This window comes from Melanostigma gelatinosum (assembly GCF_949748355.1).
Source record: "Melanostigma gelatinosum genome assembly, chromosome: 18".
Classification (NCBI taxonomy): Eukaryota; Metazoa; Chordata; class Actinopteri; order Perciformes; family Zoarcidae; genus Melanostigma; species Melanostigma gelatinosum.
The window spans coordinates 21,730,122-21,874,300 of NC_136651.1; the positions used below are offsets into that span (position 1 = coordinate 21,730,122).

The 144,179-nt window shown below is 43.0% G+C and overlaps 5 protein-coding genes and 2 long non-coding RNA genes across 9 annotated transcripts in view; 3 read left to right on the top strand and 4 right to left on the bottom strand.

Annotated features, from left to right (window-relative positions):
• The first annotated feature begins 15,520 nt into the window (after positions 1–15,520).
• On the top strand, positions 15,521–16,142 carry LOC306792030. Its single transcript, XR_013772788.1, has 2 exons — positions 15,521–15,629; positions 15,993–16,142. It is a non-coding gene; the product is annotated as an uncharacterized lncRNA (long non-coding RNA).
• Positions 16,143–28,284: 12,142 nt separating this feature from the next.
• On the bottom strand, positions 28,285–29,021 carry LOC306792477. The gene is made up of 2 exons (XR_013772818.1): positions 28,798–29,021; positions 28,285–28,434 (listed from the first exon to the last, which is right to left on the bottom strand). It is a non-coding gene; the product is annotated as an uncharacterized lncRNA (long non-coding RNA).
• A 1,693-nt stretch (positions 29,022–30,714) lies between these two features.
• On the top strand, positions 30,715–36,101 carry ntmt1 (N-terminal Xaa-Pro-Lys N-methyltransferase 1). Its single transcript, XM_079288856.1, has 4 exons — positions 30,715–30,835; positions 31,815–31,974; positions 33,239–33,491; positions 35,184–36,101. Exons 2-4 carry the CDS (start codon positions 31,816–31,818, stop codon positions 35,438–35,440), a joined length of 669 nt encoding a protein of 222 aa, XP_079144982.1. The 5' UTR covers positions 30,715–30,835; position 31,815; the 3' UTR covers positions 35,441–36,101.
• Positions 36,102–36,197: 96 nt separating this feature from the next.
• On the bottom strand, positions 36,198–50,228 carry ndor1 (NADPH dependent diflavin oxidoreductase 1). Of its 2 annotated transcripts, none has more exons than XM_079288960.1 (15): positions 50,132–50,228; positions 48,951–49,090; positions 48,712–48,789; positions 48,373–48,470; positions 48,189–48,287; positions 47,680–47,781; positions 47,352–47,555; positions 45,682–45,809; positions 44,692–44,903; positions 44,348–44,455; positions 44,088–44,202; positions 38,874–39,020; positions 38,657–38,775; positions 36,860–36,954; positions 36,198–36,736 (listed from the first exon to the last, which is right to left on the bottom strand). In XM_079288960.1, exons 2-15 carry the CDS (start codon positions 49,083–49,085, stop codon positions 36,592–36,594), a joined length of 1,785 nt encoding a protein of 594 aa, XP_079145086.1. In that variant the 5' UTR covers positions 49,086–49,090; positions 50,132–50,228; the 3' UTR covers positions 36,198–36,591. The 2 variants fall into 2 exon arrangements, 1 of the variants encoding a protein (XP_079145086.1); XR_013772785.1 differs by having other exon boundaries at positions 36,682–36,736; positions 36,860–38,545.
• Positions 50,229–52,030: 1,802 nt separating this feature from the next.
• On the bottom strand, positions 52,031–75,979 carry lrsam1 (leucine rich repeat and sterile alpha motif containing 1). 2 transcript variants are annotated; one of them, XM_079289584.1, is made up of 25 exons: positions 75,762–75,979; positions 71,202–71,396; positions 69,715–69,771; positions 69,210–69,254; positions 68,993–69,070; positions 68,630–68,698; positions 68,461–68,545; positions 68,244–68,365; positions 68,061–68,151; positions 67,193–67,302; positions 67,024–67,053; positions 65,704–65,826; positions 63,114–63,253; positions 62,938–62,982; positions 62,023–62,093; positions 61,687–61,786; positions 61,499–61,586; positions 61,311–61,385; positions 58,360–58,440; positions 57,996–58,091; positions 57,697–57,795; positions 57,485–57,616; positions 56,488–56,554; positions 54,895–55,100; positions 52,031–54,584 (listed from the first exon to the last, which is right to left on the bottom strand). In XM_079289584.1, exons 2-25 carry the CDS (start codon positions 71,271–71,273, stop codon positions 54,462–54,464), a joined length of 2,205 nt encoding a protein of 734 aa, XP_079145710.1. In that variant the 5' UTR covers positions 71,274–71,396; positions 75,762–75,979; the 3' UTR covers positions 52,031–54,461. The 2 variants fall into 2 exon arrangements, with proteins under 2 accessions (XP_079145710.1, XP_079145709.1); XM_079289583.1 differs by having other exon boundaries at positions 67,184–67,302.
• Positions 75,980–82,897: 6,918 nt separating this feature from the next.
• Positions 82,898–113,239, top strand: lmo4a (LIM domain only 4a). Its single transcript, XM_079289892.1, has 5 exons — positions 82,898–83,151; positions 95,936–96,183; positions 105,355–105,451; positions 108,479–108,637; positions 109,588–113,239. The coding sequence occupies exons 2-5, from the start codon at positions 95,942–95,944 to the stop codon at positions 109,594–109,596; spliced, it is 507 nt and encodes a 168-aa protein (XP_079146018.1). The 5' UTR covers positions 82,898–83,151; positions 95,936–95,941; the 3' UTR covers positions 109,597–113,239.
• A 28,247-nt stretch (positions 113,240–141,486) lies between these two features.
• The window catches only part of cdk9 (cyclin-dependent kinase 9 (CDC2-related kinase)), an 8,957-nt gene continuing 6,264 nt past the window's right edge, over positions 141,487–144,179 (bottom strand). Inside the window, exons 6-8 of the mRNA XM_079290197.1 lie at positions 142,956–143,127; positions 142,473–142,621; positions 141,487–142,381 (exon numbers count right to left, since the gene is read on the bottom strand). Coding sequence (XP_079146323.1) covers positions 142,016–142,381; positions 142,473–142,621; positions 142,956–143,127 — 687 coding nt within the window. The 3' untranslated portion in view covers positions 141,487–142,015. The remainder of the gene's footprint in view (positions 142,382–142,472; positions 142,622–142,955; positions 143,128–144,179) is intronic.

Genomic DNA, 144,179 nt, shown 5'->3' on the forward strand with positions numbered 1-144,179 from the left:
ATCCATGTAAGGTGAAATCTCTCACACATCAAGATGAGTTGACTAGTCATGGGCAATAGACCTCAATGTCTTGAGGGGCTCTGGAGGAGTCTGAGAAAATGACGCTGATGATGGCCGTTTACCATGACATGGTAGCTCTGACAATGTTACATTATGGTAAGTGTCGGATGCGATCTCTTAGAACTCATCCAATACTACAGACTAGCCAACCTCTTGAAGTGGGTGATGAAAATGGCCAATTAACATGCTCCCCTTTACCACTAAAATAGATGAGGGAGATAAAAAAAAGTAAAATAATGAATGTAAAACAGATATGTGGAGTGAGGAGAAGAGTGCAGATGATGCTCAGTGTTCCTGCTAGAATCCAACTGCACAGCAGGCTTTTTCACATTTGCAGTTTAGTTTCATGTATTCGTCTGTGTGTAGTTCTGTCAGCTTTGTCCCTCAAAGAGCTTTTTCCCCCTCTCCTTCTCTTTCCCTCGCTTTTCTTTTCCTACAGAGAGAGAGAGAGAGAGAGAGAGAGAGAAACTGGAGCCAGCAGTCTGGAACGAGCATGACAGAATTAGAATTATAGAAGCAGAAAAGAGGAGAGGGAGCGGGGGAGGGTGTTTCTGTGTGTGTGTGTGTGTGTGTGTGTGTGTGTGTGTGTGTGTGTGTGTGTGTGTGTGCGTGCGTGTGTGTGTGTGAGACTGTTTCTGTGTGGCAGGGAAACAGAGAGAGAGAAAGAGAGAATCATTTCAGCAGTGGAGGCTGTTATTTTAAAGGCATTGTTGAAAAGCAGGTTAGGAACAGTGTTTCATAGCTATTTTTCAATTCGATTAGTCTTCCTCTCACTGTGCAGTGATGATGAGGAAGAGTGTAAGACCTAAATGTATTCAGTAAAATATACAGTGTAACACTGATATTGTGGTTCAAAACTCTCAAAACTACATTGTGAAAATACTCAACACAGTGTGAAACAATCCTAAATATATTCAAAATAACAAGAAATATTTGCTAAATGCTAACCATAGCATGCTGATAAGCTTACAACTGAATCGTTAATATGTTGATGTTTTCTAAGCAATGTTTACCATGTTCACCATCTTAGTTTAGCATGTTAGCCTGCTAACACTTGCTAATTAGTACTAAACACATAACTGCTGAGGCTGATGGGAATGTCATTAATTCTGCAGGTATTTGGTCATAAACCAAAGTATTGGATGAATTGAAATGTTGACCTGATGATGGCGCTAGATGAAAAGTCAATGCATTTATTACACTGGTCATCCGTGGTCATGAAGGTCTGAACCAAATTTCATGTCAATCCATCCAATAGTTTCCAGCACATTTCAAACTTAACCAAAACTTTCAACCTCATGGTGGTGCTGGAGGAAAAGTCATGGAATCCCTAAAGTCCGTAGGATTCATCCTCTGGGGACTTTGAATATCTTCTCAAAATGTCATGGCAATCCATAGTTGTTTTAGTCCAGACTAAAGTTGTGGACCAACTAATTGACATTGCCATCCCAAGAGACACACGTGACAACAAAGCTAGAAAATACCCCATGAAGATCCGACACGTTCTCACGCACCTCGTCAAATACAGACGGTTGGTCAGTGCACCTCAGAGTCTGACACCAACGCACGGAGGCTCTCTTTAGTGTCTGTATGAGTCACAGCAGGCTTTCCAATGTAACTCCAATGTAAAGCTCCAATGTAAAGCTACCCTCGTCATTATTAGATGCCTGACTAAAGAGTAAGACATTCCACACAGGCCAGGCGTTAAGGAAGGTGGTTCAAATAAACCTGCACACTCTTACCAAATGTGACTTACCAAGTCATTTAGCGTGCAATAAGAACACCTTTCTTTCTTTTTGCATGTAATTTGTACGCCATGTAATCTACTGATTGCAATGTAAATGTATCCACGTAACTATACGCTCAAGTGACATAGTATGAAATGGCAGAGGGGGCGCTTATGGCACTCGGGTGGGGAGATAGATGAATCAAACAAACCCAGGACTTTCTCCCAGGAGAACAGTGTCCCAATGTGTTGTTGTTTTTAAATAACGATGCAGCATTAAGCGACATGTGAAAAGCAGTTTCACAACATTAACCTTGCGGAGTATAAATGACACTGCGGAGTATAAATGACACGAGAAAAGCCCAAAAAACATGCTTATAACACACTGAAATATTGTGCTATATATCTGTATGTGATTGGGCTGAACACACACAGGACCTACGTTGTCCTGTGTGTGTTCAGTGCAAAACTAAAAGTAAATGCCGTCATTTTGTCACATGACTCCTTGGTCACTTTGTCGTGACTTAAGTTGTTAGTCAGTCAAGTTAAAGTCAACCACTCTCTTTTCCAAAACCTTCCAAAGTGGTTTGGTTGCCTAAACTTAACTACCTGTGAAGACAAAAGTTTATTTTGAAAAGACACAATAAATGTAACAAGCAGAAACTGACACGCTGTCTCTGACACGTCCCGACTGAGGCTAGAGGGTTACATAGAGCGTCACAGTTAGGGCCACTGACCAAGCGTCGCTATTTGATGAGTTGGGAGTGAGAATGTGTTGCAAGAGCAACTTACAAACTTGTTTGAGCTAAATAATTCGTCATAGTGGACAAACAACATGTCTGCTTTGTTACCACGGTGATGTTGTTGATGTTTGATAACCCCCCCCCCCTCTAGCCTCACTTTTGGACGTTTCAGGGACATGTCAGCATTGTGTCTTTTCAAAATAGAAACCAAATTAAACTTGGTTTGGTTCAGGAAAACATTGTGGTCTGGGTTCACATAAGTGTTTGTTCTGTAAAATAACTATGTTTGGTACGTAACTGCTGCAAGTGAAGTTCAGACGTTACCTAACAAAACTAAGGTAAATAAGTCAACGCGACTTGGTTTCACAGTTCCACAGACAGCGGCCTCCTGAGTGAGAGTCCTGAGTTTGTTTGACCCATCCAACCTCCCCTTCCACCTGCCCTACCTGCGTCCTTTCTCTCTCGATATAATACGTCAGCTGCATTGACGTTAGTACATTGGTCGCAGAGGGACCCAGACTAAACGACGGTATTTGATCAGTTGGGAGTAAGAATGTGTTGCCAAAGGACATGTGCTTCTGCAGAACTCTGCAACACCGTGGAAATGCAAAAACAGAATTCACTTAACTTAGCCGACACACTGCTCCTGCACAACCCCTGCATATGGTGTTACACCCAGTGTCCCATCCTTGATCATCAACACAGCCACTACCACAATCACAGCTAGAGCAATACCCAAAGTCATGCCATGTAATCCCCACCACGGCCGAGCTATATTATTCAAACCACAAACTGTATTAAGAATGGAATATCAGGTTGTTTCTATGAATCAATTAACTCATTCATTTATTCATTTTCATGTTAGATAAAAAAGACAGGATGTGCACAAGTTATAAACCGTAAGAGCCTTTTTTCAGTAGAATGCCTCTCTTTTGACATTCCTACAACTATCATTGATCTCTAGTGGATGACATCTGGGGAAGAAACAGAGACTAGATGTGTTCTCAGACAAATGTATTGAAATGTGAATGTGTTCATCACCAACTGCTGGTGCCATGTGTTGAGCAGCTGTCTGCAAGCTGTCAGGAAACGAGCACTGAGGCCCGACACCAACTGGAATGAGCGGTATCGTCAGTGTTCAGTACCTCTCCCACAGACAAGTCAGGTTTCAGTAAACCGCTTAATCAGGATCACTCAACTGCCCGAACACACAGTGTACCTTCCTCATTGCTCTATTTGTGCCTCTTGTTCATCAAAACGTTTAAAGCTATCTTTCACACTCAGAGCGGATTTAAGAGGATAATGAAAGCTCTCAAGAGGCGTTTAGTTATATCAAAAAGCAATAGGTTTATTATCAACAGAGTTATTCAGCCCAGCAGTTATACGTGCACGGGCCACTAATAGCTTCACTCTCAGAGATCCACCATAAGCACACACTTGAACACAGCAGCGTGATGCTTTATGTAGGGTTCCTCTTATGGAAGCCCATTGGTTAAAATAAAAGATGCAGGCGTGGCGTGTTTGTACACGTATGACACCTGGGTGGAGCCTGGACATATCCGTCCACACTGGCCCGTCCCAGAAGGCGTGGTCATCTGTCAGTGCGTATGAAATGTTGTCGACTGCGGGGGGGGGACTGGGTTAATACAGCCCGAGGCTGTTGGGCCTTATCTAAAGATGGCGGCACTGCCCTTGTGACGCAGTTAAGCCAGTAACTTTCCACTGCTGCTCCCTTGCCCTAGCGTGTACTGTGTGTATTGAGTGAGTGGTTAATAAAGCTGCATAAGCTAATGGTTATTAAAACTGCAATTAAGCTAGTGGCTAATTAAAGCTGCATATAAGCTAGTGGCTAATTAAAGCTGCATATAAAGCTATTTTATCCCTACTAATTGCAAACAGTAGAAGGTGTATACTATTACACCTTAAAATAAATAATTTTCTCAACAAATCCCTCTCTTGACGTCTGAAGGACGTCACTTTCTTTACCTTTCTGCCCTGTTACACGCATGTGTCTGGCTCTGCCTCATCTGACCCTAACAGGCTGGTCTGCTCCTCCCATACTGGGTAGGCTCCATAGGGAGGGGGTGGTGGTGGTTCCTTGGAGAGGGCAGTGGTGATGAGACGGCTAACCTAAGGACGAATACAGGGTATTATACAACATCCACATTTTGCGTCAGATCACCTCGGACCTCTGCTAGAGGTCTGGACGGCTCAGGTGCTGGGGCACAGTGTGTCAGGTGGTGCCAAGGGGCTCCTGCTTTACCTATGACTTGGACCGAGTGTGAAGTAACCTCCTTCACTTCGTACGGCCCTGTCCACCTGGGGTCAGTCCACTTTCTTTTATGAACTTTGACCCTGACCCAGTCACCCACTCGGATGAGATTTTTTACCTCTTCCTGGTCAGCTGCAGTGGTTCGCTGGACCTGTTTGGAGAGAGCCTCCGGGAGAATGATTAATGCAGTCATATATGCCTTCATTTCTACTTGCTGCCCATCTAGGGCAGGAATATGACTACCATCTCTTGGAGGACCAGGCATTTGCCTCCCTGTCATTAACTCATGTGGTGAAAGATGCGTCTCATTTCCTTGTGCGCTCCTCATTGCCATTAGAGCTAATGGTAAGGCTTCAACCCATGTCAGCTTTGATGCTGCACATGTTTTCGATATTTTCGATTTTAGCGTCTGATTTGCCCTCTCTACCAGTCCTTGTGACTGTGGATGATACACTGATCCATACCTATGTCTGATTCCTAGTCTGGCTTCCACTTCCTGCAAATGCTTATTACTGAAATGTGAACCATTATCGGACCTTATGCATCTAGGAACCCCATAGCGAGGTATCAGTTGTGTTTGCAGCCACTTTATTACGGTCTGTGCGTCTTCTCTTTTAGTTGGGATTGCCTCCACCCACTTTGAGAATCTGTCCACCATTACCAAGATGTACCTTTTTCCTTGTACTCTGTTTTCATGTCCCATGTCAGTAAAGTCTATGCTGATGTCCTGGAAGCAGGCTGATGGTACAGGATAAGAACCCATAGGTGTTTTGTACGGTTTCTTCACATTGTGATCCCCACAGGTGGTGAGGTCCGCGTAGTCAGGAATGTGACTGCGAGAGTAGCCTGTTAGACCCAGGAATGACAGCATATGTCCCACAATGCTAGGTCTGTCATGATGGAGAATGCTTTCCCTGTGGGCTGTGCTTACAGCTAGGCCGCTTGATGAGAGAGTGCGACCCAGGGAAGTGACTTGTCTCCTACAGGTTTGGACCTTGGTTTTCTTGGCTTTGTAGCCTTTTGAGGCTAATAGTTGCAGCAGTGTCTCTGTTGTTGCCAGGCAGGTGGCTGCTGATATTGCTGTCCAGCTTGATTCTGGCTTCTTGGATCCTGATTGCCTCTCCCTCTCTGGTAATTTCCTCTTCTTCCACGTGGTGGGCCTTGTTGTTGTTGCTGACCACGCGAGCGGCAGTCTCGTGCGTAGTGACCTGGTTTTCCACAGTTGTAGCAGTAGAAAGTTCCTCCTTGGCCACCCCCTTGGGCGCCTCCTCTTTGTCCTCCTCGTTGGTTTTGTTGCCATGGTTGCTGCACCATCATTACAGGGAACACTTGTTCTGCTTGTTTTTCCTGTTGAGCCATCTGCTTCTTTTTGTCTTTAGCAGTCTTTTGAGCCACGTCAAGCTCTGCCATCTGTCTCTTCATTAGTGACACTTGCCGTGCTTTGAGCTCCACATCTGATCCTTCCACTGCTGCTCTGTGTTTATTATAAGTGCGTTCTTTGCCTGCCATGTCTGCCTCCTTTTCCACTAATATGCAATATAAAATGTTTGGATGTAGTATTCCCAAATGTCCACCAGATGGAGCCACAGCTCCTGTCCACTGTTCTTGTTGCAGTTCCTGAAGTGGCCACAGAAAGAGCCAAAACTCCTGTCAAATGTTCTTTTTTGCAGTTCCTGAAGTACCAACAGAGGGAGCCAAAGCTTCTCCCAAATTTTCTTGTGCAGTTCAATTCAAATGGCCTGATGGAGCTCTGGACAGCTTCATCCACACTGGCTCACGTCCGAAACCTGCCTTCTCTGGAACGTCAGTGTGTGTGAAATGTTGATCTACAACATATTGTTAACACTTAAGGTGAAGAAAATAAAAGGAGTGCAGTTCTAAACTATTTCGAAGTCTCTGTGTGAATAGAAAAGAGCTCTTCTCCCTACTTTAAGATGGCAGTTTCTGCCCTAATCTGGTGGTTTAAGCAAGCGTTACTTTCAGGGCCACTGTATCTGTTCCTATCGTACGAACGGGTGACGGAATGCCCCATTCGGCGTTTTTGACCTACTTACAGTGACCTCACAACTCCGCAATATAAGCTTTACAAGTATAGCGCATATTATTTAACAGTGAATGAATATATTTTATTTACAAATCCCCCTTTTCACCCCTGCTAGGTGTGAACTTCTATGTTTTGGAATTACTCATTCAATGGCTGTAACTCGATGTTTAGGTCCCTATCATCTGAATCGTCTGGATCAGAAGTTGGTGGGGTGCATATGTCTAGTTCGGGTGTGTGTCTGGGTGTGTGTCTGATTCGGGGATGGAGAGGGAAGAGGGGCAGTTGAATTAGATGCGTGCTGGTGTGTCTGATACTTGGTTTCGAATTTCTCCCAGATTTTCTTTCAGCCCTCTGACCTTGAAGCCGATACAACTCCCAAGGCTGCACCTGTTTCTTATCAGGAAAGCTATTACTCCCTAATTTTCCCAGCGTCTGTCTGACTGAATGAGTGCCTGCTCTGTTTTTCGCTTCTAACTTTGCTGACGGTCCCTATGAAACACAATTTCCAATAAATCTGTATTCTTTGTAACTACTCCAGTAAAACTAACACGTATATTGACCCTCAGCTGTCTCTCAGTCTATCCTTTGTGTTTGTGTTTGATTGCAACGTTTGTGTCTCATGCGTGTTTTTCTCCTCAACTGACCGTCAATCTCTGAAAAGCATACGAACCTGTTGCAAAACTCAACTCCAGCTCTCAGCTGTCTCTCTCTCATATGTACGCTTCAGACATTCACTCTCATTCAAACAAAATTGAAACATACACTGCCACTTCTGCAATACTGGTACACAAACCTCTGAATGGATCTTCGTTTTACAGTGTACAACATGCACGAACGTGGTCCCTGAAGGAAATGGCGTTTTTTTTTTTTTTTCCCCAGACACACTTCTTTCACATCAGCGCATTTCAACAGCTTCTATATACTCAAACTCAGCAAACCGACTGCCGTATCGCTGGCCTCTTGACCACGACACAAATGACAAACTGCTTTTTCAGCAAACAAATACAGTCAAATAATAATCAATTCTTTCCCTAACCTACTACACAAAACAAACAGCGCTACTTTTAATGCATCAACACGACCGCTGCGTATTGTAAAATACAAGTACAGCCGGGGATCGATCCCGGGCCTGCCGCGCGGCACCCGGGGATTCTTTAGCTAAAACTCCCTAAACCGTTTCCCATTCATTTTCAATGGTAGTCCTAAACCAGTACGGATGTAATATATCTTTGGCCACCAGCAGCAGCAGCGCTGTGGTGCCGTTTTGCGAGAGAAAGATTTTCTCCGGTGTTTGTCAGTCAGTCGGAGCCTGGAAAGAGCATCGACAGCCCGCATTTTCCGGATCTATTCGCTGGGTGGACACTACGTTGAACGGTAAGTCATTAAGATGAATAACAATGAATTAAAATGTCATGACAATTAGTCTGGGCTGTCTGACATTCACTTGAAAGCTTCAAAGATAAAGTTAGTTGTGTTTTTTTTGTGTTATTGTGTCGAAGGCGGACTTCTGTATGAGTTCGTTACCTTACAACGTAACGTAATCTGGAGCTGTTAACGGTTCATATCGGTTAATTCATGGCCGACTTTGATGCGTTTTTGTGACCAAAAGTATCACAAGTTAACACGAACGTGCATTCAAATAAAATGAGTTCGCGTTTACGACGCATGTCAGTGAATATAGAGGCTGAGCAGCGGCCGGTTGAGGTTGTGGTGAACGTAAGATATACTCTGTTACTTTACGGACACGTAACAAAAGAACAACAAGCTGTGACCGGACCCGGTGGTTCATGTGAATCACGTTAACGTTAAATAAACATGTACGTCTCCGTTGTATCACGTCACGTATCGTCATTAATGCATGTAGTTCATAGTTATGTACATTAACTGCTCCACGTGTGTTTGACAGCATTAGTTACTAACGTTAGTTACTTGGCAGATTCAGGATATCAGACAAAATGTACTCAACTAATAAATGATGTGTTATTACAGATTAAACTACCAGCAGTATATAAAGTCATTAAAGTGATGAACACATGCTTTTTTGTACTTTTACTTAAGTCAGACTTTGAGTAAGTAAGATTTGAATGCAGGACTTTCACTTAAAGAGTATTTACACCATGTGGTGGTATTAATACCTATTTTTTTACTGAAGTACAAGATGTGTAGACTTTCTCCATCACTGTTAAAATAATGTTTATGTACAAGAAGTGCAAGAAGATATTAATTTAATGAAGTTCTAATTCTCGTCTGTTTGCATCTCAGTGATGGATGAAGATGAAGAGCTGGACAGAGGGATGCTGAGTATCTCTCCTTCAAAGCCACATGTGCAGAGCTGAGAGTAAACATTTGATGTCTTTCATTTCTACCACCTGAAGATTTAAAATCAGTTACAGTTCAGCCGGTTTGCTGAACGGTTAATCGTGTGTTCTATTCAGTGTATATGATATGTTTTTTGTTTGTTTACCAGCTGTTTCTGCATCATCAAACAGCCAGACAACAACAGGCTCCGGGAACAGAAAGAGGTTTTTCACCAAAAACGTTCTGCCATCAACAGACAAGCATGGGACCATGACTTCTTATCCCACATGAAGCATTGAACCGTTCTGTCTCATGTTTAGGTGTTCTGCTTGTTGTCCTCGTGACTATGAATTGATACCAGTCATGATGAGGGTACGTAGCACTCTTTGTTTTCTTATATGGATAAAAAGAAACAATATGTATGTATGAAACTGCTGTGTTACTAACACCTGAATGCATGTGTTTGAAGTGTGCCATGTTGCTTCACCTGTCTAGGTTACATCACAATGACTGGCCACTGAATATTAACCCATTGAAAGACAAACACACGTGTATGAATGAAGTATATTCTTTATATATTAATGTGAGAAACAGTCTGTCATTGGATACGGCTGAGAAAGGTGAAGTAACGATACTAACAGTTGTGTTTCTTTGTCAAAATATAAATTACTGACAAGGTGTTTTCCATTGTAGAACCATCTGCTACACTGGCTGCACCAACTCATCTGAAGGGTTCACAAGTAGATGGTAAATACATCCAACATGTAAACACATCTGTCATATTCACTGTGCTCATATCTGTTTTGACCATTGATTATGTTTTGTGATCCTTCTCTCCTTGCAGCTGTAACTGTAAGGAGACCAGTGCCTGTTCCCCAGGAGCTCACGTGTCTGCTGCCAGAAGGAGCGGGTCGTCCTCAACAGAGGCGACTGTCACAGTCCCTGGTGTGTGTTATTTGACCTGTATTTGCATCTTAAAAATATACTATATGTAGTGTTCATCAAAACTGTTGTTAATGCTATACAGTTGCTGCTGCACTGTATTGAGACAATAGGTAGGCAGCACTCCAGTGTCCAGCTTGCTGAGTTTCACAGACTACAGTGTAGATGTCATGTTACATCCTTGCTTCATCTTACTGTCAATAATAATGACAACATGTTTAATATTCTCGATAGTGTCAGAGGCCCCCCTGATTTCTCCTGAGACGTCTGCAGAGCCCGCTCAACTGTCACCTGCACAGAGAGATCAACGTTAGTGTGAGAAGGTTTTTCATGTCAAAAGATTAAATCAAGACGCACCCAGAATCGTACTCATTTGCTCCGTTTATTCTTGTCTGACTAGGTGAGCCATCACCCAGGCCGTTAGCTGTCCCCACCCGTCCTCCTCCACAGCTCCCTGGCTACGAGCATGAAGTCAGCCAGTGGACCTGTTCACAGCAGCAGAGGATCTGGATGAAGACAGAGCTGGAATCCACGGGTCTCTGGACAGGCTGCTTTCCTGTGCGCAACCTTATGAAGATGGTGTCATTGTGGCATCTCCCTCCCCAGCCAGAATGAATCCACAGCATCTCTGATCTTCCTCCTCCAAAGTTCTTTCAGCTGGAACTGGATGCTACAAGGAAAAGGGTGGAGGACAGAAGACAGCAGAAGAGGAAGAGGACTGAATCCCAGCCCACAGGTCGCAAGTGTCGATTCTGTCAGATGGATCTGAAGCAGGATCCAAACAGTCCTCACATTCACACGGGGTTCCCTGGACTAACAGGGAAGTACATTTACTGCCCTGGTAAAGTATTTTCCTTTTACAAAGACCAGGGCATGAGAAGCAGACGACCTGCTTTTTATGAGACAGAAAAAAAGAGATGGGAGGTTGAAAAGGGAAAGTAAGAGAAAAGGGGAGTGTTTTGTCATTATTATATTTGTTTAACATATTTGTGTTGTGTATTTGTGACCTTGCATTATTGGCTCTGTGTTCAATATTCACTGTCCCTGTTGTGTTTAATAAATATATTTCATTCACTAATGTTCACATGTCTCATTAATACGTGAATCATTATAGTCAACAGTAAAAACTGCAATATAATAGGTTTATAGCCAAAAATAAGTCAAGTACTTGATAATCTATCTGCCACTACAATCTAGTGATAATCAGTAAAAGGTAAAGCTGGATAAACATTTCTTGATTTATGAATAGCTCTTTGTCATTGATGAGTGGCTTTGCCCCAGTGAGACTCGAATCTGCGTCCAGGAGCTGAAACCAGCGATATGAAATGCTGCAATTTCATTGGCTGTCAGCGTATGCCAACTATACACGGCTTGCCACCGCGTGGAAGGCAGCTGTACTAACCACTACACCACCAGCGCAGTACATCAACAACACAATTTAACACACTTAAGTAACCTAGGCCTCTGCTCTGGACCTGTCCTCTGGTCACTTTTATTTTAAACTTCGTCCGTTATCAACGACACATCGATTAACTTAAATTCTGCGCTCTCGTACAGAAACTTCGTCAAGGATACTCTAAGCAGAGATATCATGTTTTTACACTGCACGCCACTCACAAATTTAGTATCCGGAGATTTGATGGTCTCAATACGGTAATTTTTCTCTTCGTCCGCTATCAACGATTCATCTGTTAACTTAAAACCTGTGCTCCCGTGCAGAAACTATCTAAAGGTTACTCTACGCAGAGTTAACTTGGTTTTACACCACACGCAACACACGGGTTTAGTGTCCGGAGACGTGATGTCTTGATACGGTAATACTTCACGGTCAATTCTCTCAATACAGTTTATCAATGACATCAATGACATATACATATATCCCCGTCATGTTATACAGTGTCTTCGTAGCCCAAAACGTCTTATAAATTACGTTAAAGATTACGCTATTTGTGGCATGAATTCGAGTGCTTCGTGTGAAGCGCGTGACCGCGACAGAAGAGGCGCGCGACCGCGCTTCACTCTCCTTCAGCTCTTCAATGCCACAGGTGCGCGATCTTTCGCCTTTTATCTTACGTTTTCTGTTGGACTCATTCACGCATGTGTACAGACCCCCCAAATGGCTGTATAACAACTCTGTTGCTCGGTTGATTATTCTTTACAAGTACTCTATGACTATGCAATACTCACAGTTCGGTCAGTCTGATAAAATTTGGATCATGTCTATAAATACAATATGCAGAATTCAGTTAAATAGGCTTCTGCTCACCTTAGATGTACCGGTACAATCAGACTCCCGAGCTGCTCGCACTGCTACCGGTGGCAATTTACCAGCAATCCCAGCCTCAGAGGGAAAAAACGCCTTTTGGATCTGAAAAGATAAAGAGAGGTTCATTATTTCTCTAATCCGAAGCTCTGTATCGTGTCTGCCCGCATCCTCCACCAATTTGTTGTGAAAATAAAGCTATCTTTCACACTCAGAGCGGATTTAAGAGGATAATGAAAGCTCTCAAGAGGCGTTTAGTTATATCAAAAAGCAATAGGTTTATTATCAACAGAGTTATTCAGCCCAGCAGTTATACGTGCACGGGCCACTAATAGCTTCACTCTCAGAGATCCACCATAAGCACACACTTGAACACAGCAGCGTGATGCTTTATGTAGGGTTCCTCTTATGGAAGCCCATTGGTTAAAATAAAAGATGCAGGCGTGGCGTGTTTGTACACGTATGACACCTGGGTGGAGCCTGGACATATCCGTCCACACTGGCCCGTCCCAGAAGGCGTGGTCATCTGTCAGTGCGTATGAAATGTTGTCGACTGTGGGGGGGGGACTGGGTTAATACAGCCCGAGGCTGTTGGGCCTTATCTAAAGATGGCGGCACTGCCCTTGTGACGCAGTTAAGCCAGTAACTTTCCACTGCTGCTCCCTTGCCCTAGCGTGTACTGTGTGTATTGAGTGAGTGGTTAATAAAGCTGCATAAGCTAATGGTTATTAAAACTGCAATTAAGCTAGTGGCTAATTAAAGCTGCATATAAGCTAGTGGCTAATTAAAGCTGCATATAAAGCTATTTTATCCCTACTAATTGCAAACAGTAGAAGGTGTATACTATTACACCTTAAAAGAAATAATTTTCTCAACAGTAAACCGCTTAATCAGGATCACTCAACTGCCCGAACACACAGTGTACCTTCCTCATTGCTCTATTTGTGCCTCTTGTTCATCAAAACGTTTACAGCTGGCCTCCTGTTCTCATTTTTAAGATGTTTGGCTTACCAGAGGGTTTACAACCTGTCTGACTGCTTGTGTTTCACTTCCCATCAAACTTCTTTTAAGTGACATTAACTTGGTTACAAGGTTCGTTGATTATCATTGTACAATAGGGTTGAACAGCAAAATGCAGACTGTAGTCCCATTTTACTCAAGATAAACTCAGAAACTATATTCTATATGGAGGTTGGAGATGAGTTAAAAGAGTCTCACAGCCAGAGGAAAGAGTCTGTTCTGGAGTCTGCTGGTTGATCAGCTGATACTTCTGTATCTCTCTCCAGACAGCAGCAGGTGAACAGGTTGTGTCTGGGTGGGTTTAGTCGTTTAATATCCTTTGAGCTCTTCTCAGGCTCCTCTTCTCACCAATATCACTGATGCTCAGTAGACCAGTGATGTTCCTGGTGGTTTCTATCACCTGCTGTAGAGCCTCCTGTCCTGGACCGTGAACATCCCATGTTAGTTTGTAATGTTTCCAGTCAGGATGCTTTCTAGTGCTCCTCTGTAAAAGTGAACAAGAACTTGGCACAGAATTTAGCCTTCTTAAGTGTCCTTCAGAAATACAGCTGTTTATGAGCTTTCTTCACCAGGATGGAGATGTGTGAGGACCATGTCAGCTTGTTTGTGATGCTGATTCTCAGGAACTTAAAGCTGCTAACTTGCTCCACCTCAGCTCCATTGATGTAGACAGGGGTGTGCGTCTTCACCTCCTTTTTTCTCAAATCAACAATCAGCTCCTGATTCATAATATTAATAAAACGGATGGTGGTCAAAACAATAAGACCCTATTTGCAATAAACTGCTATGAGCCAGCTTTTTAGCCAGGAGAGGTGGTGTGTGTTTGGTTTTCCATTGTCAGCCCAGAGATAAATCAGCGATATCATTAAAGATACTGTATATTTTAATGCAGAGCCTCTCTCCTTAGCTTCTTTAACGGAGACAAGTGTGGATGGAGAAGTGAAGTGGTAAACTTCTGTATTTTCTCCCCTTCAGTCTTTCCATGTCACTGTTTAACTCTCACACTATCTGTCCCCATGCAGTGGTATACAGTCAGCATCAGCAACACCCTGCAACGCACACAGAAACCCATCAAACTGCTATGAGACGACCAGCTTCCCCATCCCAAAGCTATCGCCTCACAGAACACTTTCACACAGTCAGAGAGAAAGAGAGAGGACGTGAGGTGTGTGTGTGTGTGTTGGAGGGGAGGGAACATTCCATAGAAGTTATAGACAAAAAGAGAAACTGAGAGGGACAGACATCATTGTAATGACTGCATGCAACTCGATACTCCTGCATACTGAATATTCCCCCAGAGGGCTTTTTCCATTACCCCAGAACGGTGCAGTCGTTTAACTGATCCAGCCCAGCTTTTCCTCTCTTTCTTTCTTTCTTTCTTTTCTTTTCTGTTTTTTTCACAGACACACTGCAAACATAACCTTTTGCAAGCCCCAACTCCCCCCGCTCCCCATCCCCAGGAAGCTGGCTAGCCACTTTGCTGCCAAGAAATATGAAATGCTGGCAGGCTGCCCGTTTCATCTGCAAGCACACAGCGGAAAAGGTAGGGAGGGCTGGAAGCAGCAGGAGATGGAGGGAGGGAGTGGAGGTGACACAGAGGAGAAGGAAATGCTGAAGCTGTGCTTGCCACGAGGAAGAAAAAAGGAATCAAAAGCAGAGTAGAGAGAAAGAAAGCTGCAGAGAGATAAGGATGCCCAGTGAGCACTAACCCGGATTTCAACGTTGATTTCTGGTTGAAAAAGAGTTGATATGGGGTCTGAACGTCGAAGACGTATTTTAACCGTCTTTTGAACCGGCTAAATTACGGTTACAATATCAACGTGTCACAAAACACCAATTTGTTTTAAAATATTGATGGTTTGTTCAGTTGTAGGTTGAAAGAGACGCGATTTTGGTTACTTTAAACGTATTTCTCCAAAATCATATTCCGCTGTCCGTTCATATGTGGTCTACACGAAGACGTTATTTCAACGCATTCAATGTCTCATATAAAACGTCGTAAATATGGAACTATAGACTGTGTGCTGTCAACAAGAAGCTCACAGGACATCATAATGAGAGCAGAGCACATTATGACTGTATATGTTCATTAAAATACAACTCAGTGTTTACTGCTGGAATATGCATGCGCACGGACTCTGCATTGTTCTAAGTTAGAGGCTGGAAACACGACAAGGTTTGAGCTAGCTAGCTCTTACTGAGTGATGAGGAAGTGAACGAGCTGATGGAATAAACGAGGCTTCACGCTAACGACGTACTCTGTAAGTACTTGAACTACTTTATTCCAGTATTGCAAACCGAAATATTATTACCATACCATTAATATCATGTTATGCTCATCATGCGGGCGAGGCTGCTAGCTTGTTAGCATGTAGCGTTAGCAGGTTACGAACAGTAAACCTAAACAGTAAACAGCAGACATGTGTGTTAGTTAATGTACTGTACTAACGTTAATACGATCATGGTCAAAACATTGTTGTTTGGGTTATGGCAATATATAAACAATATTGTGTAATATCCAGGTCAGTATCGTTCCGTTGAAGACACGTCTATGGTCTCCGGTGTAGAGACGTTCAAAACTGGTCTAAGTCAAGATGTTTTTCTAATACTTGTTTTATTTACAGATGTCCAGCTTGAAAATATGGCAGATCTCCTGAAACCGGCTCCTGTGTGGCTTTGAAAACGACATTTAAAGAAGGAAAAGGAGATTATGTTTTTATAGAAAGAACATTGTTATATTTATATTGTGCTTTAATAAATACAAATGAACTGTTGCTGTGTCACTTGGTCTTTTGTCCTGTAAGTGGAAACTGTTGATGTGTTATATACCCAGAAGCACTGTAAGCATTTCGGCGTTGAATACACGGTTAAAACACGGTGAGGTTGAATACATGGTTAAAACACGGTGAGGTTGAATACACGGTTAAAACACGGTGAGGTTGAATACACGGTTAAAACACGGTGAGGTTGAATACACGGTTAAAACACGGTGAGGTTGAATACGCGGTTAAAACACGGTGAGGTTGGATACGCGGTTAAAACACGGTGAGGTTGAATATGCGGTTAAAACACGGTGAGGTTGAATACACGGTGAGGTTGAATACACGGTTAAAACACGGTGAGGTTGAATACACGGTTAAAACACGGTGAGGTTGAATACACGGTTAAAACACGGTGAGGTTGGATACACGGTTAAAACACGGTGAGGTTGAATACACGGTTAATACACGGTGAGGTTGAATACACGGTTAAAACACGGTGAGGTTGAATACACGGTTAAAACACGGTGAAAAGTGAAAGGTTTTTAGCCGACTATTTGTAGACGTTGATTCAACACTCACGTTTGGACCAGATATCAACGTGATGTCCAATACTGGCTTTCAACTGATAAATGTGGATGTGGTTTCTTAGTAAGCCTCTACATCATGATATATTAGTATTAGCACAATGTGGAGGACGAAAAATTATAGTATTACAAATCACGTTTAAATCTGGTCTAAGCGCGAACGTCTGTTCAACGTCTACAAATAGTCGGCGAAAAAACTTTCACTTTTGAACGTTTTTTCAACGTCGGGCATAGACTTCTTTTAAACGTCTTTTGAACCAAAAAATGCTCACTGGGTGTCTTTTACTTGCATGAAAAGGAGCCACATTACTGACTGAAGATGAATCATGTGGAAAATTTTCTTAGCAGCAGCAAACCCCAGCCACTGATGAGCAGAGTGAGCATACACCACACACAGGCAACCAAATTCTGCTCTACGTGTCATGCCATAATAATAACAATGTAGCACATTTTCAAGAAATGCACCTCAAGATGTTATTAGAGGGAAATTGGTATATGGACTGGTAAATGGACTGTACTTGTATTTCTCTTTTCTAGTCTTCTGACCACTCAAAGCTCTTTACCACTACATGTCATCATTCACCCATTCATACACTGATGACAGAGGCTACCATGCTAGGTGCCACCTGCTCATCAGGACTATCTGATCCTTCACACAACATTCACACACCGTAGGCACAGCTACAGGAGCAACTTGGGGTTAAGGACGAACCACTCTACCACTAATTCACAGTCGCCCCAGCACTTCAATTTAGGTCTTATTCTCATTAGTGGAACCATTCTGACAATGCATCATGCTAACTTTGCAGTTCCATTGTAGAGATTCAACCAGAAAACAACTTACATATATACTACAAAACCTCATAAAGCTTTCCAAATATACATATGAGTCCAACCTGAAGGATAGGGAACTACTTACAGGCAACGTTCAAGTACTATGTTGGTAGAACTGTAGTTCCCTACCTAACTAGTACCAACCTGTACTTTAATAAAGGAACTCTTTGCCAAGTTCTGAACTATATTCAGTTCGTTGACACATAACTGTGGCAACTGTAGGCTTTTCCTGCTGTGGTCACGGTGCACAATGTTCTAACGCGCCACACATACTTTACACATCCACGTGCTTGTAAAAACATACTCCATGAATCCTTATGAAGTGCGTTTGGACACATGTCTACATGCTGAAATGTCCCTGCGGTCAGGTTTATGTTGGACAAACTAAAACCTTAAAGATTCTCATATCTGAACACAAAACTGCAATACGCACACAAAACATGGATATTGCTGTTGCTCGACATTATGCACAGGTGAGTTGGAAGCGTCAATAAAACTGTGGGGAATAGAAAGGCGATGAGATGAATGAATGAACCAGTTTTTCTGTCTGACTGAGACTAGATGGATTTGACTTTGGACATTTATTTTAGGGGCTAAAATGCTGTTCTAGTTGTACTTGTGTAGTGTCGCTTGTGAAGTTGAGCTCCGAATCCAAGATAACACCTCGATTTCTAATCTGCTCACTGAGTTTCAGGGACAGCGAGATCAGCTTGGAGTGGATCTCCTGTCGCTGACTTTTAGCTTCTACTACAAGGATCTCAGGTGAGTCTTTGCTTAACTGCAGAAAGTGTCTAGTTTCATTGATAACGTTGACACGGTCATTTATAGGGCTGAGGTCACGAGAAAGTGAAATATATAATTGAGTATCATCAGCATATAACTGATAAGATACATTGTGTGTCTGTATGATGAAAACAAGGGGCAGCATGTAGGTTGACCAGTAATGGGCCTAGAACGAGTAAAATACTGTGGTCGACAGTTTCAAAGACTGAGGGAGACTGGTCTGTGCTACTTATCACCGATCAGTCGAAGTTGTTCTTTTTCAGTAATGGTGTAAGAATAGCACACTTGAGAGAAGAGGGGAATACTGAGTGAGACAGGTAGACAGACAGGAGGTCGAACGATCTTTCCCTGAATATCTCCTAGTCATGTGTGTGTGTGTGTGTCTGTGTGTTTATAAACTTCACTAATTAGCTCAATCAAAAACACCTGTGTGCCTGCAGCTTTTATATTGAGATTAAGCTGTGAAACACCTGTCAATCAAATCCTCAAAACCCCCATAACCGTAGCTCTTATTGCTCCGATATTAGAACTGGAGAGGAAGGATGACTTGAAGAACAGATCATGTGAAAATTGTGTCTGTATTGTAAATAAATGTGGCTAAACTGTCGATCTAGAAATGTTGTACGGTTGTCTGTGCAAGATTGTTTTGAAGTGAGAATTAACATTGGTCTCTATGGAGCAGACATTTGGTTTCCCTCTCAATTTAAAGGCTGTTGTGCCAAATGTGTAAATCTGTTGGATTCCACAGTCATTTGTCTACGACAAGGACACGATTAGCTACTTTTCTACCAAATATGATGCATGAAGAGTGAAAATTGTGGAATCCGGGGCAACATAGAATTTTCTAATTTTTTTTTATTGCAAAAAGCTTAATAATTCTAAAAGTTTAAAGGTTAGAAACATGAAAAGTCATAGCACCCCTCTCCTACATTTTGATATTTGAATAGTTTCTGTAGCTTAAAAAATTTAGGAGATACGTGCCAAAAAATGTATGGAAGAAATAGGGGAATAAAGAAATAGGATAACAATACTTGGACTGCTGAAGCAGCATTCCAACAATTAAGCCCGAAGGATTACAGTCAATGTGCTTTGGCACAGGCATTTTTACTGCCTTTGTGCCACAAAGCCACACTGAAATATGTAGAAGTGGTCTGAGATTGCTACAAATAGAACGGATGTTACTGTAATATTAAAACCCTTTAAGGTAACAAGGTGAAGTGTGTGGCCTTTTTCGTGAGTTGGCCCCGTAACATGGTGAATCAACTCTTTGTTGCCAGTCTCATCCAGCCAGGTCTCAGTGACTGTAATACACTCAAGTTTGTTGTGGCATATATTGTTATTAACAATGAAAGATTTATGATATAATGATCTGACATTTAGCAGTGCCAGCTTCAAACTGCCGGCGGCATCGCAGGTTTAATATGAACACGGTTCTCGTGGGCAACATGATGGCCCGCTAATCTATGTGATATGTTACTGCAGTTATGTCTATTGTTGATCATTACTGGAATAGCGTGTGTAGGCGTGGGATTTTTATGATAGGGCAAGAGTGCTGAGAGGAGAAAAAAGGGTTCATTCATGTAGACCCTGGTCCTTCCATGGAACATCAGTGTGATGTATCTTTCTGCAAGCTCTTCCTGTGGTTTGGATGTATCCAAGTGATGCTCTTCCTGTCTGTTGCCAGGCAACAGAGGAGGAAAAATAGATGAGGTGATGAGTGAAGGTGAGCCCGAGGGAGGTAGATAGAAAAGAGAAAGGGAATGTGTGTGTGTGTGTGTGTGTGTGTATAGATGCATGTATGATGATACATGTATGTACACATGAACATAGTTGCAGAAATGAATCATTTGTAGTGGCCTTCTTACAGCAACGGCTTAAACGGTTAAAGGTTTGTAGCTGAGTAATAATCCATTAATAAGGACACATATTGGGTTGCCAGATTGTGAATAATCCTTTAACTGGTGTATCTCCTCCAGCATTAGTCTCTTAAGGAAGATCCTTTGAATGGTCCATTAAGTCATTTACTTTCTGGAAAAGATCTGCAAAATCAACAAATTCATAGTTTATTAACATTTACAATGTGATGGATTATGATAATGTACCTTAATTGATTGCTTACTACATTCAGAACTCCAGATTTGATGGCTTATCACAGTGTGTAAGCCATAAATAAACAGCCATCTTGTCTGCAGTTGCAAATGTTTGACTCATAAGTTGGCTTCCACTACAGCAATAAACATCGAACAAAAAGTTTCGGAAATGAGTGTTTGGTAGATTATTTCTCTGTTGTAACAATACTTCTTGGCAATACATGTTATATCATTGGAAAGCCTGTTTATTTATCTTTCAAACGGTGCCACATTTGTAAGGAACATACATTTGTGGGATGAGCAGCACACAGTGGCGGCTGGTGGAAAATCTAGGTAGGGCCATCCTATCAATTTCAGCAAACATCCCAGTATGATTTAATGCAAAAAAAATGTAAGCATCAAACACGCATTATTACTTGGCAGTTAAATATTTAACATGTATTCCAACACGAAAACAATCAGTAAATAACACTTATATAATATAATATAACATGTTTATTTATTGAGATGCCCCTATGGACCTTGTTATAGGAGGTAAAGATCATGAGAAGTAAACATGAAGTGTAATTATGAATACTGATGTTAAATTAAGCTATGATGAGTTTTCACTGTTAATTTAACATCTCTATTACATGTTGATGCCTCCATGACCAAGTTAAGCAGATGAGACTGAGGACAACTATGTAGAAGAAAAGATGTTCACTTTGCATAATATGTAGCTTGACAGAGTTCTCATGTGTGTCCTGGTGTTCTCATGTTTCCTTACCTCCTCATCCCTCACTCCCTACCCTGGTGTTCTCATGTTTCCTTACCTCCTCATCCCTCACTCCCTACCCTGGTGTTCTCATGTTTCCTTACCTCCTCATCCCTCACTCCCTACCCTGGTGTTCTCATGTTTCCTTACCTCCTCATCCCTCACTCCCTACCCTGGTGTTCTCATGTTTCCTTACCTCCTCATCCCTCACTCCCTACCCTGGTGTTCTCATGTTTCCTTACCTCCTCATCCCTCACTCCCTACCCTGGTGTTCTCATGTTTCCTTACCTCCTCATCCCTCACTCCCTACCCTGGTGTTCTCATGTTTCCTTACCTCCTCATCCCTCACTCCCTACCCTGGTGTTCTCATGTTTCCTTACCTCCTCATCCCTCACTCCCTACCCTGATGTTCTCATGTTTCCTTACCTCCTCATCCCTCACTCCCTACCCTGGTGTTCTCATGTTTCCTTACCTCCTCATCCCTCACTCCCTACCCTGGTGTTCTCATGTTTCCTTACCTCCTCATCCCTCACTCCCTACCCTGGTGTTCTCATGTTTCCTTACCTCCTCATCCCTCACTCCCTACCCTGATGTTCTCATGTTTCCTTACCTCCTCATCCCTCACTCCCTACCCTGGTGTTCTCATGTTTCCTTACCTCCTCATCCTTCACTCCCTACCCTGGTGTTCTCATGTTTCCTTACCTCCTCATCCCTCACTCCCTACCCTGGTGTTCTCATGTTTCCTTACCTCCTCATCCCTCACTCCCTACCCTGGTGTTCTCATGTTTCCTTACCTCCTCATCCCTCACTCCCGTAACTGTCCGTGCTGGATCCGTCCCCGTTGTTTTAAAAAGCTAAATAAGTTATTAGCATGACGTCATCCAGCTAGCCAAACCTGTCTGGTGTACAGCTAGTACAGAAGCTTCATGTACTGCTTCCCTTTCCCGCGAGTCTGCTGTCTGATTGTGAGGTCAGGCTGATCTGATATCAGCTCTTTGGCTGCAGAATCTCCGCCAAAGTTCTCCTCTCAAACGGGTCTTGGAGGAGGAGTGCTCGCCTGTAGAGACTTCTCCTGACGAGAACGATTAGGCCCCCCTAGCTGCACGTTCTGAGACGTGTCAGGCGGACAGGACGAGCAGGAAAAGCATATATTTTGCGCAGATATCATATTTTACACACATTACTGGGTACATTCCATAGTTCAAAAACACAAATATTGACAATTTGTATAATTTATGATTCTTATAATTTTTTTTCTTTCTTTTTTTGTGGCTCATGGTGGGGCCAGGCCCCATGGCCCTCTCTTGACCAGCCGCCACTGGCAGCTGAGTATGTGGGTTGCGCCCATGAAAGATTTGCCGCAGCTTATTCTGCTGTTGCTATTGACTCTTGTTTGGTGTTGTTTGGTGGATTGGATGATTGAAGTCTATCAGTAACAAGGAAGAAACAAGACATATTGGCAATTTTACAATTTATTCATTTCACAAACAGGAGCCTCAGTAGCGTGTGGAAGAACCATACACAGCCACAACAGCCTGGCTCCTCCTCCTCATGCTGGTCACCAGCCTGCTCACACACTGCTGTGGGATGCATTCCACTCCTCAAGCAGGATTTGTCGCAAGTCAGCCAACGTGGTTGTGTTGGTCACTCTGGCACGAACAGCTGGTCCCACAAGTGTTCACTTGGGTTGAGGTCAGGACTGCTGGCAGGATATTCCATCCTCTCTACTCCCACATTCTGGAGGTAGTCTCTGATAAAGCGCTCTGTGGGGGCGAGCGTCTTCATCTTAGAGAATGGAGTTCGGTCCCAGACTGTGGAGAAATGGGATTGCCACTGGTTGCAGCATCTCATCTCGATATCTCTCTGCATTGAGATTGCCTCCAATGAAGACAAGCCTCATTTTTCCAGTGATGGAGATGCCGCCCCACACCGTCACACTGCCTCCACCAAAAGGTGTTCCTCTATCAGCAATCAGCATGGCGTTCTCCCCGTCTTCTCCACACTTTGACCCTACGATCCAACTTCCTGAGACAGAATCTGGACTCATCGCTGAACATAACGTTCCTCCACATGTTCAGGTTCCGGTGCAGGTGTTGCCGACACCAGTGCAAACGGGCCTGACGGTCAATAGCAACAGCAGAATAAGCTGTTTGGCAGAGAAGATTTGGCAAATTTTTCATGGGCGCAACCCACATACTCAGCTGTGCTGCTTATCCCATAAATGTATGTTCCTTACAAATGTGGCACCTTTTGAAAGGTAAATAAACAGGCTTTCCAACAGTATAACATTTATTGCCAAGAAGCATCGTTACAACAGAGAAATAATCTCCCAAACACTAATTTCCGAACTTTTTGTTCGATGTTTATGTGAAGTCTGCAGCTGTAAATGCTATGTTACCAATAAATAGGTGTTTTCATTGCACTGATCATAAGTGTTCTTTCGATTGTGTCAATTGTGCATTGAGCTCTCAGGTCTGCCATATGTCATGTGCTGTGGTCATAAATAAAGAGATCACTGGTCAGAGAATAGGTCATGTAATTGAAATCTCAAAATAGAGTTGCATCATTTCTTCCATTTTCACATCTCGTCCGTAGAACGCTCCTCATCTCTTAAGTGGGAGGATGCAAGCGATGGAAGCAAGGATGCAGAAATGACAAGAAGAATCCCAAGAGGAAGAGAGAGAGGTGGCTAAATGAAAGAGAGGGAATCACCAAAAGAGAATATGTGCAGTCCCAAAGCTAGAAAGGGAGAGAGCAGGAGGTTGGGGAGGAGATGGAAGGATCAATATCTAATTTCAGTGCTGAGTTCACTGTGGACAGTTTCCCAATGAGACTGGGATAGAACAGCCTTGTATCTTTGTCTGTCTCCTTGTCTCTCTTTGCCCCTCTGCCTGTGTCCCTCTCTGCAGCCCGGTGGATCACACCTCCATCTGTCCCTGTGTCCGCTGCTAATGATGTGCAGGCTTGGACTGTCTTCCACCAGCTAATAGGGTCTCTACCAAGCCAAAGAATGAGTAGCATCTACTGTAAATCAAAAGCGCTGCATTACTCACTTCACAAAGCAGGAAAGTGCTCTGGGGCCGTTACCCAAAGCTCACAGTGTGCTTCTTAATTAGCAATATATTTAGGAATATGTATTCGGAAAACAAATCATAAACAGACATGAATAAGGACCTTAAATTGCATGTAGACGGATTAAAAAAAGAAAGGTTGGAGCACCTTGTTAGCCGAGTGGATGCAGCACATGCCATATCACGGCAACGTCCCAAGTTCGTGTTCGGCTTCCTGGCGGTGGCCTTCATGCTGGGTGCTGCTTTATTATTTGGCCATAAATACAACTAAACTAACATACACGTACAGTCAGTAATATTCATGAGATAAATAAATATTAAATATATTTAAATAAAGATTTTCCACAGAAGCTTTTGTTTAGTTTGGATCATGTCAGAGCTGAGCGAAGGGCAATTTCTTTCCACTGTCTCTCTCTCTCTCTCTCTCTCTCTGCAGTCCAAACCACGGCAGTGCGAGCAGGATGGAGGTGTTGAGGGGGAGTTTACCTCCCTGAAATATTTATGAGAAAATGCACTGAAGCAACTGTGCAGCAGCCACATCCGTGGGCTCCAGTTCTCTCCCTCTGTCTCTCTTTCCTTTCCTCTTCCCTCCATAATCTTCTTTCTTAAATCTCTCTGTGTGTTATTACAATGTTTTTTGTCTGCCCGTTTCCTCCACTACTTCTGTTGTCATTGATGTCTTTCCCCTTTGTCTCACACTCAGACTCTTCATTATGTGAAGTATCTATCAGCAGCAGTATTTAATGTGTGTAGCAGTAATGTTGTTTACTGTGTGTGTCCAGCCCACGTGGACTTTAATGACATTACAGTGGTTGAACAACACTTTTCAGAAGAGAAGAGAACTTCTTATATACAACATGACAGACAGAGAACTTTGTCTCACCTGGGTTTACAAATACAATGTGCCACGGTAAAGGTTGAATTGTTAAAACACACACAGCCTGTGCTCCTCTGGGACACCGTTAGAGCAGCCTGATTCTATAGAGCTAGTGTAGTGTACTTGAACATAACACAGGTCTTTGACTATTGGTTCAACTCTGCTTCATGTCAAGGTAGGGCTGTACAAAAACATCACCAGACCGCCTCTCTTCATACATGAGGTACATTATGTAAGCTGTTTACAAAGATGATGAATCAAATAATAACAATAATCATCCAAAACTGCACGAAATTACAAATCCACCTCATTAGTCCATCCATACAAAATGTTCCAATGAAGATGGTTCTAGTCATATGTGTTCCTTCACTAATGTAGTTTCACAACCTGCTCTAGACTGAGCAATACTGAAAACCTTTGTTCTATTTTAGGTTGTTGCTGGTACAATCAGTGTTTTCATATGAAGTGCTTCACATGACGACCTGAATGTGGAGAGGGTTGCTCATAGTGATGAACAAACAGAGCATTGTCACCTGACTGCAGTTGCCCTACAGAGCTCTATAGCGTCTTTCAGCTCATGGTTTTGGTTCTTTGTGTGTCACAGCAGGCTGCTGTTTTCAGTGAGAAGCTTTGATAAAGCCTCTGTACACTTTCTGCTCAGCAGCAAACAGCACACAGACTCAGCTAGAGAACAGCTGGTGAGCACAGTGGAGCATTCAGCTGCTGAAGACACAGATATTTACTCAGGAGTGCAGTACATTACATTTGGAAAGGATACGATACATATTAAAGGGCAGACTCACAGTGTGATGCCATTTGTTCTCCCCTCACATCACACCTTGCATATAGCGCTGTAGTCTTTACTTCTACGATGTTTCATTCATCGAATGAGCCGGTGAGTGAGAGACGGGGGACAGCGTTAGGTAGATAAGGAAGATCTGTGATGCCTTCTTACGCCTAGAATTAGATTCATTTATTTTACATTCTACACATGTATTGTGTCTTGGTCAAATCTTATTTAATTATTTGTTTTCGTATATTTCTAGGATTGTAGGAAATGTGATCCTGTGTCATTCATATTATCTGTTTCATATTTGTGAATGAAAATGGAAATGCACTTTGACACAACGATATACTGAACATATAAATAACAAATATATTTGAATCAGAGTTGGTGAGGTTTCTCAAATCTAAATGTTTAAAGTCTAAATGCTTCTTCAAACATTAGCAGGTGAAACAAATCAGTCAGTGTGAGCCAGCATGCACAATACCAGGACCCTGGAACTAACTGGCCTAAAATGAATTCACTTGTCTGTACTGTCATCTTGTTTGTTATACGAGGACATGACCAGCTGCATGTTCTCAGGTCTATTCCAATAATAATAATGTATTTTATTTGTAACGCACTTTTCATTTTTTTTTTTAAATCTCACAGTGCCACAGAGCCAGTAAATAGTAAAAACATAGTAAAAAGCATAATAAAAAAAAAACTATAATAAAATAAAAACCAGTGAATGAACAGAAACACAAAAGAAATAACTGACAGTGACTTAGGTCAGAAAGGCTTTCCTGAATAAAAAGGTTTTTAGGCCAGTCTTAAAAGAGACCAGTGTCTGTGTTGCCCTTAGATGGTCAGGGAGACTGTTCCATAGGCGTGGAGCTGCCGAGCCAGAGGCCCGGTCGCCCATGGTGCGGAGCTTGGTGCTGGGGACCCGGAGAAGCGAGCTGTTTGATGATCTGAGGGTGCGGGTAGCGATTTGGGGAGTGATGAGATCTTGTAGGTAGGGAGGTGCATGTCCATTTATGCATTTATGTGCATTTATGTATTCCACAGCCGCAGCCTCTCTGGTGGCTCCTTAAAGTGGCAATGTTGAAGATTTTCATTGAAATACATGTCTGTTCAGTCTCTGTGTGGAGGTTGAGCCTATGGACCACGAATGAAAGTATTACAATATTTATATATTTGCAGTATTATCAACTGGATGACTGTGGCGACATTTGCAGAAAAATGCAGTTTTCTGCATTGTTTACACAAAATTGAACTGAAAAGTAACATGTTAGTATATCAAATGAGATGCAGCCCAATACTCCAGACTGTTTTCACTCAAATTTAAATAGTAAATGAACCAGGACTGAAATCTGAACATTTTACATGATGAAACCTGGTGACAGCTCACTGCTCCATCCTGCTCATATACGGCCACTTACCAAGAAGGAAGGCTACACAGCGGCGTTCTCAGACCATCACTCACATGGTTAGTACCAACAGTGAGTTAACTGGTAACAATCTGTGAAACATCAGTCTTGTTGCTATGGTTACCCAAGCGCATGTGTGTGTTCACACTAGAAGAGTAACAAAGTCAGTGTGCATACCAGCTCTTTTGAGTGCGCTGTTGATGTTCCACAACACAGAGCACGCAGGACGTAGAGCAGCGCCCTACAGCTGAAGGTACAGGATCACTAGTGTCACCAATACAAACCGTATTGTTTCCCTGGAGCTCTGGAAATACAGACGACAGCTCAGCCTTGATCCACTGTGTTCCAACACGTTCTCATGCCGACCGGAGCGGACTGAGGGAAAAAGTGTCCCGGGAGTTTACTGTCAGACGGGCCCACTCAATACACGGCGCGTTGCCCACTCAATGCATCGCACGTATCGACAGTGTTTGAATTGGTTCAAAAGTGAAAGTTTTTTCGCGGACTATTTGTAGACGTTGAACAGACGTTCACCCTTAGACCAGATTTAAACGTGATTTGTAATACTATAATTTTTCGTCCTCTACATTGTGCTAATACTAATATATCATGATGTAGAGGCTTACTAAGAAACCACATCCACATTTATCAGTTGAAAGCCAGTATTGGACATCACGTCGATATCTGGTCTAAACGTGAGCGTTGAATCAACGTCTACAAATAGTCGGCTAAGAACCTTTCACTTTTCATCGTGTATTAACCGTGTATTCAACCTCACCGTGTTTTCACCGTGTATTCAACCTCACCGTGTATTCACCGTGTATTCAACCTCACCGTGTATTCACCGTGTATTCAACCTCACCGTGTTTTAACCGTGTATTCAACGCCGAAATGCTTACAGTGCTTCTGGGTATATAACACATCAACAGTTTCCACTTACAGGACAAAAGACCAAGTGACACAGCAACAGTTCATTTGTATTTATTAAAGCACAATATAAATATAACAATGTTCTTTCTATAAAAACATAATCTCCTTTTCCTTCTTTAAATGTCGTTTTCAAAGCCACACAGGAGCCGGTTTCAGGAGATCTGCCATATTTTCAAGCTGGACATCTGTAAATAAAACAAGTATTAGAAAAACATCTTGACTTAGACCAGTTTTGAACGTCTCTACACCGGAGACCATAGACGTGTCTTCAACGGAACGATACTGACCTGGATATTACACAATATTGTTTATATATTGCCATAACCCAAACAACAATGTTTTGACCATGATCGTATTAACGTTAGTACAGTACATTAACTAACACACATGTCTGCTGTTGACTGTTTAGGTTTACTGTTCGTAACCTGCTAACGCTACATGCTAACAAGCTAGCAGCCTCGCCCGCATGATGAGCATAACATGATATTAATGGTATGGTAATAATATTTCGGTTTGCAATACTGGAATAAAGTAGTTCAAGTACTTACAGAGTACGTCGTTAGCGTGAAGCCTCGTTTATTCCATCAGCTCGTTCACTTCCTCATCACTCAGTAAGAGCTAGCTAGCTCAAACCTTGTCGTGTTTCCAGCCTCTAACTTAGAACAATGCAGAGTCCGTGCGCATGCGTATTCCAGCAGTAAACACTGAGTTGCATTTTAGTGAACATATACAGACATAATGTGCTCTGCTCTCATTATGATGTCCTGTGAGCTTCTTGTGGACAGCACACAGTCTACAGTTCCATATTTACGACGTTTTATTTGAGACATTGAATGCGTTGAAATAACGTCTTCGTTACGCGATTTTTCGGCGTTTGGTGTGAACACGACCTGCGGCGCATTGGACGCGATTTTGCAGTGCGTCAAAAAATCAACGCGACCGGTGTGAACGCAGCATTACATAGAGAGATAGGGGCTGAATCTGATTGGATAAGAGCTCTCCTTAAAGCAAGCTGTGCTGGAAGCAGCGCTGCAGGCTGGAAGCAGAGCAACTGAGGAAGACAGGAGCTGTGCAACGAGAAAATAAGCTAATGGGGAAAATAATTAGAATACAAGAAGAAGAAACATTGCTTTATTAGTTCCACAGTGGGGAAGTTATTCTCTGCATTTGACCCATCCCTGTATATGTAGAGAGCAGTGGGCTGCCAATGACAGGGGCCCGGGGAGCAGTTAGGGGTACAGTGTCTTACTCAGGGACACTTCGACACAGGACACGGTGCAGCCGAGGATCGAACCGGTGACCTTTCGGTTGGCGGACAACCCTCTCTACCCAGTAAGCCACAATCACCCTCAAGAAAACAAGTAGTGTATTTGTGAAAAATGATTAAATTATAAAATAGCTATAACTTTGTGATTCTGTTTAGGCCAGCAGAGAAGGCTTAGCTGGCCCTGACGGCCCACCACTGCTGAGGGTACGAAGTACAGCATGACTTCATCTGACAGATCACTGCTCTGACAAAGTTCTCAAAGCAGGACAGGTCACAAGTGGATCATTCATGGCTCAATACCGCACTGCCCCCTCTTGCTTTATTTGCTGCACTGCAGTAAGAGAAGGCCCCACGAGTTTAACCCACTGCAGAGCATGTCAACATTTGTCCCACTCTCAAAGGTACACACATTCAAACAGAAGTTGGTCAGAAGAACAGTCTCACACTGCTGGTGAGGCCTTCTTCACAGCATACATCCTCACTCGCCATAGAAGAAGAAGGTGTTACTATTCAAGGGTCACAGTAAACAGTGAGCCAGGACCCTGAAAATAAAGCAGCTAAAGGGAAATCAGACAGTCTTCATTTGATTATATATGTCAGTGTGACAAGTGAATTGTTCTTAATACTACAAGTGTGCTTTCCTCTCTCCGTGCACCTTTTTTTTCAAAGCAAAACAAATAAACAGATACATTTTTCTTTGGCTTTGCGGAGAAGCTTTTAAAACACAATTCAGACCTCCATGTTGAGAGGTGTTTATAGAAATGACCATCAAACAGTTGAGTAAGTACAAACTATAACTTGTCATCACAATCTCAGTATTTCTCAAATCCACTCCTTAAACCCAGAGTATGAGTTTTAATTGTAATCTTGTTTCAGCAAAAGTTAAGTGACACTTCCTCTCCGAAACTATAAATTAACCCCTTGAGTATAAACATTTGAATGATTCTTTGACTACATACTGGCGTTGGTCTCCATGTATATGTGAAAGTCAAATATTAAATCCTTATTTTTCCATTCCATTTCATAGCATGCTTTCATTACATTGACCTTTGTATACATTCAAATGTAGTTTATTCGACTCATCAATTCCTTGATGTTTTCCAGATGAAGTCGTGAATACGATAACAACGTGTAAGGAGACATGAGTGAAGTCGGCCAGTAGGGGCGCTGTTGTCACGTCTTCTCCCGGGAACCAAATAAGGAAATGACGTGCTTCACGTTCACAGCCATGGAGCCGAGTCTCAAATAGAAAGGAAGCAGTGACACCGGACCGGGCCATTGAGAGGGAGAGGAGGGCGAGGGAGCTGACACGAGACGAGGTAAGTGTTGTTATCAAGAGTTTAGTCTGTTCCCCTGGAAACAGAGCTGTCACCGGCTAGCTAGCTGCTTGGCTAAAACTACAACATCCTAAAAGTTAGCACGTGCTGGGCCTGATGATGTCACTTAACGTTACATTGTAGTGAACAGTATGAAAGTTCATTTAGAAACTGTTATCTATTTGAAACTCAAAGTGTTTCATGATGACAATATGTTATTGTTAACGAATAGCTTTTAAAAAATGAGTTCAATGTCTCATATTGGAAAGGTTCCGCTGTATTTACAACTTTACCTCTCCACGTGCAAGTGGCCATGACGTCGGCTCCAAGATCGCGCTGTAATATCAGCTCCGTTATTACTAACAGGACGTTTTCAAATTCAATTTAAGTGTGTGTGAAACACATTGAGCAGCGTCAGTGCTCATAGAAGAGTCACGTTAACGTCATGTACCTGTGTCATGTCGTGGTACTGGGCTCATATGTGGTGTTATAGGCTCTCAGTTGTGGGTGAAGTTTTCTATAGATACCTAATCAAGTTGTGCTTCAACACATGTAGCACGCCTGTTGATTAGCATCTTTGAAATAGTCATTATAAATAGAGCTAGTGGGGCATACTTTCTAGTGTGCATCTCCAGCTTCAGTCTCATACATTCTGCTGCTGAGCCTCAGAGGAAAAGTATGCACTCTGTCCTGGTCACAAGATGAGGCTGATGGGTGCTGACAGCTGGTGTGCGTGCGCGTGCGCGTGTGCGTGTGTGTATATAAACACACGGTGGGCTTTACATAAATAAAATATGATAAAAAGATGGTACGAAGTACAAAAGATAGTAATGAAACGGAGAGTAATATAATGCAGGTAAGGCACCAGACTGTTCATATTTTTAGTTCCAGAAGCCTTGGACTGTATCTTTGTACAGCTTATGAGTAGTAGTTAGTGGAGCTTTTTCTCTGAGTGAACTGTGTCATCTGTGTACTTTGACAGGATGGGTGACATAGCAGAAGGTGAGACAGGCTTCTACTCCAATGCAGAGGACTACTGGAAGGAGGTCCCCCCCACAGTGGATGGCATGCTGGGGGGCTACGGTAGCATCTCCAACATCGACATCAATGGATCCAAGGCTTTCCTGCACAAGTTCCTTGGTGTAAGAAACTTTCTAAGATGTCTTTACAGCGAATTACCAATTTCATCACAAACCTCACGGTTCGGTTCGGATCACGGTTCTTGAGTCACGGTTTGGATAATTTTTCAGATCAGCAAAGAAAAGGGGAGGAGACAAATATAACTTTGCTTTCCATTTATTAATTAAAGAACTTCAAGAACACTTAAAGAAAATAACTTTGGGCTATAGTCTTACATACAAACACAAATATTGAAGATGTCCAATGTGAAACAAAATGAAATAAATAACAAATAAAAACTAGAAAATTCCTAAAGAAATGTTGACAATGTGGCTTCTACTGCCCGTCGCAATATACACACGCCAATGTTACCGGTAGTGTCATTCAGGTTCAATTGAGATAGTGCTACTCTTTTTTTCTGCATTTTAGATTCATACTCTTGGATTGAAACTTGTATTTGTGGGGCTTTTATTTTGAAAGGGTGGGACTGGGTGGGGGAGAGAGGGGGATAGGAGACAGAATCATCATGTTTGACACTAAAATGAGAGGCTTCATCACAAGCATTCCAGTTAGAATTCATTCTGTGGGGCTTTTGATTTGAAATGGGGGGGGGGGGGTGAGAGGGGAAAAGTCCTCTAAAAATATTGACCTGAATGACTGTATGATAGAGGGAGCGAGAGAGACATACAGACAGAAAGAAAGACAGAGTGAGTGAGACAGGCAGACAGACCTGAATGACTGTATGAGAGAGACACACACACACACACACACAGAGATAGAGGGAGAAGAGTGCGTGTGTCTCAGTGCCTCTGTGTGTTTATCAACATCACTAATGAGCTCATATAAACACCTGTGTGCTTGGTGCATGTTGGTGATTGGAGCACCTGTGTGTTAGAGGCTAATTAAGTGAGAGAGTGAACAGTGATTTTCAAACATGCCCGTCATACCAAAACCATGAGACGAATCAATAAAATATGGATACCGTGATAATGTAAAAATAATGATGTAAAAAACTAAATGAATCCGCGGTTCACAAGTGTGCCGAACTGTGAGATGTGAACCGAACCAATCACGGATCGAGCCGTGATCCGTTACACCACTAATCTGCATGCACTCATGAATGTGAGCTTGTGAATTGTAACCTGCAGATTCACAAACAATGACGCATATCCAACCATTTTGGTCGTAGTCTGGAACCTTGAAGTCTTTGCTGCTTCAGAGCCGGTTCACCCTGACAGAAGCAGCTTTTATTCACTAGCGACCTCCCGTGTGTTTTTGCTGTTGAAGGAAGGGAATGGGAAGACGGGCACGGACTGCGCTCTGGACTGTGGAGCAGGCATCGGGAGGATCACCAAACGTCTCCTGCTGCCTCTGTTCAAGACGGTGGACCTGGTGGACGTGACGCAGGAGTTTCTAGACAAAGCCAGGACGTACCTGGGAGAGGAGGGCAAGAGGGTGGGGAAGTACCTCTGCAGCGGCCTGCAGGACCTCGTACCGGAGAGTGGACGCTACGATGTCATCTGGATCCAGTGGGTCATTGGTGAGTCTGCCACAATGGCTGCCATCAGTAAGCAATGGTGAAAGTCATCTGAGATAACAGGCATAGCACATTTTCTGTCTTGTCGGGGATCTACTTCACCCTGTGGCAGTAATGTTTTTTTCCTCGGATGGTAGAGACATGTCCCACCCCACTCTGCCTATCCTAACCAATCTCATTCCTCATCACCTAACCAACACAACCAAAAAAGGCACTAGCCAATCAGAGGCAGAGTAGGGCTGGTCATGGCTTTTGTGGCCACCCTGACTCCTAACATCTTCCTGTCTGCTCTGTGACTGCGTCACCTGAAATATATAGGGAGAAAATATGTTTTTGGGCAAACGTAATTGAGAATGCATTTTAGTTTTGGGGGACAGGGTTTGCAGTCTGCAGTGAGGTTCTGACTAACAGTCTGAAGCCCTCTTATTTACGTCGCCACCTGAACACCAAGCATGCCAGTGCAAGTCAAAAGCCCCTTACATATTTTATATCGAAATTGGAGGAGTTACAAAACAGCCAAAAACAACTGCAGTCTCATTCATATGTTGGGTCTACAAAAAGGAGACGGGGGTGCGTGGCCTAAAAAGTTTGGGAACCGCTGCTCTAGAGAGAGACTTTGCAGTTTAAGTGAATGGGGATGATATTGTTGATTGTTAGTCTTCAACCAATCAGATCTTTAGTTTGACATGTCTGGCGTATTCTTTGACGTGCCAGTGGCACCGAGGTAGCCTGCTAAGTACGTCAGCATTAACGTGCGCCGTGATTGGTCAGTGGGCCAGCGCGTGACTTATGTGAAATTTAAGGAAGCTGGCAGAAGTTAGTTGGAGTAAGAGTTCAAATTTGAAAGATATGGAAGAAAGTATGACATTTGTAGGGTTTTGCTTGGTGTAGTTTATTTATTCGTATGAACAGTGTTCCTGGCTGACAGCGTCACACATTTTATGGCTGGGAATGTGTTTCATTTTAACTGAGCATCTTGGTGTTTGGAGCTATGCTATGCTAACCTGAGGACGCCATAGGACAGGACACTACGGTGCTTTTGAAAACTTCTGGAGAAACCCGAGTGGATCTACAGATCAACGAACACATTCGCAGGGAACCGGAGCTCCACAACCGCACCACGGTCCCCCCGCGGCCGGGATCCCACCTCCGCGCAGACCGCCGGCTGGCACGCCCACGGACCGGCGAAATACAACTGGGGAGGCTAGACTGTCACTGGCGGCCATGAATCGAGAACGACTTCTTGCTGGAACTAAAACTATGTACTGGGATTAAACTCTTTGTCAAAAAAGAAAGGATGGACTTTGTCTTTAAGTGAACAGCATTCGGTAAATGACAAACTGCGTTTGTTTTGTTTTTTTACATCTGCAGTAACGTATTTATGAATAATATTTGAATGGCTCGTGCTCTTGTGTGGAATGTGTGGATCCGCTGCAGTGTTGCTGGATTGATTTGTTGCCATATGAATATATGTGACTGGTTCTTATGACTTTGTTGTTGTCATTGTGTTAATTACGTTGATTTGACTGTGCATTGTCCGTTAATGACGCAGTGTCCCGCCATGCACGGATTCATGTATCTGCACCGTAGCTGTTCAACTTTAGTAGGACAGCACAGAAGGCCCAGGTATAAAATGCACGGCCCATCACTGATGGACAATAAATATAAAACCTTTCCCCTGATTTTTCCCTTCAGGCCACCTGACAGACGCCCACCTGGTGGACTTCCTGCAGCGTTGCCAGAAAGCCCTTCGGCCTAACGGTCTCATCATCATCAAGGACAATGTGTCGTATGAGGGCGTGGTCCCCGATGAGGTGGACAGCAGCATCTGCCGAGACCTGGAAATAGTTCATAGTCTGGTGAGCAGAGCAGGCCTCCGCATCCTCCACGAAGAGCAACAAACTAACTTCCCAAAGGAGATCTACCAAGTCCACACACTGGCTCTCAGATAGGACCTCCTCCATGGGACAGTTGGAGTATGCACAGTATTTCTAATCAGGGATCAATTTATTATCTGTGAAATGATCTGCAGTGCGTGTTCGTGGAGTGTGTAGCCAACGCCATAAATTAGTCTTCTGCTCTGTGCTAACTGCTGAGTCATCTTGTCTGCTCTACCAGGTCTAAAGGTAACATAACACTTCTGTCTTACGAATAGTTGCTAAGACTCCAGTTAAAGACGGTCAAATTCAAGCATGCATTTCCTGTGTCAGTGTGATGTCGAGCAGGATCTCAGGTCCAAGTTCAACTGTGTGGCTATGCACAGCCAGCCAATAGAAACCGGTAATGGACAAGTCCTCGTGCTGCGTGATCACCAGACTACAAACTACTGCATCACTCTCACAGACTGTTTATAGTGTGTCATTGAACAGAAGGCTAATGTTCACTGGATTCAGCTGCATCACTTCCTGGTTCTAATGACACTGGACTTTCACAAGCGGAGCGTAATCATCGTCGACTCTCACCAAGACACATTTCCAATGTTATGGAGATGTTTTATGGACATTTTACAGCTTATTAAAGACAAGACTTTGTGGCTGTATTTCACTGTTTTCAATTAGGGATGATTGAATCAACTTTTTTGGGCCTTGAGAACTGTTGATTAAATGAATGACAAGCTGCTTCCTGGCTGTACACTGGTCTTTGCTATTACAAGAGATGTAAGAGCTCGGTTATTACTCCTTTAGAACCAGGGGGATAGGGGATGAATGGAGGTGTTTGATTTTATTTGACAGACCTCATGTTGCATAAATTTACATTACAGCATGGCTCCAAAACAAACAAACAAACTCACTCTACTGTTGGTGAAGAGTAAGAGAGACAGACAGCAGAAAATGGCGGGAGAGAGGAGAGAGAGATGATGAGAGAGAGGAGCGCGAAACAGACATTTGGACAAATCTGCAACCCACCTGGGGGTCTCGATCCAGTCTTTGGGAATGACTCTTCTACAGTATACTGCTGAGGTAATGTCAAAAGGTCGCGAATGAACTTCCATGCTTAAATATGCTGACACTTTTATTCCAAATCAGGGATTGTATCATGCAGTCAACATGGTAGCAGCAGCAGCTTAATGTGAACTCTGAAGTAGTGGGTTAAGGGCATGTGATCAAGACCAGGTCTCACTCTGGAACTGGCCTGTCCTCTCCATGGCTGCCAGCATCTGCGAGGCATCCTCGGAGGACACGCCTCCCTCCTGCTGGAACACCTCTTTCAGAGCATCGCACACACTGGTTGGCATCTGTTTAGCATTACTGCGTAGAAAAAAAACAAGGTTGTAAGTCTGCCACAAGCTGTCAGAGTGCCACTTTGTCACAGAGTGGTGGCACTCCTCAGACATGAACATAGGAGAGATGGTTTTGGTGCCTTCGACTCACCCAGCGATGTAACAGCAGGCACGTCTATTGGCAATCAAGTCCCAAAGGAGCTCAGCGTTCTCCCTTACCTGGTCCTGCACATACACTTTTTCTTCCTGAAACACAAAAACACTCAGTTTCCTTATTAGTCAAAACAATACACACAAATTGTATGTCGTGGCATAAAACTGGTTGGGCGTTTCCTTTAACCACTATTCCAGTTGTCTTGTTTTGACCACATAAAGAGTGCAGGTAGAGTACAGCAGCCTTCTCTCAAACAATTCGAGATTTTATTTTTGCAAGATAAATATTTAATGAAAATAGAGATGCTGACAGTTGTTTCTGTGTCCTTAAATCGTTGCAGATTCCATTAAGCCGCTGAAGTCGATGATGGTATCTGCTAAGGGTGCAACGGGTCATAACGCTCACCATTAGGATCGTATCACACTTTTGAGTCACGGATGAGATCAGCACCAGAGAAATAAAGTGAGCAAATATAACTTAAATTGGAAATATAAATGTCCAATCGCCGATGATTCATATCATCTGATTCAGATTGTTTTTGTTAAATTTGTTTGGTTACAGCAGCTGGTCGACACAAATCCAGACAATTTTGGCCAAAAACATGTTTTGTGAGGTCACAGTGACCTTTATGTTTGACCTACTAAATCTATTCAGTTCAAGTGGAAGTTTGTGCCAACTTTGAAAAGATTCCCTCCAGGCCAGGGGTCGGCAACCTTTTCTACCCAAAGAGCCATTTTGCTCTATTTTCCACCAAATAAAATTAGTCTGGAGCCGCAAAAGCTATTTGATATCACAGCTTATAAAGCTGTATATATAGTTATATAATACATACAAAAAATATAGTTTGTATTTATGAAAATATAGAACAAGAATAAAGACAATTCTTTACATTTATTTGCAATTTTACCTGATATAACAACATCAAACTCTTATGAAGAGGAGAGTTTTCTGCAGCAGCTGAGAATTTGCTCTTCTCGCTCATCTCCAGCGTGACACTGTTCAGCACATGCTGTGTGCTTCTTCTGGAAGCATACAGGTAAGCCAGCATCGTTGGCAGTGAAAGCAAATGAAGACGTCCACGCAGAGTTAAACTCTATTTTCCTCCGTGACTTTTCTTCTTTTGGATTTATCCATTGATAGTTTACTGAGGGCGGGGGTCTGAAAATCATGATTAGCCGTTCGCAGGGAAAAGCTCTTGACAGGAGTAGAGGATTTAACTGCCTGTGGGAATAATTAACATATAAGATTCTGTTCATTCTTGCTTATAAATTATATTCTCTCTGAACACGTTTCTCTTTTTGGAGAACGTCATGTGAGATAACTTCTTCGAGTAGCGCAATTCTCCTGCTCTTCTTTCTATTTCCTCTCAGCCCCGTGTGTTTAAACCTCACTCGAGTCAAGAAACTTGTCAGAATACTCACATTTGATTGGCTGAGCTGCATCACGTGATGTGATTTGCAATGCATTGGTCGGTGTGTTTCCTGCACCGCCGAACAAGTGCCGTAACGGCTGAATAAGAGGCGCCGGTTAAAGTCTAAACTCGGTGCCCAATATTTATAATTCCGAATTATCTATCGGTTTTTAGTTCCTGAGTCCAGATCCGGTGCGCCAGTTGGGAACCTCAGGGAGCCGCAACAGAGAGGCTAAAGAGCCGCAGGTTGCTGACCCCTGCTCCAGGCCTTCCTGAGATAATGTAGAATGCAGACAGATGGATGGATGGACAACCCAATAAAGTAAAAAGACACCGTAGAAGATGTACACTGTGATCATGTGCATAGAGTACTTTTGTCTCACCTGGTCTCTTGAGAAGGCAGTGAAGAGGGTCAGATGGGCAGCCTTCATCATGGCCTCCCACTCTGACCTGAAGTAGAAGTCTTTGAACTCAGAGCGACAGCCAAAGAACAGGACGTTGGCTAAACAGCAGGAAGACAAGGACGTGTGTCATGTCATGTCAAAGCCATGTAATTTATTTAGAAAATAAGAGACAAAGTCAAAAAGGTAAAGGTCTCACCGTTCTTTCCATCAGCCATCCTTTCTTGTAAAGCCGCCCTGAAGGGAGCCACTCCTGTTCCAGGTCCAACCATTATCACAGGGGTGTCTTTCTCTTTGGGGAACTTCAGACTTCCCTTCTTCACCCACTGAGGCACATACACCTCCCCTACAGCACCAGTTAATAGGACACAACAATATCATTATTATGAATTAATAGCAATGCAACAGGTAATCTATTTGGATATTTGTATTCTCCAAGTTATGTCGTGTATCTTATAGACTGAAGGACTTGGTGAGGTGTACTGCATTTAGTTGGCACACAGTTGCTTTCCAAAAGTTACATTAAAAAATAAATTCTAAAATAGAAGTGTTTATTATCCAGAGTTGCAGAGAAAACAAGTGTTTATTTAAAACTGGCTTAGATATGTGTCTTGAATACATTAAATCATATTTTCTGATCTTGTTGATACGGATTGTCTGTATGTTTACATGTTGTCTCTTGATAGATTCTGCATGTTTACATGTTGTCTTCATAGATTCTGCATGTTTACATGTTGTCTTGATAGATTCTGCATGTTTACATGTTGTCTTGATAGATTCTGCATGTTTACATGTCGTCTCTTGATAGATTCTGCATGTTTACATGTCGTCTCTTGATAGATTCTGCATGTTTACATGTCGTCTTGATAGATTCTGCATGTTTACATGTTGTCTTGATAGATTCTGCATGTTTACATGTTGTCTTGATAGATTCTGCATGTTTACATGTTGTCTTGATAGATTCTGCATGTTTACATGTCGTCTCTTGATAGATTATGCATGTTTACATGTCGTCTCTTGATAGATTCTGCATGTTTACATGTCGTCTTGATAGATTCTGCATGTTTACATGTCGTCTCTTGATAGATTCTGCATGTTTACATGTCGTCTCGTGATAGATTCTGCATGTTTACATGTCGTCTCTTGATAGATTCTGCATGTTTACATGTCGTCTCTTGATAGATTCTGCATGTTTACATGTCGTCTCTTGATAGATTCTGCATGTTTACATGTCGTCTCTTGATAGATTCTGCATGTTTACATGTTGTCTTGATAGATTCTGCATGTTTACATGTTGTCTTGATAGATTCTGCATGTTTACATGTTGTCTTGATAGATTCTGCATGTTTACATGTCGTCTCTTGATAGATTCTGCATGTTTACATGTCGTCTCTTGATAGATTCTGCATGTTTACATGTCGTCTCTTGATAGATTCTGCATGTTTACATGTCGTCTCTTGATAGATTCTGCATGTTTACATGTCGTCTCTTGATAGATTCTGCATGTTTACATGTCGTCTCTTGATAGATTCTGCATGTTTACATGTCGTCTCTTGATAGATTCTGCATGTTTACATGTTGTCTCTTGATAGATTCTGTATGTTTACATGTTGTCTCTTGATAGATTCTGCACGTTTACATGTTGTCTCTTGATAGATTCTGTATGTTTACATGTTGTCGCTTGATAGATTCTGCATGTTTACATGTTGTCTTGATAGATTCTGCATGTTTACATGTTGTCTCTTGATAGATTCTGCATGTTTACATGTCGTCTCTTGATAGATTCTGTATGTTTACATGTTGTCTCTTGATAGATTCTGCATGTTTACATGTTGTCTTGATAGATTCTGCATGTTTACATGTTGTCTTGATAGATTCTGCATGTTTACATGTTGTCTTGATAGATTCTGCATGTTTACATGTTGTCTTGATAGATTCTGCATGTTTACATGTTGTCTTGATAGATTCTGCATGTTTACATGTCGTCTCTTGATAGATTCTGCATGTTTACATGTCGTCTTGATAGATTCTGCATGTTTACATGTCGTCTCTTGATAGATTCTGCATGTTTACATGTCGTCTCTTGATAGATTCTGCATGTTTACATGTCGTCTCTTGATAGATTCTGCATGTTTACATGTCGTCTCTTGATAGATTCTGCATGTTTACATGTCGTCTCTTGATAGATTCTGCATGTTTACATGTCGTCTCTTGATAGATTCTGCATGTTTACATGTCGTCTCTTGATAGATTCTGCATGTTTACATGTCGTCTTGATAGATTCTGCATGTTTACATGTCGTCTTGATAGATTCTGCATGTTTACATGTCGTCTTGATAGATTCTGCATGTTTACATGTCGTCTCTTGATAGATTCTGCATGTTTACATGTCGTCTCGTGATAGATTCTGCATGTTTACATGTCGTCTCTTGATAGATTCTGCATGTTTACATGTTGTCTTGATAGATTCTGCATGTTTACATGTTGTCTTGATAGATTCTGCATGTTTACATGTTGTCTTGATAGATTCTGCATGTTTACATGTTGTCTTGATAGATTCTGCATGTTTACATGTCGTCTCTTGATAGATTCTGCATGTTTACATGTCGTCTCTTGATAGATTCTGCATGTTTACATGTCGTCTCTTGATAGATTCTGCATGTTTACATGTCGTCTCTTGATAGATTCTGCATGTTTACATGTCGTCTCTTGATAGATTCTGCATGTTTACATGTCGTCTCTTGATAGATTCTGCATGTTTACATGTCGTCTCTTGATAGATTCTGCATGTTTACATGTCGTCTCTTGATAGATTCTGCATGTTTACATGTTGTCTTGATAGATTCTGCATGTTTACATGTTGTCTTGATAGATTCTGCATGTTTACATGTCGTCTCTTGATAGATTCTGCATGTTTACATGTCGTCTCTTGATAGATTCTGCATGTTTACATGTCGTCTCTTGATAGATTCTGCATGTTTACATGTCGTCTCTTGATAGATTCTGCATGTTTACATGTTGTCTCTTGATAGATTCTGTATGTTTACATGTTGTCTCTTGATAGATTCTGCACGTTTACATGTTGTCGCTTGATAGATTCTGCATGTTTACATGTTGTCTTGATAGATTCTGCATGTTTACATGTTGTCTCTTGATAGATTCTGCATGTTTACATGTCGTCTCTTGATAGATTCTGTATGTTTACATGTTGTCTCTTGATAGATTCTGCATGTTTACATGTTGTCTTGATAGATTCTGCATGTTTACATGTTGTCTTGATAGATTCTGCATGTTTACATGTTGTCTTGATAGATTCTGCATGTTTACATGTTGTCTTGATAGATTCTGCATGTTTACATGTTGTCTTGATAGATTCTGCATGTTTACATGTTGTCTTGATAGATTCTGCATGTTTACATGTCGTCTCTTGATAGATTCTGCATGTTTACATGTCGTCTCTTGATAGATTCTGCATGTTTACATGTCGTCTTGATAGATTCTGCATGTTTACATGTCGTCTTGATAGATTCTGCATGTTTACATGTCGTCTTGATAGATTCTGCATGTTTACATGTCGTCTCTTGATAGATTCTGCATGTTTACATGTCGTCTCGTGATAGATTCTGCATGTTTACATGTCGTCTCTTGATAGATTCTGCATGTTTACATGTCGTCTCTTGATAGATTCTGCATGTTTACATGTCGTCTCTTGATAGATTCTGCATGTTTACATGTCGTCTCTTGATAGATTCTGCATGTTTACATGTCGTCTCTTGATAGATTCTGCATGTTTACATGTTGTCTTGATAGATTCTGCATGTTTACATGTTGTCTTGATAGATTCTGCATGTTTACATGTTGTCTTGATAGATTCTGCATGTTTACATGTCGTCTCTTGATAGATTCTGCATGTTTACATGTTGTCTTGATAGATTCTGCATGTTTACATGTCGTCTCTTGATAGATTCTGCATGTTTACATGTCGTCTCTTGATAGATTCTGCATGTTTACATGTCGTCTCTTGATAGATTCTGCATGTTTACATGTTGTCTTGATAGATTCTGCATGTTTACATGTCGTCTCTTGATAGATTCTGCATGTTTACATGTCGTCTCTTGATAGATTCTGCATGTTTACATGTCGTCTCTTGATAGATTCTGCATGTTTACATGTTGTCTCTTGATAGATTCTGTATGTTTACATGTTGTCTCTTGATAGATTCTGCACGTTTACATGTTGTCGCTTGATAGATTCTGCATGTTTACATGTTGTTTTGATAGATTCTGCATGTTTACATGTTGTCTTGATAGATTCTGCATGTTTACATGTCGTCTCTTGATAGATTCTGCATGTTTACATGTCGTCTCTTGATAGATTCTGCATGTTTACATGTCGTCTTGATAGATTCTGCATGTTTACATGTCGTCTTGATAGATTCTGCATGTTTACATGTCGTCTCTTGATAGATTCTGCATGTTTACATGTCGTCTCTTGATAGATTCTGCATGTTTACATGTCGTCTCTTGATAGATTCTGCATGTTTACATGTCGTCTCTTGATAGATTCTGCATGTTTACATGTCGTCTCTTGATAGATTCTGCATGTTTACATGTCGTCTCTTGATAGATTCTGCATGTTTACATGTCGTCTCTTGATAGATTCTGCATGTTTACATGTCGTCTCTTGATAGATTCTGCATGTTTACATGTCGTCTCTTGATAGATTCTGCATGTTTACATGTCGTCTCTTGATAGATTCTGCATGTTTACATGTCGTCTCTTGATAGATTCTGCATGTTTACATGTCGTCTCTTGATAGATTCTGCATGTTTACCTGAGATTATAAGCGGGTGTGTGCAGTAAATAAGCGAGTGAGCATGAGTGGGTGAGCATGAATGAGTGAGTTGGTATTGCTTTTAGTATTCACGTTAAAGAGAGCAGCAGCGTGGTGATATGACTGTTTCTGATGAAATCTGTCCTTTGTACATTATGGTTAATTTTCCATTTGAACCATTATAGAAGTCAATATTTTGTACCCCCCTTAATGTTATTGTAATATTAGCGATTGCCTTTCATTTGTTTGTTTTTGTTGTTATCAATTTAGACAGCGCAGCGGTTTCTTGTCGTGTTGGAGCAGTAATTACTGACAGTAGGTTTTTGTTGGTACCCTGTGAGGAAACGGAGTACCAGACATTCTCTTACATCACTCGTATGTGCCACTTAGCAATGGATCTGTTCATAGGAGTGGTTTTGCAAGAAGGCCAAATGTGTTGACATCTGTTTCAAAAAGTAGGAAAAGCTGTATAATACTAACAGATGACAGGCTTGTCTGAAATGAACACAGCATCCAGCCAACCAGAATGAAGTAATCTCGGTGGAGGCAATATAAAGATTTGTTAAATGTGGTGAGAGACCTTGAGCCGGGTCCAGGGAGGCTAACCAGGTGGAGCAGAGGCCTCTTCTTGGTTTACACATCTTGGTTTTGTAATGAACCACAGCTACCAGGACCTGGAGCCTGTGTGGGTGAGCCTGTGTGGAGAGAAGGCTTTAGAATAAGTCATTTCATTTGTGTCTTTACCACTCAATGGATTTCATTTACAGCTTTGCCTGACGCATCCAGGTGAAACACAGCATATATTGTCATAGCAGTTAAATAGTTGTCATGAAGGACTACCTGGAGAGAGGAGGCGATGGAGAATGAGCGAGGCTGGATCTCAGGGAATAGATCTAGGAGATAGTCTACTTTAATTTCTGCTGTAGTATGGGGGAAATCTGCCAAGACCTGCAACAGCAAGAGCACATGTTTACAACTTCAAAGCCTTTATGTGCATGATTAGAACATACAAGACACCGAGGCAGACCGCAATGATCACATGAATGAGCTGAAAGCAACTTTGACTACCCATCTACAGCAAGATTGCCAACTTTTTCTACAAACAAAAATATATGCTATAAAAGCAATTTAAAAAGATGCTGCCAGCTCCCAGCCCAGCACCGACCCCAAACCCGATCCTTCACCTCCAGCGCGGTGCGTCGGGGCCGGTTGCAGTAGCTATGTAGCTCGTCCTGGCCTGCCGCTGAGCTGAACTCAACCAGCTTCTGCTGCTCCATCTCATTGGTGGCAAAGGTAGACAGCAGCTCAAAGAAGGAGCGGCGAGGCACGGCGGCGATGTCCAGGTAGCTCTCCACCAGGTGGCGGACAGTACACGGCTGAGGAAGCCTGGCTTGAACTGAGAAGACGGGTTCATGGTCATTTCACCATCACAGGTCTGTAAAGGCCAAGTCATCATCTTTCTGAAGTAAACCAGGAGCTTTATATTACAGTAATAGTGAATCAAATGACTGTGTGTAATGTGAAAAGGGCCAAAACTAAAAACCCAGAAACAATTATCAACCAACCTTGTTTTCGTCCTCTTTCAGTTTATTGTTTTGGTTTTATGAACAACTTTACTGTTTGGAATAACTTTACTTTCGCACTTTACGTTACCTTTGAGGTAATCAAAGGTAACGGCCAGGCTTCCATTCCAGCTGGCAACGTTTGTAACATTCCCCCTTTTGCCCCACTGTTCCAGACTCACTCCACTTTGCTGATAAATTGATGTAATAAAAAGTGGAATTATGAAGAAAACAAAGGACCTTAGGAGTCTTGAAATGAAGAGACATTGGTATAAAATAAATACAAGTGCATTTTCAAATACAATAAAAATCTACAATGAAATACTATTGAAGTAGTTTTAATAATTTCACATTTAATTGGTTTATTAACATATTTCTATCAATGTATGTATATGATTATTTCATAAAGTTGATTTGCTTACTTCCTATTGAACACTAGACTCAACAGCAGGTTACAGACAATGAGAGAAGTTATCAAACTAGAATATACTCTCATGTCAAAAGTCATTTGTAGGCCTGCTTGTTTTGGGGTGTTTTGCTTGCTTGATTTCTTTGAACCAAAAGTTTTGGATAATGCACAGAGAGCACACACACACACACACACACACACACCTGCAGTGTTGTCTGTGGCCCTGAGAGTGAACATGGCCTCTGGATCTAATCTCAGTAGTTGACAGAATTGCTGTACGTCCTCTGGAGTGTTACATGGACGCATCATCACCACATCACCAGCAGCAAACCTACACAGCAATACCACAACGAATGCTCAGTGCAGTGGCTGATGATACTGTACCTACAGTTACAAATGGGCTGTAGGGCCATCACGATACAGCAAACACAAGAAGTTGAACATGTTGGATTTAGCATTAACAATATCATTCATGTGTGTGTGAGTGAGAGAGAGAGGCTGGACATTGAATTAGAAATACATTCCTCATGTACATGTCCAAAATATGAAGACAAAAGAATAAAATATTTTCCAAATACATTTCCATTTTGGAAAAGCTATACTCAGCTTCAATGACTGTATAATTGATCTAATACATGTATTAAAGCATACTTTATGTTTAACATGTATCCACATATTACTATATTGAGGGACATGTACAGTACATGTTTATTATCTTCACTGATGTCATAGTTATACTAATAACAACTTCAACACAAAAAAGCACAAGCACATCATCCAGAATGCTGACATCTGAAGAGCACATTTTCAAAATCTGTACAAAGACATCAAATTAAATCTAACGAATTAATATCAATGTATTGTGAAAGAAAAGCTCCAAACATTCGAAGAAACAATTAAAGACAACAAGCCCTTGATTTCCCAACTGCGTGGGAAGAACTGAGCACACAGACACGATCTCTCCGGCTAAGGGAAGCTTGTGGCCCAGACAACACTAACAACTCGATGTCAAATGCAGCATCGTATTGCAGTCAGGATGTTCTCCTGACATCTGCTGCAGCAGTGTCATCTCCTCCATTCATAAGAGTGGGGACAAACCAGACCATGGTATCAGTGTCCAGGTCAAACATTCGCTTGTATTCTGAATGAAAGAATACTAGATTTCCTTCATGAACACTTCATCTTCAGAATCCAATTGGTTTCCTCCCAAAACACCGACCATGTACATAGCCTTCACACGTCCATGAACAAACACGTACACCAAACACACAAGGATGAAAGACATTCACTTGTTGCATCGACTCTAAGAAAGCGTTGACTCTATTTGGCGTGAAGGAGTCTATTACAGTCTTCTTCAGTGTGAGATGGGAGACAACATGTCTGATCTGGTGAAGTCAATGGATTCAGAAAATACATGTGCTGTTGAAATAGAGAGAAACAAAGTGAACTGTCACCCAGAGAAGAGGTGTTGGTCAGGCTGACTTTAATCATGTGGATATAAATGAAGTGTTGAGTTCTCTCCCTCCTCGATAGAGAGGTGTCTGTTTGATGCTGATGACTGAACAAGGACTACAACAGCTGGACACAGTAGAAAGGTTGATGATGAATTGTCAGAATAAAAGCAGAGACAGATCCTCAGAACAGGCTCAGTGACCACAGGGATGCACTTCCTCCAAAAAGGAAAAATATCAAATGTGAAAAACATTGAATGAAATAATTATTTTGACAAATTGATCTCTGTAATCCCAGATTTCAAAGAGTTTAATGAGCTTTCAAAAATAAAAGGAGACAAGGCAGATCTAGCAGCCCAATATGTATCAACGTGCCACGACCTGAGCACACGCACACCCAAGAGAGACGCAAAGTTACTTACTCAATACTGGATCCTGTGACGTCAAACTCGATGTGCCTCACATCCTGAAAGTGTGACATGTCCGTTACTCTCCTATTGGACACTAGTCTGGCAGGAAAGGGATGGGACTGGGAGGGGGCTGTCTGTTCTGTGGGAGTCCTCATCCTGTCATCTGTCTTCTCTTCTTCATCATCCAGGAAGTGGAAAGTGTACATTGGAGGGAGCCTTCCAAAAGAGGTGAGCAGAAAAAAACACTGACTAGGATCCAACACAGAACCCAAATAGGAGTTAATAAAAGGCTCGAAGGAGACAAAAAACATCTATAACATAACTACAAAATGATACTCACGGTTCATCTTCCCTCAGTGGAGTCACGTCAGACAAAGATGGGTACAGCGCAAACACTTTCTCCCAAAAGGATGTGAGCCACGGGTCAGTCACAGCGTCTGACCTGGTTCAAACAGTTTGAGGTAAGCAAAGGTAACGGCCACGCTTCCATTCCAGCTGGCAACGTTTGTAACATTCCCCCTTTTCCCCCACTGTTCCAGACTCACTCCACTTTGCTGATGAATTGATAAATTGAAGATATTCTAGGCTGAAAATTCAAATGTGCTATACTGGAGGGATTTGACTGATTTAGGGGCTGGCCAGATAGTTAGTTCGATAGCTAATTCGACCAGTGCTACAGTTACGGAACATAAGGTGGTGAAGAAAGCTAGCTCAGGTCAGCCATTAGCAAAGTTAAATTACAACAGCCGTGTTTCAACCAGCAGAAGGCTGTCGCTATGCCATTTATCGATCAAGATTATTTTCATTCCTAATTAATGAGGTATGCCATGATCCAGACATGTTTATTACCCCAGGTCGTGTTGGTCATCTGCCAGCCCAGCAGGCAGCAGCATACAGGCACCCAGCTGCAGAAGGCGCTTATGAAGCTTCTTGGCCACATAATTGAACCTACGGGTGAATGTGGTTGACAATGAGTCATTGTGAATGTGTACTGTGAGAACTGTAATACCTGTAATAAACTTGAAATACTGACTTCGGATAGGAGGAGTCCCCCAGGCCCAGTATAGCGCAGTCCAAGCGCCTCAGAGAGCCAACGGGCAAGGACTTCTTCAAGACAAACCTCCAGAAGCCCTGTGAAGAAAGTAGAGATGGACAGTAGAACATAAGTGAATGTATTTGTCTGGATTTTGACTAATGTAATAGGTCTGGTATAAAAGAAGATCAGAACTACACTATTAATACAAGATATTTGAAATTGAAAGCATATTCACTCGTCAGGTCAATAGGCAAGCATGTCCATGTTCATCCCAGTTATAGAAACAATTTAAACTAAATGAATCTTACGATACGCCTTTTTGTGCTCTTTTATTACCGTCATATTGTCTGGAGGGTCTCCTTGGCCCGTGGTGGAGCACACAAAGACCACCAGAGACTCTGAGATCAAGTTGGCCTGTTAGATGAGAGGAAACACTCATGAGGGCACAGTGTTTTCATGCGATTGATGGAGGCTGTAACAAACATCACAGACCACTGCAGGGATCTGGTGCTGTGACTAGAACAGGTCCGAGCAGTAATGCTCGTCATTGCCATTCTCGCTTCCGACACACTCACCACGTTATAGTTATCCAGAGGCAACACTCGAACCTGCAGTTGCCTTCTCTGCGCCTGTCGTGCAATTCTCTGGGCCGCGTCCTGGGCCGTACCAGTCTGGCTTCCATACAGGACCAGCAGACTGGGCTTTGACATGATGACTGAGAGACACAAAGTCACAAAATGCTCTGCAATTTTAGAAGAACGTAGACTTGGAATAGTAAAACGAAAACTAGAAAGGCGCTAAACAAATGAAACATAAAGAGCCTGAGGTGGAAACACAAGAGGAGAACGTAGGAGCTAGCGCACACAAATAAATAATTAGATATATTCTACACAGAGTGGTCTGCATTGATAAAGGTCACAGATCATAGGGAAACCAACTGAAGTGTGAATAGCCCATAGTAATCTATTATTGCATTTTTGTAATCCATCAATAACAAATGAAGGCTTTTGTGTAATAACCACATAGTAAGTCTTTGATTAAAAGTAGCAAGGCGTGTAACTACTGTGTTATATTGCCTATTAGAACAAACAAGACTATTTTCCTGTGAGAGTTATATCTGTTCAAATATTACCTTGATTAACTAATACATATTTAAAATTGTCTCGATTCAATAGAAATGATATTTTCTTGATTCATTTGTCAGGTGTGTCTAATGAAGCGGCTGCATGGACAAACTCAATGTTCGTGAGGAACATGGAGAAGTCTCTCTGAAGCTGTTCTGTGTAGAAGATGTTTGAAGCATGAATCAAAGACATTAGCAGTGCACGAGTATGTGCCGTGCTGTCTTCTAGCTGACTCATAACCTCCCGACATGTAATGGTTGCATGTTTTCACTGTTTCTTCTTGGTTAACCCGTGAGGAACAAACGCCAATAATCTAATAAACTAATACCAACATTGAATTGGTATGTATAGACCTTTCGACTGTATGCACTTCTCTTACACATCCATGGGCTACACGTTCTCATATATCTGCCATTTCCTACCGTAATTCACGACATTAGTTAAGTCAATGTTGCTGTCATACTCCCTGTACTTCACATTAACGTTACATGACTGTGTGGCTAACGTTCGTTGCTAGCAGGCTATTTAACGCTAGCTGGCGAGGAAATATGGTCAATTATTTTTGTTAGTATTTATATTTTTCCTCTATAAATCACATATATCTTCAAATACTAATGAACCACGATACATACCGCTGCTGTCTTCGCCACCAATAGCCTTAAACGCGAATAAAGTGAACAAATACCTCCACTAAGTGAGGCATGTAGCTCCTCATTCTAAACACCAACGCTCCACTTTACGGTAAGTTGTGATTGGCTCGTGCGTTGATGCTACAGTTAAAGCCGCACAGAGAAAATCAGAGATTCGTGTTTTCTACATCCCTTTACGAACATCCACCGTCAATGAATGCACATTGGAGAATATTGCCTTCAGGGCTTTCTGCCAGAAAGTGTTTATTTGAGCCCAAATCAGGATTTGTTCCTAAACCTAACCAAGAACAAGTTTGGACTGGAGAGGGGTTCACACGCCTTGACCTCTCTCCTGAAGATATGTGAATGAAAATGGGTTCTATGGTACCCACGACTCTCCCCACTTTATGAGAATCCCATGCATCTATTTGCATGCCGTATAAATGTCTTATTTTCCAATATTATAGAAATGGTGTATTTTAATATTTCTGCATGGGGTCCCGAAACAGTCTTGAATTGCAAACACTGGGTATGACTAGAAAGCGAAGACTCGTGGATCCAATGAGTGTGTAATAAACCATTTCATTGTAGTGAGATCATTTTTTAAAACTTCACTGTATAAAATGACATGTTTCAACCTCTATGATAATCATAGTCTCATGAAACTTTATAACCACAGGCTGGAGAACGAAGGTATTCAGAGGGTGTATCTTGACAACAAGGGTGTTTCTGAGCAGTTTCCACAACAGAAGTAAGTGCCATCCAATCGCTGAAAATGCAATTCTTTCAGAAATCGACAAATGTCAAAACTTTTTGATACCAAATCACAGCAAGGATTATTTCTGTGGTGTTCCTTAAGGTCTTGCTGTCTTATCGTGTTGCACAGGAAGGTCACACCAAGCCACTGTATGAAATTGACCACTGTAAAGATGAATGGGAAAACCTATTAGCCCTGATACTGGCAGTACTCAGACCTCTGTGCACTGACAATATGTACCAGCTAATGTTATCTGCACTTGTGAGACCATTACCATTTGCTGTATGCATGGTGATGAGAAGCCTTATCCTACTGACTTTAAATTGAAGTGCAAGGACAGACTTGTCTGTTAGATGTTGGCTCGTCTGATAATTTCCTGTCTCAGTGGTTTTGGGTCAGGATCTGCCTGTCCTCTTTGATTTGCTAAACCCAGCACAAAGCTATTATATTGCTGTCACCAGAACACAAGCCAAGCAAGCAGACGAGCATTCTCCAACCCTCAGCTTCCAGCTTGATATTGATGTTTACAGCACCACCTGAGGGACACCTTGGGACACCTGAAGAAAGCGTCCTGGAGCGCCTTCACTCAGCATGCCTGATGATCAATCCAGCCAAATGTGTCTTTGCTGGAACTAAGCTGAGTACCTTGTGTTCACCATTGAAGGTGGGGAGATTGAACCAGAAGTTCATAAGAATCATGTTCTCTCCCACAATTTGTGAAGCAGCTCAGATCCTTTCTTGGGATGGCTGGCTTCTACGATCAGTTCACACCAAACGTTTCAGTCATGGCTGCTCCACAGACTGAGACTTGCTGTGAGACATGACCAGCCTGCGATGCCCCAACCCCAGCAGGTCCTGGGGACAGCGGAGGCAATGGCAGGGGACATCCAGCAACCCCCGAGTAAGAACCCAATTTCTCCACTGCCCAGATTTTAATGACAATTCTATCTTGCACACTAATTCCTCTGAGCTGTGCTTCTGCATGGACTCCCAGAGTTCCATGCTACATCAGCTATTCCCCAGGGAGGTCCGCTAATGGACAGTGGAAAAGGAACCCTTGACAATTAAGTGGGTGCTGGAAGAAGCCCTTAAACTAAATAACACATAGCTTGTTTCATGTATCATATTCATTGTTTATTTGGTATAAGGACTAATTAGCTTCTACTGGTAATGCAAATACAAATAGTTAAGTTACAACCTCAAATATCTCCGTTTTGTTTTCTGAGTAATTACAAGTGTTCCAATGTGTTTAGTCGAACTTCCCAGAGAACTTTCAGTGATGTGGCAAAGAGCTTTCATCAGTGAGCCAGAGGTTCAATCACCACTTGTGTGATAGATGGTGAGTTAACATGCATCTAAATGAAAATCTTTGCGATAATTACTTTACTTTATGTAGTCAAACTTTACCTTTGTCAGTTTGCTTTAAGTCATTCTCATCTTTTGTTTTCTCATGAGTTACCAGTGCCGAGGGTTGCGTTGCTGCTGCTGGAGCAGAAGATGCACTCCCTAAAGCAAATCCTCTCAATACAGGAAGTGACCAATTGGAATATAGCAACACCTGTTGTATTTGTAGTTGAGCTGGTAGTGCTCGTCTTTGTTTCTAAGGGGCTTGATAACCCATTATACATGTTCCCCTTTGTTTTCAGTTAGTTTGATCAGTTTATGCTATAAGTTAGCATAGCAAGAGTTCAGCTCTTTAGATGGCCTCTTTTATGGGCACAGAACTTCAAAACTAATTTGTTTAATATGTTGGTTTCATGTTTAGTTCAATAAATCCATACTTAAAAGCCACTTGTGACACTTCATGCATACCAGCTCACACCTTCACACTCAACAGCATCACGGTTTCTACACTGTCTTTCACTACATGTCCAGAGGCTGCTGTGTGTGTGTGTGTGTGTGTGTATATATATATATATATATATATATACATATATAGATATAATATACTTTTATTACAGCCTGTTGACATGAAATGTCAGCTTTGTATACAAGTGAAATCTCTAACACACTACAGTTAACAGTCATATACAGTAAGATATTTCCTGATACATGCTGGGATGTCAAAGTTAAGAGCACTTGAAAGAGTGTAATATCATTAGTGGTGGTGAGGTGTTAGTTCATACATATGCACCACATATAGCATTTCAAATAAGAAAGGGAACAGAAGATAAGTCAGAGACAAGTGAGAGAGAAAGTAAAGTGAGGTCCAAGTCTGGATTACCTTCTGCCCAGAGCCACAAGAGTCCCCCAGAGCCATAAGAGTCCCCCAGGGACCCCAGAGCCACAAGAGTCCCCCAGAGCCACAAGAGTCCCACAGGGACCCCAGAGCCACAAGAGTCCCCCAGGGATCCCAGAGCCATAAGAGTCCCCCAGGGACCCCAGAGCCACAAGAGTCCCCCAGGGACCCCAGAGCCATAAGAGTCCCCCAGGGACCCCAGAGCCATAAGAGTCCCCTAAAGGCCCAGCTGGACTGTCTGGCAGATGGTCATTTGATTAGCTGTAACTTTGTTTGGAGAAATAGTAATATATGCTCCGCTGAAGCACGATTAGGACACAAGGTGGGTCCTATTTTATTAACTGATCTTCTGTCCAAATTGATTTTAAAGGGGTAGTCCACAAATCTAGCATTGCTCCTTCATTCCCATTCACTTTCATAAAGCTGTGGAAATAGTGAGAACGACTTTAAGAAAAGAAGGGCTGACAAATACTGACTTCTATCCCTTAGCATGGGACTTTAAAAAGCTCCTTCTAGAGCCACAGAAAACATTACACAACTGAATAAGAGTAGGACTCAAACTAAACGTGACTCATTGTTCTTACATGGTGCACATTTAGACATTTCTTTGTGTTCCAGATTATCACACAGCAAACCTGCAGTGATAGAATTACAGTAATATAATACAGAGAGCAGGAGGAACTGGGGTGTTTACAGCAGCTCATTTTGGACCTGGGCAGAAGTCAGTTTCCCCTCCAATTGTCTTGATATGCATCGATATATAATTCCCCACATTAACAGAAGATTCCAGCAGGCACAGAGGGGCCTGGATGAGAAGGATGGGAGGGCAGCACAAGACATTGAAGGGCAACAAGATGTTGCATCAGTGATGATAATAATCAACACATCATGTTTAGTTAAGATGATAGTTGGACAGGTTTTAGATTGGTTGACAACATAAACAAATAGTATTGTTTAAAAAAGAGATTCCCAGAAAAAGGCACACGACAATTTAGAAACTACGATAAGGCAAAGAACATACAGTCTTCAACCAGTGAGTGGTGTAGTCTGCTTGGCTCTGAACACGTAATGCTAGAAATGAAAAATAAAATATTGAATTTAAAAGAACAACAAAATGAAACCGGCTTGGACACCACTGAGAACCAAAAACACAACACGAGTAAAAGCAACTCTATTCAGATTTGTTTCAGCATATACATCACAAAGTACTGTTTGGTTAATACAGGAAAGTGACTCAGTTCTTCGAAAACCTGCCAAAAGCCTCCTCACAGCCGCACCACGACCATGCATGAATAAAGAGCGGCGCGGCGTGAAGGAGCAGCCCAGTGCAGAGGGTCCTAGCTGTGGTAGAGGCGTACGTGCTGGGATATCTTGCTACGACACAGAGGGCAGTTCTGCAGAGCGCCGCTGCAGACCTGACAACAGCACACATGACCACAGGGCAGGAAGATGACCTGAGACTGGAGACAGGGAGAGACCAGACACCATCAGTCCTGTTTCATATTTCAACTTCATTTCTACAAACATCTTGAAGGCTTTTCCACAGTCACGGAGGGGCAATGCTCTGCATTTTAGAGAGATTGGTGGCTGGTACCTTTCTACCTTTTAAAGTCCAAAACACAAAAGCAGAAGCGTGAGGACTGGATGAAGTAGTGTGATTGTTACATTTCTGAGGTCACTATATAGTGGATTCATTCACACGCTCTATGTAGGAAGTAAGTAGAGCGTGGTTGCAGACACAGCGAGTGCGTTAGCTGCAACTTGTCTTACCCCAGTCTCCATGCAGACCACGCACTCTGAGCTCCCTGGTCCCTCCACAGGGCTGGGGGCTGAGGGGGTGACGGGGGTCCCTGGGGTGAGTGGTGGGCTGGGGATCTGGAAGGTGGAGGTGCTGGGAGGCGACTGAGGGGGGCTAGGGGACGGAGCCGTGGGGACGACCTCAGCCTCCTGGTCCTGCTGGACAGCCTTACAGGCTCCTGGTGGAGGAGGAGACAGTGAGAGGATCCTACACCCTCCCATTCTTTACAGAGGTGGAAAAGAACTTTTTGCAATTTAAACATCAATTCAATTTTCAATCACTTGTTTTGTTGTTGAAAGTTGAACAAAACTTTTCTTCTTTGATTTCAGTTCTGTAAGCGGAGAGAATGTGAAATATCCCTTCTTTCATTGTTCACTCTTTTATATTATATAAATAAATAATCTAAAAAGTAAATGACCTTGAAATTCGGCATTTATTTTGCCGTACAACTACAAATACTGAAACCATTATTAAATGTTGAAAATAAAGAAAAGGAAATAAATATATCAGGACCTAATATTATCAGCTAATATTAGCGAGGCACAGCTATATCAGAGTTGATCAGTCTTAGTCTGTTGGTGGCACCTCAATCTGCTGACAATCTGTTCATTTCAACAAGAGCGACTCACTGCGATCACAGACGGAACACAAAGATGAGACTGGATTCTTTCAGCGTCTGTTGTCCACAGCTGCTTCATACTGAATCACAGTCTGACACATCTGAAGGCATCAGGACGCATATGATGAGAAATCTGTAGCCTCTGATTTGAAAGGTGCTGTGCTCGAGTGCAGTGGCGTTACACACAGCCGTGCACCATGTATCATGATTAAATCAAATGTAACGGTACATAATAAGCACACATCAGACTGCTCCTTAACTCAGTATTCTGCCTGTTTATGAGGATTACTGGACTTCATTCATTCAGTACATCACAGCAATTAAAGAAAACAACTAATTCAGTGGTTCATGTTTTACTCTTGCATTATGAAGCCAACGCTGCTGTGGCATATTGTAAGACAGGATGTATCTATTTACCACGTGAGCTGCAGAAGAAAAATACCGACAAAGCAGTGGATGGATGCAATCATATGAACAGCTGCACCAAACTATTTTCCATCATTTCCATCATTATACTAAGTAACTTGTCATAACCCCCCACATCATCTGCTCTCGCTGCCGTGTGTTGCTCCATCCACAGAACTACCAGAGCTCTTTTGTTGTGCTGCTGTTGCCGTGCATCACTGTGAGTAGTTCAGACGGTTCTGCAGCGAGACCAGCGATGTGATCCTTTCCACTTCATTGCAATGCAATACAACTGCTCTTTCATAAAGTTACTTTTATGATCCCTACATTGTCATAAATGTGTTAATTTGGTTATGATGTTTTAGCATTGATGATTTGAAACGCCTCTATACTTCATGTAGTCCAGTACAAGCGTTCACTCGGACCTCAGTAATACCGTAGTATTGACTTCTTGTGCTTGTGATTTTTCTTGCTTTAAAAACACACATTCTGTTCACTATAATTGTGGAATACATAAAGATGTAGGATGTGTGTAATGTACCTTCAGGGTAGCGTTGAAGAGCCCAGTTCAGAAGAGCAGTTTGGATTCCGATTTCATTAATGCCAATCTGAAAAGAGAGAAATGAATAATGCTGACTGTTCTTCACATGAACTACGTAGTTAAACCTGCAGCACAACAAGCTGTAAACACAACACTGTTATATTATCAGGTTCCTTGATTATCATTGTACAATAGGGTTGAACAAGGAAATGCAGATTGTAGTCCTGTTCTGCTACACAACAAAACACGAAAACATATATCGTGGAGGTTGGAGGATGAATTAAAGAGTCTCACAGCCAGAGGAAAGAAGCTGTTCTGGAGTCTGCTGGTTGATCAGCTGATACTTCTGTATCTCTGCAGATAGCAGCAGGTGAACAGGTTGTGTCTGGGTGGGTTTAGTCTTTTAATATCTGATCAGCTGGCCCCTTTAACCTGGAGGAGCAGCTGCTCCTCCGGATGTCTGAGCTCCTCACCCTATGCCTCAGGCTGAGCCCAGCCTCCCTCCGGAGGAAATCCGTTTTGGCCACTTGTATCTCCGATGTCATTCTTTCGGTCACTACCCAAAGCTCATGACCATAGGTGAGAGTTGTGGCTGTCATATTTGTATTGTGTTTTATCCGGTTGATTAGCATTACTAGTACCTGCACCGGTTCATGAATTTCGTTCCCTTTCATGTACAACATCTTATCCTCATCCCTGGGGCAATGACTCACTCCCAACCCAGAGGGGGAGAACCATCACCTCAGACTTGAACCACTTCACATGCATCTGTTTTGTGCATCTGTTTTGTGCAGTTTCTGATCATGGTGGAGGGACTTTGAGTCAATAGGACTCGTACTGATGCTGGTGCAGCAGCTCAAGCCAACACTGTAGGCTGGTGACACTGTGTTGACAGCTGATGTTGAAACCTTTCTAGTCTTCCGACCACTCAAAGCCGCTTTAACACATCATAGGGCCAACTGATAGTAATGTGCTAGCAATGATGTTGCAGACAGACCTTCTTGAGGTCAGAGGTCGTCATGTGGCGAAGGGCCTCAGTTGTCACTCGATGATGGGCCAGGATGGGCAGGTAATGCTGAGCCGACAGTTTGCATATCAGGTTGACCAACTCTTTCTCCACGCCCGCTTCCTGCAATGAGTTTAGCGTTGAACAACAGCACAGTTTGGTTCTCAGATGTTTCTGTGTGTCCAGCTTGCACCGTACTGTACCTGCATGCGCAGTGACAGGGGCTTGGCATCCAACAGTCTCTGGTACTGGATCATCCAGTAGTTCTGCTGGTTGAACTCAGACTTCCGCTCCATCTCCGCCTGGAAAACACAAAGTGTTTGATGGTCTCTTTTAACCTCTTGACCCCGGAATGAGGAAGACAACATGTGTGTAAATGATCATCAGAAAGTAAATGTCAGCGGCCTCTGTAAACTTGTAACAGAAATGATGAGCCACTGCTGGACTCTAAAGGAGAAGTGAAAGGCCCACTGAGGTCTGGACCAAGCAGCCGTTTCCTCACCAGAACCTGCTGCAGCTCCTGCTCTCGCTGGGATCTCTGCTTCAGCAGCTGCTGCAACAAATCACTGAGAGCCGTTCGCTGCTCCACCAGAACCTCCTGTACGCGTACACACACACACAATGACATGCCAATACGCTTATCAATAAATAAAGACTCAAAATAAACCACAAGCCTGCCTCTGATACGATTGATAGAACTATTATTATCACTCAATCAAAGTCAAGTGTTTAAAATGGTTTTCCATCCGTTTTTTATCTTAATGTGTAGAATGATAAATTGTTGACATGGAGCAATGACATGAAACTGGCCAAAAGAAATGATATAGCAGAAAGAAAAGGCGATGCCAGAAGGCGGTGACACCCACCTGCAGGTTCTCAGCATCCAGATTGCGTCTTTTAACCTCCAATCTAGTCAGCTGCATTAACTCAGCCTCTATGAGCTTGATCTGGAGACAGTGGAGAAGCAGACATGAAGCTCGCAGGAGAAGGGACATGCTGCTGCACGCTGTCTGTGGGTAATATTACAGGCTTTCCGTGGCTACCTGACTGCTAATTACAACGTTTTGATAAAGGCAGATGCTATTAGCATTCTGGTGTCAGAAGCCAACAATACTATTTGCACCTGAGCCGGGCCCGCATTAGATACTGTATGTGTATCTGTAGGCTGTGTATATTTGTCTTAAACCGAACCACACTGCCTATGAAAACTGAACATGATAATAATAATAATAATAATAATACAATAAATCAACCAAGTGTAACAATAGGCTTCTCACTGGACTCCAACTTAGGTGAAAGTCCTGAGTTTAGATTCATTCACTACCTACACATACTTTGTTGCTCTTTATACTACTACTACTACATCTAAAGCTAACTATTGCTAAATGAAGTAGCATATTCAACTTGGCAAGGTGTGAATAGTCGAATAGCTGCCGTGTGACTATTCTCACGCGGGTGTAAATAGACACTGCTTTTAAAAGAATGACTTGACAGAATGAGTAAATATGAGGAGGCTATGGGTGGGCTATGGGTGGGCTATGGGTGGGCTATGGGTGGGCTATGGGTGGGCTATGGGTGACATAAGAGAAAGGAAAAATAACAGAACAGGGAAAAGATGACAATGTCAATGTCTTTCTTTTCATCTTTACCAGCGTCATGTTCTCTCATCTAACAGCCAGAGAGAAAAGCCAAAAGATGTGCGTGTGACCACTTACATCTTCAAACCAAGTTTGGATTTCCCTGAATTAACACTTTTTTTGGGCAACTTGGGAGCAGCAAAACAAGCTGGAAACGCAACATTGATATACATCACTTTTTAAGTTGACCCGGCTAACGTGTTGGGTCATTTATGCAACCAGCAGACACAGAGCAACATTAGCATTCAATCTAGGTTGTGTTTGTGTCCACCTGATGAATAGAAGTTCAATATTCTCTCCTTTCAGCTCTGTTTCTGGTCTCCACCAACTCCTGAGAGGAATATAATCTAAACGATGAGAGCGGTGAGACTCAACCAAGGCAACAACAGTTGTGGGCCGGTAATCCGTACAGCTGAGTCGTTCTCTGTTGGTACATCACTATGAGTCACATTACATGTAATCATTTAATCAACTGGTAATATAAGAATAGTGACCACACGTTAAAGGAAACAAGTGGACCGCCGTTCTCCAAATAACCGTATAAACTGGAAGAGTTCACAGAAGCTCAGTGGCCGTTCAATCCCAGTGTCTGATCAGACCATTCTGAGTAAAGTGACAATCAAATATATTTCTGGCATGAAGATCAATATTTATATTTACATGACATACATGTATCCTTGGTGTTTGTTTTGACAGTTAATTGAGACGCACTCCCTAAATCACTCTTCTCTCAAGGGCGGCATTTAACAAAGAACGGGGACTTTTCAAAATCCTAATGCATTCTCCCTCACGCATACAGTTTCAGTTGGATTCATTGACTAAAATACCTCGAAACAGTTCATCCACAAGTTCTAATAACTGTGGTATTTTTAAGTGCCATGTGCCTGTGGTTCATGCATTTTCTAATATGTGAATAATTCAGCGAAAAGAGAGGTTTTAAAGCCTTTGTGCACCATCTGTGATGTGAACACATCAGCTGGAGAGATGAAAGGTGTGCGTCCTGGTCAGAGTTCAGTCTAACATGCTAGTGCACACAGAGCGTCTGTCATGCGTGGCTGCTGACGGCTCCGTCAGCTGAACAGTCCATCACAAACAACAGAGGAGCCTCTACCAGCTCCCGGGTCAGAAGTGGTTCCGCTGACTTAGCAGCATTCAGCAACAGAACAGAAAGCATCGGAGCCGGCAACAGAAAGCAGAGCCACAGCAATGACCAAACGCATAACTCACTCCTTTAAGAAAAGAGAAGAGACGAGGAAGGTTCTGGAGATGCTGTATGATATTATTTTAGTTATTTCTTATATCTGATATGTCAGGGGACCTCAATTCATAATCTCTCAAGAACTCAGAGAAATCACTTTCGGACCTTTAGAGCAGTCCCTCTAGGCCAGGGGTCTCAAACTCATCTCCACATCAGCATCACGGTCGCCTCAAAGGGCCGGTTGTAAATGTAAGACGGTGTAAATGTAACTACTCCTAACATATTGTTAAATAACTTTCTGCATTTGATTATTGTTTATTCAAGTGTGAAAATATTGTACATGCAGTTATATAAATGTAAAAATATATTTCAGCACATTTCTGTTATTATAACTTAAATCCTTTTAATTTAGGGTTAATAAACCCACATTACTCTATCAAAGATCAAACTATTAAAGAAAATATCAAAGACAAATATCAAACAAGTTATTACAATAACTTTGTTCAACGCTTAAAATCCTTTCAAGGGTGCGTTTGCACAATCACATGAAGTATTTCATGTGTTTTAAAGTCACGTTTAAAGTCTTCAATGTACTCACAACACATTTATATGTCAAGTGTACAGTCAGCAGCCAAAGAGCTGCTTCTATGACTGTGTGTTTAGCTCATCATGATGACTTTCTGTCTCAGAATTCTGGAATTCTGAGACGGGCCTTGAGTTTGAGACCCCTGCTCTAGGTCATTTTAATTATGGAAAGTCCTGAAGTATATATGAACTATGATTTTGAAAAGAAGCTGAACCAGGGTGCTTTGTAAACTGTGGGAGCTTATTGAATTTGTTTAACTGGCCTTAGAATGTCCGAGTCTATCTCTGCTGTACAGCTTTTCATGTGATGGTGATCCCCATCACATCAGTATCATAAAACAAAACTGAGACCAGAGAAAGGTTTGACCCCCACCCATCTCCACCTGCCCACACAGACCTGGTTGCGGATGTAGCCGTGTACAGCGTCTTTCTGCAGCTGCAGGGCCTGGAACGCTGTCTTCTGCATATCCTCCTGCAGAGAGCAATCACAGGGAATGACTCAGAAAGTTCACACTGAGGTAGGTTTCTCCACCAAGCGCTCACAGCACTGGTGACAACTAAAGAAGACACCCAGGCTCAACATACCTCCTGTAAGATGTGGGCGACGGCTTTAGATTTGTCTAAAACTTGGAGGGACAGCATCTTATCAAACTTCCTGTCCATATTCTCCATACTGTTATAAGACATGGGAGAGAGACGACACACTGAGTTTGGAACATGTTTCTCACAGCATCCAACTACTCAGATCTGGTGTGTGAGTGTGCATGTCTAACCTTCTGTAGGCTTCAGACACCAGGCTCTGTCTGCGGAAGTCACTGGTCTCCTGGAGGAGGTTCATAGCACAGCCGTCTGACAGCATCTTCTGCATGGCCACTGAAAACAAACTCACTTCATCATTTTATCCTATTCGACAATTCAATCCTACACAGCTGTTCCCTTAAGTTAGCAGCTAATTGATTGATCCATATATTTGATTGTACATATGTAAATGAATGGAAATACCAGGAACTATTTACATTTGTGCATTATTAATGTAAACAGAAGCACTACAGCCATGACTCTATATTCAGAACACTGTGCAGGTAAAGTACATCAGCCAAGCTGCTTACCAGCCACCTCCTTCCTCCTCAGGGAGTTGGCTTCTTCCTGTGTGATAGCAGTCAGATGCTCCATACGAATCCTAAAGGAAACAGTAACACGATGCTGACTGTTGCTCCTCCTCTCTTTGTTCACAGCGCCGACCGCTTGCCTTTTAGTGCACGTGAGTGCATGCGAGCGTGCCCCACTGGTTAGCTCACGGCCGCTGCTCTGCACTGACAACGTAGCCCCCCCCCTCCGGTTCCACAGTCAGAAACGGTTTATTTCCAAGTACGTTACACATACAAGGAATTTGGCGAGGTGATTTGGTGCGTAACAGTAAAACACAGTGCAATAGTGTGACATCATTTACAAATTGAAAATTAAAAAAAAAAGTAGAATAAAATAGGGTGAACAAACAAACAAATATTGACACCTTGACTTCTGTATTTAGTCATCTAGGCTGAGAATATGTTACTGACATACCGCACTTCTCTCAGATCATACATCATTATTGGTCATCAGGCACTGGAAATGTTGTTTGACTGTTAACATGTCACTGAGGTCGTGTATCAGTCAGTAGAACTCTGACTTGTCAAATCACAAAGCGTATTCAGCCACAGTTAAGATGTTGTTTTTGAAAAGTGAAACACCAACAAGTGTTGATTGGAGCTGAATATTTCTTTCTCTGAAACATATTGTGAATTTTAGAAATCATTACATCGGTCTTTCTTCAAAAGATTTTGACAATGCTCTGGAGCTGTGGAAATGTTTGGATCACACAAGTCTGTAACAATCCTACAACCACCACTGGAATCTAATTCTACAAAGAGTAGAATATTCACTACCAAGCCTGCACTCAGTATGGACAGCTGTGTTGCTGTGTGTTGGAGTGCCTCATGTGTTGTTGCTGTGATAGATCATGGATCACTGCTCTGTCCACTCACCGATCTTCCTCCATGGCTTGAAGAAACTCTGCACTTTTTTTCTGCCTGGAGAGATGAAAATGAATACACTGCAGTTAGCAGATATAGCATCTATCATGTGACACAGATCCACGCACCACCTCTTCACAACAAAACAAACATTACTACAGTACATAGCCACTTCCTTCGGGTCCGACCTGTTTTTGTCCATCAGCATGTTGCTGATGCGACTGCTGATGCCGTCTTCAGCTTGTCTGACTTTCTCCAGCACCAGCAGCCTATCTGCCTCCTGGGCTCTCTGCTGCTGGCTGACCCCCAGCTCCAGACGCTCCTGCTCCTACACGTCAGATAGATGATACAAAGGACCGCAGGTGAAATCAGCAAAAACAACTTAGAAATAGCTCACAAAACAGACAGGAAAGAAAGAAACTCCTGAGTTATTGGCTTCTTCAGAGAGTTGGTGGGACCTGAAGCACAGGGGTGAACCGCTGTGTCATGGAAAAGTATTTTTATAAAATAATAAAATAAATCACTTTTCAAAATAGCAGCGAACCACAACGATAACAAACAATGTACAAGATGAAAATACACAAAAGGAATAACAACGTTACTAAAGTGATAAAAGCTGTCAGCTGATACAGAGCACTGATCAATCAATCAATGAGCTGTAAGCGTTACTAGGACACTTACAAATTGTTTTACTGACTGTTAAACATATAACAATTAAATACATTGAAATACACTTCCTGAAATGTTATATAGTATTAAATAATAAATTGCACACCAACAACTTGTTAAGAAAATATTCAAAATGAATAGGAATTACAATTCAAGTGTAAATCTTATTAATATAGCAAACCTAAACGTAGAATCCCAGTATACAACACATGCAGGATAGAAACATTTGAAGTTGACTACTGTTTGATTTTTAAAATATAATAACGAAAGTGTGGAGCAGGAAAAACACGCCAGCCGATTAATCAGCTGATACCACGAACAAAAGCAATCAATCTCCATGAACAATCCCCGACTGTATTACAGACTGGACTAACTGGTTAAACTGATCATCTAATTCAGGGATTCCCAAAGTGGGGTGCGCGCACCCCTGGGGGTGCGCGAGCTGCCTCTAGGGGGTGCGCAAAGCCACAGTGCGTGGTGTGCAGTGAGGTTCTGGCTAACAGTCTGAAGCTCTTATTTACGTCGCCACCTGAACACCAAGCATGCCAGTGCAAGTCAAAAGCCCCTTACATTGTTCATATCGAAATTGGAGGAGTTACAAAACAGCCAAAAACAACTGGAGTCTCATTCATGTGTTGGGTCTATAAATGACGCACTACGGGCTTCATATCTGGTTACAGAATAGCGAGAAAGGGGCTACCGCACACAATCACTGAAGACGTGAGCTTGCCAGCTGCCAGAGAGATGGTGGAATGTATGATTGGGGAGAAAGAAGCAAAAAAGTTGGACATGATCCCGGTGTCCAACAACACTGTGTCGCGCCGCATCGATGCTTTGTCCAAAGACATCCTGGCTACATTAGTCGGTCATTAATTGTAAATTAAATGTGATAATCTGCCTCTGAGCCTGTGCGTGTGTGCTCGCATCCGTATTGCTCTTTAAAAGTGACGCCTTGTGTCACTGAAAGTTATTGAAACTTTGTTGCAGTGTTTCAGGGCGTTTTCACACCTTCAGTTCGTTTGCTTTGTTGCAGTTGCTCCTTTGTTCGGTTTGTGTTCACACTGCAACATTTAACAGCGGACTAAATCTTGTAAACAAATGCCACGCGCGAGCAAACTGTTCTCTCATTGGTCCGATTCGCTTAAAAGGCTCTGTTGCTTCTTTTTTTTTTTTTTTTATTAAGGGGGGGGGGGGGGGGGTGCGCGAACCCAGTCGGGATGTAGAAGGGGGTGCGCGGCCTAAAAAGTTTGGGAACCGCTGATCTAAGTAGTACAACCTAAATAAATAGCCTATATAAATATGGAACTCAAAGTAATTAATAACTAAATCCTAGATGAGCATCTTTGACTTCTGTCCACTATCTCTGCATTGACTCTCTGAATGTCTCCTTAGTGTGATTTGATGGATTACATCATTGGAATATGTTCTGCGGCTGATGATGGCCAGGAAACCATTCATGTTGGTACATGTTCCCGAGATAAGGAGGATCCTATAGCGGGACTTCCTTTCATTTCATGAATAGTTGATGGCTGACATACGGGGATTTCCTCCCCGTATGCTTGTCTTGTATGGTGGACAAAGAGCTGATAGTGCTGCGTTATATATTGAGAAATAACTTCTGTGGGGAGAAATAAACTGAAAGCAGGTCAGATATGACATAATGACCTCTTGTGTGCTCGCAACAAAACCAGCGGCTCACTGACACCACAAAGGTTTCGCTCACATGTTGTAACTCCATCACCAGAAAGAATCAGCGGTCATGAAGTGGAGGAAAAATGATCTCTGATGTAGTTTACATTGAAAAACGTAATTCAAAGTCTGTTATGCATTTATGGCTGGAGTGCTGGCGCTGTACTGTACATGAAGTCTATAATGAAGCAATGCCACAATGTCCCCACGGCTCACTGTTCCTATGGTGAAAGACATTATACTTGACAGTTGAGTTTCAAAACAACAACAGTGAGCTTGGAAGATTATTGAGCAAAACAATACATCGACGTAGTGACATACAAAGACAAAGCTCCATCAAAGAATTGATCAAATGCATATTATCTATCCAACACTGCTGCGAGTGAGCACGTGAGACGTATCTGCATACTACCGTAGTACCTGTCGGACTGAGTGGAGGATGTTTTCCTTGCGGGAGGTGTTCATGAGTATGAGCTGGGTGCGCTCTTTCTTCTTCTCCTCAAGGTGCCACTCGAAGGCCAGCTTTGCCTGCTGCTTCTGCTCCTGATGGACAGAGGGGTAAGTCAGGGGGCCTATTCAGACCATCTAGAGCGCATGGTGCAAGTGCTTTTAGGGTGTGCCCAGCTCTACTTATGCAAGCTAAACTGTGCATAATCTGGGTGCAAAGTGAGGCGCAAGAGGCAAAGGTGTTGTATTTAGTCTCTTAATTAATCATAAGTGTGCTCTGAGCAAAACATGTTTGAAACCAATCAGTGTCATCTCCCATTCCCTTTAAAAGCCATGTGCACCCTCTGCCTCCCCAGTCTGCCAATCTTCTGTCCCATTAACAACTCCATTTGACAGCATATGAGCAAATGCACTGATACCCTATTTAACTGTGGAAGAGTGCTGCTGTGTGTGTGTAAAAGCAGAGTGTGCACACGTTTACATAGCAGGAAAATACGGCACCATTGACTTTAGAGCAGGGTTCTGTACTCACTCTCTGCTGCCTCCAGATAGCAGTGTGCAAACAATGCTCCTGAGTGACGATACCTCATTTAAAGACCAACACAGATGGGCGCAAGTACATTTGCTACTTACACTATGACAGCTGGGTCGGTCTGAAACTAGCAATGACACTTGCATAGTGTGCCATTGAAAAATATAAATGAAAATCAACCAATAACAAGCTAAAGAAATCTGTCCTTACTTGTTAACCTGCACAGTTTTCATATGAACTATGGACTGGACAACAACGTCTTTTTAAGGGACGCTGTGAAATGTTTTTAAAGGCTCAACAGGATTATGCTGTAAGGGACTGACAGACACTTTTAGTAATCTGACATAAAAAGCCATCTTCATGGGACTTTATCACTGCATGTCATTCGGCTGTTTAAGGCTTTGTCATCAGGGACTGGGTCTGGTCTGAAATGCAGCATCCTTGCAACAAGACTCAGTGAGCACTGCAGTAATAGCTGAATGTCTTCTGTGATTCAGTACAGAAAACGATCCGTCTCTTTAGCTGCTAAATGCCCCACTGTGTTCAACAGCTAGTCTCTGAATGAGTCTGTCTGCTGTTTGCTGCTGAGCAGAAAGTGCTGCTGCTGCAAACGACGCTGATGAGAAAAGGTGAAGTTCCAAACCTTACAACCAAAACAATGAGCTGAAGAAATGCTTGAAAAACCTCAGTGGAGCGGAGGGGTATGTGGGTTTGTCACTTTCACAATTCAAAGGAAATGTGTGCACGCAAGAGTTCCATACCTTTCTCTTCTCGTAGTCACTGAATTTGTTCTGCAACAGAAAGATTGAAAGAGACTTTCAGTGTCATCAACAGAAACAATTAACAAGTTCCAAGTGAACAGCACTACAGTCATAAAAGTGACTTTCTACTCTTGTGTAGGGACGTGTGTCCGTGTGTCACCTGCTGTACCTGCCAAGCCTCCTCCAGGCCATCCACACAGTCAGAGTTCTGTTTGCCACACTCGTTCTCCAGCACCGGCAGGAGATACTGGGATGGAGGGCAGTACTCCTCTCCCATCTCTGAAAACCACATCAACCAAGATATCTAACCAGCCTCCTGTACAGTCGTATATATCGATCATGTGAATACCATGAATTCTTTGGATTTTCATCCTCTTACTATCACTGAACATGCCCCTCTGTAGTTACACGTTTCAGTGAAGTCTTAAACCCGAGAGAAGCCGGTTTAATGTAGCTGTAGAAACTCCACCGTCAATTAAACACGATTGAAACTACAAGACATACATCACAACAATGTCATTGCACAGGGGCGACTGTGTCTCAGTGAAAGAGTGGGTCTCCCAACAGGTTCGAGTCCAGGCTACGCTAGTCCATGTCGATGTGTCCTTGGGCAAGTAACTTCACCCCAAAATGCTCTTGTATGCTGTGCCGGCGGTGTATGAATGTTAGTCAGTCCTGATGGGCAGGTGGCACCTTGCATGGTAGCTCCTGTCCTCAGTGTGTGAATGGGTGTGAATGACGACATGTAGTGTTAAAGCGCTTTGAGTGGCTGGAAGACTAGAAAAGTGCAATATAAGTACAGTCCATTTAACATTCTTATTATCTTAAAGAAAAAGCCTGTTTGTTTTGGCCAGCCTCAGTGATATGACACATTCTAACACCCTGGTGGATAAACTCAATCAGAAAAGGTTGGTTCTGTTCTGCTGACAGTGTGGAGAAACGGCTTTTCACTAAGCTACAAAATATCTACACAAATCTATAAATCTGCATGGTAGTGATGAGTGTGTGTGTGTGAGCAGCATGAAGTAAACCCTCACCAGTGCATAGGAAGCGCTGGATGCTCTCTGTGCCCTCTGTACACACAGACGCAGGCGGGTAGGACATCATAGCAGCATCAAGGGTAAAGCTCTGTCATAGAACACACACAGGGCTTGTTTAAAACCATGTCGAAGTTTGGATCCTTCCTGCAGTCCCGATAGTTTGAATCCCGAGACACACACCTCTAGGGTGCGGATGTAGACCACAGCTTTGGGGAGCTGGACGATGTTGTTGTCACTCAGGTCCAGGGTGCGCAGGCTGCTCAAAAAACCGACCGAGGACGGCAGCTCACTGAGACGGTTACCTATACAGATAAACAGTGATGTAGGAAAACATAAGCTAGGTTATTTGACCTGTACATCTTCTCTAGTTCTTGGGAGGGGGCAGGAGGCAGCATACCCTTCAAACTGAGTGTCTGCAGAAGATGCAAATCCCCGATGGATTCCGGCAGAGCTTTTAGCTGGTTCTTCTCCACATTCAGAATCTGACAGGACACAAAATGGACACGCACGGATGATGAGTAGCATACATTGACACTTATTTCCCATGTAGTTCAGAATGGCTTTACCTGCAGTGATGCCAGCTTCCCAATGTCTTCTGGGAGTGAAGTGAGCTTGTTCTCATGCAGATCCAAAACCTTTAGAAGCAGACAGATTCAGTTATTATTTTTTGTGATGAAGCGTTTAGGCTTCTAGCAGAAATTCTGGTCTTTTGGGAAACTATCATAAATGAGTCATTGTCAGATGGGATGCCCTGTGTCTTTATATTCTCTGCTTATGCAGTGACAGAAAAGCCAACCTCGCGCTGCTTCAGAACCGCCACTTTGACCAAACTAGCCATCTCCACAAAGTGTTTTAAATCATATCACGCTGTAATATGAGTTTAATAGTCACTTAAATTTCCCATCATGCTTGTGTCTAGTTTACATTACCTTTAAAGTGGCAAGAGTGCTGATGTCACATCCTTTGGGCAGAAATGACTTCAGCTCATTGTTATGGAGGATGAGGACCTGAAGAAGAGCATCAGAGGACATGTCTGACTGCTGACACGTACAAATACTGACACAGTGGTGTCGTATACGTATTGGTAATACAGTATTTGACACATCAATAGAATAAAAAATAAATATACTCGGTATCCATGCTTACCTTCTTTTGTAGCACCTTGCAAATGGAAAAGGCACTCGAGGGAACCTGTGACAGAACAAACCAGTGATGTCTCCATCTGCAGTGCAAACCACACACTAATAACACAGACTTAATACTACTCAATACAGAATTTTACAAACAAATATTAAGAGTGAGAGAGGGGTGGGGGGCATAACTTGGGCGTCTGTTATTTGGTAATAGGCCTTTTTTACAAAAGACGTTTTGATATGTCACAGTAGGACAATCACAGGTGTAGGTAACAAAATGACTGATGACTGTCAATCCTCCCATCTTGCTCTCAGAAATAACAGGAATAAAGGAGAACATTTTAAAAAGGATATGAATAAAAACCCCACACTGTTTAACTATTCCTTGAAGATAACTTAATATTGCCTTTAAGTTACTAAACCTGGCTTTCAAACATTTGTTGTTCTATCAGTAGACCTTTTGTCACCAATAGTCATCAGTGAAGCTTGCCTCACACTGTTGACAGTAACATCCTCACCTCTGAGAGTTCACAAGCTGAGATGTCCAGGATGTCATCAGCACCGGCCTCCTTAGACTGAGGAACGAGCAACAACAGTTATTGGGTTTGTTTAGAATTGACAGTCGTTCTTTCAGACAGCAAAGGCGCATAATGTTATCTTAACAAAGACAATACTTCCACATTGGGGTGATGAATCTTTGATGAATAACTCATAATCACACAACGACTGCTGCAGGTTGTCCCAGTAACATCATGTAATCTCAAGCTGTGAGCGCATTGTAACTACAGGTAGGGCTGCCCCTTTAAGGTCATGACTCAGATCATCTGGAGGTGGCCCCTCAGTCGACTCTTCAGGTTGAGCCGTCTATGAAGTAAATCAATTTATCATAAAGACATTGGTTGTATGGAGATGACTGGTGATGACACGGCAAAAATGTCACACCCACAAAGCATGGTTAACGAGACGGGGTCCGTTTTTCTTTACGGGTTTGGGTGGTTTGCCGTCAACGAGGATGGTCCATATGGTTGACAAAGGCGCTGGGAGCAGGGGGCCCCGTCACAGCCCACAGGGAGAGAGGAGCAGCAAGCATTAAGTCCACGGCCCTGGGAATCTGCATGGTAGTGGTGAGGGGCAGGCCCACGGAGCCTCGGTGCCCCCCTAGAGTCAGGAGCAGTGCGTGCGTGATCCAGTGGTCTATACACTGTCAACCCAAACACAGCCTACTGAGAGACAGCACAATTATTTTTGTCTGTCAAAAGACAGCAGGGGGAGGCACGAAGAAAAATCAGTTTGTAAGTCTCTCTCTCTCGTTGACCATGCTTTTTACTTCCCTGTTCCCTTCTAATAAGGCAAGAAGTTCTACTTACAACCACCGATCGCCACCTCTTTCTGGTTTCATGGTTCTGGCAAGGTGCCAAGTGTGGGTGAGAGTAATCCCCTCCAAGTCTGAGGCCATGGTTCTCTGCCAGAACTGTGGTGACGAGTGAGCGGAACCAGAAGACAAAGCTTTTGATTCGTGTCTCAAGCCTTGGCTATGACTATGAGCTTTGGGTAGTGGCTGACAGAATGACATTGTAGATACAAGCAGCCAAAATGAGTTTCCTCCATAGGGTGGCTGGGCTCACCCTTAGTGGTAGGGTGGGAAGTTCAGATATCCAAGGGGAACTCGGAGTAGAGCCCCTGCTGCTTTGCTTCAAAACTAACCAATTGATGTGGTTCGGGCATCTGATCAGGATCCTGGGCACCTTTCTTTGGAGGTTTTTAGGGCACGTACCACTGGTAGGAGATCCAGAGGTATACCCAGAGCAGGATAGAGAGATTACATATCTCATCTGGTTTAGGAACGCCCCGGGGTCCCCCAGGAGGAACTGGTAGACATTGCTGGGGAGGAGGACATTTGGACGACCTTGCTTAGATTGCTGCCACTGTGACCCTGCCAAAGATAAGCGGCAGAAACAAGACAGATGGATGGATAGACATATTAATATAAACACGCTCGTCTCACCCTGCACAGCTGATATTCCAGTCTCTTCTGGGAGTCCTCGCTGGGTTTCCTCTTTCTGAAGAACAGAGGCATCCTGAGTTGTGCCTGTCCTACCGTCTCTCTGCCTGCTGGCTTTCCCTCCTGTCCCTCCACTACAACAAGAGCCACTCCAGATGACAGATGGACAGGTTGGAAGGCACTGACAGAGCCTGCACTCTGAAAAGTAAGAACATTTCAACGAATCAGATGGAGCAATATAGCTTGAACTCATATTGCAATAACCCCTTAGAACTTCCACAATACCCCATATGATGAATGGAAACTATAAATGTGGAAATTGTACATTAAAGCTGACTGAATACATTTTTGTTGGCCACTTGGAGACTTTGTGGAACAAAAAACACAAGACCAACTTAATAATAATACATTTTATTTATATCGTGCTTTTCATAGTACTCAAAGACACTTTAAATCATCATATATAAAAGCAACACACTAAAAACATAAAATACACAATAATAGTCACAATAAAAGCAGTTTTGAAAAGGTGGGTTTTGAGTTGTGATTTGAACACGGAGAGGTCAGTGCAGTCTCGGATGTGTTTGGGGAGAGAGTTCCAGAGGGAGGGTGCAGCTATGGAGAAGGCTCTGTCGCCCCATGTCCGGTGCTTGGTCCTGAGTGGAAGAGACAGGAGGTTGGCATCAGAGGAGCCGACGGGATGGAGTGCGGTGGTGGAGCAGGTCGGTGAGGTAGGAGGGGGCCTGATTGTGGATGGGGGTGACAGCAGCCAGTTTAAGTGTGTCGGGGACTGAACCGGAGCTGAGGGAGGAGTTAATGATGACTGTGATGAGTGGTGAGATGGCTGGGAGACAGTCTGTGACCAGATTAGATGGGATAGGATCCAGGATGCAGACTCAGAAAGGGGTGGAGGGGTGGAGAAGGGGGTGGAGAGATGGAAAAGGCGTGGGAGGTGTTCAGGTTGCTGTAAATGGTGTCAATTTTTGTTTGGAAAAATTTGTTCACTGTGAAGGATGTGGAGGTGTTGTCCTTGGGTTTGAGAAGCTTGTTTATTGTGGAGAAGAGAGCCGTTGGGTTAGAGGAGCCAGACTGTATGAGGTGTGAGTAGTAGGTGGACCGGGCTGAGATGAGAACTTAACCTTAAAAAGTTGTTATGGTGAATGTGTTAGCCCTTCACTGTATTTTTACCCATTCAGCAAATGCAGAGCAACATTAACCTTCATTTTGGCCACCTGATTAATGTAAGGCCAATATCTAAGCTGTTTATGGTCTCCACCAACTCCTGAGAAAAATATCTGGCTCTTTAGTGGCTAAATGCTCCACTATGTTCACCAACTAGTGGCTAACTTTGACTGTCAGCTGTTTGGTAGTGTACAGTGTTTTTAGTTGAAAACAGCTGCCTGCTACTGTACGTCTGGAAACAAACTTGATGAGAGTGAAGTTTGAGCTCTGGGAATCCAAGACAATTGGCTAAAAAAGGCAAAACATCTCAGTACCGCTGATCATTTAGGTGAGTTTGTTACTACGAGTGACACCTTTACACACAGTCATTTGAACCATTGTTACAAATATAAAAAATAATGATTGGTACAGCTTGAAATTATTTAAATGTTTTAGAAAACAAATGTTCTTTCCTAAGGGAAACTCTGTGTTCTTGTTCTGCCTAATTTCTGATAAGGCCTCATTTGGGGGCTATTTCAGTATGTTTCAACCTGCTCTATTTAAAAAAAATAAGAGTTTTATGCATGTGCAAATCAACATATAGGCCATATTTTATTGAGCCCTTGTTATCCCCCCCTGAAAGATACTACTATATGGAAGTCAGTATTACAACCCCCAACTCCAGTAGAAAAGTCAAAGTCCATCATTTTATTCTAAAACAAGTTTGGGCACCAGAAGCTAATTTCATACCTAATCATTAGGTATGTGAGACTTGTGTCTCCTCACACACATTCGGCTAATGTGTGTGAGGAGACACAAGTAATACACAACAACAAATATGATGTTTCCCACGATTGACAGCAGTCCCCCTACCATGCCCATGAGCCTTGTTTGTCCCATGTATGAGATGGCAGCCAGTAATAGACAATCGTCTACTTACTAGATGTCACATGTCTAGGGTGATCCTGACTATCGCCCTGGTGTTTAAGACACTTTCCTCTCCTTATCTTATCAACGACAAGAAAAAGAAGAAATAAAAATTCGTGGACATATAATAACACACCCAGGACCAGGAATTCTGCATTGGTTTTCTTTTTGAACAGCAACTCTAACGTTTGTGAACCCAACCCAGTAACTCATTCGTTCATCTTAAACTATTATTTCAGTGATGTAACAACTGATAACGGAATCTGTGTAAGTAACATGGATGTGAGCGAGGGGGGCGGGCATTAACGTAAAGTACGTAGCTAACGTTTCTTAACAGCAAAACCAGTACAATTAAAGCTGCGAGCAGCGATGAACGGGCCCTCGCCATGCGCGCGTCGGCGGGACTCTGGCCTGCGCGTCCGAGAACGTCCGCGACCGTCCGCGACCGTCCGCGACCGTCGGACGTCCGCTGAAAGTACTTTGGAGGAGGAAGATCAGAGATGCTGTCGATTCATTCTGGCTGGGGAGGGAGACGCCACAATGACACCATCTTCATGAGGTTGCGCACAGGAAAGGAGCCTGGCCAGAGACCCGTAGATTCCAGCTCTGTCTTCATCCAGATCCTCTGCTGCTGTGAACAGGTCCACTGGCTGACTTCATGGTCGTAGCCAGGGAGCTGTGGAGGAGGACGGGTGGGGACAGCTAACGGCCTGGGTGATGGCTCACCTAGTCAGACAAGAATAAACGGAGCGAGACGTGTTTAATCCCGCGTGGACCGCCTGATGCCGGAAATGATGCTTTGCAAATAGTCTGATGCTTCCTGCGTCCTCTGCCTGGCGCTACAGAACGCGTGAGTCGTGTTGCTCTGTGTCAAGTGTGAACCACGTAGTGTAAAAGTCACGTAAATCGGATGCAGTTTGTCAGAAAACGCAGATTTCCTTTCGCCAGCAGGTGGCGCTGTGAGTACTAGTGAAAATAAGCTTGTAGACACCCTCAGGCCGTGAGTTTTATCAAGCATGTGAAGTTTGAGACTGTTTGGAACAAGTGCAGCTGAGTTACGTCAGCTTTTTTCATGGGGAATCACATAAAGCAGCCGCCCGCTACGGCTAAACGATGAGGTCAAACGTAAAGCTTTTAATAACTTTTAATCACAACGGTCTTGACATGGTACTAGCAAAATTTTAAGTGGATCTGATGAAGTCCCTAGGAGGAGTTCGTTAAAGTATAGCGACAAGAAATAGGCCGAAATCGATGGAAAAATGACACATAAATCAAAATTCCTGACTTCCGGTCGGGTTTAGAGCATGGTCCCAAGAGACTTATTGTGGCCACAAAATGGCCGCCACGCCACGTCAAGGTTCTTCGATGAAAGCGCGAGATTTTGATAACTTTTAATCACAAAGGTCTTAAGAACATCCTGACCAAAGGAGAAGTTGATCGCATGAATTCTCTAGGAGGAGTTCGTTAAAATGCGAAGGCTGAAATTGGCAAAAAGTGGCAAAAAGGCCAACTTCGCGGGTTTGCTGTAGCGCCCCCTAGTGGTTGAATGCAAAACAATTGTCAGGGTATGTTACAGCATGCGATGTGCACATATGCTGCAAGTTTTGCAATTTTAAGACCAACGGTTGAGAAGTTATGTGTATTGATATTAAGCCACGCCCCTAAGAAGTTTATTGGTCCATATCTTGTAAACGCTAAGAGGTATCAGAAAGCTTTTAATAACTTTGGATGAGGTAGCTCCATTAATAATCCACAGCAAATTGGGTAGCAATTGGACCCAGCATGTAGGAGGAGATAGCAAAAATGGGTTTCACACTAAATTCAAAATGGCGGAAAATCTAAGGAGGCGGAGCTTAGGGGTCTGAGAGGCTTTTTTAAGATCTAGCGGGTTGGGACATGTGGGTCAAATTTCAAGTAAATCGGACATACTGGCCGAGGGGCGTGGCCGGTCCGACTTGTAGGGGGCGCTAGAGAGCCATTTTTTTACACACAAATATGCAAATTTGGGCAGCATGGTATTTACGCGAGATCTGACAGGTGTCAAACTTTGGTGAGTTTTCATGCATGGCAAGTACCCCTACGAGGTCCATCCTCAGAAAAATAAGAATCACGAAAAATAATAATAACTCTTACAATTTCAATAGGGCCTTCGCGGCCCGACGTTGTCGGTGGCTCGGGCCCTAAATATTGCAAAAAACCACACTTTGGGCCATATGACAACCGCTGTCAGGCTATCCATGTAACTCTTAATAGCAACGATGTGAATATTAGCCCGCTCTAGGAAGGTTAGCTAGCTCACTTCACACCAATAAGGCTAGCTAAATGTTATACCACATAATGTTAGCTTAGCCAGATGACAACTTGGCCCTCTGGCTGACGTTATAGTTAGCGAACACAAGCTAACAAAGCTATCATGTAGCATAACAACAACCCACATGCTATAACAACACAGTTAAACTAGTGTGTTTAACTCACGGGCCGTGTGTTGATGTTTCACTCTTCCGGTTAACGTTGACGTTATCTGAAGAGCCAGAGGGAGAGTTCAGATGTAGACTGTTTACAAGAGGCGTCGAACATTAGCGTTACGTTAACGTTAGCTCGTGATTAGTCAGTCGTAGAAACCGGAAATATTATGTCGGTGACTTGCCTAGTTCAAAAAGATGATGATGATCACTCTTCCTCAACGAAGGCTACTTATCGACATAATAACAAATAACGGCATTTCTTCTGTGGTGTTTAAAGGCAGCTTGCATCCTTTTTTTTTTGCATTACTGCCATCTTCCGGTTTCAGTCAGTGTCTATGTTCCCAACTACTAAACATCAGTGTCGTTGCTCGCAAGAAGTTTGTAAAGCACCTTCTTCCCAGACTACTAGATCCCCACTCTATTACATTATTCAACTCTCTTCCTCTCATCCCTAGTCTTTGCATTTCTCCCAGCATGCCCCTCCTTTCTGAGCTGTGTCTAATACAGGTGGTGATAACATGCTGTAGTTTCTCGTGCTTGGCACAGAGACCGGTTGGATGCTTCCCTATCATGTGTAGTGTGCTGCGTAGATTGCTGTGCCTTATTCTTAATCTTGATATTGTAACGTCTTCTCTCCTGTATCTTACACTGCTCACTTTACTCTGAATTGAATGTAGGTGTCTCCCCCTCGTCTCCTGGTCCCAATGTTGTTGCCATACTTTGTTGATATTTTTCCTGATGATGCCCTTTCCCTCTGCTTTGGATAACTTGATACAGATGTCTACTTTGTTTTTCTTTAGTGCTTGTTTGGCTAGTTTGTCCACTTTTTAATTTCCTCTGATACCTACATGGGCCAAATAACGGCATTCGATTCTCTTCTTCTTTTGGTAATGAGTGGATTCACTAGCTAGACGATACATGTCGCCCTCTACAGAATGGAGTGTGTAGTATCAAAGGTATTTTATTTACAGTGGATTTCAGGATATCATTTATACAGTATGTATCGGAAACACATCATTTCATGTGTCCCAAAGAGTCTGGTGTGTAAATGTAAGTTCAGCTTTATGGAAAAGACTATTTATGAAGTTCACCTTCAGGGCTTTCTGCCAGAGGGGTGTATTTGAAACCCTAACATGATCGTCCTCAACCTAACTGAGTAGGTTTGCTGCCTAGACCTAAGGCCTTGAAGGAACACTTCTCCAATGTGCGAGCAGCACAACACATGAACTTCTACTATAGTGTTGTTGCAACTAATTGAATGATACTGTTTTCACAATTTAGGCATAACCTTGTGTTACAGGTCCCAGCATGAATGAGCCTTGATAACAGATTTATGCCTGAGAAAAACAGGAAATAATAAGACAGGCAAACGTGTGGTTTCTTCATTCAGCGTCTTCTCAAGCTATTTTATTTCACACTTCTTCAAGTGAAAACAATCTCCTGTATATGTTTACATTTATACATGACAAAACACAGGACAAATACATTATATTGTCCTTGTTATGTGTTGTGTTTTCTCCCTTCCCTTTTTTCTCTCTCTCAGTTCTACTAGCACAGCGGTTCCCAAACTTTTTAGCCCGCGCACCCCCTTCTACATCCAGACCGGGTTCGCGCACCCCCCCCCCCCCCCTGAATAAAAATAAATAAAAAAGCAACAGTGCCTATTTATAGCCGCATATAAATGACAGTTTGCTCGCGTGTGGCGTTTGTTTACAATATTTAGTCCGCTGTTAAATGTTGCAGTGTGAACACAAACCGAACAAAGGAGCAACTGCAACAAAGCAAACGAACTGAAGGTGTGAAAACGCCCTGAAACACTGCAACGAAGTTTCAATAACTTTCAGTTACACAAGGCGTCACTTTTAAAGAGCAATACGGATGCGAGCACACACGCACAGGCTCAGAGGCAGATTATCACATTTAATTTACAATTAATGACCGACTAATGTAGCCAGGATGTCTTCGGACAAAGCATCGATGCGGCGCGACACAGTGTTGTTGGACACCGGGATCATGCACAACTTTTTTGCTTCTTTCCCCCCAATCATACATTCCACCATCTCTCTGGCAGCTGGCAAGCTCACGTCTTCAGTGATTGTGTGCGGTAGCCCCTTTCTCTCTATTCTGTAACCAGATATGAAGCCCGTAGTGCGTCATTTATAGACCCAACACATGAATGAGACTCCAGTTGTTTTTGGCTGTTTTGTAACTCCTCCAATTTCGATATAAAGAATGTAAGGGGCTTTTGACTTGCACTGGCATGCTTGGTGTTCAGGTGGCGACAGGGGCGGACTGGCCATCGGGGATACCGGGGGAATCCCCGGTAGGCCGACGGGGTTTGGGCCGGTCTCTGACATCGCCGGCCCCGACTATATTATATGCTTCACAGAACACGTTCAATTGACTCTAATACCGAAAGTCAATAATCAGTGAAAACTGCATCAACAGTATAAACTGACATTATACTACTCCTCGCGATCCGAGGACGCCATAGCACGGCTGGACACTACGGTGCTTTTAAAAACTTTTCTCCATAACCGCGGTCTGCGCCGTGCGCTCGTGCCGGGCGACGGTCGGGGCGGGGCCGCGGAGGTGCGAATGGCCGGCATAGACCGGCGAAATACAGGGGCGGCTCGACTGTCACGGCGTCCATGAATCGAGAAGGACTTCTTACTGGAACTGAAACGATGTACTGGGATTAAATTCTTTGTCAACAAAGAATTTGGTAAGTGACAAACTGCGTTTGTTTTTTTACATCTGCAGTAACGTTTTTATGAATAATATTTGATGGCTCGTGCTCTTGTGTGGTGGAATGCGTGGATCCGCTGCAGGTCTGCTGGATTGATGTGCTTTGTTGTCATATGAATATATGTGACTGGTTCTTATGACTTTGTGGCTGTCGTTGTGTTAATTACGTTGATTTGACTATGCGAGTTACAAAGCGAGCTCAAACGTCTGGCACGACAGTGGGATAGGCTGAAGGCATCAGTATTTGAGGAGTACACAACCAAGACAACAGAACCCGGGCCGGAGGATGCTGAAGATGAGGCTGAAGATGAGGCAGAGATGGTTTACAAAAAGTGCTCATCTTGCAAGGACTGTCCAATCTGTTGCTACCGAGTTCTGAAGCAGTACAACCTCCTGACAGATGCATACCACATCATAGGCCTTGCATACAGGTTCCTGATTATCCTCTCTGTCACACAGGTAGCATGCGAGCGAAGCTTTTCGACGCTGAAATATATCAAAAACAGGCTCAGGAGCTCGCTCTCTCAACAGCACCTGGAGGCTTTTATGTTGATGGCTACTCAGACAGATGTTTTGCAGATGCTGGACAGTGAGAAAATCATAGACGGTGTTGCAGAAAAGAGTGAGCTGCTGCAAAAACCGTGCATTGAGTGGGCAGCGCGCCGTGTATTGAGTGGGCCGGTCTGACAGTAACTCCTGGGCCACTTTTTCCCCCCAGTCCGCCCCTGGGTGGCGACGTAAATAAGAGCTTCAGACTGTTAGCCAGAACCTCACTGCACACCACGCACTGTGGCTTTGGGGAATCTGCGTTGCCAATCCAAGTGAAGCCCAGACACACATACTTTTCATCATATTTCCTCTTTTTTTCCCCAGTCTGATGCTCTCTCGTTTCCTCTTTTTTACCTTGACTCGATGGGCCGATGTGCTCCCCATTTGTCTGTGCTATCCCTTCCTCCTTTTCAGTCTCCTCCGTCTCATCTTCCTCTGACTCCCGTTCGATTTCTTCTCCCGGTCTCTCCCCAACGCACCTCTCCGTTCCCCTCGCCTCCGATTCCTCTCTCTCTCTCTCTCTCTCTCTCTCTCTCTCTCTCTCTCTCTCTCTCTCTCTCTCTCTCTCTCTCTCTCTCTCTCTCTCTCTCTCTCTCTCTCTCTCTCTCTCTCTCTCTCTCTCTCTCTCTCTCTCTCTCTCTCTCTCTCTCTCTCTCTCTCTCTCTCTCTCTCTCTCTCCTCTTTTACGACTGATAGCTTCAGATGTCCCACCTGACAGTTTCCCCGATTTCAGCCAGTTTAGCATATTTAAATGAATGTTGCTGAATGCATGAAGTTCGCTGTTAGCTGACGCTAGCTGCACAAGCTAGGCTCGCTAGTGTGTACGACTGGCGGCAGGTGGCAAGACTGCCGGAAGGGGATTTTTATAATTCATGTTTTTATTTTGTGAAAAATCCCACTCTTCACAGAGAAGCTATTTTGTTTGTTGATTTCGAATCGCTAACAAACATTCACAACACTTGTATACATATTAGTTACATTAACATATTTTGTATGAATCGATCTACCAGAACATAGAGTTGATTCAAAAGCCAGATAAAAACAAGGGATGTAATACAGGGCTACTATCACCAGTGATGTATAAAGTACCCAAACGCATACTTGAGTAAAAGTAAAGATACCTTACTGGAAAATGACTCTAGTCAAAGTAAAAGTCACCTATTAGAATACTACTTGAGTAAAAGTCTCAAAGTATCTGATATTTATTTTACTTAAGTATCAAAAGTAACTTTCTGATGTTAAATGTACTTAAGTATTGAAAGTAAAAGTACAAGTAAATGCTGTTCATAAAAAAGCAAAGGGTCAGAATTTTGAGAATGATGAAGTTTATTCTTTTAAGTGCTGTGGCACCATGACCAAGGACATGGAGCTGTGTTGAACATAATTGGGTTGGCTGTGATCCATCCAGGAGCAACAATGTTCAACATAATATATTGTACATAAGTATACTTTTGCATCTGCTATGAACTTATCATCATAATTCTCCGAAAAGCAATATGACACTATGAAGGAGTTGTAACAGTGCGTTTATAATTATGCTCATTAGACTAGAGGATGTAGAGGACCAATGCATAATATTATGTTCAGCAAAAAATATCCACTTGATGCATCAGGTCAGTGTTGTGAGAAAGGACACCTGCCTTGTAAACTCCTATGGGCCTGATTTGAACACAATAGACAAAGGTTTTGCTCAAGCTGAATCTGCAATTGGGCGACTGCCACCATCATAACTCCATCTGATCATCCACAACATGACTCAAATATCAAAACATGATCAATACTAAAGCAGCAACCCAGTCATTACTTGAAACTGAAACATGTCCTGTTCATCTTCAAAAGACAATTCTATTAGAATGTAACTTCTTTACATTGTATTAGAATGTAAATAAGTTACATTGTATTAGAATGTAACTTCTTTACATTCTAGAATGTAACTTCTTTACATTGTATTCAAATGTAGCTTCTTTACATTCTAATAGAATGTAGAGAAGCTACATTCTATTAGAATGTAGCAACTTCTTTACATTCTAGAATGTGAAGAAGTTACAGTGTATAGAATGATTCTATTGAAGTTATTCCTTTTTTAAATGTTTTAGACGAGTCACTAATTACTTTAAAAGAGTGACTATAGCTGATTTAACTTACAGACATGAGATTGATCTTCTCATGTCACTCTCTTCATACAATGATATAAATTCATCCCCGTTTTATTGATATCTTACGAAAAGTTACTCCTCATTTTTTGTGCGTTTTTCCTGCAAAAGTCCAGCAACATGAGTCTGTTTTGGCTTGTTACATGCATTCTGTCTTTTCAAAATAAACTTCCATCTTCGCAGGAAACAACTAAGGTTTAGGCGATGAAACTACTTAGTTAGGTTTAGGAAAAGATGGTGGTTTGCGTTAAAATATCTACGGAAGTTTTATTATGATTAGCAAATCACAGAAATTCGTTCATGAATCAAATATGCCTCAAATAACAAAAATATGACCATACATTTTGTGTGCGTCACACTTGCTGTATATCAATTTGTTAGTTTTAGTGTTTAAGCAAACCACACTATGTCCAATGCAGATGTTCAAACTCATGTCACCTTATAGTGAAGCTAACCCACCTATGGGCTAACTCTGTTAGTAATACATGTACATGAAACCATGGGAGCATAGCAGAACACACTCACATACAGCTTCATTAACGTTGCAGGGGCATGACTTAGCATGAGATTCAGGTCCATTATCCATCACCTTTAGGACGTTAATATAATGGATGTCTGTCCTATATTTTCTACAGCATTCATTCCTGCATCTTAGCAGTTTGTCCACCAGAGGTCACACTCTACAAATCTGTGTTGGTATCTCAGAGTGCAAGGTGGGAAACATACAATATGACTGCATGTGGTAATGATTACAATCTCGGTTTTCTTTGTGCCTTACTGACTTAACGACAGCATGTCAATGAAAAAGATAAGTAAGTACCCTCTCCAAGCTTTTACAGCTAAGCGAACTCGTACAGGTAAATGGGTTTGGATGTGGTTTTAAGCTACACCACATCTTAATGTGCTATAGTCACATCAGCTGTTTCCCCAGTGCTTTGTCATTCCTGGTCATTAACTCAACAGATTAGTTCCCCAACGTCTTCATACAAGCCTATTCTGGTTAACAAGACTATGAACATAAGCACACAACCTCTGACTCTGGATCCTTGAGCAGCCCTTTCCCAGAGAGCAAAACTCTGCTGTGCTTATACAGAGCTCTGCAGGTGTGATGTAGGATTGTGGTTCCAGCTACAGGCTCAGTTACACAGCAAGAGGCACACAGCGCTGACTATATAATCACATCACTAAAGAGGATGACAGGGAACTGACATTGTGGTAAGAACAGTTTCCCCCTGAGCACCCCTTTGGAGTCTCCCTGAACTGTAACCCTAAATGCAATAGTGTATCCTTAGATGTGCATATGTATTATGTATGCGTATTAATGTAGAATTTGTCATCAACTTTAACTTTAATCTGATGTCACAGCATTACGTTATTAAGACTCAGTAAACTAAACATTAACTTCATCTTATTACACTCAGTGGGTCTTCAATTGACATAGTAGGGTGAAAAAAGCATGGAAAATCAAATTTAATACTAGAAAAACAAATCATCGCTGTTCTTGCAGCTCCAAACGCTCTGATCGTGACTCATTTTGAACATTCTAAAAACTCTCCCCAGTATCATACTCTATCCTGACAGGAGGCGGGAGCCCCGCCCCCTTCACGTCAGAGGAGGAGTAGTTACACATCCGTTTAAATGAGTGAAGCTGAAGATAACTCCCCTCTGTTCTCTGCTCGCGGGGTCGCAGCGCTGTTCAGGAACAAAGACAGCAGCTGGAACGTTCCAGAGACCAGTCGGTGGTCAGAGAGGTGACGCTCTGGCAGAACTTTGTAAATGGAAAAGAGAAGAGGAGTTGGCTTTCCTCCACACAGACAAACCGGCGCGAGGAGGACGTAGCAGCGGAGAAGTTCCGGCTCTCTGTGTGTCATCTGACGCTTCTCTGTACTTCAGCTGAGGGCGACAGAGAACCTCCGCGGAGCGTCAACACTTCAGGCTCACAGCAGCGAGGTGAGCGGAACGTCACTCCACAGGTCACCGCAGCGCGAGGAGTAATGGACCGACAGCCTTCTGCTGGCTTAGCATAGCATAACTACAAAGGAAAAGAGTAGAAATAATGATAAGATAATCAGTCAAAAATAATAAGTGAGAGAAAAATGCTTTTAAGATAACATGACATTAAGCTGGTTTGAGTCCAGATATTTTCATTATCAAAATACTTGTCAACAACAGTTGTATTATTATTAATATCACAGCAGTTTCTGTTGTTGTTAATCGTTATAACCTAGTAGTAGTAGGCTAAAATATAGTGAAATAAGTAGTTCCTCTCGTTTTGTGCATACCTTACTCTCCTCATCTGATCAAACATGAGTTCATGCAGATTAGAAACTTACAAAATATAAGTTTTTTTTGCTGTGCATGCAGGCTGCTTTGCTTCATATGAGTCAACAGCACGAAAACACTTCTGCCACCGGAGCTCGTGCCGCTGGTGTTAATTAAGAAGAGAACAAACCCAGAATGTGCCTCAGTGCCACTCTACAGTACAGTACTGGAGAGTTCAGTCGTGGATGACCTGGGGTTATTTGTTAATTATTCCTCGGATGAGGAGTGTGTGTGTGTGTGTGTTTACTGGGTGCATGGGGATCCATGATCTAGTTAGTGTTTGTCTATGATTGAAGGAAGGAGGTCATCATTCCTGTAAAAAACGCCTGGTACAATGAAGTGGTTTCATCTTCACCTCTCAGCATCTCTTTGGGCTGTGAATTAGATCGTAAAGTGTGACCCAATCGGGCCTAAATTTCAGGAAAACAAAGTGGACCAGTGATGATTCAGCAAAGCAGACGTTTTGCATATCTCTGTGTCCATCTTCAGACACCAATCAGTTCTAGTCAGAACAAATTGAAAACGACTGCAATTACCCAGAGCTCAAGAGAAAGTCTTCATAATGCTGCAAATGCTATGCAAAAGATATTCAGTTTACACAGATATAAAACAGAGAAATCCTCACATTTGAGTAACTGGCACCATTAGATGTATATGTTTTCGATTTTAGGTTGATGATTAACTTATTATCAAAAGATGCATGCGTAATGTTGCTGTTGACTAATCAATTAGCTGTGCCTCTTTTTCAGTCCTTAATACATGTATAAAAGTAATTGTCTGCATCCTGGAAATACAAACCCCTTCATGCCTAAAGACTCAGAGAGACCGTAATTATTTGCTCAACGTGATAAATGATTAGATAGCAGCACTACAGGATCACTCATAGTAAAAATCTGAATCAGCTTTATTGGCCATGTGTGCTTACGCATACATGGAATTTGTCTCCGGTTTCCACTCCGCTCTCAATGTACAAAACACAAATTTACAATAAACAAGAAAATGTATGTATAAAGAATAAAAAAGGGCAGCAAAAAAAAGTGGAGAGAGTCACACAAGACCTCTGATCCAAAAAGCCTCGGCCGGTTAAGTTTGGGGAAAATGAGCCGTTATTGTCTCTGTCAACCTGAAACCACATACAATTCCTCAGTGTGTCCACACTGCAGTGGAATTGTGTTTGTCTTCATCAGTGAATTTATGACCACGGCACAACACAAGTGGTTGCTTATTCACTGGCCTTTGTTCTGGGTGAGGAGGGTTCAAGTATCGAATGAAGACAGAACAATGGTGGTAGGTCAACTCGCTGGATGTGGGCATTTCAGGGGAGTGACAGTTTTCATCAGCATCACCACCATATACAGGAAGTCACATAAACATTTATGGAATAAAATGGTATTTATTAAAGGGATATTTTGCCGTTCCAATCCTAGCCAAGCTCTAAATATATATTTTTTATCTTAAAAACACACCGATTGTGAAATATGATCTAAATGTCAATGTTTTATCACCGTCCTGGGGGCGACCGTGGCTCACTGGGTTAAGAGGGTCGTCTGGGAACCGGAAGGTCAACGGCTCGATCCCCGACTGGGACGTGTCACGTGTCGAAGTGTACCTGAGCAATACACTGAACCCCCGGCTCCCCGGGCGCCGATCAATGGCAGCCCACTGCTCACTATATACAGGGATGGGTCAAATGCAGAGACACATTTTGTGTATGTGTAAAAATGTATATGATAATAAAAATGGTTTCTTTCTGGTTTCTTCTTCAAATAGTCGCTGCAGAAACGTTCAATTTTGAACCCGTTTTAAACGTCTGGTAAACGTAGTAAAGCTCACTGTAAAAGTAGTAGTGATTTACAGACGTGGTCTGACAGACACAACAGTTTCCACTTAAAGGACAAAGGAAACCATGGGACACGGGCAACAATTCATTTTATTTAAATGCAATTTCAGTAAACTAGAATGATTGTTTACAGTGCAAACAATAAATCAAAACCAAAATCTCCCTGTCCTTCTTTGAATGTTGTTGTCAAAGCCATCCAGGAGCCAGTTTGAGATGGTCTGCCATATTTAATCTGTAAATCAATAAACAATTATGAAAAATAAATATTATCATTCTGAAAGTTTGAATGTCCATCATGGGTTTGATATGTCTTTGAGCATAACTGCAATTTCTGTAATTGCAATTTTACATAAACAACTAATGCTGTGGTCACACCAAACACAGCATTAGGATGAACACATGCAGTCTCGCCATATTATATACACAGTATCATACTGTACACTGTTTGTATGTTGCTGAATGCCAAACTTAGTTTTGACCCTCTTCTTGTTTGTACATGACTTTGTTTTACTCACTTCCCAACTGTACACTGTGGCTCAGTGGTAGATCAATCAGAGGATCGGCGGTTCGATCCCCGGCCCCGTAGTCCATGTTGTTGTGTCATTGCACAAGACACTTCACCCCAAATTGGCTGTAGGCTGTATGAATGCCCTGTCATCAGTGTATGAATGGGTGAATGATGACATGTAGTGTGAAAGCGGCGGAAGACTAGAAAAGAGATATACCAGAAGAGTCCATTTACCATTTTACATATGGAGTAAAGCTCATGATATAGTGTTGAGTTTATGTTGTTATACATTTCATTTAATGATACACACACAAGTCAGATCTATCATGCTCTAGATCAGCGGTTCCCAAACTTTTTAGGCCACGCACCCCCTTCTACATCCCGACCGGGTTCACGCACCCCCAACCCCCCCCCCCCCCACACACACACACACCTTAAAAAAAAAAAAGCAACAGAGCCGCATAAAAATCGGACGAATGAGAGAACAGTTTGCTCGCGCGTGGCGTTTGTTTACAAGATAAAAAACACAAAAACTCTTCCTGCACCGTGCCTTCGAAAAGGTAACGGACGTAACGTTACGAAGGTAACGGACGATTGGCCAGATTGGCCACATCTGTAGGCTCGTCTACTTGCAGAGAGTAAAACTCACTCTTCTTCACGCGACCGACCAATGTAGCCAGGATGTCTTCGGACAAAGCATCGATGCGCGCGACAGTGTTGTTGGACACCGGGATCACGTCCAACTTTTTCGCTTCTCTCTCTCCAATCATACATTCCACCATCTCTTTAACATTTTTCCCTCTCCACCACCGCCTCTCCTTCTCCCTATTACGCGGTCAGAATACTACCACAACACGCCGCCTGTCTTCGGCAGAAATGCGCTCATCCACGCACGGGAACAACACCGAGTTGTAATATATACCTCCATAACACCCCGCCACTCTCGGCTCATACCTCCCCAGCAACGAGGCACATCACCCGGTCACAATACCTCCAGAATGTCCCCCGGGTGAAATCCGGGACTTGGTTTTATGGTTCCGAGTGGCGGGCGCTCACTCGTTGGCGCTGGGACGCGAGGTCTCCAGCCGTCCCCGCCGTGAGGCACCCGATCGTCAGGTCTGTCAGCCCTCGGAACAGGCCGCGGGTCAATAACTTGTGGGTGGCGGGGTAGAGGCGAGGCAGATCACAGAAAAATAATAAAGACTAGAGTACAGCAAAGATATGTTGATGAGAAACGTATTTGTACGTCAAACACAAACGTAATCAGGGAGAAAATACGTTCGTGGTAAAACGTAATTGAGAATGCATTTTAGTTTTGGGGGAACGTCATTTTTAGGAGACAGGACTGCACCGCCATTACATTTTTCCTCTCGCGCACCCCCTAGAGGCAGCTCGCGCACCCCCACTTTGGGAATCCCTGCTCTAGATGAAGCAGTGAAATTATAAATCTGTTATTTTACACATTCACCAGCCGTCCTTCCTGCATTTGGCAGTTTAAACTGTTTTACTTTTAGTCTAGATTATGACTTTAACTTCTTCTTATTTGTGTATTATTATCTAATGAATATTTTCTAACAATCCACATACAGAGCTTTGATCAGTAGGTGGTGCTTTTATACGAGTTGATCTCTAATCTCCAACCCACTTCGCAGCAGGTCAGGGCTCTTGTTAATCCTTTCACCTGGTTTTAGAAAGCTAAACATGCTGGCTGGAGTACTGTGATGAAGACCAGGATGCTGAGTGTGCACATACATCGTTTGTTAAGAAAACAACATAAATGATGATAAATGGATTTTTCGCACGACCCTGGGATCAGGGACCAACAACCAAACTGTGGATTAAGTCAAAAAATCAACAATATTATAAATAAACAAAACATCCATTTTACTACTACAAGCGTACTACCTAAAAGCAACAAGCAACACACAATGGAGGCCACCCTTAACACACCGTGGGTATGAATAAGCGTAACAACGTATGTGTGTGTGTGTATGGATACGTGTGTGTGTTAGTTAAGAAAAGAAGAAGAAAGCACTCGATACAAGGCAGGTCCTCACCACAGCAGTAAAGAACAGTAACTGTAACTGTATCCCACAGAAGACTGACTGGAGAACTCAAGTTTCCCACTGGACCTCTAATAAAGTACAGTTTACCAACTTTACTCGCGGTGGCGGATTTAAACACACCAAAGCTCAGCAGCAGGGAGCAACAGTTATTTGACACAACACTGAACGGGGCTCAACGGTCTGTAAAATACACAATAGCTCATCGTCCAGCGAGATGGGGACTGTTATAGGTTGTTCGGCACCAATGTTGTCACCTCCTTCTAGCAACATGACTCGCAGTGGAACTGCGCAGGGTGAAGGTGTGCACAGATGTTTATAGTTTTGGTGACGCCATGACCGTGTCACAGGGGTTCCTGTGGGGCTCGTCCAATGAGGCACCAGTGTTTAAACCAGTTTAGGCATTTTTTTCTACATGTAGGCATCTCTCTTTGTCTCCCCTGCATGGTGAAGTCCCAATACATGCATCACTACAACAGTCAACAATGAGAAGCAACCGCTATCAGAAACCTGGATAAACAGGAATATGAATAGCCAGATTTCTTATGTTCCAAGAAACCAGACAAAGACCTTTTGTTTTGAATAGAGAACTATGGTTAGTGATTTGCCCTTTGCTTCGTGCTGTTGTTGTGTATATGCACTGTAGAAATTGGAAAAGGGCAAAATATTAGAAACACTTAAAAGAGATGTTAGCCTCCTGAACCTGAATTTAATGCTAATATTGACAACACCAGAATTATAATGGTTTCATTTAAAAGTGAATTTTTGAGTTAGATATTTTGACTCACTTTTTCAATTCATTCATGAATAAGCCTTCACTAATAGAAGGTTTGGCCCCGGTGCAGGCCATTTGGTTTGAATGCAGCCTTGGGCTCCTTTACATGGTGTTCCTGTGGCTGATTAGAGCCAGGTGGCTACTCTAGGAAATGAGGGTATTGAGGGCAGCCTGCTTCACTGCAGAGGACCAGCTGCTGCAATCTCAAATAATCTTGTGGGAAGGATAGTCGTAACGCTAAACATGCCCTTGCTGAAATTAGACGCTCTAGAGGACAAATTGTGCTGCTGTTGCTCATTTGGAAAATGAATCTAGCCCTGCAATTATTTTATGTTGTTGTTGGTGCTAATTATAAATCATGGAAGCGGCTGAAGAGGCGGTGTTGCTGACTCATTGCTGAGTAGCACACACTGCTATGGTTGTACTCTGTGACTCAAAAGCAATATTATTCCCAGCTGTGCATGAAATACGTTCAGTTTTGTCATGGAAGGAAACAGGAGAAATACAGTGAATGTTGCCTGATGGCATATTCAATTCAATTCAATTTATTTTGTATAGCCCAAAATTACAAATTACAAATTTGCCTCAGAGGGCTTTACAATATGTACACGTTTGACATCTTCTTGTCCCGGGACCCTCACATCGGAACAGGAAAAACTCCCCCATATGTCTAACACCAACCGCTATAGCAACTTAAACCTAACCATTACATTGCAGCCATGCTGCACAGCATCAAAGAGTCCTCTTTGGACAAATTATCAAGTTAAAGTACATTATTTGTAGGCCCAAAAACTGTGTGTATGGTTTTGTTTGAGTTGGACACAACTGTGAACTTGGTGTTAAACTGTAACTCTGATGGAGTGTGTGTGTGTGTGTGTGTGTGTGTGTGTGGTGTGTGTTTTCCTGTTGGGTTTTCTCCACCAGTAAATAGTCCCAAGCTTTTTACCAGGAAGTTCCAAAGCCAATGGATTGGATACATGGCCGATACAAGGCCTAATGATTTATAACGGTCAGCTTAATACTTCCGGGGCTGTGTGGATTCCTCAAGCATAAACATTAAGTGCAAAACATCTCTCACTCTCACTCTCTCACATTCTATCTCTCTCTCACTCACTCACTCTCTCTCTCTCACCCTCTCACACTCTCACTCTCTCACTCTTGCTCACTCTCTCACTCTCTCTCACTCACTCTCTCTCACTCTCTCACACACTCACACTCACTCTCTCTCACTCTCTCACTCTCACTCTCTCTCTCTCACTCTCACTCTCTCACACACTCACTCTCTCTCACTCTCTCACACACACTCACTCTCTCTCACTCACTCTCTCACTCACTCTCTCTCACTCTCACTCTCTCACACACACTCACTCTCTCTCACTCTCTCACACTCTCTCTCTCACTCTCTCTCACTCACTCGCTCTCTCTCTCACTCTCTCACTCTCACTCACTCTCTCTCGCTCTCACACTCTCACACAAGGAAGTGAACCTTGTTTTGAGTGGTTGACGATCTACAAGTGGGGGGTTTTCCAGCTTGTGGGGTGTATCTTGGTTTGGTTTAGGTTGTATAATTTTGGGACAAGTAATGTGTCAGTCTAAAAGTCAAAATGAAAAAAAGATAGATGCCATCATTTCCAAAATTCCCACCTTGTTTTTATCTAACAAGATATTCTTCTTAAATCTCTATTTGTTGGCGATTAGCCTTTCAAAAACAACATTGTCACGGCGGCTTGCTGGAAACGGTGTGGATAGCCTCGAATGTTTAAACTGCTTTGTCATTGTAGCAGGTTCTCTGCTACCCGGTGGGTCTGGGGAGCACAATGATGCCAGCACACGGTGGAATGACGGTTTCAATGGTTCTTTATTGTTTTAAACCCTAACGGGCCTGGCCGGGTGCTCTCCTGCCTCGCCTCCGAGCACACGCCGCAGGAGCTTTCCGTCCTGTCCGTCCCCCGCCTCAGTCTCTACTGTGGGATTAAATACAGCCGTGAGTGAGACAATCAGGATCCCTTCCAGCTGCGCCTAATTAAGTCCCTTACCGGCACCGTTCCCCGAACCACTCCCACACTCCGCCCCCTCCACAGCTGAGCCACCCACGCCCACCACCACATACTCCCACCGCCCGACTTAGGCCGGGGAGCCATCCGGCCTGACCTACTTCCCCCCCCCCCTTGAGGGCGAGAGAGGAAGTCGGCCACGACCATCTGCGCCCCCGGCCTATGGACCACCTTGAAGTTAAACGGCTGCAAAGCCAGATACCACCGAGTGATCCGGGCGTTAGTATCCTTCATGCGGTGGAGCCACTGGAGCGGGGCGTGGTCCGAACAGAGGGTGAAAGAGCATCCCAGGAGGTAGTAGCGCAGGGAGTCGACCGCCCACCGGATGGCCAGGCACTCCTTCTCCACCGTGCTGTACCTGGTCTCCCTCTCGGATAGCTTCCGGCTGATGTAGAGCACCGGGCGGTCAACCCCCTCTACCCGCTGGGACAAAACGGCCCCCAGCCCTCTGTTCGATGCGTCAGTCTGCAGAGTAAAGGGCAAAGAGAAGTTAGGTGTAAGAAGGAGTGGTTCCCCACAGAGGGCGTGTTTTACCTGCTCAAACGCCAACTGGCACTGCTCCGACCACTGGACCGGATCTGAGGCACCTTTCCGGGTCAGGTCGGTCAAGGGGCTGGTCAGATCTGCGAAGTTGGGGATGAACCGCCTGTAATAACCCGCCAGCCCCAAAAACCCCCTAACCTCTTTTTTAGTCTTGGGCAGCGGGCTGGCTACGATAGCCGCAGTCTTGTCCACCTGAGGGCGCACCTGCCCGCCACCCAAGTGGTACCCCAGATACCGTACCTCCCTCCGTCCAACCGCACACTTCCCTGGGTTGGCGGTGAGCCCCGCCTGCCTCAGGGACTCCAGCACCGCACCCACACGCTGCACATGCTCCGCCCAGGTGGTGCTGTGGATGATCACATCATCCAAGTAGGCGGCAGCATACGCAGCATGCGGACGCAGCACCCGGTCCATGAGGCGTTGAAAAGTGGCTGGGGCACCGAACAACCCAAAGGGAAGTGTGGTGAATTGGTATAACCCAAACGGAGTGGAGAAGGCCGTTTTTTCCCTGGACTCTGGCGACAAAGGAATCTGCCAGTAGCCCTTGGTTAAATCCAGTGTCGTAAAAACCCGTGCAGTGCCTAGTCGGTCCAGGAGGTCGTCGACCCGGGGCATTGGGTAAGCATCAAATCGTGACACATCATTCACCCTGCGATAGTCCACACAGAACCGTATAGACCGATCCTTCTTGACAACCAGAACAATGGGGCTACACCAGGCACTGTTGGACTCTTATATTACCCCCATCTCCAGCATAGCCGCTAATTCCCTCTGAACCACTTTTCTTTTATGTTCAGGTAACCTGTAGGGTCGTAACCGCACCGTCACACCCGGAGGAGTCTCAATGTGGTGCATTATGAGGTTTGTGCGCCCTGGCAGGAGGGAGAACACATCGGCAAACTGTTCCTGCAACTGTGCAATGTCTGTTCTCTGGGTCCCGGAGAGGTGGGCTTCACAAAGGAGCGAGGTTGGATCGGAGGATTTTGGAACCTCCGGCCCCAGCTCCTCCCTCTCAGGAACCGCGGACACCAGAGACACAGACTCCGCCTCTCTCCATGCTTTTAGGAGGTTGAGGTGGTAGATCTGAGTAGCTCCGCCCCTGTCAGAACGCACCACCTCATAGTCGACATCCCCCACCCGCCGTGTGACCACAAAGGGTCCTTGCCACTTTGCGAGGAGTTTAGAGCTGGAAGAAGGAAGCAATACAAGTACCTTTTCTCCCGGTGCGAATTGTCTCAGCTTGGCCCCTCTGTTGTACAGCCGCTGTTGACGGTCCTGGGCCTGGAGCAAATTATCACGTGACAGTCGACCCAGTGTGTGGAGTTTTGCTCGCAGGTCCAGGACGTATTGGATCTCACTTTTCCCGGTGCTCGGACCCTCCTCCCAGTTTTCTTTAATCAGGTCGAGCACCCCCCGTGGTGTCCTGCCAAACAGTAGTTCAAAGGGAGAAAATCCCGTGGAGGCCTGGGGAACCTCCCGCACTGCAAACAACAGAGGATCAAGCCATTTATCCCAATTACGGACATCGTCGTGAATAAATTTACGGATCATGGACTTTAAAGTCTTATTCAGACGCTCCACCAGACCGTCGGTCTGTGGGTGGTACACACTGGTCCGAATAGATTTAATGCCCAGTAATCCGTAAAGTTCTCTCAGTGTGCGTGACATGAACGAGGTGCCCTGGTCAGTCAGAATCTCTTTCGGGATTCCGACTCGGGAGATGACCTGAAACAGAGCCTGCGCGACACTCTTTGCATAAATGTTGCGCAACGGCACTGCCTCGGGATATCGTGTTGCGTAATCCACTAGGACTAACACAAAGCGATATCCGCGTGCACTCCGGTGAAATGGCCCGATGAGGTCCATGGCGATACGCTCAAATGGGACCTCCATTAACGGCAGAGGACGCAAAGGCGCCCTCGGAATGGCTGGCTGGTTTACCAACTGACACTCTGGGCAGGATGCACATCAACGGCGCACATCACCCCGAATGCCCGGCCAATAAAATCGGGCCATTATCCGGTCCAGTGTTTTCTCATATCCCATGTGGCCAGCCATCGGGTTATAGTGAGCCGCCTGGAAAATAATTTCCCGGCGGCTTCTCGGCACCAACAACTGGGTATTTTCCTGACCTGACTGAGTGTCACGACTCACTCTATACAGTCTGTCCCTAATCAATGAAAAGTGCGGGTATGACTGTGCTGCGTCAGGGCGCACCAACTGACCATCAATTCGTATCACTTGGTCAAAGGCTGAGCGTAGAGTCTCATCCCGAGACTGCTCAAGTGGAAAATCTTCCATGGAGTGTAGTTCGGGACCCAGCGGAGTCTCCACGGGAGGCTCCGCTGGTTCCCCCTCCCCATCTGCAGCGTCGGACAACCTCGCGTCACCGCTGAGCACAGCACACATACCGCATGACCCTGTCTGTCGTGAACGCACCCCCGCACCCCGCCCCATTAATTTCCCAAACCCTGGCCAATCCGTTCCCAAGATCAGGGGGTGCGTAAGGCGGGAGCTAACCGCAACCTTCAGACTATGTTTTCTCCCCATGTGTCTAATTTCTACTGGCACCACGGGATATTTGTGAATATCCCCATGCACACACTTAATTTTTACCCACAATGCCTCCACCAATGCCCCGGGCCGAACCAGGCTCTGGTGAATCATCGACTGCGTACAGCCAGTATCCACCATTGCCTGATGTATACCCCCCTGAATCCTTACCGGAATGCGGTACGTCGACCCTGGACCGGGGGAGGGCGTTGGAGGGCCGGCAACCCGAACCACCTGGCCCACCTCCATCAGTGGACATTCCCTCCGGAAGTGACCGGGCTGCCCGCACCTCCAACACTCCAGCCCTGGATCTTGAGGGCCCCCATGTGGGTTGGGAAGAGTGCCGGCAGACGCGGAGGTCGGTGCCTCGGGAGAGGGGAGGAAGGGGGCCGCCCGCGGAGCCAGGGGGGGCCGCGCCAGCAGTTGCGGAGGCAGCCGCGCCAGCAGTTGCGGAGGCAGCCGCCTCCGAGGTGCCGGCGTCGGCCGGGCCGGCGCCAGCGGGCGGCCACTGTCTCCCGGGCCGCTGGGATGAACTGCCAGGTGGTCCTCCGCCAGGGTGATGGCGGTCCCTAGGGTCGGGGCCCGGTGATATCGGACCCAAGCTGACGTGCGAGCCGGCAGCGCCCCGACGAACTGCTCCAGGACCACCTTCTCCACTACTCCCTGCGCCCCCCCTGGACTCTCTGGTTGCAGCCACCTGGTGGCGTCGTCCCTCAGCCGCTGAGCGAAGGCGAAGGGCCGGTCCTCGGGTCCCAGTCTGGCCTCACGAAACCTCTGCCGGTGGTCCTCCGGAGACAGGCCCAGGCGATCGGTGACAGCTTTACGCACGTCCTCGTAGCGGTGCCTCGCGGCCGGTCGCAGCCCCAGGGCTGCTGTTTGTGCCTCCCCCGTGAGGAGAGGCAGAAGCCGGACCCCCCACTCTGCCGCGGGCCAGCCGCACGCCTCCGCCGTCGCCTCGAATGTGTCCAGAAATGACTGCACGTCGTCGGCGGCACTCATCTTGTGGAGGACCACCCCCGCCAATGAGGGGGCCGTCACCGGCGGGCCGGCCGCTGCCCGGCCCGCGAGCTGCTCCAGGGCGTGGGCCTGCCGCTCCGCCTGGGCCTGGAGCGTCCCCAGGAACTGCCAGTTCGCCTCAGCCTGGTCCCGCTGCATGGCCGCGATCCCTCCCAGCATCTGGCCCAGCATCATAATCGGCTGCGCCGGCGCCTCCGGTGCTGCTCCGTCCATGTCTCTGTGCTCGGCCCCATGTTGGGCTCCACTGTAGCAGGTTCTCTCCTACCCGGTGGGTCTGGGGAGCACAATGATGCCAGCACACGGTGGAATGACGGTTTCAATGGTTCTTTATTGTTTTAAACCCTAACGGGCCTGGCCGGGTGCTCTCCTGCCTCGCCTCCGAGCACACGCCGCAGGAGCTTTCCGTCCTGTCCGTCCCCCGCCTCAGTCTCTACTGTGGGATTAAATACAGCCGTGAGTGAGACAATCAGGATCCCTTCCAGCTGCGCCTAATTAAGTCCCTTACCGGCACCGTTCCCCGAACCACTCCCACACTCCGCCCCCTCCACAGCTGAGCCACCCACGCCCACCACCACAGTCATTTATTCTCAATAATTATTCGTTCATCATTATTAATCAGGGCGTGGCCCTACTATTAATAGAAAAAATAATGAATGAATAAAAGAAAATAATGGGGAGTTAAAGCCCTAAATTATCGACAGCTTTAGCAGACAGGCTTGCATAACAAGTTATTGTTTTGAGTCTTCATTGATGATCAACAACAACAATTGAGTCACCTACCTTAAAAAATAAGATCTATCTAACAGCCTACGAACAACTTTTATCAACGGTGTCAACTCATACACATTGTAAGGCCACATTTGTGGGGCCGATACCAAATTTGAATGTACATATTGACCGATATTCAAACTGACATTTTTGATAAGGAAAAGGGCCTTACTATCAGAAAAGTAAGCAGTTTGGAGCTTTTCATTTAAGAATGCCACATATTTAACTGTTTCCATTGAATATTTGCACTTGCCTGCCTTAATGGCTAACCTCTCTTTCTCTCGTCTTCAGGTTGCTATGGTGAACAGCAGGGTGGAGGCGCCCACAGTGGCAGTGATGAGCGGTGGCAGGGTGACAGCGGGCAGGTTGTGTGCAGGATGTGGAGATCGAATCGCAGACCGCTTCCTGCTCTTCTCAATGGAGCGGTACTGGCATACGCGATGCCTCAAGTGCTCCTGTTGCCACGCTGAGCTGGGCGAGTACAGCAGCACCTGCTACAGCAAAGGAGGCATGATCCTCTGCAAGAACGACTACATCAGGTGAGCCCTGATCATCTGTGTAGACAGTGGTCTATAAATATCAGATAATAGTGGAAGATGTCCACGGCCAAGGTGATGTCTTTTCCAACCAACAGTCCAAAACACAAGTGAGAAATTGTCTACTAGTTACCAAACAAGTAGTAATCCTGCACCATCAGGTCCCTCTCAAAACATTATAGAAATACAATGTCATATTAACTGGTGTAGCAGAAGTCTTCAAACTTTTCTTTTACAAGTGTGTCAAAACCATTTGGGAAACCAATATCTCGAAGAAATGATGCCACTTGCCACTTGTCTTCTTCACTTAATTTTAGAAGTGTAGGTCAGGATTGTTGTATTGCACCAATCGTTACAGGCATCTCATCCACAAAATACTAAAAGAGCACCAAATGAATACCAACATATAACTAAATACACAGTCTGTTTGAGGCTAGCACAATTAGCTGGTTACGTTTGACGCATGCTACTCAGTTTGCTTTCGTCTGTCAAATGTTGATCAAACCTGCAGCTTCATCACACCTTAAATGGCAAGGTAGTGCTGATGAACAGGAAAAGGCAGCTCAAAGGGCAGAGAGCGTTTCAGCATGAGCACAATGGACACCACACTGCAGGATATGAATGCCACCAATGAGAATTCTAGAAAAACATTTACACGCTGTTCATCAAAAACAAAGAGCGGTGTCTTTCCTCATTTACAGCTTCAACACAGAAAAACGTCTCTGCAGAAAGCAGTTATTCTGCCTGCGGTCGTCTAACTTACTCACACTGTACCGGACCTCGGACCTTGTAAATTCATAGTGTAAATTTAGTATGCAAACATTTGTAATCACTATATTATTTTGCCTAATTAGTCAAGTTGATTAACTTGTTAAACTTTCATTGTTTGTCTGTGACAAAGATCAAGAGAGGGAGAGAACCAATGAATTAGTCATCATAAGAAAATGGTTCCTAAATGAAAGCATGCAAATGTTCTAAGATGATATCCGTCATTGCACTAGTCTAAAGTGACTTTGTAAGATAGATTTAGGCGCTCATTACATCTTTACATCTGGTCTTTCATGACTTGATTTTATTGACACACATTCATTTCTGATGTGCTATTTGTGTGTAGTGTTGTATTGGGTGTCTTGAATGTTTTTTTGTGGTACATCTCTGTATTATGTCTTTTCCTTTTACTGTGTTGCTGTCTTGTCCTTGTTTGACCTGCCAAGGTACTGCAGATGCAAATTAGCTTAAGCTACAATCTGGTACAGTGCATCGAATGGAGACATTTATGTTTAAATATATATAAATATATATAAATTTACTCATTGCTAATGTTCTAAGATCAGTCATTGTACTGGTCTAACGTGACCTCACACATTGCTAATGTTCTAAGATCAGTCATTGTACTGGTCTAACGTGACCTCACACATTGCTAATGTTCTAAGATCAGTCATTCTACTGGTCTAACGTGACCTCACACATTGCTAATGTTCTAAGATCAATCATTGTACTGATCTAAAGTGACCTCACACATTGCTAATGTTCTAAGATCAGTCATTGTACTGGTCTAAAGTGACCTCACACATTGCTAATGTTCTAAGATCAGTCATTGTACTGGTCAAAAGTGACCTCACACATTGCCAATGTTCTAAGATCAGTCATTGTACTTGTCTGACGTGACCTCACACATTGCTAATGTTCTAAGATCAGTCATTGTACTTGTCTGACGTGACCTCACACATTGCTAATTTTCTAAGATCAGTCATTGTACTGGTCTAAAGTGACCTCATACATTGCTAATGTTCTAAGATCAGTCATTCTACTGGTCTAAAGTGACCTCACACATTGCCAATGTTCTAAGATCAGTCATTGTACTGGTCTAAAGTGACCTCATACATTGCTAATGTTCTAAGATCAGTCATTCTACTGGTCTAAAGTGACCTCACACATTGCTAATGTTCTAAGATCAGTCATTCTACTGGTCTAAAGTGACCTCACACTGCCAATGTTCTAAGGTCAGTCATTGTACTTGTCTGACGTGACCTCACACATTGCCAATGTTCTAAGATCAGTCATTGTACTGGTCTAAAGTGACCTCATACATTGCTAATGTTCTAAGATCAGTCATTGTACTGGTCTAACGTGACCTCACACATTGCTAACTGGTCTAACGTGACCTCACACATTGCTAATGTTCTAAGGTCAGTCATTGTACTGGTCTAACGTGACCTCACACATTGCTAATGTTCTAAGATCAGTCATTCTACTGGTCTAATGTGACCTCACACATTGCCAATGTTCTAAGATCAGTCATTGTACTGGTCTAAAGGGACCTCACACATTGCCAATGTTCTAAGATCAGTCATTGTACTGGTCTAAAGTGACCTCACACATTGCCAATGTTCTAAGATCAGTCATTGTACTGGTCTAAAGTGACCTCACACATTGCCAATGTTCTAAGATCAGTCATTGTACTTGTCTGACGTGACCTCACACATTGCTAATGTTCTAAGATCAGTCATTGTACTTGTCTGACGTGACCTCACACATTGCTAATGTTCTAAGATCAGTCATTGTACTGGTCTAAAGTGACCTCATACATTGCTAATGTTCTAAGATCAGTCATTGTATTGGTCTAAAGTGACCTCACACATTGCTAATGTTCTAAGATCAGTCATTGTACTGGTCTGACGTGACCTCACACATTGCTAATGTTCTAAGATCAGTCATTGTACTGGTCTGACGTGACCTCACACATTGCTAATGTTCTAAGATCAGTCATTGTATTGGTCTGACGTGACCTCTCACATTGCTAATGTTCTAAGATCAGTCATTCTACTGGTCTAACGTGACCTCACACATTGCTAATGTTCTAAGATCAGTCATTCTACTGGTCTAACGTGACCTCACATATTGCTAATGTTCTGAGATCAGTCATTCTACTGGTCTGATGTGACCGCACACATTGCTAATATTCTAAGATCAGTCATTCTACTGGTCTAAAGTGACCTCACACATTGCTAATGTTCTAAGATCAGTCATTGTACTGGTCTAAAGTGACCTCACACATTGCTAATGTTCTAAGATCAGTCATTGTACTGGTCTAACGTGACCTCACACATTGCTAATGTTCTAAGGTCAGTCATTGTACTGGTCTAACGTGACCTCACACATTGCTAATGTTCTAAGGTCAGTCATTGTACTGGTCTAACGTGACCTCACACATTGCTAACTGGTCTAACGTGACCTCACACATTGCTAATGTTCTAAGGTCAGTCATTGTACTGGTCTAATGTGACCTCACACATTGCTAATGTTCTAAGATCAGTCATTCTACTGGTCTAATGTGACCTCACACATTGCTAATGTTCTAAGATCAGTCATTGTACTGGTCTAACGTGACCTCACACATTGCTAATGTTCTAAGGTCAGTCATTGTACTGGTCTAACGTGACCTCACACATTGCTAATGTTCTAAGGTCAGTCATTGTACTGGTCTAACGTGACCTCACACATTGCTAATGTTCTAAGATCAGTCATTGTACTGGTCTAACGTGACCTCACACATTGCTAACTGGTCTAACGTGACCTCACACATTGCTAATGTTCTAAGGTCAGTCATTGTACTGGTCTAATGTGACCTCACACATTGCTAATGTTCTAAGATCAGTCATTCTACTGGTCTAACGTGAACTCACACATTGCTAATGTTCTAAGATCAGTCATTGTACTGGTCTAACGTGACCTCACACATTGCCAATGTTCTAAGATCAGTCATTGTACTGGTCTAAAGTGACCTCACACATTGCCAATGTTCTAAGATCAGTCATTGTACTGGTCTAAAGGGACCTCACACATTGCCAATGTTCTAAGATCAGTCATTGTACTGGTCTAAAGTGACCTCACACATTGCCAATGTTCTAAGATCAGTCATTGTACTGGTCTAAAGTGACCTCACACATTGCCAATGTTCTAAGATCAGTCATTCTACTGGTCTGACGTGACCTCACACATTGCTAATGTTCTAAGATCAGTCATTGTACTGGACCCTCACATCGGGACAGGAAGAACTCCCCTCAAAAAATCCTCTAACGGGGAGAAAAGAGGGAGAGAGCTTAGAGAGAGCAACAGAGGAGGATCCTCTATCAGGATGGAGTGAGATAGATGTCATGTGTACAGAATGAACATAACAGAGTTACAACACATTCAATGCATATGACATCAATGACTCATGTAATGGGAGTAGTAAGCAGAATAATGATGGAAACATTACAATTACTCGTAATAATAACAGCAGTAGTGGATATAATATAATAATAATGATAATAAAAGTATTAATGGCAGCATATAGTAATACAAATGGGACTAAAAGTAAATTATAGTATATGTAGATAGTAGATGTCAGGCAGAACCAGGGCATATGGAATGTTAACGTTACCTGCTGTGGCTCCAACACATAGTCTGAGAAATTCTTTGACTGGATGTCATTCAACCATCAGATTGCCTTTTTCTTACAGTTTTTCTCGATTGCTAAGACACATTTCTTGAAACGGTCCCCCATTCTCTCAAAACTGTAAACACAAAACCTCATCTTCAAGCACTATTTACAAAACCTCTGAATCATCTTGCAAAATGAAACTTTCACCTCAAAACAGTTTTACCTGTGCTCAAAATCAAACACTGCTCTCAAATCATAAACAAAGTGATCAAAATAATATACACCATCAAGCAGTCAGTAAACAATACACCAATAAATAGAAAACACATTGTTCAAAACATATAGTTCTCAGGGAGAAGTCGATTTTTAATCTCAAAACACATTTCACATGAACGAAAACATGTTCTATTACAGTAGCTCAAAATTGATCAGAAATTACTACTGTGCTTTGCTCTTTGCAATTTCTTTTGTTCTTCCTCCTCCTTGTACCCCTATTTGTACAGTACTGTACCCTGCATCTCACAAACGTGTCCTTGGTCTCTGTGATACTGTAATTCTTGTTCTTTGTTGATATGAACCTGCAACCAGTCAACATCTATTGAGCAGTCAGTGCTGTTACTTTAACAAAGAGAAAGCACGATGTCCTCTCACATTGTTTCTTCTATCCATTCTCAGACTTTCTCCTTCCTACCTTCAACCACCTGTTTGCTCTCTAAACTGGCTAATATTGGTTGTGTCACATCATTTGATACAAGTGAAATCAATTTAGAGTGATTGTGTTTAATCAATGACATGTGTTCTCTATTTCTATTTGATTGTTGCCACTTGTGTTTACCAGTATGGATGACATGTGCATTAGAGTGCAGAATGTGTTTTGAGACTGAGAATGTGTTTAGAGTTTTGCTGAAAAGTCTAAGTGAGATCTGCAAATTGTGTTTCACCATGTGACACAGTTTAAGGTATTGACAACAGACTGCACAATTAGCTCAATGAGTTCAGGCAACTGAGAACTTTGTTCAGCCAATGGGTTTTAGTGTTTTAGCAATTGAGAAAAACTGTAAGCTCTGTTAGCCAGCTGGGGACAATGCCAGCTCATTTAATCTCACATAGCCTCTGTCTCATCAAGCTCACAGAGGTCTGAATAAAATGCAGTTTGGTTAGCGGTTGTTCGCTCGAGGGATTTTATAGAGAAAGAAATGGGTGACTGGGTTAAGGTTAGAGTTGTTTACTTTTAGAGTGATACTACTATGAAATATAACCTCTTAAACCAGGGGTGCCCAATACGTCGATCGCGATCGACCGGTCGATCGCGGAGGTAGTGCCATTCAAAAAAAGTGCCATTCAAAAAAAGTTAGACGTCCTCATGGCATTTGCCACTTGATTTTCTAACACACGGGTCACCACGTATGCGCGGTCAACCGCGCGAGCTACTGCAAAACTCCGGCGAGCTAATTAGTCAGCCTTCCAATTTATTTCCACTAAAGAAGCTACATCTGCAGCGCCATGATTTGGGAAACGTCCAAAACCTTGCGTCAGAACTGGAGACGCAACGGAAGGCGTGTGCGTAACTTGACAGTGCGCGCTACACAGAGCAGATTGACAAGTGTCTGTCAGGGTTTGACAAACGCTTTCCAGACTTTGCTTTACTCGAGCCAGTTGCTACACTTATGTGCTGCACATTTCGGGAAGATATTGAGGTTGATTCACTCGCATCAAAAATTGCAACATTGTTTCACCTGAACTCGTCTGGAGTGGAGGATGAGATTTTGACACTGCAGCTGAAGTCCAGGGCTCATGGACAGTTTTCTCACAGAGGAAAAGTACCCAAACATGAGGAAATGTGATACCTTTTTGACTGAATTATTCGGCTCTACTCATTTATGTGAGTCAGCCTTTTCATACATGAAGAACATTAAGTCCATACACCGTTCCACCATGACTGATGATCATTTGAAGTCTGCTTGAGGCGGATACCAGCAGCTACTGTCAGGACTATGCAACTCTGGCCAATCCCATTCAGTGCAAGTCATCAGAGTAAGGGAACGACCAAAAATATACAGAATATATGTATATATATATATAAATAGATATTCAGCATTTTTAATGTAGGTAGATCATTTTGACTTGGTCATTTTAAAAGTAGCTCGCAAGCCGAAAAAGTGTGGGCACCCCTGTCTTAAACCAATGCTCGATAAAGGAGGAGTAGTCGGGCTGTATGCAAAGCATGAATCATGATGTCTTAAAAACACTAACTGAACTTTTCATCTGGAGCACTGCATGGATGCAACGTCCAACAGCCACAGACCTCTTGAGACCTTATACAAACAAACTAAAAACTCTGAACCAAGAGCCATTGCATTTTCATCTTTGTAGCCTACTGGAGAAATACAAATGATTAAGCTTTGATCATTTTAGATTATTTAAGAATGTGTGCCTGGTTTATAGAATTTTAAATGGTTTGGCCCCTCCTCCGCTATGTAACTGTGTATTCGCTCTTATTCGCTCTTTTATATATATGTAGTGGCCATTTGTCGAATAAAACAAACAATAATCAAACGCCACTGATGTACTGTGGTCAGCGTCGGAAATACACGAGGGCAAAAATGCCCCTAAGAAATATAATTTTGCCCCCGATATCACGAGGAGAGGGGCAAAAAATGCCCCCGAACTTTCTAAACAAATAAAAAAACGGAGCGCTTCTTAATCAGACCTGTGACTACGAGACTGCGGTCAACTCAGCAGACACTTAAATTGTTGTGCACCTATATGCTGAAATTCACAGTAAACTCATTCAAACGGTGCAGATCGGGAGCGAGCGAAGGACTTTGAAAGTTAACGGAAAGATTAACGTGAGACAACATCCGGTTTCTTCAGACGAAACATCCGTTTTTCAGAATAAGATGCCAACAAAGTATACATATTGCATAATGGAAATTAGATTAAATGAATTATATTCACATTAAGTATAAAACATGCTACCTGCATCTCGTCAGTTAAAGGGAAAATACACCTAAAGCAGGGGTCTCAAACTCATTTTCACTCCGGGCCACATCAGCATCACAGTCCGGGCCGGTTGTAAATGTAAGACTGTGTAAATGTAACTACTCCTAACATATTGTTCAATAACTGTCTCTGCATTTGATTATTGTTTATTCAAGTGTAAAAATATTGTACATGCAGTTATATAAATGTAAAAATATATTTCAGCACATTTCTGTTATTATAACTTAAATCCTTTTAATTTAGGGTTAATAAACCCACATTACTCTATCAAAGATCAAACTATTGAAGAAAATATCAACGACAAATATCAAACACAGGTTATTACAATAACTTTGTTCAAAGCTTAAAATCCTTTCAAGGGTGCGTTTGCACAATCCCACGTGAAGTATTTCATGTGTTTTAAAGTCACGTTTAAAGTAGTCTTCAATGTACTCACAACACATTTATATGTCAAATGTACAGTAACCAACCAAAGAGCTGCTTCTGTGACTGTGTGTTTAGCTCATCATGATGACTTTCTATCTCATCATTTTGACTTTCAATCTCATAATTTTGGCTTTCAATCTCAGAATTATGACTTTCTATCTCAGAATTATGACTTTATATCTCATAACTTCGCCTTTCTATCTCATAATTTCGACTATGGGGATATCTTTATTATCAAGTCTAACTTTTAAAAAGATTTTTTTCTTTTTCTTTTTTTTTCTTTTACTTTTTTTTCTTTTCTGGCCGATTCACGGGCCACATAAAATGGGTAATATCACAATATTTGAGGTGCTACAAAAATATCTTTCTTAATAATTCCACACAATGACTGATGTATATGTAATCAAGGCATCGTTGACTTAATAATTGTTAATAGTTGTTTAAAAATGTTATAATAACAATAAATAACCACAAATAAATAATAATACAATTGAATATGATTGTCTGATTTATGTTTGTTTTTTGTTCAAAAAATCTCAGAAAACACTTTGAAACTGTAGACTACTGCCTAATAGTCTTATTGCCATTTGATGACAATTGCTCATATACTATAAGCCTAAATAAGTATGTTTATTATTTTGAACAAAGGTTAAATGTTATTTCATAAGTTTCAAAAAGTGCCCCCAATTTTTTGAAAATGCCCCTGGATGGGGGGGCAAAAATTGCCCCCAAATAAATATGTAAATTTCCTACCCTGACTGTGGTCGGTATTTTATGCAGGCAGGAGAGAGTGGATTGTCCATGCAGGTTTCCAATTTTCTTATTTATTTAGTAAATCAAACAAAACAAACAAAAAGAAGAATGAAAACTCCTGCCGTGCTGTCTCTCCTATGCTGGTCAAAACTATAAGCCCACCCCGGTGCATGCTGTTCCTATATAATAATAAAACAATATTAATAAAATAATAATTAAACAATACTACTTATTAATTGAACAACAAAATACTAATATCAAATAAATAGCTCCAACAATATATATATATATATGTATATATATATATATATATATATATATATATATATATATATATATATATATATATATATATATATATATTTATATATGCATATAACTTAAACCCCTCGTGTAGTAGTTCCGATGGGCACCTTGCATGGTAGCACCTGTCATCAGGGTGTGGAGACTAGAAAAGAGATATACAAGTACAATTACCATTTTATATAGAATCCAATAAAACAAATGCTGATGTAGCTGTTGATGTTAGCTGAACTGACAGACTTGTGCCTTGGTTTTCTGTGCAGGCTGTTTGGACACAGTGGAGCCTGCAGTGCTTGTGGACAGTCCATACCTGCTAGTGAGATGGTGATGCGAGCACAAGGCAACGTTTACCACCTTAAGGTAAGTGTGATTAAGCAATTGTATCACTCCAACCTTTGCATTACTGCAGTTGTCATGCTGTTCTCAATGAGCTTATCTTGATAATAATAATAATAATAACTTTAATTTATATAGCGCCTTTCAGGGGACCCAAGGCCGCTTTACAAGAGTAACAGTTTAGACAAAAACAGTTTAGACAAACAGTCAGAAAAACAGAACAAGTAAACTAGGGGCCGAAAGCCTTGGCGAACAGATGGGACTTGAGGGCCCTTTTGAAGGCGTCCAGAGTGGAGATGTTGCGGATCACCGCAGGGAGAGAGTTCCAGAGGGTGGGGGCTGCCACACTGAAAGCTCTGTCCCCGAAGGTTCGCAGTTTGGTGCGGGTGGTGGCAAGCAGGCCAGAGTCTGAAGACCGCAGGTTCCGGGGAGGGGCATGTGGGCAGAGGAGGTCCGATAGGTACTGGGGGGCATGGGCATGGAGGGACTTGTAGGTGAGGAGGAGGATCTTGTATTAGATGCGGGACTTGACCGGGAGCCAGTGGAGGTTGATGAGGGTGGGGGTGATGTGCTGCCAGGGCTTTGTGTGCGTGAGAACCCTGGCGGCAGAGTTTTGTACATACTGGAGCCTGTCCAGGGTTTTGTTGGGTACCCCGAACAGGACACCATTGCAGTAGTCCAAGCGGGAGGTGACAAATGCATGGACCAGGGTTTCAGCAACAGACTCCGAGAGTGACGGTCGGAGTCTGGCAATGTTCCGGAGATGGAAAAAGGCAGTTTTGGTGACGGACTTGATGTGGGACTCGAAGGAAAGGGTGGAGTCCAGGATGACACCCAGGTTGCGGACTTCAGGAGATGGGGAGATGGAGCAGCCGTCAACCTCGAGGATGAAGTCACCAACCTTCCGGAGCAGCGCCTTGGGTGCCACAACCATGAGCTCTGTCTTCTTGGTGTTGAGTTTGAGGAGATTTGATGACATCCAGGTTTTTATTTCATGCAGGCAGTTGACAAGGGACTGAGGGGGGAACTGGGAGGATGGAGTAGTACTGAGATAGATTTGAGTGTCATCAGCATAGCAGTGGAAGTTCAGTCCGTGATGGCGGATGATCTTGCCGAGGGGGAGCATGTAGATGGTGAAGAGGAGGGGGCCAAGCACAGAGCCTTGGGGCACGCCATGATTGACTGGGGCTAGGGGGGAAATAGAGCCGTTGATGGAAACAAACTGTTCCCTGTTATGGAGGTAGGATGAAAACCAGGAGAGGGCGGTGCCAGTGACCCCTAGAAGGTCAGATAGGCGGTTGAGGAGGATGGTATGGGAGACAGTGTCAAATGCTGCAGAGAGGTCCAGGAGGATGAGGATGCTGAGGCGGCCAGAGTCAGCAGCAATGAGGAGATCGTTGATGATCTTAATGAGGGCGGTCTCCGTGTTGTGTTGGAGTCTGAAGCCGGATTGGAGGGGCTCATAGAGCTCATGGTTGGACATGTGGAGATGGAGTTGGCCGGCGACTACTCTTTCCAGAGTCTTACTGAGGAAGGGGAGGTTGGAGATCGGCCGGTGGTTGTGGAGGTCATCAATGTCCAGGCCAGGCTTTGTGAGGATGGGGGTGACTGAGGCAGTTTTGAAGCTGGTAGGGACAATACCAGATGCCAAAGAAGCGTTGATGATGTCCACCATGTAGGGGCAGAGGGTGGGTAAGCAGTCCTTGACCAGGGCTGTAGGCATGGGGTCCAGGGAGCAGGTGGACGTCTTGGCCGAGCTGACCAACTTGGCCAGTTGGGGAGCATCCACAGGGGAGAAGGAGGAGAGGTCACAAAGGGAGAGGTGCGGCGCTGAGGGGGCGTTGCCAGGTGGCTGAAGTGCGGGTGGAGGGGGAGGGGCTGGTGTCAGGAGCTGCTGGTGGATGGAGTCGACTTTCGCCTGGAAGAAGTCGAGAAATTTGGAGCAGAGATCGGGAGCACCAGAGGGATGGGGGGCGTCAATGGGGCGGAGTAGGCGGTTGATGGTGGAGAACAATGATCGAGGGTTGCTTTGCTGGGCACCGATCAAACGAGAGTAGTATACTGTTTTGGCCTGAGAGAGAGCTTCCTTGTAGGTTTCCACATGGTCACGAAAGGCCAGGAGGTGGACCGTGAGGCCAGTTTTTTTAGAAAGCCTCTCCAGCTGGCGACCAGAGGCCTTCATGCTGCGGAGTTCGGAAGTGAACCAGGGGGCAGGGCGGGTGAAGGAAACAGTCCGGGTTTTGATGGGGGCGAGAGAGTTGAGACTGAGGGATAAGGCAGCGTTGTAGTGGGCTACCAGGCCGTCCACGGTGGAGTCGGAGGGAGCCGAGGCCATGTGGGTAGCTGTCAGGTTGGATAGGGCTGGTGCACTCACAGTCTTGATGTTCCTAAACATGATGGTGCGTTTAGGATGCTGCCTGGGCAGGGAGACAGGAACAGTGAAGAGGATGGCGTGATGGTCAGATACAGCCAGGTCCAGACGCTGTAGGTCGGGGGGTGGTGGGCCGGTAGAGCACACCAGGTCCAGTGTGTGGCCTTTGTTGTGGGTGGGACCCTTGACATGTTGCTTGATGCTGAAACAGTCCAGGAGTGACAGGAATTCAGTAGCAAACTTGCAGTTGCTGGAGTCCACATGAATGTTGAAATCGCCAAGCAGGAAAATTGATGGAGACATGGAGAAGAGAGAGGTGAGCAACTCAGAAAGCTCAGACAGGAAGGTAGTGGAGGCTTTAGGTGGGCGGTAGATGAGGGCGACAAGGAGCGGAGCAGACCCAGCCAGTTTGAAGACAACACACTCGAATGAGGAGGTTGTAGGTACTGGGAGCTCTTTGACCAGGATGCCGGCTCGGTGGATAACAGCCAGTCCACCGCCACAACCCAGGAAGCGGGGCTTCTGGATGTATACATAGCCTGGGGGTGTGGCTTGGTTGAGTGTCACGAAGTCCTGCTGATTTTGCCATGTCTCTGTTAGGCATAGAATGTCAATGCTGTGATTACACAGTGATTACATCTGATCACAAGTGACGCTGTCTTGTTGTCTTGTTTTCCTAGTGCTTTACCTGTGCCACCTGTAGGAACCGCCTGGTCCCTGGCGATCGCTTCCACTATGTCAATGGGACTATCTTCTGTGAGCATGACCGGCCGGGAGGAGGTCTGCTTGGTGGACATCCAACTCCACTTCAGGCCAACAGCATGATGTCCGACCAGAAGGTGAGAGGCCATGTGTTGCTAGCAGTCATTTCTTTATCCAATTTATGTAATCAACATAAAAAGTACCTTTGGCAACAGAGCAAGGTGTTTCAACTCAGCAAGTTCGGCTATCATTTTTGTTCTTTTTGTTGAAATGAAAAACCTTCAATGATGCTTGTGCCATTGGCTCATATACTGTAGCTCATGGTGTGGTGTGCTCAGCCAAACACGGGGATCCAGGACACGCAATCAGGAATGCATGAACTGATACCCCAAAGGAAATATTGAACTGTCTGTGTATATAATAAACCATCATTTCATCCATTCCTGATTGCCAAACCGATATATTATCATTAACAAAGGACTACATTAGTGTGGTAAATCAAGCCATCATTAGTTGCATCAATATCTTGGGATTTACATCTTCAAGGTTTACAAAACATAGGATCTAATATGTAACAATCCATTACGTAAGTATTCAAATTGACTCATAACATTTTAACCGAGGAAATAAGATTGTTGAAGGGGAAAGTCTGTATTTTTCCTTTGCAGTAACAGAGCTGAAGTCACCTGTTAGCTTATCACTCTGCACATGCAGCAGATGTACCACGTTTAAGAGGTAGTTAGTTTAAGATAGGCTACGAGCTCTGCATTTCAAGTCATTACAATGTCCTCATTTGTTCAAAAATAAGAGCCTCGTTCATGCCAATCTCAGCAACACATCAAACAATACAAGCAGAAAAGTCTGCAATTTAAAAAGAAATCAATAGCACACGATCAAAAATGTAACACAATTTCTGGCAAATAGGCACTCGTGACTGCAAATATTGTGAATGGGGTGCATCAAGATAAACAGCTGGTGGCGTAATTAAGGGTTTTTAATGCACAAATTGAAAATGAGCATGATAAAAAGGGGATGGAAACACGTAGTACTCGTGTCATTTACAACCTCTTCTCTTCAATGTTTACAGGTCTGCTGAGGAAGACGATGGAAAACCAAATGTGTGCCTTCTCAACCCACCTTTCTCCTCTGTCTCCTTCACCCTCCTCCTCTACCTGTAAAGGTTGAGCACCCTCCGGTCACTCCACAGTGTGGATATAGTCATTACTGCTACTCCTTTAGAGTTCAACATCCCAACAGGGACTGGCTTCTCTGAGTAGAAGGTGAGGAGGGAAATCTGGACACGTGAAGCATTCTGTTGGAGGGATGAGGACGCTGAGGTTGATGCATGTATTTATACAGTGGACTGTTGTCTATTGTGAACTGTGGCAATATTAATCATCGTATTGGCAGATGGCGTGGCTAACGGTGGAAAATGGAAGATTGCCATTGAATTATTACCGCTGGAATTATTCATTACTTTTACCCAGCTAGCCAGTTGCAGTGGCCATTGAATACGGAGGGAGGAGTGACTGAAATGTGATTTCTGCAGGAGGTTGAGCACACTTCCAAAATCACACAGACCACACACAAGTTTGGCTGTTTTTTTGGTTTGAGGAAATGGATCTCCCGTGATTCCAGCTGCTGGATTTTTCCTCTCACACTCCGACAGACAAGTGAACAAGACAAGATCTATATCGATACTTGCACTACTTCGCTGTGTAACTCTCTTTGAAATATTCAACAAACATGTTAGTCTGCCAATTGGTTATAAGCAGGGTGTGTTGGGGCAGCGATGGCCCTCTGGTGGTAGCGGTCCCGCCTCAGACAGAAGTAGCTTGAATTCTCCGTACACAGTCTTTGTGCTACACTGGTATCTCAGGCTACATTGCAGTAATAAAGGACCATACCGGGTTATTCTTCCTGTTCTAGCCCATTATCTACAAATTGTGTACATCATGAATTGTAAATAGTAGCTGGGGCCTTTATTCACCTCAATGAGAGCTAACCATCGCCATAAGCCTTCATTTCCACTGTTCACCAATTGTATACGTTTTCCTCCATGTTTACCTTTTTGACTTGATGAATTCAATATTATGTCCATTTCCACAGCACATGTTGGATTAGCACAACAGTCCTGTCATGTATTCCACTGTACCTTTTTCCATGAACTATCATTTTCACATTAAAAGTCTAATGTCTTTCCCTTCATTGACAGACTTTTAATGTGAAACGGTGAAGCTGATGGGCAACGTGGTGATGCCATGGCCTTGTTGCATTGATGGAATTAGTGCTTTGGGAATGATGCTGAATTTCCCATGTGAGTCATTGTAGCGGGCTGAGGGTAAGCCTATCGATCCCTGCTCTTCTTAGGGACTGGCCTCGGTCTGTTTGTGCGATCCACTTTTATTTGAGATGAAGACATTTTTGAATTGCAGGTTCACATGAGAATTCAGGGTACTGAACATTACTACCAATCATTTCCCAAATGATACCATCAGATTACAGCAAAGTAGGCTGTTCATCCTAATCGATGATTTACTACCTTTCAATAACAACATGAGCATTTATATCAGCAAAGCGGTCAAATCTGCCTCAGTTGTTCTTTGTGTTTAATGCTACAATAATTAGAATGGCAGCAAATGTTAGCATGCTAATAATCTAACGTGAACATGGTAGACATTACCTGCTAAAGAACATTCAAGAAAGATGATCGTTCAGTACAACTTGGATTTCACCATTGAACCGATGGTCAAAGCAACAACTCTAAAATGTTAGAACCTAACGACATTGACAACATTGTACTCACCCAAGTACCGGTACTAATCTGTGAGCACAGCGACATTGCTAAGAATAGATCCAACAGACAGGAAACAAGCAGTCAGGGTGTAAACAAAGCCCTCAGTTCAGCCAACCTTTGAAGAGACGATGAAGCTTTCACCCAAAGTGCACTCGTGGCTCTTCTGTGCATGGAGGGATTATTCCAGACGCTGGAGGTGTGATGGACCCGGTACCAGGTCCACCCCGGTGGCACGGTTAAGAAAAGACGCACTGGAAGATGGTCTATCTATAGAAGAAATGCATGTTAGCTTTCAGAATACGTAAACCAATCGTGTGTTTTCAAACTATGTCTTATTACGAAGTATTTTAGCAATTCAATTAAATAGAACTTTGGTAAATATAACAGCGACTTGTGTTCAAAAGATCAGGGACCATTTTCTCGTCGATAATAAGTTTGTTATTGCTGGATACTAGACATTTTGAACGAGAACTTAATTTCCTTTATACAAGCCCTGTAAGGAAAGAAGTCAAGTTTTAAATTCCTTAAAAAAAACAAAGGTTGAAAAACCCACTAACAATTTCATTTGGCTGCCAAATATTTTAAAGTCTCCAGTTTCGAAAGCATTTAAAGATGAATTGACCGTTTTTGTGAAATCCTGAGACATGGTGCATGTATGAGCGCCTCCACCACCTGCAGACGCACGACGCGCAGCCCATAATTAAGTCATTTTCACGAAGACGAATACAAACTAAGCTTCACGGACGAGTCAGCAGCCTTCTTAGTCAAGTTAGGCGGACTTGCACTGCAGGGAGCTCTGGCTGTTTGTGCCACCTGGTCGATGCAATGAAGTCAACAAGCCTTACAGCGTTCTCTTCAGGGTGCTTAGACGAGTCTGTGGATACCTCAGAGCACTCAGGGCCTTTGCATTCTCCAATAAGCTGTCTGTATAGCATGGAGCTCTTCATATCATTATTGATCAATATACATTGTGGTTATTACTATTTTTATGTTTTTGGAAAATAAACAGTCAGGGCTGGCTCTGGCTTGCCTTGGACCGGCCCATGGACAAACTGGTATAGGCAAAAACTACAGGGGGACTTCCTACACTGAGCACCTCTCTCCTCCTCTTCTTCACCTCCGTCTGTATGCATTGATGTCCCATTAATGCTCATTACTAACTTTACTTCTTCCCCGGAGTATTTGTGCTTTCTCGCCTCACAGGATGACCGCAGTTTTATCTGGACACTGGTTCTTCAACCAGCCATGGCCCTGCTGACACCTACTACGATCTTCATGATTAACATTATTAATCCTATTACCGACACCATTAATGCACAGTACTGATTATTAATCCTATTACCGATACAATTAATGCACGGTACTCATTTTGTCTCTTCCCCGGAGTCCTTGTGCTTCCTCTCCTCACAGGTTTCCATGGAGCATGGTTTCATCTGGACCCTGGTCCTTCCTCCTACCATGGCCCTGCTGACTCCAACTGCTAATATCACTTTTATTATTACTCACATTACTATTTCATACTACCGATACCATTAATGCACATTATTGACCTGCTTCTTCACCAGAGTCTCTGTGCTTTCTCGCCTCACAGGTTCCTGTGTATCCGGGTTTACCTGGACCAGGTCTTGCCTCCTGTCGTGGTTGTGTCATACATTGAATGTGCTGTAATTACATTGAATGTGTTGTAATTCACTATCCTGTTCTACACATGACATCATTGCACGCCTGTCCATCCTGGGAGAGGGATCCCTCCTCTATTGCTCTCCCACAGGTTTCTTCCTCTTTCCTCCCCGTTAAAGGGGTTTTTGGGGAGTTTTTCCTGTTCTGATGTGAGGGTCCCGGGACAAGAAGATGTCAAACGTGTACATATTGTAAAGCCCTCTGAGGCAAATTTGTAATTTGTGATTTTGGGCTATACAAAAATAAATTGAATTGAATTGAATTGAACATGTTAACAGTACACATGAAGACCGCCTCTGTATATCTTAATAAATTGTATCATCAATGTTATATTTTAGTGTATTTTCATTGAATTTACAGTCTCTGTTTTTGTAAAGAGTAGTAGAAGACATGCAGGTGCATCACTATCATGGGATCTTGGTTATAATTGTTGTTGCCATTTTCCATTTTTTCTGGACTGGTAATAGAAATAGATTTACTTCTAATGGATTCATATTGCTTAGCTCTGTACCTTTCAAAGGAGATTAGATATGCATATATAAGCCTTATGGTTGAGGACCTGATCCTGATTCATTGTAGGTATGCTGTTTAATTTGAGTTTTATCAATCTTACAATTGGTTCTTTTTATAATGAGCATTAAAGACTCAAGAAACTGCCAGCATGACTCTTAGTCTTGTTAGTTGATGGGCTATTACAGGCAACACCATCAGTATAGTCCTCTGAGGCAGAAATGCATTTCCAGTTGATTTAAATCAGCCTTTATTCTTTCTAAATATCTACTTGGGCGACCGTGGCTCACTGGGCTAAGAGCGTTGTCTGGTAACTGCAGGGTCAACGGTTCGATCCCCGACTGGGAAGTGTCCCTGAGCAAGAAACTGAACCCCCGGCTCCCCGGGCGCCTATCATTGGCAGCCCACTGCTCCCTATATACAGGGATGGGTCAAATGCAGAGACACATTTTGTGTATATGACAATAAAAATGGTTTCTTCTTCTTGAAGAAATGGAACAAACCTTTTAGTGCAAGGTCTCTAACAGTGTTCGTCCCTCTAGTTCATTGTTTTATATTGACCCAAAGACCTGTGATTCCAATAATTAAGCTTTTCTGGATTTATAATTTATAATACTTTAGTCAGTGGCGATATACACAGTGATTGTTGGCTTTAGTAGGAATGCAACTACAGGGCATACAGGTCAATGCTCTCCCTCAATATGAATTTCTTTTCTTGATACGTTTTAATGATGTGCCATCTCTTCTTCATTGTTCCAGACATCATGAATACTTTTGGGGTTCATCAGTGTTTGTACGTGGATGTATGGAAAGATCATTTTATCATTTAGCAGCAGTGATGTATACTGTATAGCAAGTTCTTACAGTTTCTGTCCATCGGTTATGAATGAATCAAGTAAGTTTGGGAGGATATGTTCAAAGTGCACTCGTATCCTGTTGTGTTGTGTGCTACAGTGTATGAATCATGTTTTCTCTGTTGAAATGTTATGTTTTGTGTTTTTCAATCAACCGTTGTATTGCTCTTAATTGTGTGTGGAAAGAGAAGAACTCATAATCAAGTGTTGAGGATGATCTGGCTAAAGCTACAGTAGGTGTGTTGCACGAGTTACAGGTAGCCGATGCAGACTGAGGACTACGTAAGAAACTCATAGACAAACATGGCTGATGACCCTCAGCAATGGTATTTCAAAGGCCTGAGTCAAAGCCATTGCAGAAGCAATTGAAGTGGGATGTGGTGGAGGCCTGCATGGGCTTCAGATGCACTCAGTGTTACAGACTGATGAGGCCTAATCTGGTGAGCTGGTCTAATTAAAAGGGAGGGACCAGGAAGCCAGCAGTTTGTGCTCTCTGCAGCTGCCTGAGTGGGAAAAGCCAAGTTCAAGTCAGAATATACAACCATGAAAAGTTTCATAAATCGTCAATTCTCACTGTCTGTTCAAATTAAAACATTTAACTTGACATCTTTAATATCTGTTCTGGTCTCTGATCCTTCCAAGGTCTCTAGTCTGGTTCTTCGTGATTGCTTTTTGGCATCAAATGCTTTTTTAAATGAGCCTTTTTTATATGAATATTTGGCATGTAAACTACAAGATTATTTCTTCCCTTCTAGTTTTAGGATCACTCCTCTTCCATGTTGTTTGTGGCTTTCTGCAGAGCAGAATTAAAGGCTGATGTGAAGCAGGCAGAACGGGGAGAGGCACTCATGAGAAACCAGCTGTGACTTCCAGTGAACAGCCTTCACAACTGGGCAGCTCCTCTCACATGGTGAGTCAAATTAGCTCCACATGCACAGTAACGATGAGGCTGGGAATGTTTCAAAGAGCTCTTTCATTATCATGGAGGTGAACACCTTCCTCTGCTTTTTCAGTCATGACGCCAAATCTGAATCACACCAAGTTTCTTCTGAATCCACTGTAATGCTTTTGTGTTGCTTCAGATCACCATGAAGGTAATGGAGTGAATAATGAATCAAAAAAACACTTAATTTGCCAAAACAAGCTTTTCCAACAGAGTTAGCTTTGTGTTCCAATTCAATCAAAGGTTCATTCACCCAAATCTCACTCACCTCTTTTAATATAGATACATAGATACATTCAATGAAATGTATTTATATAGCTTTATATTAAATCACACTTCATATAGTCAGGTCTAGACTCTATCATTTACAGAGGCCCAACATTCCCTGATGAGCAAGCACAGTGGCAAGAACAAAACAACCAGATCAGATCCTGGATCAGGGTGGGCAGCCCTCTGCCTCGACAGGTTGGGTTGAAAGAGACAGAGCTGGAGAGTGAGGGGGCGGGGGCACCGAGTATGCTACTAAATGTTGAAGTGCAACAGCACAACACAACAAAAGGTCCTCTTCACTGACTTTGCCAACAGTGGCGATGATGATGGATTTCCAGAAGAACCCCATCTGCTTCTATCACCCTGTGTGACTCGTGGAGTCCCTCTTCTTCCTGCTCACAATCATCACTCAGCTGAACATCAGCTCCATCACCATGAAGGCTCGGCTGATGAGGCTGCTGGACTGTGCCGTCAGATGTCACCAGTAAAACATGGGAAACGCAGCATTTGGTTGGGGTTCGATCAAATCCTGGGCATAACTGACAGGAAGCTATATCTGTAGATTCTTATTAATATGAAGTTTGTGAAAAATGTAATCATTTCATTCAGTCACGTGACGCGGATCATTCCTGAGTGTCGGGTTTGATGAGCTATGTCAGTTAAGGTTAACCCGAAACATGGAGCCTAATACATTAATTCCAGTGTTCAAGAGAAACTATCATCATATTCTGGGTGAATTAATAATGACTTCACAACCGACATATCAATCAATACAGACGCAAATAATGAATTAATAAGACAAATGCATTCTTCCATTCGAAATGTATCCTGCGCTTATAAGCAGGACAGAGAGCACAGGTTAGATACAGTCAAAAACACCCAAGATGTCAGGAGAATAGATCAGTTTACCATCAATAACCAGACCATTGAGCATCGTAGCAGTTCAACTAGAATGAATTGTTGACCTACAACTGAAACATCCTTCGTGCTGTATGTGTTACATATGCGGCCAATTGTGAGTCATACCTTCTGAAAACTTGTATTCGCCTCACCTTGTATCTTTGCAGTCTTGCTAATTGGTTCTTGAACTAGTCAGGCTAATTAATGATATGCAGATGAGGCTTGATTGGTTTGAGTGTGCCATGGAACTTGCACTATGGAGGGAGATTGGAAGACCCCCCTCCTTGCTTATCAAGATATGGAGATAATTGCAATTAAAGTAATTTGCATGCACCAATGAATTAGTCTTATGCTTCTCATGATCACAGATATGAAGTAAATAACTGATTTCCTATCAGTACTGAGCAGCAAACTGCCTTTGTTACGACTGTGCCTTTGACACAAATCTGCTTGTATTATTCCAGGGAAGGGAATTCTACTAAAAGTAATGCAAAGAAGAGTTTATGAGTGTTAATGTATTTAATGCGTAAAGCTGTTGCATCCTCTGTGATCCTCAGTGGTAGAGCAGGGTCGTCCTTCACTCAGAGGCGTGTGTGATAATATGTTAGCCTTGTTCTTCCAGCTGTTACCCCGGCGGTGTGGAACATATATTGTCACACACGCCATAAGAACACATCTAAGCAACACATGAACTTAACAGAACACATACATGTAACTATAGTCAGATCTATCGTGCTCTAGATGAAGCAGTGAAATTATAAATCTGTTATTTTACACATTCAGTGTTCTTGTTTTACCAGCTGTCCTTCCTGCATTTGGCAGTTTAAACTGTGTTTGTCTTGTTTCTTGTCTTTGTTTGTGTTGATCTAATATTATAATGTTCTCTCTGTAAAATATGCAGCTCTGACAGCAGAGCGGGCTTCGTAGCACAGGCCCCTGGTGTCCTCAGATATGAGATGTGCAGTTCACATGCAAGGAGTTTGCCTTCAGGGCGTTCTGGTGGAAAAGGGTCAATAAACCAAACCGTGATATTTTCCACCTAACCAAACAGGTCTGTTGCCTAAACCGGAGCAAAGGCCCTGAGGGCTCCCTTCTCTCACATACATCTACAGTTGTGCCCTTTTGCTGCCCCCCCCCCTCTTTGCTCACATTGCTGGTGATTTGATAAAAGATTTGAGCCACACCTCCAATCACTTACATGATATGAGATGGATATGCTGTGAACTGTGAGGAAGATGGGAGTTTGAAGCAAGGATTTTTGTGAGTGAGAAGGGGGGATGGGGTAGTAATCTCATCCAATCAGACTTTGAATAATTAAACTGATCAACTTAATTAGCTCAATTAAGTTGATTTGACCACGGAACATTGCCATATGGCGCAAGGAAACAAAAGAGGGGGGAACTAATTAAAAGTAAAATAATGAGGATTTTAATTAACTGGTTCCCCAGACATCAGCAAACGGGATGTGGAGTTGTAATTAAAAAGTCCTGTAGTGCTGGCAACATTCTCTCCCTTTCTGTTTTAATAACGGCAAGGGCTCCATCCATCTAATTAAATCTGTAAATTAATTAGCAACACTGAGGGTCCCTACTTGAGTTTTACAGCCCAAAGTATTCCTCTCTAGAAACAAATACAGCAAGTTCTAACTCAAATCACTCAACTATATAGTAAGTGCTCGCATATGCATGAGCTGTGACTCAGATCACAAGCCTGGGATGAGGCAGTGTATGTGTGTGTGTGTGTGTGTGTGTGTGTATGTGTGTATGTGTGTATGTGTGCCCCCCTATCCACGGTGGTCCTGAAGCTCAAAACACAACTACATTTCACCAGACACAAAAACAGTTTGCAAAATTATAGAACTCAACATTTCACAAAGCACACAACAGTATTTCAGTCAACACTATACTATGCTAGTATATATATATAACACATTATAACAATAACACTTTTAAATATGGTCGCACTAATAAACATGTAATTGGATTTACACGTTTCCAAAAATGGCAACAAAACCTTTGCAAAGATAGAACTTATGGCCGAGGTGTTGCACTGAACTTCAACACTCAAACTCCACACTTCCACTTTGGACTGCATTTGAGCTCTGAGCCACAGAGGGCGAGCATCTTCAACATGAAGAGAGGTGGTCTAACCATATGAAAGCACCTGGAAGTACGAATGACTGCTGTGAACGGCTCTGAAGACTCTTCTTTGGAGTTGTAGTGGATATCTGCCTGCAGCCTGGAGGATGAAGACGAGCTGCACAATGACAACCAGAGTACAGCAGCTGTCGTTCCAGGATCATTAGCATCAACTGCTGCCCACCACCTCTCAGTCCTCAGTATGCTCTGCATGTGTTTCATTTTGTTCATGACTCTGTGTGGACGTGTCATCACTCTCTCTCCTGCTCTGAGTGGCAGGCCGCTCCTCCGTAGGCTCACCAGGAGTACAGCTTTTCATTAGCACTCTGTAATTAGGAACACATGCAATTTGCAGCATGGCACTCAGCTCACACACCAAAAGGTACACACATGGAGGCCCGCTGACACATACTCCACCTCAATCACTGACACAGACCAGTGCCCTGCGTCACCTCAAGCAAACTCACAGGCATACAAATGGAGTGTTTCCCATCTCTTTGTAACATTGATTTCATTTATCCCCGGGATGAAATCAACAGATGAATCAATACTTTTGATCACACTTGTAATGCTGAAATCCTAGAGTTTATTACCCAACTCTCTGCAATTCGACGTACCTTTAAGCTTCCTAAACTCCTTGTTTCTGGTTGAGCAGCACATTTACTTCATGGTTCACTCGTTATCCCCTATAGGCCGGAGCTAAAAGGAGAATCAGGCACAAACATGTCTCCAACTGAATGCCAATGTTACTCTGAAACTACTGGATGAGCAAAATGGCAAATGTCAGTTATTAGCTCGACTGTACATGGTGGTGTATCTGTCAGCTTGTTTTGGATGTTGTTCAATCTACAGTGGAAAGAAGGGAATAGAGACTTATGGAATGCATTGGGGGGGGGGCTCTGGTTGGAAGTGAACCGGAGACCACATGTCGGACTCGACTGTCTCATCGGGTTTATCTCAGCACAAGTTAGAAAGATGTCGGCATTTATCAGGCTGAGAGAAACGACAGCTGTAGCAAATGAGCTGTCGGTTACATAATAGGAAGATAAAAGGGAACTCTGTTCGGAGGTGTTGGGAGAACCAAATCATATGTCAAAGAAAGTTGTATAAAGCCTTTAGTGTGCCCAGATCACTGTGTGAAGGTTGATAAATGTCTTCAAGTGATGTCACTTGAGTCAGCATCAGTTGGCGCTGAAGACTATGAGGTTGTAAAAAAGCTGGTGTTGTGGGAGGCGCTAGTCTTTATTGGCCACTATAACACAGTCTATTGTGAGTCCTACAATGTTTCAGGAGTGCAATGGTAAAGTAGTGCTTTTGTAAGGAACCAGTGTTTTGGGATCTTTACTCATATTGGTGACTAAAAGTCAAGACATATGATATTTCCCTTTTGAAGTGCAGGGGCGAATTATTGGAGAATCTGTTTAATGCGCAGATAGTTTATCAGTGTAACAATATGATGGGTAGTCTGGAGTAACAAAAGCCTAGTGGGTCTGTGTCCCACTAGGGAGAGAGAGAGAGAGAGAGAGAGAGAGAGAGAGAGAGAGAGAGAGAGAGAGAGAGAGAGAGAGAGAGAGAGAGAGAGAGAGAGAAAGAGAGAGAGAGAGAGAGAGAGAGAGAGAGAGAGAGAGAGAGATCATGCTCAGCTTGATGGTTGACTGTCGGGCTCACTTGCTCAGTCGAGATGAAACAGGGCTCCGGTGTGTTGTTGGTGGCTTCAATGGAGGCAGGGAGTCATTTCCACTATTTCAGTGCATGCACACGAAACACTGTTCAACATCTTGGGAAATATGTTGATTCACTTTCTTTACACTCTCATGTCTGTGAGCTGTCAGATTTAGCTAAGCTTAGCTTAGCATAAAGACTGAAAGCAGAACCAGCTATTCTGGCTCGAACAGTAACAACATCCTCCTCCCAGCACCTCACTAGTTCACTAACACGTTATATCTTCATTGTTAAATCCGTACAGAAAAGGTGTACAAAATGACAATTAGCTTTTCTTGGGTTATTTGCTGAAATATTTCTTGGTTGGGACCAATATCTTGGGTTATGTAAACCAACGATAGAATGGGTTAATTGGTGAGCTTTGCAGTAGCTACTGTACTTTTCACAAAACTATCGATGGAACCTGCTTATTCCCCTTCACGGTGATAAAGCTCTCCCTTTCACACATGCAGTCTGTCCCTGACATGTTCAGGAACATGTCCTGCAGTAAGATTGCAGAGACGCAAAAGGCTTTCACCAATCACAAGACTCCGGTGATGACGTACTAGATTCCACAACATATTTACAGTTTAGCATTCATGCCGCTGATTTTGCCGGGGTGATTTGACTTGTCTTACAAACTTGTATTACAAAAACATTGGCACCAGACAAAAAGAGCTCCTTGCCCACCAAGTTCCTGAGAATAATAAAACGTCTTCTGCCGCATACAAGCACATCCGGCCTTTCCCCCAGCGTCTTCTTCTTCTTTTGAGTTTCATGGCAATCTGCTGCACTGTCCTTGCCCCATCTGTTCATGGCCATGGCATGTGTGAAAATGAGCAGCACAGAAACGTTCCTGGATGTTGTGCATGTGTGAATAGTGGAAATCACTGGCAGTGCCTGAGACGTTATCCCAGTAAATTACCAAGAACTAGTATATGTGAGGCTATAATAACATTCCCTCTTTTTCTTTTTTTACAGCTGGACATTCTTAAAGCCAAGACAAACATGTCTGCAACCCTACACCCCTGCCCTCCCACTGCCCTACAGCTGCACTACACTTCCCAGTTCCCTTCAAATCTACTGTCCAGACAGTCCAGATACAATATCACTAATATCCCTAATTGCCTCATTAAATTGACACACAAGCCCGGACTAGGGCTGAGGCAAGGACTCTAATTAGACACCTAAACATGAAGCCAAGGGCGTTTTATGGAGGGGCACTTTGGGGAATGTTTTAATGAGGACATGGTGCTGAGAATAGCTTTGGAGTCATTTGTTGAGGCAGGAGCTGCACCCGGTGGCCAGCACTCCTAACACACACACAGACACATGCACACACGCACACACACACACTAGCCCTGCTAGGCTGCGCTGTGCTGGATGGAGAAAATACTGAAAAGTTTCTACTTTTTGTTTTCCTTAGGAGGAGCATGAATGTATAATCACCCGAAACAATAATCGTAGTGTTTTCCATCACTTAGAAGATGGTAAATGGACTGTACTTGTATTTCTCTTTTCTAGTCTTCCGCCCACTCAAAGCTCTTCAACACTACATGTCATCATTCACCCACTCACACACTGATGGGAGGGGCTACCATACAAGGTGCCACCTGTTCATCAGAGTTATCTCATCATTCATACCCATTCATACACTGCAGGAACAGGGGAGCCCACGGACACGTCGACATGGACTAGCAGAGCCGGAGTTCTGTTGTTTGTCCCTGATCCCGGGGTTATTAATAATCGATATTAATAATCCTATAATAATTACATTTCTATACTTGCTAATAACCAAACCCGCTCCTGCCAGATCCTAACAATGTCCAGTCAAGCACAGTTTGCACATGCTCTACAGCAAAAACATCCTTAGTTTTTATATACAAAATATATGATGCATTATTACTCATTACAATACAAGATCACAGTAGACTGTGATAGGGACACTTTTACTGAAGTGAAGCACCTTAATACTTCTTCCAACACTGGTGAAAAGGAATCAAAAGGTTTGTCACAAGTTATTGTAGAAGGTGAATTCAGTTGAATGAAAACATTTGATGTGATGTCACTGTGTCTCTGTTGCTCTGCACAAGTCTTCCCCTCATCTCTGATGTGAATGATGGAGTCAGAGAGCTGAAGGCCAAATGATAAGGTGATATCTGTGCCAAACAAAGGTCATAGTTTCCATTCCCTTCTGTAACACTGACCACTTCTGTCTTTATCTGCTCCACTGTCAGCAGCCTCTCAGACACAGTGCAGGTCTCAACTCAGGATACTTCAGAGACACGTTGAGTGCAGCAGAGCGGAGCACACAAAGAGCCCATTCACAGGAAGCAGCCATACAGCATGCTTCCTCATGGAACATCTTCTGATCTCTGCAACACATGCAGGACTTCAGCCTGGGGAGGAAGTACTGCACCTTCCTTTTCTTTAGGTAGCACAACTCTATGGAGTTATTATTTAATGATGATGATGATGATGATGATGATTTATAAGTTGTCATTTTATTTATACAGACATAAAGTAAGACAAATATTCATGATGTATTGTATTTAGCAGTGATGCTGATGAAGCCCAACCTAGACAGGAAGTAGCTTTGTATAACATAGCAGGACAGCTATTTTCTAATCCTCTGAAACGCTCTAGATTCCTAACCACAGCATGTACTCCTTAACCTTTCGGTTAGACTGTTAACCCAAAGCCAGATGACCTGACTTGACTCTATGAAGCAATTGAAAATGAGAAAACCTGCAGGATCCAAGGAGGCACGTTTCATATTTCCAAAGGGGTTCGGCTCCCATCTGTTGACGAAATAAACCTCCTCATTGAGTGTGAGGTAATGCAGTTTAATTTGATGTAATGTGATAGTCATCCGAAGGAAATTGCTTGTGAGCATCAAAAGCCACTGAAGCATTATGAGAAGCAGCAGCTGGGCGACCAGATGAGTCTGCAGCTCAGGAAGAGCGTTTCTATTCACCTTCTACCCAGTGATGTATAAAGTACCCAAACGCATACCTGAGTAAAAGTAAAGATACCTTACTGGAAAATGACTCCAGTCAAAGTAAAAGTCACCTATTAGAATACTACTTGAGTAAAAGTCTTAAAGTATCTGATATTTATTGTACTTAAGTATCAAAAGTAACTTTCTGATATTAAATGTACTTAAGTATTGAAAGTAAAAGTACAAGTAAACGCTGTGAATAAAAAAGCAAAGGGTCAGAATTGTGAGAATGATGAAGTTTATTCTTTTAAGTGCTGTGGCACCATGACCAAGGACATGGAGCTGTGTTGAACATAATTGGGTTGGCTGTGATCCATCCAGGAGCAACAATGTTCAACATAACATATTGTACATAAGTATACTTTTGCATCTACTATGAACTTATCATCATAATTCTCCGAAAAGCAATATGACACTATGAAGGAGTTGTAACAGTGCGTTTATAAGTCTGCTCATTAGACTAGAGGATGTAGAGGACCAATGCATAATATTATGTTCAGCAAAACATATCCACTTGATGCATCAGGTCAGTGTTGTGAGAAAGGACACCTGCCTTGTAAACTCCTATGGGTCTGATTTGAACACAACAGACAAAGGTTTTGCTCAAGCTGAATCTGCAATTGGGCGACTGCTACATCATAACTCCATCTGATCATCCACAACATGACTCAAATATCAAAACATGATCAATACTAAAGCAGCACCCAAAGTAACAACCCAGTCATTACTTGAAACTGAAAAATGTCCTGTTCATCTTCAAAAGACAATTCTATTAGAATGTAAAGAAGCTACATTGTATTAGAATGTAACTTCTTTACATTCTAATACAATGTAAAGAAGTTACATTGTATTCGAATGTAACTTCTTTACATTCTAGAATGTAAAGAAGTTACATTGTATTCGAATGTAGCTTCTTTCCATTCGAATACAATGTAAAGAAGTTACATTGTATTAGAATGTAGCTTCTTTCCATTCGAATACAATGTAAAGAAGCTACATTGTATTAGAATGTAACTTCTTTACATTCTAATACAATGTAAAGAAGTTACATTGTATTCGAATGTAACTTCTTTACATTCTAGAATGTAAAGAAGTTACATTGTATTCGAATGTAGCTTCTTTCCATTCGAATACAATGTAAAGAAGCTACATTGTATTAGAATGTAGCTTCTTTCCATTCGAATACAATGTAAAGAAGTTACATTGTAATACAATGTAACTTCTTTACATTCTAGAATGTAAAGAAGTTACATTCTAATACAATGTAACTTCTTTACATTCTATTAGAATGGAAAGAAGCTACATTCTAATACAATGTAACTTCTTTACATTCCATTAGAATGTATACAGTATGCATGTAACAAGCCAAAACAGACTCATGTTGCTGGACTTTTGCAGGAAAAACGCACGAAAAATGAGGAGTAACTTTTCGTAAGATATCAATAAAACGGGGATGAATTTATATCATTGTATGAAGAGAGTGACATGAGAAGATCAATCTCATGTCTGTAAGTTAAATCAGCTGTAATCGCTCTTTTAAAGTGATTAGTGACATCACTAATTTTGTTACAATATTTGCCTATCTGGGGGCGACCGTGGCTCACTGGGTTAAGAGGTCGTCTGGGAACCGGAAGGTCAACGGTTCGATCCCTGACTGGGATGTGTCACGTGTCGAAGTGTACCTGAGCAATACACTGAACCCCCGGCTCCCCGGGCGCCTGTCATTGGCAGCCCACTGCTCCCTGTATACAGGGATGGGTCAAATGCAGAGACACATTTCCCCCTTAAAGGGATACAGATAGTATACATTCTATTCATATCCATGGTCATTAATAAGCATTCTGCCAACATTGTGATCTCATAATGTAAATGAGTGAACCAGGACTGGTCATCAAACACGCAGGGTCAACTTCTTTGCCGAAAAGCTTTTCAGTTGGAATGTGGCCTAGATGACTTTCTACTACCCGGGCAGGCTTTTCACGCTGTGCAGAAACATTTACACCTGGTTGAGATCGTCAATGGGAGTCAGACCACCTCTGATCCAATGCGCTCTGTGTGCATCAACATGCATTGTGACACAGATACAGATCTGGCTGCCAAAAAAGATTCATGTTTGCCTAAAGTGAAATAATTTAAAGATCCATTAAATAGCATTTATTATTGCCGATTCTTTAGTCAAATGTATTGTATGTGAAGAACATGAACAAAGGTTCACTGTGTGTTTCTGACTCCTACAGAGACAGAAACATTTACGGTGACGGTGATGGACAAGAACCACAGATAAGAAGTTTACCTTTCCAACAGGTCACTGTAGATACGGCAACAAGATCTTTTGTTTGGGTGTGCTAGTGTTTCCCTGGGGAGACGTGTGCATGTTGAATGTTAAAATATACCTCCAAATCCTGGCTAAAAGTTCTAAAGGTATGGGCAATAAAAGGGCAGTTTTCCTGTTGGCAGGCCCAGCTGGCCACCAAGAGGGCACTCTTTATTGACTTGGCTGATAGAAATCTGCACTGACATTTCCCTCCTTTCGATCTGACATTACAGCTAAGCATTTCAAAGGCCCAGTCAAATGGCTCTTTTTGATATTGAGTCAGGCCAGCCTTCTGGGGACCCGTGGCAGGGGGAATCATATCGAAGAAGAGACGACGAGGAGTATCTCAGGCCGAGACACTTTTTAACAAAGCTGCAGTGTAGAAGGACAGCGACCGAAACACACAACCTCTGTGAACTCTGTGAACTCAATAATCGCATGTGTCTGAAAAGTCTACCTTTCAATGCTTTGAAAGATTTCAGATTGAGGCATAAACTTTACAGAAAACGTTTTTGTTAGAATTAGAGTTCATGAATTCAGAATGAGGTGATCACCAAATGAAGACATGTGTTACATTTGTATCCACACAGTATTTAGAATGGATGAATCTTGAGACTGGAAACAGACACTGAGTGCTGATTAAAAACAATACATTGTCCAAATCATTTGCAAAGTTTCCTGCCATCACACTGCCATTTCTCTCCACAAATACAATATGTCCTCCCGAATGTTTTCACAGTTAGTAAAGGGACAGATAACTGAATGCACTAATGGTTGATGGTGAATGCTACTGTGTGTGGGCTTGAAAAATGGGTTTAAATGTCCTCTATCAAAATTCAGTTCAACTATAATGTAGATTTACAGTAACCTAAGTATACATTGAGCAGCTGTATTATGTTGACTTGATATAAACAGATACTCAATATTAAAGGACCGGGATTAGGATCAGGAAAACTAAACATGGTCAGGTCATTCCTACTTTTATCTGAATTCTGAAATGTCACTCGGCACAGCCTCTCTAGCTACGGGGGCCCGTTGACATCTGAAGCACAATCATGGTGAAAGCAGTCTGTCTGTACGAGCTGGTATTCACTCATCTCTATTGCGTCTCTCTTTAGTTTTCTCCCTCTTGAATGCACTTCCTGCTGCATATATACTGTATTTCTGTAGAGATATGTCGTGGGCCTGCTCACCTATAACCTGTAACGCAGTGGCGGGCCGTGTGTTTTATACAGGGCCTTCAGTGCTGTCCTACTACAGTTGACGCAACAGCTACGGTTATTATTTGTTTCGTGTAATAACCGCATATTCACATAACACTGCAACATTTGACAAGTGAAATAAAATGTTACATGAAGCTCAACACCTGAGGGCTAAAGATACACTAACTGCAGAGTGCAGATACATGAATATCGGGATGCTTCGTCCTTAACGGACAATGCATGTAGTCAAAATCAATTTAGTTAACACAATGACAAGAACAAACTCATTCATAACAAAGCAGGTAGAATAATATAAAACCCAAATAACACGATTAAACAGGCCTCTGCACATTCCAGCAAAACTGGGGAGCTAAAACACGCATTCATCCACACACTCAAGGGCACCATTCAGATATTATTCACATCAGAGGGAACAATATTAACCATATCATAAAAACAACACCATAGACAAATGAACACAGTAGTAACGCTACTGCAGATGTAAACACACAAAATCACTTCACTTACCAAAGCTGCTGTTCCTCCTTTTTTTGATTACAAAGAGTTCAATAACGCGGTTGTAGAGTAACGTTACATCCGTGTGTTGTAGTTCCAGTAAGAAGTCCTTCTCCATTCATGGATGCCAGTGAAGACAGTCGAGCCTCCCCAGTTGTATTTCTTGAATAGGTTTTAATGCGTTTGAGGGCTGAAAATGTCCGCTCCACAGAGGCAGCAGATATTGGGATTGTCACCGCCCAACATGTCAGGCTAGCCCACTGACCAATCACGTACTTGTAGGCCAGCTAGCAGCTCTGACACGTCAAAGAATACGCCCAACATGTCAAACTAAAGATCTGATTGGTTGAACACTGACAATCAACAATATCGTCCCCATTCACTTAAACTGCACATGGATGCACTTGTGAGTCTGCAGGCCTCTGTTCTTACCTAGAGACACAGAGGTGAGATCTGATTGGATAAAACAAGCTGCGCTGGAAGCAGGGCAACTGAGGATAAGAGTAGCTGTGCAATGAGATAATGAGATAATGGGAAAAAATATTTAGAATACATGTAGTGTAATTATGAAAAATAATGAAATGATAAAATAGCTATAACTTTGTGATGCCGTCTAGGCCAGCAGAGAAGGCCTTGCTGGCTTATGGCCCACCACTGCTGTAACTATTCTTTTCTATCTTCCTACCCCACCATATTGATTGAGTAAGTGGACATATACAGTATAGCCTAACTTCATATTTTCCTGTTTTTCCTACATTTTCTGTTGGTCCCAATCTGTACACTATAATTATTTAAAGCTGCACTGATCAATCTTTTTATACAAACAATGCCAAGTTTCTCCAATAAGAAAAGGTCTCGGAAGAACTTCCTGTATTTGTAGAGTTTGAGTCAGTGCTCTTCAGATCTGGTGATAGATCTCCTCAGGAATGTCAAAACTCTTCTACAAAAATGAATAATCAGTCCAGCACTTCTGACTCCATCAAGCCCCACAGAGGCTTCAAAGTCTCAAGTTTGGTCTTAAAAATGGGATTTCTAAAATCCTTCCAACCTAAATCTGGTCTAGTTTCAGTCTAGATATACTTATCTAATACTCATCCCCTACCGGAATGAGTCACATAATGACAGTATTGATCGGCTGGATCACCACCGAGGATGAGAAGGAACGAAGAGGTCAGGGATCTGTCACTATGGTGACAACAACCTGGACGTCAACAAAACCGAGGAGCTGCTTGTGGATTTTGGGAGGAATCAGCAGAGGAATCGATGAGAATTGACGGAACACCTTTCGGTATCTGTGAGCCCAGATCACGAGACTCTGACATGATCCACACACTCAGACGTCTTGTTAAGAAGGTGTTGGTGGAAAAGGCCGTTACCAGCTCAGACAGCTGACGAGATGTACATCGAGGTCCTAAAGACCTGACATTGCATTTCACGACACATTTCACTTTTGTATGAGACAAACATATCTTCACTGCTTAACTGCACTACACTGATGATACTTGTAACATATTGAATTCAGGTACAGTATGAATATTTTAAGACTGTCATTTCTACTTTAAATAAATCAAAGGATCCAAATACTCCTTCCACCATGTACTGTTGTATATACTATGGGTACTTTTACTGAAAGGGTTCCATATTTCCGCATGTTTTTGTGTCCCGTATTGAGTGAGAGCGCTAACGTTTCCCTTTCAGTGAAGGCTCTGACATGAACGCATGTGAGCTTTCACAGATGTGTCTTGATTTGTACACGTATGAAAACCAATGACCACAGTACTTCAATACAACATAATGAAGTGTGTCTTCTACCCGGAAATCCATAAAAACAAATGTCACGATCAGGTGAATTTGTGGGCTGTGGTGAGGAGAACAGGAGAACAGGGGTCGAGGGTCGAGGGTAGTCCGGTGCACCACATGTGCTCACGACCCTCCTCTGGTCTCAAACATGAAAGAAGAGATTAAAATGGATCATTAAAGCTGTAGAGCAGAGAGACAGTTCCTCCTTTATATTACCGATTCCTTTGAGCTGTAACACACACGAATACACAGAGCACCCCAGGATTCTGACAGCTCCTGTGTGTGTGCCCTCTGATTGATGAGCCCTATTCCAAATGTTTTTCATCCAAATCAGTGGGAGTTTAAGTGGCTCGTGCATGTTAATACCAAACAAAACATTAGGCGGAGCGGTCCCATTGCTAACTCCCTCTCTGCTGATTTCATCACTCATCTCTCTGTGGCTCCACATGACTCCAGCATACAGAGGGGAAGAGATGGAGGCAAAGAGGAAGGCAGACACCATTAGAGCTCGGGTCATTTTACACAAATGCTGCATGCCTTTCATGGAAACTGTAATTGTATCTGTGGAATGGTCTATGTTGTGTTGCATTTCTGAAACCATTCAGTGACCATGTGTTAGTTGAACATGAAAGCCTGGTCATCTATCATAAGGAGATGATGGATGACTTTGACCAAGCTTTGTAGTGCTTAACATGTTCTCCATGTGGTCGCCAGGATGTAAGCCAACTCAAGGAACAAGACAAGCCTTTCATACCATACGTAGGTCTTCCTACCATGCATCAGGGCCTATGTTGGACTCAGCTGTCACACTGGCTGTTACTGTTAGCGGGACTCCATCTACAGCAGGGGTCTCTAACTGGCGGACCGCGGTCCGGACCCAGACGCAGTTGCATCCGGACCCAGGACCTAAAATCTATATTTCGGAATCATATATATTAGACAGCGAGTTTGTACTTTAACCGGCTCACTTTATTCAGCCGTTACGGTACTTGTTCAGCGGTGCAGGAAACACACCGACCAATGCGTTGTAAATCACGTCCCTGCAGCTCAGCCAATCAAATATGAGTATTCTGACACGTTTTCTTACTCGAGCGAGGTTTACACACACCGTGACAGACGGGGGAGAGATGAGGAAATAGAAACAGAGCAGGAAAATTGCGCTAATCAGAGAGGTTATCTCACATGACGTTCTCCAAAAAGAGAAACGTGTTCAGAGAGAATAGAATTTCTAAGCAAGAATGAACAGACTCTTCTATGTTAATTCTCCCCACAGGCAGTGTGTCATATGTTCAGAAACCGTAACTGTTGATAAAAGCGGCAAATGAAGCGCACTACGAGGCAAAGCACAACTCCTTTGAACAAACGTATCCTCTCACATCTGAAATGAAGATACATAAAATAAACCTAAGAGCCCAATGTGATCAGAATCCTAACGCATGAATTCACTGTCCAACAATGATGTTACAGAGAGGATAGAGCTGAAACAAGTGTTAACAACCACAGATAAAGATCATGCTCACTCATTTCTCTTTTTAGAAGACAAAAATATAATGTTGTGGCTTTTTGATTGACATCACGTCTCACCTGAATGAACTGAATTTAAAGCTGCAGGACAATTCAGTGATAAATACATTTTTCTAAAATGAATTACTTTATTTTAAGATGCACATTCTTCAAAAGCTTTCTGTTATGTTATTCTTTAATCCAGCCATTATTTTACTTGAAATAAGAAGAACACATATTTATGTATTATTTATATTCCATCCAGTTAAATTTGAAAACTGAGAATAATAATTTGTTAAAATATAATTGATGTGTACTTTCTTTATTTGATTTGACAGTTGTTGACTACACATATATGTTGTTACTACTACTAGGCTTCTTGAATATATGGCATATATGGCACTTAATAGCGCTGGTTAAATATTATTGTAATATTTCGGACCTTTGCCCGAGGAGATTTTCTCAATCTGGACCTTTTGGAATTTTAGTTGAAGACCCCTGATCTACAGTATAGTTCGTACACTTCACTGATGAACCTGACACTCTCACAGAATGACATTGAATGTTACCTAATGAATGTTACCCGCTTTAGATTTCTCCCCCTTTATTTCTCCTTCCTTCTCTCTGTCACCAGCTTATAAAAGCTTATAAAACTGGTGACATGTGCGTTTCCATCTACTACCATTCTGCAAACATTAGGAGTCTGTTCATAGTGATGAACAGGGATGCTAGTTCTCTAGGCGGGTGCATTGAATCATTGCAGGAGAAGATCGCACGATGACATGACATCATTAAAAAAGCTCCTGTCAAAGTTCAAATCATTTGAGGAAGACTGCAGCCATCTGATGTGTAAGTCTATCGCTAGATTTCGGTTCTTCATTGAACGTTTAAGTCACATGCCTCATGTCTGTCATGATTTATTCACTAAGTCTGTTTTCCACCTCAGCCAATTGTGAAAACTTTTCTGAAATATCTGGACTTTTTAAAATGTAATTTATTTACATGCTCATGGTGAACACATGCAGTGAATGAGTTAAGGGCTCACCAAAGTCTGGCAAAAAAGTCAAGTTGAATTATATATCAGTTTTCCAAACTGCTTCCTTATGCTTTGAAGGTTACTTTTAGAGGAGCTGAGACCTCCTGTAGTCTGAGCCTTTAGCATACTTTCTTTCACAAGTACTAAAAGCCCAAGTTTTGGTAGCGTCTTCATTAATATTATCACTGATAATGGCCTTGAATTTCATGATTTCCAAGGGTTTTATAAAACAGTTTTTATTCTCATACACTGATCAAAATTTTAAGTAAAAACTTTTTACAGTTCAACTTTGAACTCGTCCTCAACAGAAATACATCCAGCGACGCAGGATAAGCAACTGGGAGCTGCCATTAGCTCCCCACAGCTCTGTGAGCTGCTGCAGAAAAGCTGAATATGAAATCTGCCTCAGGAGTGAAGCAGAGGGCTGGAGTGCTGCTAATGGCCCCTGACTGTGTTCATTTCAGAGCAACCCAAGCTCATCCTATCCCTACTGGGCAGCTAATGCAATTACACCCTTACATCTGCAGGGGGCTCCCTCTGTCCCCATCTCCACCTCAGCCCACTGCTCTCTTTGTGACTTTGTCTTTGTAGGTGTGTGTGTGTGTGTGTGTGTGTGTGAGTGTGTGTGTGTGTGTGTGTGTGTGTGTGTGTGAGAGTGTGTGTGTGCATGTGTGTGCGTGTGTGTGTGTGTGTGTGTGTGTGTGTGTGTGGTGTGAAGGGAGAGGTAGCGGTTGTGACTAGTAGGTCTCATGCTCACAATTTATGGTTAATCAATCATTGTGCCGCCTTAATGACACCCTGCTGCTTCCCTAATGTCTTCTGGCAGAGGCGGCCTGCCGCTGGCACAGAGCTCATGCAGGCACACATATGGTTGCCTCAAGTGAGTGACAGGACCCCTTTCATGTGTGCTGCCCTGCACGCTGGATGCCATCAGCCACACACATGCGCCGCTGGCTAGGACTGAAAAGGTGGTGGAAGGAGGAAAATGAGAATAAAAAGAAAAGGAAGAAAGTGATGGAGAGAGTAGGAGAGAATTCTTGTCCCTCTCCTGATTGGCTCAGCCTCCCTGCCTCCTAAAAGTAAACTGTCAAGAACAATTCAACATGATAAGTGTTACTCTTGGTTTCTGTGCTGGAAACACCAGGAATCGTGGGAAATCAACATTTATAGAAGGCTGAAATGAAAATTGATAAATCATGAGATATTTGGTAACATGCACTTATGTACATCTGATAACTAGCTACCAGTGCATTTTTATATGGATGGCAATGTCTGTGTTGAACAGTGCATCATTCAGTCCATCATTTTTGTCAAGATTTACACATCTCAATAGCGGTTGGATTATCATGATATTCTATTGTACATTTTAATATGTTTCTATTTCTTGCACTGTGTTGATTGTTGTTGATTCTTTAATTTGATTGTTGTTAAATGTTACGCACCACCCGCCATGACATATTCCTTGTAGGTGCAAACTTCCTTGGCAATAAACAGTTCTGATTCTGATTCTGATTCTGATATTTTGCACAGGTGTTGGTGGTCCCCAGAAAAGGAATCAAAATGACTTTGGTGATTGCTTGACTTTTCCTCCAGCGTGACATTTCCGTTTTGGGTTTTTATTGGCATGACTTAACAACCATTGGATGGATTTCCATGACATTTGGTACAGACATTCACGGTCCCCTCTGGACTTTGTGTTTGGTGCTTTATTCCAGCCATGAGTTGTGTTTGAACAAACGTCTATGGGAGTATTGGATCACACCCCTCAAATACATCAGACTGCCTGACAAAGGATTGAGAACCACAGGTCAAAATCACAAAGAAATGACATGCGACACGCTATCCACCGCAATACTTTGTATGTCCGGCGTGCACGAGAGTAGAATTACAGCAAGGACGGTTTGTGGGTGAAACAGTAGCACAATCCATTGTCATATATATTCTCAATTGACTTGCATATGGATTCTCCTCCCGACAAATTGCAACAGATAGTCTATGTAGATGTAAAACATATGTTGCCATAACATAAATGTAATTGTGTTTGTAGGTTCAGCCAAAGCCCCTTTGATCAGAACCAGATATGTGTGATGAGAACAACCGACGCCTGAAGATCAGATAGAGTTCAAGCTAAGTTCCAGCAGGCATTGGTTTCATTCATTCAATCATCTGTGGGTGGAGCTACTCCATTCAGTCATCGATTTTGCTCAGTTGTATTGACATCAGCTAAGTATGGAACTTTGGTCATATGATAACAGGTGTTAACAACATTCAGCACCTTAAGATCTCTGCTGGTCATGATGACATCCCAGCTGTGGGACCACTACACCAGTGAATCAACGAAGGACCCTGGACAACAGACTGAATGAACACCAAAACAGGATCAGCTGTCTGTGACAATCAGACCAAAACCACTCACAGCATCCACTGGGAAGGGCTTCAAACGTCTTCAACTGGAGTCAGTTGAGTCCGGAGACAGATCAAGGACCCTTTACATTACAGCCTGCATAGTGCCGTCGTAAAGGCGTTTGTCGTAAAGGCGTTTGTGCTGGGAGACGAATGAACGAAGGGAATGAGTTTATCAGATGCCATTTTGGATGACGACGTTTGCATTTCAAACCTGTTCTGAAAACAATAATGACTAACGAAAGTTGTTACATTTAGTTACGGGTAACTGCAGGGTATTGGGGCTGTACTCTAAAGCACAAATAATAGATAACAGGTATTAGGCTGCACAGGAATGCAGATTAAATCACCTCCTCAGAGCAGAGATAATATAGCAGCAATGTTTTCTAGTACTTAAGAGCAAGACCCCTGTGAATGTAAAATGGCATTTATCCCAATCTGACATGGCATTTACCTCAAACAAACCCTGAAGCAGAGTGTCATCGCATCAGTCAGAGAGAACAGCATAATAAACCTTTTAGAGCCAGCTCAGTCTGCCCTTCTTTGGCCCAAACCTGCACAGTTCAGACACAGTTTGCATCCTGACCTCTCATCCAATCAGATCATCAACATGATGTTGATGCCGAAGACTTCAGAGGCTATTTGCCTGCAGGCGGCTTCAGTAGGAGGTCCATCTGTCCATTGGAGCGCTTTCTAATTTATGTTTGTTGTTGTTGTCTCACACACACACACACACACACACACACACACACACACACACACACACACACACACACACACACACAGACACACAGACACACACACACACACACACACACACACACACACACACACACACATAAAACTGACAGTAGAGGAGCTCTGGAACTAAAAGAGCAATCCATCATGTGTAAAGCTCCAGTGTGACACCGCACACAGACTGTTGAGATGAGAGTGAAACTGTGAGCCTGAGGTGATTCTTGACAAATACATGGAGATGCAATATGTACATATTCATAAATGCCTTCTCCAAACATTTTTTCCACGCCTTACAAGAAATATTTTCTCTACTTTATAGTGCAATTTGGTGTTCTAAGGCTCTGCTTATCACATTTAAAGGAAACATATTATGTTCATGTCCAGGTTCATGTATTTGGGGTTTCTACAACATGTTTATATGCTTTAATGCTCAAGAAAACTCTTTATTTTCTCATACTGCCTGTCTGAATATACTTATACTCAGCTGATGTCATTCATTTTGACACACTTATAGAGACATCATAGACTTAGAATGGTCTCTATAATGTGCAGTTGACCCCCAAGGTTACAAGGTTATTGTATTGTCATTGTACAACAAGGTTGCACAACGAAATGCAGATTGTAGTCCTGTTCTGCTGCACAACAAAACACGGAAAGAAACATCGTGGCGGTTGGAGATGAGTTAAAAGAATCACACAGCCAGAGGAAAGAAGCTGTTCTGAAGTCTGCTGGTTGATCAGCTGATACTTCTGTATCTCTCTCCAGACAGCAGCAGGTGAACAGGTTGTGTCTGGGTGGGTTTAGTCGTTTAATATCCTTTGAGCTCTTCTCAGGCTCCTCTTCTCACCAATATCACTGATGCTCAGTAGACCAGTGATGTTCCTGGTGGTTTCTATCACCTGCTGTAGAGCCTCCTGTCCTGGACCGTGAACATCCCATGTTAGTTTGTAATGTTTCCAGTCAGGATGCTTTCTAGTGCTCCTCTGTAAAAGTGAACAAGAACTTGGCACAGAATTTAGCCTTCTTAAGTGTCCTTCAGAAATACAGCTGTTTATGAGCTTTCTTCACCAGGATGGAGATGTGCGAGGACCATGTCAGCTTGTTTGTGATGCTGATTCTCAGGAACTTAAAGCTGCTAACTTGCTCCACCTCAGCTCCATTGATGTAGACAGGGGTGTGCGTCTTCACCTCCTTTTTTCTCAAATCAACAATCAGCTCCTTGGTTTTACTGGCATTGAGCAGCAGGTTATTCTCTGAGCTCCACTCTGAAGGTTGTTGATTTCCTCTCTATATGAAGTCTCATTGTTGTTCGTAATCCGGCCAATGACAGTATTGTCATCTGCAAACTTCACAACAGAGTTCTCCTGATGTTTGGGGGAGCAGTCGTGGGTGTACAGCGTGAACAGGAGGGGGCTGAGCACACAGCCCTGGGGGGCTCCGGTGTTCATCACTAGAGTGGAGGCTGCCAATCCAAACTGCCTGGAGTCTGTTTGTTCAGAAGTCTAATAACCAGTTGCAGAGTGAGGCACTCAAGCCCACAGTGCTACGTTTACCAATCAGTTTCATGGGAGAGATCACTGCCTGAGTGGGCAGAGGACTTTATTTGCACGCCTCCATCTCATTCAGCTCACCTCCAGTCTGCTTGCCTCCACACCAGTCCATTAGCTTTGAGTTCCTGAGTCTGCTGTCCAGAGCCGGCTCTAGCCCCAAACCTGCTACTGGGAACCCACATGGCCATGGGAGGTCCACGAAGCCTACGCCGGACTCCCAGAATTAATAAGAAGGAAGCCAGTGTTTCTTTGGACATTGTCACCACCATGCAGGGCCATTTCAAAGCCTCCTGTCAGCTTCTGTCAGCCGGCTCCTCGGCCTGATAGCATCCAGTCAGCTGTTGGGATCTGGCAGCAGCCTGTTTGGTTATTAGCAAGTATGAAAACTAAATCATTGATATAAATAAAAGTATTAATATCAATAGGATTTTTAGCATATATTAATAATAACGGGGCACCAACCTGGGCTCAGGCACCAACAACCAAACTATGGATTAAAGTCTCAAAATTGGTGTTGACTCAAAATGTCAATAGTTCCACATTGATAATCAGTGAAGGTTTGAATTTGAGCACAGACTATTACATCCAGCTATTATCACAACACATATAATCACAGAAACTGCTCCTTAACACTACTGATTAAAACCAATCAAATAAATCAACAAACTATACAACTACAAGCGTTCCTTTTCTTCATATTTCCTGTCAGGGACAGTGGGGACAGAACCTTTCTACTGTGTCCAGCTGTTGTAGTCCTTGTTCAGTCATCAGCATCAAACAGACACCTCTCTATCGAGGAGGGAGAGAACTCAACACTTCATTTATATCCACATGATTAAAGTCAGCCTGACCAACACCTCTTCTCTGGGTGACAGTTCACTTTGTTTCTCTCTATTTCAACAGCACATGTATTTTCTGAATCCATTGACTTCACCAGATCAGACATGTTGTCTCCCATCTCACACTGAAGAAGACTGTAATAGACTCCTTCACGCCAAATAGAGTCAACGCTTTCTTAGAGTCGATGCAACAAGTGAATGTCTTTCATCCTTGTGTGTTTGGTGTACGTGTTTGTTCATGGACGTGTGAAGGCTATGTACATGGTCGGTGTTTTGGGAGGAAACCAATTGGATTCTGAAGATGAAGTGTTCATGAAGGAAATCTAGTATTCTTTCATTCAGAATACAAGCGAATGTTTGACCTGGACACTGATACCATGGTCTGGTTTGTCCCCACTCTTATGAATGGAGGAGATGACACTGCTGCAGCAGATGTCAGGAGAACATCCTGACTGCAATACGATGCTGCATTTGACATCGAGTTGTTAGTGTTGTCTGGGCCACAAGCTTCCCTTAGCCGGAGAGATCGTGTCTGTGTGCTCAGTTCTTCCCACGCAGTTGGGAAATCAAGGGCTTGTTGTCTTTAATTGTTTCTTCGAATGTTTGGAGCTTTTCTTTCACAATACATTGATATTAATTCGTTAGATTTAATTTGATGTCTTTGTACAGATTTTGAAAATGTGCTCTTCAGATGTCAGCATTCTGGATGATGTGCTTGTGCTTTTTTGTGTTGAAGTTGTTCCACATACCCCAGAATTGATTTTGTTTAATGCATTGTTTCATGTAAGTATCATTTTGTTTTTTTTAATCCTAATTGTACATTTGTATTTGCTTCAAATTGCAGAATACATAAAGTGCAGGGCTGGTTGTTTGGTTGACAGTGTTTTTTATTTTTCTCAGGTCTTACATTCTTGTTAAAAAAACATGTCACCATTTTGCCTTAAGGTCAGCTTTAATATCTGTCTTGTGAAATATATTGATATCATCAATGGCCTTGTTTACACCAGCTCTGGTAGAGACATATTGATTTAGATTCAGACTCTTGTCCAGGGTCCTTTGTTCATATATTGACACGTCATCTATTGTTGAGTTCAGGCCATTATGAATGTGTCTCCTCTCTGGTGCACATCTGTAAGTAGAAATCCATTCATGCATTTGACTGGATTCCCTTTGTGTGTCACTCATTTGACTGGAGAGTTTAAAGAAGACATTTATTTGGTTGTCGTCTGACAGTGAATGCACTGACAGTGGAGGAGTCCACCAAACACATGGTGGTTGTCCTGTGGGCGGATGATATCAGGATCAATTCCTGTTCGTCCATTCAGAACTCCAATTAGAAGTACATTTCACTCGACCTGGAGATCGGTGATTTCTTAATGAAGTCTACAGATAGCTTCCTATCAGTTCTGCCCATGCCCGATCTAACCCCAACCAAATGCTGCGTTCACCATGTTTTACTGGTGACATCTGACGACAAAGTTCTCCTTTATAACACACAAGATCCCCGTGATGAGCTGCCTTTGCGTATATTTTTGAATAGCGGGCACCATTACTTCATTATATCCTGGAGGATAGTGAGGGAGAAGCTCATTTTGATTCAATGTGTCGTAATATAATTACATCAACATAGATTCTATGGATTCAGGGTTTCCACTCTTTAGCTCAAAGGGGGAGGAGTTAAGACCCTGAATATTCCAATTTATATATAATTAAAGCAATAAAAAGAAAACTAAGCACTCAGAATTAATCTGTACAGTGAGATACATATGAAAACTATTTTTATATTCACAATGCGGAATAATTATTGATCTGAATTTCCCGGAGACATGAACCATTTTCACTAACATTACTAAGAACCGACAACTATTATGACAATAGATTTCCATGTTGTTCTGTTACTCAAGTGTGAAGGTGTTCCGACTTTGTATGTCTTCTCTGGACAGAAGCCGGGGGTGCAGCATCTCTCTGACGTCTCCCAGCTCAGAAGTAGCAGGGAGAGGGAATAGGACAGCAGGCTGGACTACTGCAGCATAGGACTGTTTACGGTGGTGAAGGCTGAACTGTAGTGTCTCCTCAGAGCATGAGGGTTGATCCTGGGGGGGTGATGGGGAGGAGGGGGTCTGGGATGGTCTCTAAAGGGATGGAAAGTCTGCGTCTTTGAATATATCCCCATCCTTTCTTTGTGTAGATGGAGTCCATCAAGGAGGTCCCAGGTTTCAACGGTTGGGTGGAGGGCCAGGTGGACATTGGGTAAGGCATCGTCTTCTGATCTCCATATTAATGTCATGGATGACATGAGGAGGGGTGTCTGTCCTAGGCACAGGGTGGAGAACACAATGCGGGTGTCTGGGAATTCCTTACCGGCCTACTCCGCCATCTTCCTCTCTGCCTCAGCAGTGTTCCTACGGAGACTGTGCAGGTCATTTGTTCCTGTGTGGATCACCAGATACTGAGGCCTAATGAGGGTCTCCTTTTTTTAACACTGGCCTGTGGTGCTGCAGCGTTTAGACAGCACTTTTTGTGTCTAGGAATTTCCCATCAGACTCATCCAGCAGGACCACTAGTGGGGTTTGTTCTTCAGGCTGAGTGAAGGCAAGCTGTGATGGGTAGAGCTGGTTGTTGATGTATCAGGAGGAGCCAGGGCATTGTTGGGCTGGGGCCGAGACAATGCAGGGGTTAGGGACACTGGCGGGGACAGTCTGTGTCTCTTTACTTGTCATTGTCCTTTCTACAGTATATTCTCAGCATCCTCCTTCACTTTGGCTCACTGAGCACAGATCACACTGTTCTCCTGTTAGAGTGCCTCTACCAGTCCTCTGAGAAGGCCTCACTGCCTCTCTTGAGCTGCTGGAGCTCCTCTTTAAGCTGCTTCAGTGCTGTCTGGGGGGCCAGACAGTCTGACCTGGGTCAGCTCTTTGAATTTAGCAAAGTCCAGCTCCAACAGGGCCACGTTCTGGTTGGTGGAGCTGGAAGGTGTGCGGGGGGCAGAGATGGTCATGGTGGTGGGCTTCACTATCTGATGTCATCATCTTCACTGTTGGAGGGGAAATTGATTGTCTTAGTATCTTTACACTATGTTATTCTGCCTCCTGAGTCGATGCCCTCACTGGATACATATGCATAAATGCTGCAGAGAGCCGTAGATGGAATCAAAGGTTGTCCTCCTTCCTCCTTCCTGCTGAGCAGTCAGTGACGAGGACCTTCTGGTCTACTCCGTGTGTTTCCTACTTGTACATTTAGTAGGGTATCTATATCCCTGCTGTCATGTTCGCATCTGCCTGCTGGTCACTTTTCATGGCTTTTCTTTGGAGGTAGGGTAGGCTAACTATGTTTACTTGAAGTCTGTCATTTACATTGCCAAGAATAAAAAAAAAAAAGATAAAACTAAATATATAGTCTATGGATGTGACACAGATACATGGTTACCATCTAACTTCCGTTGCAGTCTTTACTGAAACCAGGCTTTAGATAGAGTATTGGCTTGATAAGGAGTTTTTGTGGTGCACAATTGATACATTTGATTTAAGATCAACAGCAGGTTCTTACCTGGACCACCAGAAGGTTCTAGGGAACCAGACACGAGGACTCAAAATGAAATTCATTTAGCTTGAAGCGTAACATTCAGTTTTGGTTACAGCTGTTCCAGAAAGCACTGCAGGTCTTCAATGGGGACAATCAGAACAACCTAAACATGTCTGAACATTTGTCATTCCAACATACAGGTAACAGACATGGCAGAAGGGTTGCATTATAATTAGCTCGAAGAAAGAAGATTGCCAAGAATTCAGTAGAAAACAAATACATGTATACACTACCCAATGATACAGTAATGTGATGCTGCCACCTACTGGAGGCGCGTTTGTGTTATTTGAGTTTTTCCACCCGACAGCCTGAGTCTGCCACAGTCACAGGACCGGAGGAACACGCTCTCATGAGTCTTGTTGCTCTCTTGTGTTTTTAGACAGGATAACAAATATACAGGAACACCAGCTCACATAAAGGTACATTTTCGGTGTTCTGAAGTACTACCATGAGCCTTCCACTCAGCACTTACTGTAGTCATACTAGTTTGCTGCACTTATTGTATTAGTTTGTTTCTTCACTGTACTTCTGGTTTATGCTCTTAGATGCTGGTTTAAAAAAAGGAGATGCACTTATGACTTCTGGTGGCTAGTAGTTCTCTTGAATACTTATTGTAACTCACTTTGGATGAAAGCGTCTGCTCAATGACTGTAATGTGTTTGAGTGTAAACCTCAGGAAATACCATGATCACACAAAATCTTAGTCAAGTTCAGTAATAACTATTTTATTTATGTAACATTTGGTCATTTGTGAATTATTTGTGTAAAATAGTTTAAATAAAAGGTTTTAAAATAAATAACCTCAAATACTGCACAGCCTTTAAAGAGACAGCTATTTGTTTGAACAAAACAATAATCATGTGTGAATATGTAAATTTAAAAATGGAGGAAAAAAAACCCACCAGAATCTCTCCTCAGGTAATCACAATGAAAAGGTGTCTGGGCCTCGTCTAATCAAGGCCACCAAGCACACAGCCAGGCCATGTCTACAGAGCTGAACATCAGTCTCTCCATTACTGGAGAGACTGCACAAAGTTGGAACATAATAGCATGGCTTGCATGAATTGAATATTAAAGTCCTGGTCAACCCAAACAACCTGCATCCTCTGCCATACACACACAGAGCAGCAGAGCTCCAAACCAACCAAAAAAGGAATGTGTAGCTTCCTCAATATTCTGCTGGTTCGGAAATAAAGCTGTCAATTGTGAGAAGTACCGTCCATAAGTTTCTTCAACCACTAAAACACTCGATCAAACTCGGTCTGACTGGTGGTGGCTGGGTTTCTGTTCTGATTGGGCTGCTGCTGTGGCATGTGGCCTCTCCGTCTGGGTGGGGCCAGATATTCAAACATGGAGATGTTGTGGGTGGAGAGCATGTTCTTCAGGTCTGAGGGCATGGGGTCGGACCAGAAGAAGTCGTGGTTGAGCGCGTCGTCGCTGTCTATGCGCTGTGCCGGGTCCAGGACCAGGAGTTTATCGATCAGATCCAGGGCGTACGGGTCTTTGACATAAGCTTTGAGACGATCCTTTACCTTCCTCTTTTGGCCTTTGGGCAGCTCCATTTTCTGGTAAAGCTCATACTTCTTATCCACGCCAGGCCACACCTGATGGAAAGCCAAAATGGTTCATGATCCAGTTGACAGAGAAGACAAGCACGTCACCAAGTAATGCAACTTCAGTCTGAACTGATCTTACCTCAGCAGTGATGGAACCACATAGCTGGCTGATGAGAGTGAGTTGATGCTGCTCAGTGTTGCCTTGCATTATGGGACTTCTGGTCCACATTTCTGCCATAATGCAGCCTGCGCCCCACAGGTCGATGGGGGGGCCGTAGTCTCGCTCACCTATCAGAAATAAATAGTAATTATAATATAGAAAAAAAGTGCTTTATTTATTTATTTCAATGAATTTGTGCTGCACCTTGTAAACTCAGCATCAATGCGAGCTGGAATTCATTGCTGAATGCCTTTCTGACGTTTGATGACAATGATCGAGTTAGAATAAATGAATTGACACAGTAGCACTACGAATAGCTGCAGCCGTGTGATTGGGTGCTGCTGCAGGATCAACCAAATCAGTGAACTGAACTGCATCCATTAATGGATAGCAATACGATGAAGGAGAGCATGAGCACATTTCTGCCTGTGTGTCGTTTGGAGATTTATGGTAGTCTCTTACCCAGTAGCAGCTCTGGAGGTCTGTACCAGAGTGTGACCACACGGTTGGTGTAGCGGTTCCCCTGGCTGTTTTTAGCCAGGCTGAAGGCTCGAGCTAAACCAAAGTCCGCCAGCTTCAGGACACCATCTCTGGTGATGAGCACGTTGGCTGCCTTCATATCTCTGTGAAGGATCTGATCCAAGAGACGGTAAAATAATGATGAAGATCACAAGGTATTGAAACAGTGAGAGGAATGACGAACAAATGTGGCGGTATTTCCTGGGTTTAAACCTTTTCTACTCTGAGCCTATTTTTAGGCCTCGAAAATGGCATACCCATATTAAAAAGACTAATTCTGTAACTACCAGCTCCATTTGAATAATTTTGATGTTATAATACAGGTAACACTTGTGAGATTTGTTCAGATGTGTAAATATTGTGTATATGTTACTGGTTAATAGTGAATGAAGATGGCACACAGCTCAAATTGAAAAGGTTTCAGGTTCCCCTGAAAAAAGAAAGCACTTTTATTGAAAATATTTACTTGAAATAATACAGATCGAAGCCTAAAAATACGCCACAGTCATAGCACAACCTGGTTACAGTCTCCACAACTAATTTTACTTCGATTGACTGAAGCAGGCCAGCATAAATGAGGTCTAAGTCAAGCCAAATTCTCATTTTTGGAACCAGCTGTTGCGCTGCTCTATTCTAATTTGATATGCTATAGAACTACATATTAAACTATATATATATTCACTTGTCTTATCAATGAAAGTGTTCAATTGTGGTAAATCTTCTAGATATGATATTAGTTTGTGTATAATTGTGTTTGCAGTGTTTAAAATGGCTGGTATGATGATGTTGCCCAGACTTTTTTCATTAAATAATGTGTGGAGAATAAATTACATTTGTTTATGAAAAGTGCATCTACGACACGCTACCATGCTAAACGATCTCGCTCGACCCCCAAATGGGGGTCGGTCGTCACAAAAGCTTTTTAATGTGCACTTCATTTTAGAAAAATGAATTTCACCGAATTGTCCTGCAGCTTTAAATTCAGTTCATTCAGGTGTGAAGTGATGTCAATCAAAAATCAATATTATATTTTTCTCATCTTCTAACAAGAGAAATTAGTGAGCATGGACTTTCTCTGTGGTTATTAACACTTGTTTCAGCTCTATTCTCTCTGTTCAACATCATTGTTGAACAGTGAATTCATGAGTCAGGATTCTGATCATATTG

Bases quoted from the DNA above. Each gene is read 5' to 3' on its own strand.
- ndor1 (XM_079288960.1), bottom strand. From the start codon at position 49,085: ATGTCAAAGCCCAGTCTGCTGGTCCTGTATGGAAGCCAGACTGGTACG. The intron at 48,288-48,372 runs GTCAGTATTTCA...ATTCACCCGTAG, and splicing joins GGGGACTCCTCCTATCCGAA to GTTCAATTATGTGGCCAAGA. The intron at 44,203-44,347 runs GTAGTCCTTCAT...CTCTCCACACAG, and splicing joins CCATCGCCTCCTCTCTCCAG to GCTCACCCACACAGGCTCCA.
- lrsam1 (XM_079289583.1), bottom strand. From the start codon at position 71,273: ATGCCTCTGTTCTTCAGAAAGAGGAAACCCAGCGAGGACTCCCAGAAG. The intron at 61,587-61,686 runs GTTAGACATGCA...GTCTTATAACAG, and splicing joins GTGTCTGAAGCCTACAGAAG to TATGGAGAATATGGACAGGA. The intron at 57,617-57,696 runs GTACAGTACGGT...AACTCATTGCAG, and splicing joins CCCTGTCACTGCGCATGCAG to GAAGCGGGCGTGGAGAAAGA.
- lmo4a (XM_079289892.1), top strand. From the start codon at position 95,942: ATGGTGAACAGCAGGGTGGAGGCGCCCACAGTGGCAGTGATGAGCGGT. The intron at 96,184-105,354 runs GTGAGCCCTGAT...TTTTCTGTGCAG, and splicing joins TGCAAGAACGACTACATCAG to GCTGTTTGGACACAGTGGAG. The intron at 105,452-108,478 runs GTAAGTGTGATT...TTGTTTTCCTAG, and splicing joins GCAACGTTTACCACCTTAAG to TGCTTTACCTGTGCCACCTG.
- ntmt1 (XM_079288856.1), top strand. From the start codon at position 31,816: ATGGGTGACATAGCAGAAGGTGAGACAGGCTTCTACTCCAATGCAGAG. The intron at 31,975-33,238 runs GTAAGAAACTTT...TTGCTGTTGAAG, and splicing joins TCCTGCACAAGTTCCTTGGT to GAAGGGAATGGGAAGACGGG. The intron at 33,492-35,183 runs GTGAGTCTGCCA...TTTTCCCTTCAG, and splicing joins CTGGATCCAGTGGGTCATTG to GCCACCTGACAGACGCCCAC.